At 42.3% G+C, this 142,090-nt stretch overlaps 9 protein-coding genes and 3 non-coding genes across 14 annotated transcripts in view; 5 read left to right on the top strand and 7 right to left on the bottom strand.

Annotated features, from left to right (window-relative positions):
* Window positions 1-15,377, bottom strand: part of sh3bp5a (SH3-domain binding protein 5a (BTK-associated)) — a 19,507-nt gene extending 4,130 nt beyond the window's left edge. Inside the window, exons 1-5 of the mRNA XM_035429684.1 lie at window positions 14,979-15,377; window positions 13,909-13,971; window positions 11,342-11,470; window positions 672-836; window positions 189-319 (exon numbers count right to left, since the gene is read on the bottom strand). Coding sequence (XP_035285575.1) covers window positions 189-319; window positions 672-836; window positions 11,342-11,470; window positions 13,909-13,971; window positions 14,979-15,059 — 569 coding nt within the window. The 5' untranslated portion in view covers window positions 15,060-15,377. The remainder of the gene's footprint in view (window positions 1-188; window positions 320-671; window positions 837-11,341; window positions 11,471-13,908; window positions 13,972-14,978) is intronic.
* A 4,967-nt stretch (window positions 15,378-20,344) lies between these two features.
* On the bottom strand, window positions 20,345-20,456 carry trnal-caa. Its single transcript has 2 exons — window positions 20,419-20,456; window positions 20,345-20,390 (listed from the first exon to the last, which is right to left on the bottom strand). It is a non-coding gene; the product is annotated as a tRNA-Leu (tRNA).
* A 1,756-nt stretch (window positions 20,457-22,212) lies between these two features.
* On the bottom strand, window positions 22,213-22,324 carry trnal-caa. The gene is made up of 2 exons: window positions 22,287-22,324; window positions 22,213-22,258 (listed from the first exon to the last, which is right to left on the bottom strand). It is a non-coding gene; the product is annotated as a tRNA-Leu (tRNA).
* A 2,414-nt stretch (window positions 22,325-24,738) lies between these two features.
* Window positions 24,739-37,719, top strand: mturn (maturin, neural progenitor differentiation regulator homolog (Xenopus)). The gene is made up of 3 exons (XM_035431321.1): window positions 24,739-25,175; window positions 30,329-30,451; window positions 30,934-37,719. The coding sequence occupies exons 1-3, from the start codon at window positions 25,005-25,007 to the stop codon at window positions 31,039-31,041; spliced, it is 402 nt and encodes a 133-aa protein (XP_035287212.1). The 5' UTR covers window positions 24,739-25,004; the 3' UTR covers window positions 31,042-37,719.
* Window positions 37,720-39,482: 1,763 nt separating this feature from the next.
* Window positions 39,483-72,068, top strand: LOC118233841 (E3 ubiquitin-protein ligase znrf2-like). Its single transcript, XM_035429854.1, has 5 exons — window positions 39,483-40,519; window positions 62,818-62,913; window positions 68,650-68,755; window positions 68,850-68,928; window positions 69,039-72,068. The coding sequence occupies exons 1-4, from the start codon at window positions 40,108-40,110 to the stop codon at window positions 68,905-68,907; spliced, it is 672 nt and encodes a 223-aa protein (XP_035285745.1). The 5' UTR covers window positions 39,483-40,107; the 3' UTR covers window positions 68,908-68,928; window positions 69,039-72,068.
* Window positions 72,069-74,978: 2,910 nt separating this feature from the next.
* Window positions 74,979-78,883, bottom strand: ggcta (gamma-glutamylcyclotransferase a). The gene is made up of 4 exons (XM_035431546.1): window positions 78,505-78,883; window positions 78,063-78,208; window positions 77,417-77,549; window positions 74,979-75,840 (listed from the first exon to the last, which is right to left on the bottom strand). Exons 1-4 carry the CDS (start codon window positions 78,613-78,615, stop codon window positions 75,715-75,717), a joined length of 516 nt encoding a protein of 171 aa, XP_035287437.1. The 5' UTR covers window positions 78,616-78,883; the 3' UTR covers window positions 74,979-75,714.
* A 4,457-nt stretch (window positions 78,884-83,340) lies between these two features.
* Window positions 83,341-93,771, top strand: LOC118232781 (sodium- and chloride-dependent transporter XTRP3-like). 3 transcript variants are annotated; one of them, XM_035427885.1, is made up of 14 exons: window positions 83,341-83,414; window positions 85,013-85,043; window positions 85,424-85,549; window positions 87,358-87,498; window positions 88,457-88,548; window positions 88,851-88,951; window positions 89,882-90,109; window positions 90,944-91,054; window positions 91,375-91,616; window positions 91,817-91,979; window positions 92,327-92,531; window positions 92,798-92,957; window positions 93,184-93,349; window positions 93,568-93,771. In XM_035427885.1, the coding sequence occupies exons 2-14, from the start codon at window positions 85,027-85,029 to the stop codon at window positions 93,736-93,738; spliced, it is 1,923 nt and encodes a 640-aa protein (XP_035283776.1). In that variant the 5' UTR covers window positions 83,341-83,414; window positions 85,013-85,026; the 3' UTR covers window positions 93,739-93,771. The 3 variants fall into 3 exon arrangements, with proteins under 3 accessions (XP_035283776.1, XP_035283779.1, XP_035283778.1); XM_035427887.1 differs by lacking the exon at window positions 88,851-88,951 and having other exon boundaries at window positions 83,399-83,414; XM_035427888.1 differs by lacking the exons at window positions 85,013-85,043; window positions 88,851-88,951 and having other exon boundaries at window positions 83,363-83,414.
* Window positions 93,772-95,002: 1,231 nt separating this feature from the next.
* On the bottom strand, window positions 95,003-97,118 carry snrpd1 (small nuclear ribonucleoprotein D1 polypeptide). Its single transcript, XM_035427889.1, has 4 exons — window positions 96,975-97,118; window positions 95,913-95,989; window positions 95,524-95,715; window positions 95,003-95,207 (listed from the first exon to the last, which is right to left on the bottom strand). The coding sequence occupies exons 1-4, from the start codon at window positions 96,986-96,988 to the stop codon at window positions 95,131-95,133; spliced, it is 360 nt and encodes a 119-aa protein (XP_035283780.1). The 5' UTR covers window positions 96,989-97,118; the 3' UTR covers window positions 95,003-95,130.
* A 589-nt stretch (window positions 97,119-97,707) lies between these two features.
* LOC118233840 (phosphatidylinositol-3-phosphatase SAC1-B) lies at window positions 97,708-116,461 on the bottom strand. Its single transcript, XM_035429852.1, has 20 exons — window positions 116,374-116,461; window positions 111,542-111,639; window positions 110,809-110,883; window positions 109,850-109,977; window positions 107,846-107,995; window positions 107,129-107,188; window positions 106,897-106,930; window positions 106,044-106,145; window positions 105,719-105,804; window positions 105,384-105,470; window positions 104,676-104,744; window positions 104,486-104,565; window positions 104,216-104,314; window positions 103,470-103,608; window positions 103,073-103,142; window positions 102,896-102,968; window positions 102,659-102,752; window positions 102,481-102,573; window positions 101,755-101,812; window positions 97,708-101,435 (listed from the first exon to the last, which is right to left on the bottom strand). Exons 1-20 carry the CDS (start codon window positions 116,400-116,402, stop codon window positions 101,299-101,301), a joined length of 1,761 nt encoding a protein of 586 aa, XP_035285743.1. The 5' UTR covers window positions 116,403-116,461; the 3' UTR covers window positions 97,708-101,298.
* A 185-nt stretch (window positions 116,462-116,646) lies between these two features.
* Window positions 116,647-116,719, top strand: trnar-acg. Its single transcript has one exon. It is a non-coding gene; the product is annotated as a tRNA-Arg (tRNA).
* Window positions 116,720-122,582: 5,863 nt separating this feature from the next.
* cdcp1b (CUB domain containing protein 1b) lies at window positions 122,583-138,034 on the top strand. The gene is made up of 11 exons (XM_035428003.1): window positions 122,583-123,036; window positions 127,306-127,527; window positions 127,738-128,094; window positions 128,773-128,988; window positions 129,313-129,669; window positions 130,717-131,085; window positions 131,558-131,755; window positions 132,810-133,172; window positions 133,999-134,355; window positions 134,939-135,026; window positions 135,920-138,034. The coding sequence occupies exons 1-11, from the start codon at window positions 122,967-122,969 to the stop codon at window positions 136,434-136,436; spliced, it is 3,114 nt and encodes a 1,037-aa protein (XP_035283894.1). The 5' UTR covers window positions 122,583-122,966; the 3' UTR covers window positions 136,437-138,034.
* A 221-nt stretch (window positions 138,035-138,255) lies between these two features.
* On the bottom strand, window positions 138,256-141,648 carry LOC118234337 (tetranectin-like). The gene is made up of 3 exons (XM_035430803.1): window positions 141,507-141,648; window positions 140,526-140,624; window positions 138,256-139,493 (listed from the first exon to the last, which is right to left on the bottom strand). The coding sequence occupies exons 1-3, from the start codon at window positions 141,601-141,603 to the stop codon at window positions 139,099-139,101; spliced, it is 591 nt and encodes a 196-aa protein (XP_035286694.1). The 5' UTR covers window positions 141,604-141,648; the 3' UTR covers window positions 138,256-139,098.
* Between the last annotated feature and the right edge of the window lie 442 nt (window positions 141,649-142,090).

The raw sequence follows: 142,090 nt of genomic DNA, 5'->3' as shown, positions 1-142,090 counted from the left end.
TTCTTCTCCCTAAAAATCAGCGCTAAAGCACATTACAGCAAAGGAGCACCGCTTTCTGTGCTACCTTCTCAGAATGATTATTATTATTATAATCATTAATATTATTATTATTGCACATGGATTCAGGGGTGAGTGTTTCTCAGGGGACTCTATGGTAAATGAGTGGCCACTATGGAAACTCAGCTCACTTGGATTTGTTGATGGTGCGCTTCAGCTTCTTTTCCAGCTGCTTCATGTGGCCGACGGCCGCGCTGTACTTCGCCGCCGTCTCCGCGTGGATCAGCTCGCTGCGCGCCTTCGTCTGCTCCGCCTCCATCACCTGCGCAGGCCAATGAGGAGCCCCGCTCAGTCGCCAAAATATCCCAAATCATGTATGCACTCACTTTCCACTTTGTTCCTATCTTATATTTTCTCCATAGGAAGATATGGTTCAATATAGAAATGGAATTTAATATTCAACATTTCTCCTACCACTAACATTACTAGTGCCATTACAGCCAATGCTACAGCTACTATGACTGCTGCTGGTGCTTCTGCTATTATTTCTAGTTCCTGCAGCCTGCAATAAACAGGATATAAAGACTGCAGAAAAGAATTGTGGGTTCTGGTACTGAACAGGGTCATCTTTTCTCTCTCTCCCAAGTATTTTCAGGGTGTCTCGCCCCACTCACCCTCTGGGTGGCATGATTGAGCATCTCCTGCCAGGCCGAGTCAAACTGCCGGCTGTCCTCCTCCAGCAGCCGCTGCTCGGCCAGCGAGATGGTCTCCTTGGCGACTCGCACCACCTCTATGGCTCTCTGGTAGTCCTGGGAGGCCTTCTGGGCCTCAAGCTGGGCCTGGGGAGACGGGGAAGGAACACTGCTTTATAATGTGTATGAGCTGTGCCTTCAGTCTCATGCAGAAATAAACCAGGCTGGACTCATAGCATGCATGGGCCCTCTGCTCAGGGAAGCAACCTGCCAACAACCTACTGAGCACCAGTGCTCACCCACTGCCCTCCCTACAGGCCACTGGGATTAACCCGCTGACCAAAAACCAAAACCGAGAGTCTCAACAAGAAGCCCCATTAAACAGCCAACATCATTTCAGTATGATGTTTCCACATGAACCTTATACATGTCCGTCCCCCATCCCCCCTTCATTCTTGCCAAACATCTGGGATGTTTCTAGAACAGAACAAAGATCTGGAAACCCCCAAAACACATTCAGGCTCTGCACAGCCTTCTGAGTATGAGCACGCGCTCTGTAAATAAACCTAGGGCAAATGTCAGCCTGCTCATGTGCAAAACACCGAAAGATGCTGTGCACAGTGTGTGTGTGTGTGTGTGTGTGTGCGTGTGTGTGTGTGCGTGCGAGTGTGCGTGTGTGTGCGTGAATGAGCGTGTCTGTGCGTGTCGGCGTGGGTGTGTGCATGGGTGCGTGCAGGCAGTGCATGTCCCCTGAAACATTCTGCACCAAAAGAAAAGAAGGTGGCACAAGGAAATAGCAGGTATCAAAGGTCTAAACCACCAACTGTGAAATATAATATTACATAAGATGCTTGCGTAAGCAGTGGCCTTGCTGTGCCACATTCAACCATTTCACATTACTTGGCAAGTACGAGCCATAGGACTTTTACAGGAATGAGATCATTAAATGTAATCACTCCACATATAGGAGACAGACAGGACAGAATGTACTGGAAAGGGCCTGGAAAGGGCCTTCCTCTCAGTGTTGGGTTTTGCAAAGAGAGTTTTGCACTGTTGCTCTCTCCTACCAACCTTGAGACATCGGTTTGGTTTAAATGGTAATCACACCTTTCTACCACCACCTCTCCTGTACATAAAACAACAAAGACAGTCACAGGTACTGAGTGTCAGAGTACACTGAACTTAATACTTAACTACTAAAGCTAAGTCATGTGATAGATTCAAATAACTTTTCCCTCCCATTGACGCAAAACAGCATATAAAACAAGGGAGGCTTTCCTTCTTATACAGTACACTCAAACGCTTAGCTCTCCCAAGTATCCTGTAGACAAGGTCTACTACAGGCCTTCAACTGACAGAGAACTTCCTATTATGAAAGAGGGAATCGCATTAATCAACAGAACTATAATCTTTTCCTGTTTTTCATGCTGTGTTAAAATCCTTCTGCCACTGCCAAAGTCTATCTCTCTCACACTGTCTGTCTCTGTCTGTTTTTCTTCTCTGTCTCTCTCGCACGCACGCATGCACACGCACATGCACACGCAAACACACACGCACGTACGCACGCACGCACACACACACACACACGCATATAAATAAAAATCCCCCCATCGCTGTTTATGACATTAATCCCCCTCACTGGAAGCAGAAATCTCAAGCATTCCATCTCTGGAAAAACCTGAAATTTGATTATCCTCCCCCTCCTTCTGCATGCACAGCACATTCTCCCAACAGTTTGCGCCTTGTGTTCACCACATGACAACACCCCTATGCAGTAGTGTACGCTCAAACATCATCCCGTTTGTGCCACCTCGTACCACTGAGACCACCTGTAACCCAGCACGGTCATTTTACTGTTCCCATGTTCCCCTAGCAGACACTAAGTGCGCTGTGAATTCCCCACGGCGGTAGAGTCTCGGTCTCTGTCCGGCGTGAGAACTCCGGCAGATTTCACTGCAGAGCCCCTGTTCATCAGGAACATCCCCTGGGAATCTTCAAACCAGCTTTCAATCATAACAGAAGCACAGACTTTGACAGTGAAAATGCATGTTATCTGCACACTTGATGCACAAATATGCAGTAGACATGCTGAATGTTATAAGGTAATACTTATCTGGCTTGACAGTTACTTACGAGACTGCGACTGCCATTCAACACACCCACAGTGCACACACACTGAACGTAGTCTGTGAAGGCACGCACTGAAACACAAATTCTGAATCCAACACTGCATGTCTGGGAAGTTATCAGTCGGTGGCTATCAGCCGATTAAACTGTCCCTGGGCTAAAATAACGGGGCATTGCATTCCACCTTCATAAATGACAGAGTCCGCTCCGTCACGATTCTCTGTTTAAAGACACTCTCTGTAAACATCCGAGCGCTAGCTCTGTGAGTGACAGCACTGAACTGGGTCACAGCCATACTCAAGGCAAAACAGGGACGTGATATGGAATTAGGAGCAGCCCGCCTGCGTGAGCCGTGCCGCACATCCAACTGATAACAGGAAGAAAAATGACGGCACATTCCAGTGGATGACGAGGGGGTGTCCGGCTGCAGTTGCCACGGCGATAGTTACCCCGACCCACCTCAGTCATCCACTGGCACGATCCCACATTTCTCTTTACCAACGCCACACAAAGGCAATGCTCCCTTTTTAAATGTGGGACCGCTATTTTTAACTCGACTTCAAAGGCACAGAAAACATCCATGTGAGGCAGTTATTCTCACCCGCTTGATAAGAAGCCACATTCCTTCTGGCTAACAGTAACGGTGTGAAAATGAGACAAGAATGAATCAGTCAGTCAGACAGAGAGACCATGAAGGCATAGCACTGGGGAAAGCTGGGGCAGATAATGTGCAATATGGTGAAACGTTAATTTGCCTTTTAATAGATTTTTCCTATGTTTTATATTTATATTTATATTGTTGCATGCCATGCTGCAGCATATCATTTCCCCATGGGGATTAGTGAAGTATTTATCGACAGTTTTTCATATTCACAGTGCAATTCTCCCGTTGGAAATGAAACCATGTTTGTTGATCAACAACGAAACTGACGTCAAATGAGTGATGTTTTTTAAAACACAGATTTTTCGCTGAGCAGCTCCATTTAAAAAAAGGCCCCCTCTCCTTTTTCTCCAAAAACAAAATGGTGTCACGCCACTGAATCTATCAACTCCAATTTGCTTGTGGTCAGTTCAAACCCAGACTTTCAAGATCAAGCTTGAAAACAGCTAAGTGGAGAGAACTGATCCCAACAAGGTGCCAACACCTGAAATGGTCACGTGAGAACACAAACACACTTTCAGTTGCAAATGAATTCCCGAGAAACAAGTAGTCTGACCTGTTTTCAATGGTTTCATTTTTTTTCTGTATCCTACATTTCTGTGCAGAACCCACAGAGGGATCATTGTCAGCTTGTTTACAACTGTGAGACACAGCAAATCACAGTGCAGAAAAAACTCATGATGCACAAGACGGGTATACTGCGGATTTAATGGGCCTCAACTGCCCAAAGAATCCACTGGACCTGTCCCAAGAGATTCATTAGATGAACACATCATATAACATGCAGAGTTGTGATAAATCAATCTGCCTGCACAGACACTGTATCACACAGTTTCATGTGCTGATATGTTATGCACCTACTGGAGCATACAGTACTGGTATCCACATAGCTTTGTAAGGCAAGTGTTTGTACCCACCAGGCATGTTTTGGACAGACATTTTTCTACGATCACAGGGATAGCCAATTACCCCCATTGACAGAAAGTGGCATTGGCACGATAAGCAGGCTACGCGCTCCAGACGTTTGTCACTGTGCTGCAAAAACGGGATGTATTCATGTCCAGAGAGGTTTCTCACAGGAAAGCGACACCGTTATACGACGTCAGTCTCGTCCCACATGAGGACTGCCTGTACCGCTCCCGCTGGGCCCACAGGCCAAGGGGTCAGCTGTGGGAGAAGTGGGAATGGAGAGGATGAAATGTCACTGCTGGCACTGACCAAAATGTGCAGTGAGGCGGTTAGTAGACCGGGCACTGTGAGCAATAGCAAGTCCTAATTACAGTAGCATTTTAATCCAGAAGTGAATCCACAAAGGCCCCATTAAATATGCCTGGGTCATTCATACGAATGTGCACTGAATTGTGTAATCAACATTAACACTGCCATACCTGTAAAATAGACAAGGTAATTAATTAATGACCATTTTATTGGTCCCATATCTGGTAGCTAGGTGAATGCAAAATTTATATTGCTGTATTTTGGTCATGTTTTCAGCCACCGGACTGGATCTCCTTGACATGGTTCTCTTGGTTCTATAAAAATGATTATATTAATAGATTTATATAGTTCTATATTATATTTTGTATTACATATATTTCATTTATCTTCAAGTGCTGTACAGTGAAGGGGAGCAGGGGTCAGATTTCTGTCATAAGGCTACAAAACCACATCCCCGTCCTCATATTCTGACTCAGTTAAAACCTAATTATCCACAAATGGATTATCCAAAAATGCATTCACACCATGTATCAAGAGGAAACCATTGGAGAAATACTTTTTAAAGTTTAAGGGAAAAAAAATTAACATGTACCCTGCCTGGATACAAGCACAAGAACAACCTCTTCTCTGGAATTTTAATTTCCAGGACAGACTGATTCAGAGTCAGGCTCAGCGTCACACACATCCCACAGGCCTTGCTAAAGTCCTAATATGCTAGCCGCAGTCCCTAGCACGTGGCTGCACTGTGTCTCTGCGTGGGTGGAAGCCTGAATAACTGGCACTGACGACATCCTCTAATGCAGTTACGCAACCCAACTGACCAGAGGTGACCGGAGCGGCAGCGGTTCCCTGGAAACGGACGGAGCCAGACCGAGCGCTGTGCCCGAAACACTCCGCTATTCTCCAATGGCTTCCCCTGCCACAGGTAAGAACGTCACCTCAGGATCGCATCGGTCAAGCAAAGGACCCCGTGTCATCTACTCCTAGCGCATCACAAAAAACCCAGCTCAGGCGCAGCTCTTGGTTTCCACTCCTGGTAATCACCAGACATGTCTTCCACATTTCCATCCCTCACCCAGGGCAGGGTTGGTAAAGGACACCCTCTCAGTGAAGTGCATCTGCTGAGAATTCAGACATATAACCGCCATCTTCTTAGAAGCCATTGTGTTCCTGTTCTGTTTTACCTCGGGAGGTTTCCAGCCTGAACAGTGAGAATTAAGTCCCACCTACAAAGCCGTTGGATAACCAGCATTACGGGGAAGCATAAACAATCCTCATTAAAGCACATTACCACCACACCCCAATCTTTTGTGTCCCTGAAAAATCGCCCATTAAGCGTGGTGCGTCTACACACCTACCTAGGACGGGGAATGCAGTCACAGACAGAATCTGCAAATCCAGCGACCTTTCGAGCAGCTGTTCTGAGGGGTGGCCAGGAGAGGCAGAGGGCCCAGGTGGTTCACTTCTCCAGTCCCAGGTGGGTCAAATTCCAGTGCAAACAGCCACCTGTTCCCTTTGCCAGCCGGCTCACAGGTGGCCATGATAGTTTATGCAGTTCTGTGCAGCTACTCAGGTGAAACGACTGATTGCATTTATGAGGAAGCACAAGAGGGTATGCTGGAGAAGCACGGCGTGCACTTCCATTTGGCCAGTATCCTTCAGCCATTTCAGTTTGCTCGAGTGTCAACAACGGCAGGGAAACAGGAGAAAAACAGTTTGACCCATTTAAGTCAGCGAACTTGGCGAGAGAAAAAGCATGATTGTGTATATTTAATGAAACAACAGCAGAGTGAAAAGAGAGCCAGCTCTTTCAAAGAGAAAACTGTGATATTAGGAAACTCCACTGAGTCCAGGCCTCTTTCGGACCCATACTTGCTGACCTACTTCCTCCACCCCCCCCCCCCACCCCACCCCACCCCCACCCCACAACCCAAGAAAAGCAATACAACAGGTCTCACAAGAGGCGTCAACCTGAAAATGCTTCAGTCTCAAAAACATATCTGTGGAGGCACATTATGAAGAAACTAGGCAGTAACTAGGCAGTAAACCTTTAAATGTTTTACGGTGTATAGTTGTAATTGCATGTCATATGAGTATATTCTTCAAGAATCCAAGAGACGATCAGCTACAGCCTCAAAATGTGTTTTCTACACATATTTTACAGGTCTCCCTTTTGAAAGTGGCATTTGCCCTGTTTGAAATTCCCATCCATTAATTCGTCAGAGCTATTTGTAAAACTACTGTGCAAACACTGACAATTTCCTCGATGACTGCTATCAAATGCATGATAAAAAAATATTAATGCACTAAACAGAGGTTAACTGTAAGCCTCTCCATGATACAAAATGGACAACAAATGAGTTCAATAGGCAATCAATTCTCCAGGCAACTCAGCTTCCAGAAAAGATCCATTCTCATATTTCATAATTAATCTCTAAAATGACCTTTTTAAATAGTTTTTTGCACAACCTACAGCATATGCATTATGACCATGAACTTGCAATGTCCAGCATTTAAAAATTACATAAATATTAGGTAAGAACAGCATGCACTGTCAGTCCCAATGTACTGAAGAATTGTAACAGAGGATGCCCTACTTTCTACACATCTAATATTTCTCAGCTGAAAGAACACATAGCACTGGAAAAAGAATCAGGATGCAATTCCCCAAACGTGCAATACATACAGAAATAATATTTTTATTTTTATAAAAAGAGCATAACATTAATGTCAGCTAATTAGTATTAAAGTAGGCACTTATGCAACATTTTAGATTGAGGTTTTTTAACAACTTTGTTTTGTTGTTTAATCCAGCGATATGTACAAGAAGTAGGCTAGTAATTGTTGCCATGCATTTTAAAAGCAATTTATCGGGCATTACACGTGACAGTCGGAATGAGGTTACTACCTTTCCCTGTGGGCACCGTGGACAGGAAAGAGCAAAATTAGAGAGGTGATTTGTGAATACAGAGTATGAGTAATGTCACAATCAGCTCACAGGAGAATGTGGGACTTTCATTCTAGTGGAAAATCTAGTTTAACCACCAAGCTGACTTCCTGAAAAAGCCTCTATTATCAGAACAGCCAACAACATACTACAACTCGTACAAGCAGAAGTGCAAGTAAATCATATGTTTGTACAGCAACACATGAGGTAGCACATATTACAAAATTAAATATGGAAATACTACGTTTCAGAGCTTTGACCACTGCCGTGAAGGAATGAGGTGTCATACCACCACTGCCATGAAGGTATGAGGAGTTATACCACTTCATAAAAGAAAAGAAGAACACATCATGGCAAGAACTGCATCTTGTTGACATCTGTGTTCAAATCATTTTGATCTAGACTCCTAGACATTGAGAGGCCGGGAGTACAGGCTGAGTCATGTGACGAGCAAACAGCCAGAGGGGCCTTTGGGACTGACTCTGAATACAGAAACTCCCTGACAAACCCAATGAGTCACTCGTTGCATCACAGCCCTGGAAAGGGAGAGGGGACACAGGAAAGAGGGTACGGGGGGGGAGGGGGGGGGCGTGCCGTCTGTTGGCATGGGAGTCTTTGGCACGGGATCACTCTTTTTTCCCCCTCAGTGACCATCCCCTCATTTCCATTTTTGGCAAACACAGAGGCTTTATCTTAAGGCCGCATTATCTCAGCACCAAATTCCCTATTAAACACTCAGCCAATACACAGAGAGCACCGGCAGAGCATTTAAAGCACAGCGCCCATATATGCACAGCTAAGCCCTTCTCCCACCCGTTCTCTATCCCATTAAAAATCAGCAGCCTTCGGCTCACGTGGCACCAGACAGCTTTGCCCTCGCTGGCAGGGAGGTTATTTCAATCCATGAACTAGAGAAACCTCGTTGTAACAGAACGCCAAGCACGCCAACCGTTCTTAGGGCGTCTGCATGCCACCAACGGCCACACCCCTTCCCCTTCCCCTCCCCCGGCTCAAACAAGTTCCGTGGGTCACAAGCCGCATGGCTCGGGCACTGATTGGACAAGGCTGAAGGCACGGCAATGTGAGGCCGCCACCCATGACCGTGACAGCTGGCAATCCCCCTCCCCCACCCCCCAACCACATCCCACAGCCAATCACATTCTGTAAGTGACGAATCAGCACGGAAAATGCGGTGGGCAGACCCCACTCAGCACAGCAGCAGAGGAGTCAATCATTGCTCATTACACCTTATCCTTTGTCCTCGGGCAGTAGTCATGCGCAGGGGCACTACACGAGGGAGCCCACAGTGATGGCTTCACAGGGCCACTCGGGGTGTCTGCACGACGAGGCTAGCCCAGTCACAAAGAGCCTGCTCACAGCCAGGGCGACGGAGGGCGAGGTGAACACCGCACGGCGTGGGGAAGTGACGACAATGGGCCGAGGCAGACCCCTCTGAATAGGGTCCATTTACCTCCCACTTGAGACAAAGAACAAAGAACAAAGGCAAACTCAAATCCTTCAGAGAAGGCCGTGGAAATTCTGCAAACGACACGCTGCCTCAGCAACAATGGCTCTTCGACTAAAAATAGGCTCAGAATCCATCTGACGCGTACGTCAGCCGCAGCTGGATCGCTGGCGACAAGGCTCGAAGCTTCTCAGGGCTCAAAAAAGCCACAACAGCTGTGGACGTTTCACGACGGGAAACTCCCTCGGACTCAGGTGTTCCTGTTGCCGCCACCGCAGCTGTCGTTACCTCCCTAGAACGCAAATAAATGCGCCCACTTATGCATTTGCATATGGAGCAATTCAAGTTACTGTAACTCATTATACGTATTTGTGGTATAATAGCAGTAATCTACCTGGGGTTTGTACCAACAACCGACAGTATGCAAATACAACAGGCTACTGGTAGAGAGAGAGGCAGCACTACAATGGCGTGCTGTGATCCACTCTTAATGAACAGCATGTGAAGGAAGGCATCACTGTGTATGGTCACGCAGGACTAAGTGAGACGGGGGGAGGGACTGATGTCTGTCACATTGAGAGGCTAATTGCCCACTTCCTGCGTGCATCCCGGGTCTGAGCCTGGTGGCGAGACTCAGGCTGTGCCCAGCATCTGCACTACAAGCTGGCAGAGGTGTGGTGGAGTTTTTATAGCCACAGGTGGCTGCGAGTTCAGATCTCAACTTGTCTTGCTCAGGGACATCTGCCATTGAACCCCTGAGCAGGACAAGTGCGCAAAAATGGATTCAAAAATGGGCAGCAATGCAACAGGATAAATGATGAAAGTGTGAGCTATGCAAGGATCCCTGGAGAAGACCATACGCTGAGCAAGCTTCAAATGAAACATAACCACGCGCTGCCATGATGACTCTAAACCATAAAATAAAACAAAAGAAAATTTACTGAAATAAAACAGGACAGACACAATCAGACAAGGTTGAAGAGCAGCGAGCCTGTTTCTCAGTGTGTCACATATATCAAACTGGGAAGAACAGTTTTCAAAAGCCACTCCCACTGGACAGCTTTGTGGTTTCCAGTTCTTCCCTGGGAACTGGCATTTGCAAACAGACGAATGGGGTAATTCCCCTAACACCAAAATGACCCCGCACAGGGGGACAAACCCCAGATAATTGTTTTAATTGCTCTTAAATTGGTTTAAAATGACTCGTAAAGAGCCAGAAATTATCCCCACTCTTAATATAGATGCAGTAGATGCACAAAGTGCAATGGCGATTTGGATTTGGTTCTTACAGAGGAGAGAGCAGTGTTGTGCCCTCAGAAATATGAAGAGTTTCCTGCCTCATCTGATTCAAGCAACGTGTCGCACAGCAGTGAAATACACCAGGCCTGTTGAATGAGGAACTGAAAAGGCTGAATTTGCCTTCATTTGCAGTTTGTCTGATGAGCAGTACAGAAGAGAGGAGATGAGTGGGCAGAGAATGGGGATAGTCACAGAAATCACAACACAGATTACCACCCCAATCTCACTCAGATTTGCAACCACACCTCAATGACCTCACAACAACAGACTTTGAAACAAAACCTCAATAACTTGCCTCCTAGCTAACAAATGCACATATAATAGGATAAATGGGTTCACAATATCAGAATGTGTGGAACTGCAGCAGAGGGGCTGCCTGGTTGGACATACCAAGCATTTATAACTCGCTCAAGATTATTTAAAAAAATGGTCAAATACTGCCATTTTCCCGAGTCACCAAATTAGCATAGTATTCCAAAGTTAAATGATTCTAAAGTTCAAAAAAATAGAATGCACAGAGGTGTCATGTATGCCTCGGCAGCAATAAAGGGCATAAACTTTTAAAGCCCTTTGAATGGGGATACACCTTAATAAGAGGGTCAAAATAAAGATATTTCCTTTGTGTCGACTGTATATTATTTAGTATGTCATCTGACCTGAGCAATAAAACCAGCTGTGAGATCTAATTCCATGAGTCCATTATGGAGCATGCAGTTAATAAAGATACTCATGACTTGCTGACCTGTCCAGTACCAAACTCTGGAAGGGTATGTGAAAGCAAATGCCTTCATGAAATTCCACATGAAGAAAGTCTACAATAAACCAACATGATTTGAGGAATCTAAAGACTAACTTCTGTTCATCTCTGTTTGTCTGTCTGAGGAGATTGGGGATCCCCACACCTACCACCCCCCACGTCTCCGAGCAGTCCTCACCTGCCGGGCTACTCGCCGAGCCTCCCAGTAGGGCTTGGAGTCTTCCACCGGCTTCCCAATCTTCTTCACCACCTCGTCTAGCTTGACCGTGGCCTCCACCAGAACAGAGCGGAACCTCTGCCGCACATCCTGTGGAGACAGGGCCGATTGGTCAAGCTCTTTTAGTCAAGCTCTTCAGATAATCTCATGCCATCATCACGAATTAGAGGAAACAAAGACGATCTCTATGAAGGATAATGATATAGCTCAGCCTAACCGGGCAGCTGCAGCACGACAGTATGTCTGCGGCAAGGTTCGGAATCTTGGTCCCCATCGATGGTGCATGTTTGTGTGTGTTTATGTGTGCCCGTGTGTGTGTGTGAGTGAGTTTGTGTGTGTATTTGTGCGCGTGTGTGCGTGTGTGAGTGTATGAGTGTGTTTGTAGATGTACATCTCTCCATTGCTAAGCCTTCCACTTCACTTTAATTTGAGCACTTTAAATACGCATTGTCCAAAAAAATGTGGCTTCGTGCATCATTAAATTGAGCAGTGTCCTCTAATTCAGTCTGCATCTGATCGAGTTAACTGAGAGAAGTCTTTACACAGCCATCAGCAATCTGCAGTCAAAAATCACTTGATATATGGGTTTTACTCTTGGTAGGACAAATAACTGCGTTCACAAAGCAGCCACTTTTAAATCTATAAACTATATGAAGGGCATCAAGCAAATGTCTACTACTATACAAGGTTATCAACAGATTAATACAACAGATTTTCCAGGAAGCTATACCAGGGAAGCTACAATAAGCTGAAAAGGTACATAGGGCAAGTGAACATTTAAACTCCTTTTCAGTTTTAACTCACGCCCAGGTCTCTCATTTCCAAGGGCAGAAATGCCTGCCTGTGAGCAATGACAAATCTAAAATTAGACTCTTAAAATCTGCCACTTGGTCAGACTGCGGTACACTCTGCCTCCAGGCGTAGGACGTGAAGCTAAGACCGGTGATGACAACATCCTGGCATACAACAGCGTCAAGGGCGAAGATAATGGACATGAATGGGAAAGGATGTGATAAGGGAAACGGAACTTCCTGTGACAATGAGCATCCTGCTTAACGCCAGTGACAAGAGGGGATGCATTCTAGCAGCTTATCATAAACGCCGGTAACTGAGAAAAAATATTTGTACCGACCAGCTTCCAAGATGGCCTTCGTTTTTTTTTTTTTTTTTTTTTTCTGAATATAATCTAACACAAATCCTTTGAAAATGTTTAGTTAGACATGGCATTTAAATGTCACCACTTCATATGGAACATTTTTGGTATCAGCTTGCTGTATTCAGTTAAACTATTTCCCAGAGGTTAATTTCCTTCCCAGTGAAAATTATGAAAATGTTCCAGGGGACTTTCATCTCATTTCAAGCTCCACCTACAGTACTATACAAATATGCAGCAATAATAAAGGCTGTTTAAATTAGTGATCACAGTAAAAGACCAGCTTCTTTGTAATTTAGCTCTCTCTCTCTCTCAGCATTCCCTTTAATTTCTGCCACTCTTTCCCAATCATCTCTTCTCTAATCCCTCTTTCTCTCAGATTGCATCACCATCATAACCAAGCAGAAGAGCAGATGAAAGAGAAAGCTAGACTCTTGGAATGGGAGCCCAGGTCCCTGTCAATGAAGAGACGCATACCAGTGAATCTCTAAGAATGTATCAGGGTAATCCAAAACAAAACACCTAATCGGGACAGCGTGTCACCAAGGAGAAGCAAAGGGAACTCGCTGTTGCAGAGCAGATTACATTCCCTTTGTGTCAATGATACTACTCAGCTTATGATTATCCAAATAAAAAACCGGGCCTGCAATGTTTATTCAAATGTGTCACAGCAATATTCTCATAAATTCCCATCTTTAAATAAGATGAAACAGGATAATAGGCAGTGTTCTCCCTGCAATTATTTAATGAAATTATAAATTTGATAATGACTTTTCACCCTTGCAAATTTAGTGCTGATATTGTGGCTATTACCTTGTTCTCAGTGAATTTCCTTTGCTTTGTCATTTTGAAAACCTTAAACATTCCTTACCAAAGAAATGGACAGCAGTTTATCACCACTTAAGAGCAGCCAAAGACAAGCTGCCGTCTATCAGCCTGGTAAAAATGCAATCCTATCTGATGTCAAATGGGTATATTTACGATTCAGTGGCCACAGTCCATTACGGCAAACAGACAGACGGCTCACCGAGGAACATTTTAAAACAGAAAGCCAAAGCATAACCCAATACGTATATTAAAAACGAACAGGCAATTCTCTAAAGGTAAAATAGCCCATTTAACAATATGCATGTAATTGTGATAACAGAATGCAATTTGTGTGTGATTTTAAAGTGCAGTAGATTCACCTCTAAAATATACTGCCAAAACTTTGATTTCTTTTATAAAAGTGTGTCAATTAGTTCCTCCACTGCAACCAAATTAACTCACATCAGAATAAACTGAAGTAGTTAAGATGGCTTATTCTAACAGTTGTTCATTGTGAAAGCATTTTCATTCAGACTGTCAGCACACTTTCTCAGAAAAACAGAAATACCTCCAGTTCTGTCTCCCATCGATTGATGTCATCGGTGGACTGATTCAATTTCTCGAGCTCACCCTGTATGAAGAAATTGAAAGAAAACAGTGAGAGAGAGGAGGAATGGGAGAAAGACAAAGTGAAATAAGAGGAGGAGGGAGGGAGGAATGTTAACTCTCGCAATGAGGTCAGTAACATCTGGATCTTGTTAAGATTTGTCAGAAAAAATCTAGAGGATTCTTATAGAGGCAGAACTGCAGTTTAAAGAAAAACCACCAAGATCTTAATACTCTCCCTTTTGTACATATACATAGAAGGAAACAATTTTAAGTTAAACTAAAAACTTTGTATGTGAGAAATTCAGGAGATAAACAACATTCTCAACTTAAAAAGCAAGCACAACCTCAACAAACCTGGAATACTAGGCCTTAACAAAATATCTAAGCAGTGTGCGTCCCATACACCATTTATAATATTACGCTGTTTATAACGAACTGAAGTGTAGGAAAGCCTACCCAAATGTAATGTCACAAAAATAAAACGCCCAACAGTAATTGGATACAAACTTGAGCGGTTATCTAAATCAAAACACCGGAGGGAAGAGACTGAAATTGTTAGTAACTATTCGGTTTCACTTCATCGTTTCTACGTACATAATCAATCATTTTGACCGTAAAAGTGGCATTTTTTGGTGGCATTTCGAGCGTTGCCAACAATAGTCTCTTCAACATTACAGGGATTAAACCCTTGTCACAGAACATCAAGAAATCTTAACAGCCGCCTTGAGGTCAGATAACCTTCGCTGCATTCACCGGATTAAACTCCGACTTTTTAACCAGGTTCATTTAAAGGAAGTCGTGGCTACCTGCATGCAATATAGCAGCAAAAACTAGCCAGTCAAACACACCAGTGCCTACATGTCCAAATGAAAACCAGTGGCTAGCCCAGCAAAACATCCGTCGACGATAATACAATGCAAATAAAATTATGGAGACTGCAGACATACTTTCTCCCTTTCCTTCAAAGCACTTTGCATGTCACTGTTTAATCGTTTGTCGTTTTTCTCTGGTGTGTTGTGAGGGTTTTACCTGGATTCTGGGGTCAACTTCTTCTTCTTCTGGCATTTCTGAATCTTCGTCTGATTTATTTCCCTTTTCTAAATCGTCCATTTCGGACAATTTATCTCAATTGCTTTCTCTGATTCGGAACAAAGCAAGCCCGTCTGCGTTAAGGCTGGTGAGTTCAGACTGATTTTTTCTCTGCTCCACGCCAAAAACGTTGTTCCATTGTGTAGCTAAACCTCTGCGAGCCAATGCAATATTGATTGTTACGTTTTATGAACCAATTGACGAAAATAAAAACAGTTTATCGTCAAGTCGCGATAACTGGAAGGAACCCTCTCAAAGAACAGACAGCCGCTAGGGCAGCTCATCAGACCAATACGACTGTCGGCGGACGGAACGGGATGGAGAGAACGAAGCCGTCCGGTTACCCCGCCCCCTCTAAAAATAAATAAATGCTTCGAGTTATGTCACTTAGTCCTGTTCATATCAAGGGAATTTATAACCTTCTCCAAGGCCCCTGTACTTTACAAATCAATGTACCTTATTTAATTGGACAATTGCAACGATTTTTATTTATTTATTATTACATTTTATTATTCATTTAATTATTATTATTTTTTTTTTTTGTGAGACTGAACCTAGACGACTGGTAGTCGTAGTTTCTGCCTTTTTCACACAGGTCAAGCTTGAACTGTTTGTGGTGAACACGGCCAGTATGACAACCAACAGAAACAAATGTAATAGCCTAACTTGTTTCTGGTGTGGAAGTTATTTCATTTCCCACTATTTAATAAATATTGTTTTGGCGACCTGTTTTTATTAGCGTTATAGGCTAATTTCAATATGTATTGGCACCGACAATGCTGAAAGTATAGGCGTAGATTACTGCTCACATATCTCCAGTCATTTGGTTGTTTCGTTTTTGTAACACGAATCTTTGTACGAACATCATATTCGTCATATTTGCTGAGGGAAGTCCAATACTGCCGAGATGTAGGCTAATTGTTCAGTTTATTAAACGATTTAGTGTCTGTTGTCAGTTCGATTAACCAAATTATTCGTGTATGCATGCAGTTTCTTTATCACGTTTCCCAGAAACATAAACGATTCGTGAAAATGCTGAGATACCCTGAATAGATTTACTTGTAAATGACTGATGATGCAGCGAGCAATACGACGAGACCACAACCACATACGAAAGTGACGTTACGTTGTATTTCGCATCATAGAATAGGCTACGTTTCACCTTGCGTTCTCATAGCTGTTTCGCGTATTCCTAGATGTGTATTAAAATTTGCTTTAAATTATGTGTTAAATTAAGGGAACAAGCCGACACATTCTTCTGCAAACGTTGAATGCTGCGCTACACATTCGATTTTAGTAGTGTAAGGTGCTATTTCAGATGTGCATTAGAGGCCTTCGCACTGGTGAAACAACGATAAAGTGCCTATCCGTCCATTGGTCGAAAATGGAGTAACCCACGTGAGTAACTGATGGATTTCAAGGGGATTAAAGACAGTCGTTAATCACGTGGAAACTTTAGTTCTGGACGTGTGCCTGAGTCAGCGATGCTGTGACGCTTGAAAACTGGGGCGTATGTCTGACCACGCTTGTCTGGCTGCAAGGATCATTACATCCGATAACGGTGTTTATGTAGCATATAACTGCCCTCATGGAATACTCTCAGTGGTCACACTAAATTGCATTATAATACAAGCATAAGTAAGCCAGCAATGTTTTGAAGTTTTAGCCAACAATGGTCTGTATTTAGAAAGCGTCTCAGCGTAGGAGCGTTGATCTAGGATCAGTTTCTAGCTTCTCGGCTCAAAATGGATATCAGATGTCGACGACGGAAGCCAGATCCAACATGAACAGTCCTACCCAGAGGTGCTTTGTGAATACAGGCCAGCGTCTAAAAATTATCACTGGGAGCTAAGAAGCATTCACCATAGATGGGGTCTGAGATTTCGGACTGTGCCACAGACACATACACACTATATGAACTGTTTATAAGACAGCTTCCTCCTGCCACACAATATTGTGAAAGTGAGACCAAATATATAAGGTAATACTATCCAAGAATGCCAGACTTGCAATAGGATCCCTACACTGGGGCCCTCTCTACATCTATTATGCTGATATCTTGGAGTGTCAAAATCAACCTGAGGTATCTCAAGGTGAGAATCTTTTATGGATGATGCACTTATCCCCCGGCCACTGTCTGCTAGGGTGTGAAGCACTGATAAGAGTTCATTACCTGGAAGACATGTTCACACAGGCTCAGAAATATAACTAAAAGCTGCAAATCTTGGAAAACTCATGCAAGAAAAACAATCTTTTTTTCTATTTAACATTTTTAATCACTTCAGTGAATGAAACTTGTTATTTTGATCATTATTCAAATCGCAAACCACTGGTTTGACAGTGGGAAAAGTACCAGTTTACTGTTATATAATACATTCAGTGATTTATCTTGTTCCCCTCAGAAGTGAGACTGTAATGTGAGGCTGCTGGAAGGCATCCAACATGCGCAAATCATTATTTATGAGATGAGATGTTTGTAGGTGATTGGTGACTATTCTCCTCAATCTCTAATGACAGAGGATGTCACTAATATTGTATATTATGTACTATAACGTGAAATTATGCCCAGTTCAGGCATTGGGGTTAACCATCCAACCACTCCTACCCCTGACCCCTCAATACACCCCTCAATGGGGTGTGAATCCCCTCAGTTTTATCACCCCTACATTGCCTTAATAGACAAAGCTTCACAGGAAAACAAAATCCTGGCCATTTGCCTCAACTGGTCTGGCCCTTTAATGCTGACCTTTGTGGTGTATCCTGCCCCAGCAGGAGAAGCCAGCAGTCAACATAACACAGGGTTGGGAAACTGATCAGGGAGACAGGCACTGTCCCTGTGAATGACCACGCCTGCAAAGTAGTTTCCATGTTCATGGCGAGGAAGGAAGAATATGTACTAAAACAGCCTTCAAAGGCTACACAAGAATCATTAAATAACTAATTAGGAATTTGTTTAACACTGGATCAAAGGGATGCTGGCACTGTGTTCTTTTGGAACCCCTTTTGGACTGCCTGGGTTCTGTCTGTTTTTGTAGAAGCAGACAGCAAAAAGGTGTTTTAGCTTGGTGGTAATTGGTGTTGCGACTGATACAGGTCTTAGAGTGCAAGTAAAGGGTTCTTAAATTAGAGCAAAATTGTGAAAACAGTACTGTCGTGGGCAGGGACTAATGTGCACAAAGCGAAAAATTCTTGAAGTGAAATTCTAACAGAGATTAAATGAGTCCAAAATGTACACTGCTGCAAGTTAAACATACTCTGTAAGCTGATTTTACAGTTTACGTTTTGCTGTTTAAGGTAAATTATTCAGTAGGAAAGACAAACCCCCACTGAAAGTTATTGACAGCCAGGCAAAAGTACATTTTATTCAAATTAATGAATAAAAAGACTCTGGTTTTTTGGCTCTCTTAACGTTTCTTCCTGTCTGTCCCACCTAAGGAGTTTTTCCTTGCCACCTCCACACTAGGCTTGGTCTTGAGGGGGTTCGGCCAGGATCCATTGTAAAGTGTACTGCAACAAATTTTTGTAGAATGTGCCAATTTGATTGGATTTGATTGTAGTATGGAAGCTCTGAGTATAGCAGACGCTATGGTTGTTCAAATTGAGACAGAGACAGTGACTTTTTTATACAACCACTGACAAATTGAACTGAAAAAGACTCAACGTCAAAACCATCTGAAAAATCACTAATATTTAGTTACATATGTTATATGTAACATAGCGGTTCTAATGACGGCCTCAAATCCAGAGACACACATGGTTCCTGTGTGTGGCAAACACGCCTGCCACAGGCCACCGAAGTGGCTTTCTTTGGGGCCCTCCAGCACAGAGACACAGGGAAATGATGTTAAAACAGTCCATGTTTATTTGCAAGGGTCGGCAAGATGTTATAGCCGAGGAGCAGATGTTAACACACTGTCATGACAGAGAGGCTCCCCTGTGTGGGTGGGGATGGCAGATTTAACCTGTGCGCACTGATTACCTCCCTACGCACAGGTGCAGCCACTCCTGTTCCTGGGTCCAATTAGCCTGGCCAATTCTCTCATTCTTAACCAATCATCCAATTGGCCAGGTCTAATTAGCTTGACCCAGGGCAGGTGTGGCTGCTTAAACCCGCCATCCCCACACCACACTGTGTAACAAATAATTTAATATTTTGTTAATAAAGGTTAAACAACTAGCATTAGATCATACACTTCAGTATTCACACTGGCTTGGAAGCAGCACATTGTGATTGTGTTCCATCAGGTATTGAAAATCAAGATTAAAAGGGCATTAATATCACCTTTTGAAAACAGGAGCAAGATTTAACTTATACGGACAGATTTTTGCTGCCCCCGGTGGACAACACTGGTACCAGTATTCTAAACTGTATAGTCAGGTACCATTTCTGATTCTCCCACTTCACCAAAAAGATAGATCAATTCAAATTCTTTTGATAACCACTGAACCTCTGCCTTTTTATTGTTCGTAAAGTAAATAAATGTATCTTATGTATTCATAAAAGATAAAATGGGCAATGCTTTTACTTAAAAACCAGTGATATAGCAACCAAATACATATACTTCTAATATGTGTTACCTTGCATGAGCTGTTTCTTGCATCGTTATTTTTTATTAAAACTTTGTTTAGCATATCCTGCCAGTTAATGCTGTATCACCATGTTGGAACTTTAACAGAAAAATGAATACACATATTTTTTATGTATGAGATCAGAATAGCTCTGATATATTCAAAATAAAATTATAATTGAGACTGTGTTATCTGGTGGAATTGAAACCACTTATACTATATTACTGTAATACAATGGCAATGGTGAATAACCTTCAAGATTTTTGCAGTGGCAGGTGTGTGTTTCTTCTTAGTAGTATGCATCCGCTGGCTGACCTTTCATCCAGCTTCCTGGTCCTTTCTGTCAGGAATTATTGTCACACGATTATCCATATCAAAAGCATATTATTGTTGTTCTGAAATGTTGATATTCCATGAAAGGATTTCCTATCACCAGTGTGTAATGGCCTGGGCATTGCACTCTTATTAATTACTACTTGGAATAATGAAAATTTACAAATCTAGGCCTATTCATTGTGCACAAATTGTATGTCGTTGTGGATAACAGCATGAATTAAATGCCTAAAATGTAAATGTAAGTGTATATAGATGGGTTCTGAATTATAATAAGAGTGGAGACTTTGAATTTGTTTCTGATGTGATCTGGAAGATAGTGCTATACATTGTTATTTTTACTGATTTAATGACCTGCATTAAAATTTCATTTGACAGACATGAATAACAATCTCAAAATTAGCTGTCAGAAGTGGGATTTGAACCCACGCCTCCAACTGGAGACCAGAACACTCCGGGACAGGAAAGGTTGCATTACCTTGAGTCTGGCGCCTTAGACCACTCGGCCATTCTGACACCTACAAAAAAGAACCTTTTGATCAAACTTCAAAAACATAGGTATCACACTCTTAAAAAGTACCATTAGAAGTGGCATTCCAACCCATGTTGCTCCTTTGGGACTACAGAACTTACTAATGAGCCGGGAGCTTCACCCTGAGTCACTATCCTGACAGCCAATCAGAGTTGATGGAATTTTGCAGTTTGAATGATAATTTTGGAAAATTCTAATGAGAGAAGGGATTTGAACCTCTCATATGAGCCTTACATTCTATGGCCAGAACACTCTCTGGCAAAATAATCTATCCTCCAAAAGTCTGATACCTTAGACCAGTGGTTCCTGGGGACCTCCTGTGTATGCTGGTTTTCGTTCCAACTGCAATTGCAATCTCAGAATTTTAACAAGCTGTTCATTTTTATTAATTAGGTGCTTCTTCATGTCTACAGGGATTATTTATGCTCTTAAGCCGCATTATGTCAGAAACAGCTAAGCATTCCATGAAGAATACGATTGTTGTTCATGTACTTATTCAATATTGCAAACAATTGCATAAAAAAAGAGAGAACAAATTAAATTAAAGATTGAGGTGAATCAATAAGCTCCTGACTTGTGGAAATGTGGACACATGGGCACTAAACTCAACAATCTGGTAGATAATGAAGAATTCAAAGACAAAGCAAATAACGAGTCAAACCTGCATTGTGTTATTAAGTTTCAGGCCATTCTGACAACTTTGGGGGACAATGTTACAGAAGGAACAATACATTGCCATGTTTACTGCTTTAATGACAGGCACACAAGCTCGGAAAGCTAAAAAGAACACAGGAAAAACAAAACAAATGCTTTGAACCTGCACTTGGAACTTCATGTATATCATTCTCTGTAATGCATCTGACCCTGGAGTTATTAAGCTATATCATTTAAAGGAGTACCATGGTGGTTGAACGTGACACTTCCCAGTTGTCTTCAGGCAACAACAAAACAAATGTGCATTATTTTTTTATTCTTCAGTCATTTCAATGTACTTTAAAACGTATTTTTCTAAGCCTAAATTTCCCACGATAAAAATTCACCCGAACCGTCTGGGCGTGGTAATGAGAACTGTCAGTTAGCTATGATTGACAGACCGTGCCCCGTTACCATAGCTACCCCCATGATACGCGCTCTCTTTGGGAGACTGAATTTTCACAAGCTAGCTAGCTCAGTAGTAGGTTATATCAAGTATCGATAGATAGCTAAGGTAAGGACGTTGACTTATATCCAATTATAATTGTTGCTATCTAGCTAGCCAAGTTAAGATAAAAGCACAACTATAACGTCCTCATAAAAGCAAACAAGCAAGCTAACGTTATCGATAACATTGCCTTATGAAAGCAAACCTCCTAGCTAGCTAACGTTAGCTAGCTAGCTAAATGAATATAACCAGAAATAATCTAAAGGCACTCTAATTTAAGTGAACCTAACGTTAGTCAAATATTTGTCTGAACAGCAGGACGGTGTGTCCTGTCAGATTTCTTTACGGGGCGTGGAAATGGGAGTGGTTACTGTATTCGTGACGTAGCAAAATGACAACTTTCTCAACCGGTTGAAAATAGGACGATGAATTTAAAACGCATATTTCTCCAAAAATACAGAACGGACATATTTAATACTTTGCTCATTGTGTTTCTTCAATGCCTCTTGTGCAAATAGCACATAAAACCGAGAAAGTGTGAAAATCACCATGGTACTCCTTTAATTTCAGAGAGCATGACTAACAAACTCAAAATCAACTGTCAGAAGTGGGATTTGAACCCACGCCTCCAACTGGAGACCAGAACACTCCAAGACATGGAAGGTTGCGTTACCTTGAGTCTGGCGCCTTAGACCACTCGGCCATTCTGACACCTACAGAAGTACATCTTTCGATCAAACTTCAAAAACATAGGTATCACACGCTTAAAAAGTTCCATCAGAAGCGGAATTCCAAGCCATGTTGCTCCTTTGGGACTACAACTTACTAATGAGCCTGGAGCTTCATCCAGAGTTGGGCATCTTAGACCATTGTTACTACCCTGACAGCCAATCAGAGTTAATTGCATTTTGCAGAGCTTGAATGGTAATTTCGGAAATTTCTAATGAGAGGACGGATTTGAACCTCTCACATGGGCCCTACATTCTATGGCCAGAACACTCTCTGGCAGAAGAATCCATCCTCCAAAAGTCTGCTTCCTTAGACCAGTGGTTCCCAACCTTGATCCTGGGGACCTCCTGTGTATGCTGGTTTTCGTTCCAACTGCAGTTGCAATCCCAGAATTTTATCAAGCTGTTCATTTTTTTTAACTAGGCGTTTTTTTTTTTTTACTTGTAATATGTAAATGATGCTCTGGCCACTTTTGCGTGGGAAAGCTAGGTTGGAAAGGCTTACTAAGCATTGTGTCTTTTCTGGATGTGGAAAAATCAAGATGTTTTTTCTTTTCAAAAAGTGACCCACAAGTAGTGTAAGAATTGGAATTCTGGCTCAGGCACCTTTTTAAGAACTGTCTTTTCTCCCCACAGAGGTCTCAGATTACTCAAAGTAAAAAAAAAAATTATGAAAGTTTATGAGAGATTGAAATGAATTGTTTCATATAGAATGCTTCTTCTCATCATTTCATGTTTGGCCGCTTGGATCACATACTTAATCAATCTGTAGGCGGTAAATGAACAGTAGTGGTTTTATTGTTTCACTTTGAGAAGTAAAACGTTGTTCTTCAGTTTTATAATCTGTTTGGGTGAATGTGATTCATAACTGAGAATGCAGCTTCACCTTGGTGTCTTAACCCATATTCAACCCTTATCATTCTGGTAAGGACTGAATCTTCACATACATGTGCACTAAATAAAACTGCTCTGTCAAGAATTTTCATATCTTGCAATATTGACAGACCCGTGTTCCTTTCTATGGAATTGTATGACCCCCCCCTACCCCCCCACCCCCATACTCTCCTTTACGTGATGCACCCCACACTTGAGTCAGTCAGACAACAACATTGTCTTACATCAGGGTCATTTAAGATAAAGAAATCAATGAGTGGGAAAAAATATTATAATAGCAATAATGGCAATACAGCCACGATAAATACTGATGAATGTTGTCAGAGTATATTATTATATGGCATAGTGAAAAGAAATCATAAACATAGAGGTAACAAGATCAATAGCTGGAGTTTACCATCTTCTAGCTGTATTTTCCCTAGTATTAAGGGAGGATATCACAGAGGAGATGTTAAAAAATGATTTTTTAGAAACTTGTTCTTGCTCTGTGGGAGAGATTTAAAATATATTTCACACAGCCAGTGGCAGTAGCTCCTAGAAAGAAAATCCAAATGCCACAGAGGAACTCATCATGTTACACTTTTTGAGTTGCAGAGAATTGAGGCTTATGATTGTTTAATAGAATGTACAGTATGTGCATATTTACAATAATCTCTTCTACTACCTTTTATTGTAACAGATAGAAGGCCTATAGTATGTGGAAGGAAGATGACTCTTATCAAACTGGGTTAATCCTTTGCACTGTTTCAGCTGTCCTTTATTACTGTAAGACAAATGGACGAGAACAGAGCATTTCACTGGATAACAGCCCCATAAGCATACCTTTTACTGTATCTGCTTTGCCACAAAGTTGTGCTTCACTATTCATTCAATGATTATTATTATTATTGTTATTATTATTATTATTATTATTATTACATTGCACAAATTGTAAGACCTAGATATTGGGCTTTAGAAATAAACTGTGAAATAATTGTAAAGTAGCCATATGATATGGTTATCACAGGAAAGACTGATGACCAAGTGAATGCTCGTTTGTGATCATATAAACGGCATGGCAAGTGGCAATGTCTTCTGATCTATTTATACGGAAAATAATTAATAAGTCATTTTTTGCCTACGTTAGGCAACTGTAGCCTACATCTTCATTTTGGGCAGGTTTCTATCGTGTCCTTGAACTATATGTTTGCCTCAGAAACTGTAACATAATATAGTTTAGTTTAACCTACATGAAATGTCGGGTCTGTTGTTTGAAAATACATGCTTGCCGTTTGTACAGCCAATTCGAACACAGCACTCAGCTTTCAAAATATGATCCTCTGTGAATCCACAGGATGAATCTAATAATGCTAATTATTTTTATAAGGCTAATATGTTCTCGTCATGTCGTCCATGAACTGGTGCAACAAAATACAACTGTTGCCCAAAAACATGTTTTTTCCGACAGGACGGTGTTTTCATTCTTTCGTCATCGCGTTAGGAGAGGGACGTTACGTTACATGTCGTAGGGCTGTGCGTGTGATGCCCACATTACCCAGAAAATCAGCACGGCGCATCTCGTCTCTGCAAGTCTAGCGAGCTGGGGAGAATATCGTCGAGAAACCAATGTGCGAAGCTGCTAACTAGTATATTTCACCATGCGGACGGGGTGCTAGAGCTTAGGAACGCTGTCAGCTGTTCTACTGAACATCATTTAGGGTGCGAGGAAGATATTCCCGGCTCACCGGCTCCGCTTCGACCACTCAGGTGCATAAAACAGCTGACAAAGGATGGAATTCAAGCAGCTGGTTGACACAGCCGAGAAATGGTGCTCCGGCAACCCATTTGATCTCATCTTCGCGGAGGAGATAGACGAGAGACGGTTGGATTTCTATGCAGAACCGGGGATCTCGTTCTACGTCCTGTGCCCAGATAACATGAATGGCGGTACAGACAATTTTGTAAGTATGACAAAACTGTATATGCGAGTGTTTGCAAGCGCGTGCGATTGAAAAGGGGTGTTGACGTGTCGGGCATGGGTTCTTGGTCCAAAGGATCCAATAAGATGCGCGAATGGATCCGTTTGCTTTATGGCGAATGTAATGATGTCATACATTGGGTAACCGCAGTTTGGTGCACCCACAGTAGCTTGCAGCTGCCTAACGATGAGGTTCTCGGCCGATTATGATTATGATTGATGTGTTTTGTTTCTTAATAAAAACAGTTCATATATTATCGTGTTTATGTTTACTTTTGTCAAACCGATTTCTCGGTGTAAATGTCTTCTGTGCACACGCTGGTCCTGAAAGCAGAGGGCGTTGGGTGTGGGAGCTGTATGCTGCCGTATCCATTTTCAGACTCGTTGGTCTCCTGAGAGATAATACATTATGTCAGCAGGACAGCCTGAAAGCCAGCGCAATTCCTACAGTGTTCAGCATTCCTTCTAGGTTCTGTCTCGCCGACATCTGCGCAGCGGTTTATAAAATACTTGTTATTTAACTATTCTGAGTACTTTTAACGTTTGCTCCTTGTGCGCACTGTGATACCATTCAGGTGTATAGTTCAACTGAGAGTCTGAACTTTCATGCTGTTTGTAAGAATGACATCATTCACTTAGCTGCTATAACCCTCGGTGAGCTTAGCCCCACGTCTGACTTCATCCTTGGTTTACAAATAAAATACACACATTTTAAAGTATATTATGAATGTGTGTATGCACAGAACCATTGTATCCATCATAGTTTGATGAACATATTGGCTTTGTTGTTGTGACAGCATAATCACCTTCCTCTAGGGTCAGTCTATTACATTTTATTCAATATGGCAGCAGTCCCTGAGCTCTTTTCAAAATGCAACACAGGACAGGAATCATGGACAATGAAGTATGGATTCTCATTGGGGTGGCTCTTTGTAGTGTTAACAATTTCACTACCATTAATATCGATGAAATAAGTGCATTAAATATTTTTGTACCTGCACAGGCTGTTGTTTTGGGTGTAGTTTCCACCTAGATCCATTCGTAGCATTTTTACTTATCCTATTCACGAAGAAGCTAGCACACACAGGGGTGAACACACTGCCTTCGCCCCACCCAACAATGGCATAATTACTATGTGTTACCACAGAGCAAACCGAAACGTACAGGATGGGAGAGTGATGGGATGATGCAGCAGTAAAGCAAAACAACACCAGAACTCAATACAGGACAAGCACTCTAAAGCATATGTCTGCCAGGCTATGAGCCTCTACTAATGAAGTAATTTTAACAGGGAGGAGTGAAAGATGGAGAGTTTTGGAATGCAGTGTTCGGCATCCCTGCGTTTGGTGGGGAGGAGGATGCATTCAGGGATCCGTGTTACTGATTTTAGCCAAATACAATGGGTGAGGCTTTTGTGAATTTGCCCCATCAATACATCTGGGCTGACTGCTCAGGATCGGGGCCATTGTGATGTCACCACATTGGCATTGTGATGTCACTGTAGTTTTTCCTTCCATTTGTATGAGCTGCAGTGGAGTTGCAGAGCACCTGACAAGGCTTCATTCTGGAGCACTCAAAGGTGTGCTGTGGAGTGGGGTGAGACTGTAGTGCAGCATCACTGTGTGTGCAGTGCCTAACTGCTGAACCCCAGGACATCTGACGTATACCACATAAATACACACACACCACCTCAAATGAGCATCACGGACATCATATTGCGCTGTCATAATAATTTGTCTTGAAGTGCCATGTGGTTGTGGAGTAGAGTGTGGTGCCGAGACCTTGCTGAATGACACTGTGACAATCGTGGGGCCACCCCAGGATCACTTCCTAACTGGACCGCAGCGAGGATGACCTGCAGCGATGCTCTGAGCGAATGCTCAGTCTGACACTCACACACCCAACCTACATTGCCCTGCACTGCTCATCCCAAGGGCAGAAACCATCACCCAAAAATAACTCCCTGCAGCAGCCAGGTCTCAGAAGTGTGTGCATGGGGGGTGGGGTCCAGTTACTGAAGCCAGATCAATACTAATATAAGGACAGCATGTCCAGCCCACTAAGACCAGGAGTGGCCCCCACCCTCTGCTCGACAGGGGAATACAAATAACAGGCTGCAGTGACAGTAGATAACATTGCAGTGGTGGGGTGGGGTGGGTGTGTTGGCAGCTGGAGATGTGAAATCTGTTGCAAATGTCTCATTTGGTCTTTTTGCATATTTATTTTAGGCTAGAATGTCTCAGCTGATTCAGGGGGCCTGTGTACAACTAGGGGAAAGTATTTCTGTCTTCCTAGTCCTGCTGTTGCACAATAAGTTCTCTAAGATACCTTGCTTATCTGTGGTTGGACCTGCTGTTTTTGCTCATTCTAAAGAATGTTGGACATCACCATCACACTATAGCAAAGGAACTGCAGGGCAGCCAATAATGTAAAGCAGGCCTCACCTTCCCTTTTTGTAAAAAGAACAGAGGCCAAAAAATTATATCTGTACTGGCAATAGCAGCAAGACTATAGTGTCCACTTTCGTTGTACACCCCCCCCCCCCCCCCCCCCAAAGCTGTTCTGTACTGTCATCTCAATGTGCTCAGCTAGTACAGTGTAGCTAATCCATAACAAACTGTTCCCCATATCTCCTCTAAAGATTGTCATTGTCCAGTGCCTCTGAATCACTTATTATCTTTCACTGTCATTGCTGGAGAGTTGTGGCCCACAGTTCCGGGCAACGTGAAGGCAATATGAGCCAGCTTCACAGAAGACAAAGAATCTTTTGCACCCATGCAACATAATTTCAGCGTATCCATTCCGATGAGTCAGACAAGGATACTCAAATATGAACATGGCATTTGTTAGCACACTGTTCAGGAAGGCCGAATCATAGTTCTGTTTCTCTGTTTCTTCTTCTTCTTTTTTTTTGAACAGTGTAATTTATGTATGTAGCTAGAAGCATGATTAGTCAGCTCTGTACAGTCCACTACCTCTGTCAGTGTCTGTGGAGTCAGCAGTGTCTCCTGGTCAGCTTTTATGAGGCTATTAACTCAGCCAGTGCTCTTTGTGGTGCCACTAGAGGCCATGTCAGAATTTGCATATGCAGCTGTTGTATAAATGATGAAAAATGTAAGGCCACAGGGATGAATTTTCTATCTGTTAAGCTAGTTGCTTGTATGTGGAGAGTAGGCAAGGTGAAGTCACACACTGCACTGTAGTGTGAACCTTAATGCACCTGCATATGAAATTGCTTTGGGCCTGAGGGATCACTGTCAGTGAGAGAGGCTGACTCAGGAGGATTGATGAGCTGGAAAATGTGCTGAGCTACCTTATGCTGTCAGTCACTGACTTGTGTGAGCCAAACAAGCGGTTTTCCTTTCCTTAGAATGACACTGCAATTGGTCCCACCACAGATGGATACATTTTAGCTCCACCCATTCTGAGGCTCCTGGAGCCTTGCTGTCCCATCATGAGCAGTGGGTACAGTCAGCTGTTCATCCAGCCTCCTGTTGCATCCTCCAATCAAAACGTGCCCCGCCACTACTGACACAAGGTGGCGCCATTGTACTTAATGTCATCCAGCTTCAGGAAATGTTGACACTTAGGGCCTCATTTACTAAGGCCATTACACACAAAACCAATAACATTTCCAACGATAGCTCATGGTATTTGTTTTGCACCAGTCATTGCTTATGTTATTAGTTTCGCTTGTGCTAAAACAATTTGCACGTGCTAAAGGTCTTAGTAAATCAGGCCCTTAAAGTCATAAGATACTACTCAACAAACATGTCAGGATTTTATTACATTTCTGTAATACTTCATGTTGCAAGAGCTTTGTATACGCGAGAAACTGAAATAGTAGAAGCTGCTATTGAAAGACATCCAGAGCGGAGTAGCACACATATTTCCAGAGTATGCTTCATCTGAGAGTCTGTGGAGCTATTTGTTTGATCTGTGAGCCACTCTTATCACCCTTTGAAAGGGCAGTGAAGATTAACAGTGAAGATGAAAAACGTGTTTCTTCTTCTGAGCTTTAATATGATGAATAACACTGATGAATATATACATTCATCCAGTATACAGTACTGGCACAAGATTGGTTTAGTTCTCTTAAAACTTTTATCTGTGCACTTTCTTCTGTTATTGTTTCTCTGAGCCATTTTTATCTGTAAAAATGTGTTCGGAACAGTGGTCTTCTTGACCACAAGTGGTAACGGTATGTATTATGTGACCATCAGTAATCTGAAATAATTTGAAATACATGTTCAAGCTAAATGTTAAATTTCCAACAGTTAGATAAATTATACTAATATGAACAAATACATATAGGAAGGTGCAATGATTATTACTTGTTTAACACAAATGCTAATTATTTCTTCATTTTTTGTTTTATGTTGATATTACATTTATTATTTAATGGATTTATTATGCCAAAACGAGAAATTGTTGAAAAATATTTCATTAATCATCAAACTTTGTTTATAAATGTTTAAATAATTTGTGCCAGTGCTGTATATGAATGATGACTCAGAGTTGACTTCTGTGTAAGTTTCTGTAGACCCTCTAATAATACTTCATTAGTATCTGCAAAGGTCTTTCTGCACCTCCATCTCCATTCACACTACTGAAATGAAACCAGCCTCACTCTCAATTTGACACTAATAATACTTCATTTGTATCTGCAAAGGGCTATTTTAAGGCACTTCAATGATAGCAGCCTAAGCCTGTTGACTTAGGCTGCTATCATTGAAGTGCCTTAAAATAGCCCTGTATGATTTATGAGTGCTGTCACTTCTCAAGCAGATGGGAATGAGTGAGAAGGTGGCCAACAGAACAACAAAAACAACACCAAAATGCAGGTCAATGTCATTTTATGTGAGCTCACTGGTGATCTACTGACTTTGGTCTAATTTTGCACTGTCTGTGTGACAACAGTCTATGTACACAAAAATAACCTTTCAGGTTTTTAAATGATCAATCTGTGTGTGAGTAAAATAACACAATTTAATAGCAGTTTATCTGTGATATAATGAAACTACTGCTTTAAGAGCAGAGTGTGGGGGGGAGAGGTGAACGGGTCCATCTCGTGATTGGGCGGAAGCGAGTGTCAGTCAGCTCTGATGCATGTTGTGTGGTGTTTGTTCCTCTCAGCACGTGTGGAGCGAGAGTGAGGACTGCCTGCCATTCCTGCAGCTGGCCCAAGACTACATCTCCTCCTGTGGGAAGAAAACTCTGTTGGAGATTCTGGACAAGGTCTTCAGATCCTTCAGGCCTGTGAGTACAATAACATCACCCCTCGCCCAAACGCCCCCCCCACCACCACCACCACCACCACGCCCATGGTGTTCAGAGCAACACAAAGAATCTGCACAAAACCACCGGTTTTTCTCTCACTTGACTACAGTGTGTTCACACCTGTTTTCCCTTCTCTCTGACTACACCACCAAGACTTTACAATTGTGTATTTATGATTACGGTATATGTGCAAAATATGCATGGGTTGAGCTATACTAGGCTAACAGGCTTGAACAAAGACTGATACATCTGACACAGCTGTGATCATAACTTGGACTTTAAGTTGAGTTGGACTAATTAATCTGTCAACACTATTGTCAAAAGCTGAGGACTAACTGAACAAGATCCACAGGCTGGATAAGCTGGCCTGAGTATTATGAGAGATTTGACCTCTGTAGCGGTGGTGATGAAGGTGTGACGTGACTCTGTAGCCAGTCTTAACTGGCCTGCCTCTGCCTCAGCTCCTCGGTCTTCCTGACATTGATGACGACACCTTCGAGGAGTACCACGCGGACGTGGAGGAGGAGCCTGAGGCCGACCACCAGCAGATGGGCGTCAGCCAACAGTAACGCCTTCCAGCAGGGGTCGAGGGAGGCAGAGAGAACCTCCACTGCCCTACTCCTATACTCCTGTACACACACATAAACACACACACAGACACACACATAAACACACACGCACACACACACACACAGGACAGCCAGCTGAACTGCACCACGTTACCCTACCCTTTAACTGCTCGACAGCTAAGCTTTCCAAAGTAGTACACTCTCAATAGGCTTCTTAATACCACTGCCCATCTTCCCGACAAACAGAGAAAAAAACAGGGTGGTTGCTGGGATATTGTCAGATGAACAGTTCATGTAATTAAGTCCCACCTCCACACATGTACAGTATCAACACACATCTCCCGCTATAGACCAGTTTCTTATTTTAGCTGAAATAGTTTTTTCAAAAGGTTGAATGCGGTGATGTGACTGCAGCAGCTGATCAGCACTCACCGTGAAATTGCGTCATTGGTTGGTTTGCTGTTTGTTTTGTGTTCAGGAGCGGGCAATGAAACAACACCAATAGGAAAGAACAGTAGCAATGATAGGACTGATCAACGTGCGTCACAGGCAGCAAAGTCCCAACATGTCATAATGAAATGTTATCACAACTGAACCTGTGTACTGGGGATGTGTTGGAGATGTTTCTGTCCATTAAAAAGGGTTTTTTGTGTGTTAGGGATGAAATGAATGCATATGTGTATGTGCTTGTGGGTTTAAGACACATGCATGGCAATAAATCCCTTTGATCGTTGAAGTGAATCAAAACAACATGCTTAATTTAATCTCACGGGGGAAGTCATTTCATCAGATTGCAGTGTTGCACATGATAATTGAAGTGTACTATTTATTTTAAACGAACGGCTCTTTTGAAGAAATTTCTTCAGTCTTGAAGATTCAGAGAACACTTAAAAGTTAATTGCTCGCAATTATCATTAATTACAGGGACAGCATATAATGGTGTGTGATGGTAGCACCTCTGCCTCCAAGCTAGCCTAGCTTCACAGCCCCCGCAACACCTTCTGTGATGTTTCAGAAATAACAATAGTAGCGATTTCTGCATCTTTCATCAATAAAGGATATCAGAGCGTTCATTGGAGAGGGGATAATTTGTCTCATTCACCGTCATGATGAGGAACCTTCTTGGGTGAGGTTTGGCAGCCATTTTGTGCTAGAAGTCTCAGCACCTCACTTGCTGCGAAGAAGCCAGTATTTAATTAGACACTTGGAATACTGTAGTGTGGTGTGAATGGGTCAAACGTGGGAAGAACGTGTGTTAAATATATCGTGTCAACCCCAGGTTTTGTGTGTGAAAGGGGTTTTAGATTAGGAGAGTTGGAGAAGAGAGGCCAAAATGAGAAAGGCAGAAAAAAAGTTTTTCAGGTGGTTATCAATTGGTTAAGAAGCTGTACTTTTACCTCAAATGTTGCTGGTCTGCTGTTGTACCATTGGGAAAGGAAATATGACTTTCATAGCTTCAGTATATATTCAGCAGTGAGTTGCCCTGATTAGAGGCAACTGCTGAGCAAAGAGATTGGATCACAATGTTGAGCAACTCTTCTATTCACAAAAGGGAACTTTTTCAGCCTCCCTATGTGGGGACCGCAATTGATGAAGTTTATGAAATTTAGGAAGAGGAGCACCCTACATTTTATTTTTTATTTTTTATTTAATTTATTAAATTAATTTATTCTCAAATTTGGAATTAGCAGTTGTACAATGCACTCCTGTACAAGGATAACTGCAACTCAGCTGTCTGCAACTGCAACTCTGCATTCCTATGACACTTTCCACACTGCAATCCAGAGTGTATGACAGGAGAGAGCTAGCACTGATGACAACTGGAAACCCTTTATGCACCTCTACACTAGCTGTGCAGCAGTGATCTGGGGAACACTTAAACCGAGTGTGTGCTGGTGGGATGAAGCTAACTGTGTCCTGCTGTTTTGGACTCCATGCTCATGATGTAGCCCAGACTGTCTCAGCCTAACTTTGTGTATTACTCTAGTTGATCTCCTCACACTGACGTGCTAAGAAAAGGCTTAGAATGCAAGGACCTTTGCTGTAATCTCTTACTGAATAAGAGACACTTCCGTGAGAGTAGAGCTGCTGTAGATGGTACTCTACTCCTCAGTCAGGATCATTATTCCCTTTGGGGAAGCACTGGAGTGGTAGAACAAAGGGAGACGGATGCTCTTGATACAGTAAAAAGTAGTGTGTGATTGTGATTTTTTGAACTAGAGAGGGCTGTGTGATCAAACTGAGTGAATGTATGTGATTTCTGAAGTTGTCAAGGAAATCCCCAGATGCGCTATGTCAACTGGTATGGGAACTGGCATTAGTGCAGGAAATTTGTCACATTAGCATTTTTATGCATTTCAGGGTAGATGTATAACACACCTTGACAGTCTTTAATGGTCTTCCCATGGAGTCTGTGCAAAACAAAAAGATGCAACAGTGGGCTGAAGTAATGAAGTTTAAAACTGGTTTTCAGTGGCATTGGTACACATTTGTCCCAATTGGCTCAGGGCTGAAAAGTGTTCAGAATTCTTTGTGTGGAGTAACTGAACAGAACGAATGTCATTGTTGTCTTGTTCAGTTCTAGGAATTCATGAATTTGGGTGATGTGTAATTGCATTTTACAGTGGTGCGTTGTTGTGTGAATGTGAACAGATTTCCCATGGCTTTTGACAAGGAAATTCGGACTGTAGGTTTTGTTCAACAAGAGTCGTGTAACAAATTCAAAAGGTTAAAAACAGGGTGGTGTATGGAGAATATTACAGTGAGTGCTATATCCATACTGCAGATGAAATAAATAAACCTGATGGCAACGATTGCAGGTGACTTCTGATAATAGCCCTGACATTGTTCCACTATGCTCCTTATTAAATTACCACAATGTATTGGCAAACACCTTTATCAAAGGTGACTTACATTGCTCATTTTACACATTATTCATGTGATTCATACAGGCAATTCAGTAGCTTGCTGAAATAAAAATGGCTCCACCCTCAGCTGGGATTTGCTACCCAAGCAGCCGGTAATGCCCTGAGACCATCTGGCTCATCTTCACTGCTAGCCAGGGCAAGGCCTGCCTTTAACATTGTTGGTACAAGCCTGTTTTCACAAATTACTGTGAAAACAGGCTCCTTCATCTTAGCATTTTAGCATCCTGTCTGTACTGTAATTGGTGTATTACAGCCCAGCTATAGGACAATACACAGTTTAATATGCTTTAATATGAAATGTGGGAGGCATGAGTTGTTTGATACAAGATTTTGTTGTCTTGTAGGAGTTTATGTACCCATTGTTCTCCTGGTCCCTTTATCTTGGTTACAGCTAGCTTGCCATAGTCTTTGTCGTAAAATCAATGACCATCAACCTGTAACCATTGTAAATCACATACCATAAAAAAATACCATACCAAAAATCGGCAACCATAAGCCAGTGACCGTCAAAAAGCAACCATTCAACTGAATACCCTTCTTGTTCGATGCTCTTCTGACAATAACCAACACCGCACAACTTCGTCTTCATACCAGACATACCCAAAACATTTCTGTAACATTGTAGCAGCATTATGCAGCACCACTGTGAGAGCTTTACATGTTAACTGGAGTCCAGCCTTAATCAGACCAACATAAATAATTATTTGCTGAAAGGCATCAGTCATATCTTCCTGACCCACTCTACACACGGGAGTATATCTCAAAGCAGGGCAACACTGTGGACCCAGATGCAACACATGGCCCAATAAAGTATTGTAGACCATGACATAAATATTGACCCTGTGTCAGTCTACGCATTTTAGTTGTGCAGTCTTGATATAATGGTATAACATTGTGGTAATGACACAGCAATCTTGTGAGAAAACTCTGCGATAGACAGCACCTCACTGACAACCTCTGTGGATGTTGTTCGATCCTCCTGAACTACCATGTTCTTAAAGTATCTGTTTAGCATTGGATTCCCTTTGATGCAGATTGGCTTCCTGTTAATGCCGGTGTACTGTAAACGTTAAAAAAAGGTTCATATCAATTGAAGTCTATTGTGAGATTTGTCAAAGCTGCTGTCTTTTGTTTCTACTTCTTTATGTCTCAGTTTCATTCCAGTGAAAAGCTGCTATCTTTCATTTTTAATTTATTGCATTTTCGTTTCAGTGTAATCTCATGCCCTTGCGGTAGTTCTTTTTCATGAGTTTTTAATGAGCTTGTGTTATATTTTGTATTTTTCTTTTGCTTCTGAAATGTATGTTTTTATTGTTTTTTTTTTCCCCTGTGTGTTTTATGTTTTATATTCCAATGTGTGTAAAATTCTGATTTAAAATATATGTTGAAATGATGTTAAATCTTTCTGCTTTTTGTTTGGAGAATCAGCTGTTTGCTACTTGACAGACAAAACTGCAGTTGGTGTGACAAGAAAATGTCAACCTAACCACTAATGTGTCATTGCCAACCTTGCAGACTGGTTTTGTTTATGTTTTGTTTTAGGGGAATCACAGCACTCTTAAAATGGCCACTGCCCTCATTCAGGTCTCCATGCCAACCTGCTGACACAGATAGTCACACACAGACACACTCTTGGTTGTCCATCGAATCCAAAGATGACGTCCACTTCTGTCTTTTACACAGACACACACAGACAGACAGACACACACACACACACACACACACACAGAGTAAATAACACCATTGTTTGGGATTTGCCCAGAATCAGCATCCCACAAATTCTGAAAGAATATCATGGGATCAGCCGTGGGGAGAACTGATTGTGACACACACAGGTGCCGTGGGAAATATCCTCAAATTATTCTTAATATAAATCAACAGCACATGCTGCATGTCATTGTGCATTTAGCATGACCAAATATGCTACAGATACTTAAAGCATAGGTTTTTAATGATTTCATTTAGTTTTTATTTTATTATGTAATTGTTGTACCAAAATAAGATGGCTTGATGTTGAAGACTGGTTCATTCAAGTCCTTATTTTAGGCACCAGAGGGCAGTATTGGTATTTTCACTCTGAAAATAATCCAGGGTGATTTTATATTAATTTTAGAATTGGCTTTATTCAGGATCATTTGGGTGATCTTTTTTAAAAATAAAAATGGTGAAATACTCAGAATTGGATGGAGTTAAAGGGTAAAGGCTACTTCCAATACACAAGTAATAAGAAATATTTGTATTGATACTTCGGTGCAAGGTGCATGAAGAATGTTGCTTCTCTGCAAGAATACGGTGTGCCGCAAAACACCTGTGTGCCCCGTTTGTTATCTGAGCTGCATAGGAAGTGACAGCTGCCGCCCTCCCCCATACACAGTCAAAATTGTGGTTTACTGAAAAAAGCAACCAAACGTCTTGCTTTTCATTCACAGGTTGGTGTTCTTAACCACTTCCTGTTTTTATGATCTCCACCTTAACCTCCACCATCCCTCCACCTCAACAGATATTATAATCTACCGAGGCCCAGAGAGAAGTTTTTCTGCCTGAAAGCTGCTCGTTGTGCCAAAGTCAATGAAGGAAGTTTTCTGCTATTGGTGGAGTTCTGTGTCTGTCAATTGAGGGATTTCCTCACGCTGTGCAGAAGAACACACCTCTGATGGCATGTGAAAATTATCAAAAAGGACAGTACCTGATGTGGCATCCGCCATTAAAGGGCTCCAATTGCCCATCACAATTTATTTACATGTTTATTTGATGGGGACAAACTCAGCTTTGTGTTGATATGATATGAAATATATTTATTGGATGCATTGTATCATTTAGTTTAATTCATGTTCAGTTTCTGTTTCCAGGCTCCATTTTTCTTTATAAAATTGAAAGTAAATTGGGAATTCAGGTTTGGACAGGCCTGTAATATGAAGTATATGCTAAGATATATTAATCATATACTCTTTATTTTGTACTTTATTTTTTGGCATTTATTATGTTTCAGTTAGAGAACACATCCAATTCAGCCTCATCATCCAATGATATTTAACTCATTGCGGTTACTTTTTCAGTGTGGTTGTGAGGAAGCAGGCCATCTTGTTATTTCAATAGACATAATTTTGACTACTAATAAACATAAAGCATACTAATATGTTCTATGCCACATTATTGTTAGTTAAATAACCATAAGTGACACGTTTTTTAAAACATGTTTATAAGAAATATTGGAATAAGAATAACCACAAATAATACTTTAAACACAAAAACTAATGTGAAGAGTAGTCGCATGAAAGTAATTTTAATGGTGACTGTTAATTATAGAAATTATTTCTCCAAATTTTGAATAGCCAATCATATTTGTAGGCCTGCTGTTGCACTCACATCTGCCATGCTAGGTTTCCTCAGAAGGTAATGTGGACAGACTGCAGGCCATCTGTTAACCAGAGAAGTTCCTTTTGTATGATCAGGTAAGAGAAACCCCATTGGTCTAAAAACCCTCCCTCTCTAACTGACACTATAGCCAACTGTGCATGACCCCATGGAGCTGCCACGTTCAGGGTGTGATTCTGGACTGCTGGGCAAGTCATTGAACTGAAGTACCTATGCTGATGAAGGGGTTTTATAGCAATGTCACTACCTACAAAATATTTCCCTGAAACAAAGATCATTCCTGGTGTCTGTCTTTTCAGTAGCAGTAAATTCTTGAATTCATTTAGCAAAACATACAGGGATAATAAACAATGCTACATTGTATTCTGAATATTCACAATGTATTGGGTGTGTGATTGTATAATTGTTCTTTCAAATGGACCTTTGTCATAAAAATTCTAGGCTTCAAAGGCAATGTACATTTTATGTAAATGAAATACACAGTTAAGATTTTAACTCAACCATGAAATTCACAATATAGGAGTGAGTGTCTGTGCACGTGTGTATGTGCGTGTGTGTCATGTACATCATGTGCAGACATTTGCATCTCTGCAGATAGGCAATAATACAACAGGAAACAGTCAGGAAAACATTCGGCCAAAGCAAGAAATTAAACATTATAAGTGAAAAAGTGTCAAAATATGCATGTGTAGTCTTCTGGTCCTTTGGAGCGTATGATATCACTTCATATTTCTATCATTTATGGACAGGAACAGTAATAATATTAGTTTGCAAAAAGGTTATCAGCTTTTCTTGAAGTAAGCATAAATTGCAGTCATGTACATTATTTTGACTTGCATGACAGTTGCTTGCAACAGTAATTATGCTGACGTGCATGAAAGTTGCATGGTTATTATCATTACATTCTGTATGTGTCAAGGTCAAGCCAATATATACACCGATCAGCCACATCATCAAAACCACCTGCATTTTTCTGCTTTTTTCTGATTTAATATTTTATTTTCTCTGTTTGTAATCAAACAATTCACATGTGGTCAAAGTGCAGGCTCAGAGATTTTATTAAAGGGTATTCTTATACATTTTGGTTTCACCACATAGTAATTACAGCACTTTTTATATGTAATCCCCCATTTCAGTGTTTTTAGACAAATTAACATAATGTCAAATAAAAGAGTAATGTTTTGTATTTGGTTGCATATCATTTGCATATCATGACTTCCTGATGTCTGTGACCTATCAACATCATCAGAGTCTGGATATCTTATTGTCAGGTTGTCCTACAAGCGATACAAAAACTCTCTGCATTTGAATGTATCTCTATGGGAATTGGGGAGTGGGACTAGATTCATCTGAAAATTATGCTGATACAGTATGGAACACATTCGTTGGCTAAATGGCTTTAAGTCATAAAGGGTCCAAGGTATCAAATGAGCCTCAAACCACCGTGCTGCTGCCAGATATGCAGTAGATACGACAAGCATTGTTTCTCCTAAATATTTTTTCCATTGAGTTCAACAGGAAGATTAATCAGGAGAAGTAATTCTTGTAGTATCTATTGCATATCTGGCAGCAGCATGATGGTTTGAGGCTCATTTGATACCTTGGACCCTTGACGACTTAAAGCCATTTAGCCAACAAATGTGTTCCATAGTCTACTTCTCTATTTTTGTCGGCGTGCAGCATGTTTACAAGAAATCATGCACAGCACCACGTTTATATAGAGTGATATTATACTATATTAATATAATGCTTATTTTATATTAAACGTATGTATTGAAAACATTCCTTGGTTTTAAATGTGGCAAAAGTCCGTCTATATGATAAGAAACGTAACTGATTAAGTCTTGCCAGTTTTAAACCCCCCATAAAGAATCCAACTAAGCGCATTTTATTTTTTACCCCCTGTAAATTGCATTGAGTGCAAAAAGCTATTTCCTGAATGCGCTTTTGTGATGATAACACACAGGAGATTGAGACAACAGTTTTGGAGCACACTGATAGCTGACAATCTCGCACATTACCAGAGATTACTGTGATCGTACTCCTATAGTTTCTAATATTATATTGTTGATGTTGCTAGGCTGGTGCCGCTCTAGCACTGACGTCACCTGACGCACGACGAGAGGGAGGGGAGTCCTTGGTTTGCACTCGACAACCACTCATGCACCTTCTGGACTGCACACGCACTCCTACTTCTTTCTCGACAGTTTTTTCCGTTTCGTTTGCCCACCAGCTCGCTCCCTTTACCTCAGCATTTCAAAGCCTCGTTTGCATGTGCACAGTGTCTGGGCTATGGCTACAGTCGCACAAAAAGGAATTGTAAGGACTACCTCTTCACTTTCTCACTTAAAAGAGGAGGTATGGCGGAGAAGACGTTACTGAGAAAACAACCAAAGCAAATTAAGTCCAAAAATAATCTGTGACTAGAAAGCCTGGAACAGCAACAGTTTGTTTTCCTGGACTGTCGTCGTTATGCATTTAACACTTTAAGGACGTATTAGATTTTCTTTATTTTTGTATGTTGCCTGCTTTCCGTTGGTTGTCAGACTTGTCACTGTTTTGGTGAGCTTTTTCAATTGCCTTGTCATGGGAGTTAAAGTGGTGACCTGCTTCTTTCCCACGTTGCTGGTAAGACCGCTTGGAATTCTGCTCCTCGTGTTCCGTGCCCTTTAAATCACGCACTGCAAAACTTTTCAGTTGGAGCGCTGCTGGGGCCATATCGACAGCAAGTAATCGGTGGATAGATTGGCATCGGGCTACAAATATGGGGGCAAATCAAAGTAGCCCAGCTGCCAGTGGCCGAACCAGAGCTTATTCCGGCTCAGATGTGCCCTCAAGCACTAGTAACGGTAGTAACGGAAACGGCAGAACTGCAGCCGTGGCAATGAGATACCATGCGTATGGTGCCTCATCACACGGGGCCTCGGGAACCACGTCGGCCGGGGCTCAGCACCACGGCCATAGAACAAGATACAGTGGCAACAGTGGAGGGGGGTCGGGAACGAGGCCTCAGTCACTTCATCAATCCGGCTTCGGTAACATCGCCAACAGCTCACACGAATCTGGCAGTAGCACCCCAGAAGAGAACACCGGCGAAAGGGACGAAAGAGATCAGGAAGGTCCCCGCCTCCTGATAGGCTCGTTGCCTGCTCACCTATCGCCTCATCTCTTTGGAGGTAGGAAGTTGTGACAGGAATCCTGAAGCATTTTCCGTTATTGCATCGTGTACACGTATATATTTAGTTATTGAAAACTATGGAACGAACTGTTTGATAGAGGCAGATCACAAAACTAACTTGCTTGTCAAAGTGTTATTAGCGAGTCTAAAATGCATGTGTAGCCATGTTTGTAGTGCAGTGAGGTAGCCTAATTACGTAGATTGACACCGTGAACTAATTTCATTCTTCAAACTGTTTGATAGTGGTAGATCACAGAACTATAACTTGCTTGTCAACGTGTTATTAGCGAGTCTACAATGCATGTGTAGCAATGTTTGTAGTGCAGTGAGGTAATTAAGTAGATTGACACCTTGAACTAATTTCATTCTTAAGCTGTTCATAAGGAGCAGTCGAAAGTGTGAACACCATCGAAAAGAATAAAGTGCAAATTATAGTATGACAAGTACATTGTTGCAGTCACCTGTTGGCTACTTAACGAATCAAAGGACACGTCCACTGATGTCAGAAATGTGCACTTTGAATTTACTTTGTAGCTACCATTACAAATAACTAATAACACTGAATTACGGAAGAAGGCTATCTGATTGAAGATAGTCATTAGCTAAAGAGTTTTGTTTAGTTTTTTTTAGTCAACGACTGTGGACGAGCAGTAGGCCACCTTGGTGGTTCGCAAGGAGTAACCTATTCGGAATTAGATTAGTTTTGAGCAGTCTCTGTAAACTTAGTTGTTTTGTCTTCTTCCATTGATTTTATTTTCTATTATGGTGATTCTTTTAACGGAGTAAAACGCCAGATTGTTTATTAAGCACAAGACAGTGACTAAGATTTAAACAACAACATTGATAAAGTTATAGGAAATTTTGCTACATTCACTCATTGTTGTAAATGGCACAGGATAGTGATATTGGATTGCGGGGCGGAAATCATATCGCCATGTTAAATTATTGCTGGCTCCGAAATGAATATGAATTATGACAGTGCGGTGTCTTTAAATAAAAAAGTGTGTTGGTTGTAATTCGACGGTTATGGTGTTATCACCACGGTTTCTGGCCATGGACTAACCTAAATTTAACGCTGAATCCAGAGTCACCTATGGAAAAGGCAAATGTAGTTTTGGCTAATGGCTGTCTACCAATGTGGGCGTTTATCAAACGAGTGATTAGCCAATCGCCACTGTATTTTCTCATTTAAGGAGGTTTACTCAAGGCTTGTGTGCAAAAACATAGGATTTTATTTGTTTGTTTGGAAAACAGCAGACTACATCTCATAAAAGCTCTTTCGTATGTTTGTGAATAGGGCCTAGGCTACACTCAAACGTTGCACAACGATATTGGGTATGTCTAAAAAACAGCATGCTGGTGGAAACACTAACAACTTGTTGCGCACCTTGACCTTCCAGCAACTTCATGTACCAACAAGTCTGCTGGAAGGTTTGCAAAACAAGGTAGGCCTAATCCGAGCAACCTACAAAGTGATTAGCCTGTATGCATAACAAATTAGTGTGTGTGTGCCGCATTTACGTTTACGTCGTTAAAGGGGTAAGTTCAGAAGGCAACATGTTATGCAACGATAAAGAGCGGTCTTAATGGGAGAATTTCGGAGCTTTCATTAAAGTAAACTGATCTGTAACTTTGGACCTCACCTGTCACATTGTCAGGAGATCAGTTGATGCGTTCTGAACTCACCTTTGTTTTCATACGTTTCAGTACCGAGCAGGATGTTGCGTAATAATATTTTTTGCTCATCTATTCAAGTGGCAGACAACCCGCTTTATAACTGCATTTAACCTTTGTCCAGACCTCAGATTGTGGTCCATTCGTTGATATGTATCTGAAAAGGTGCAGTAGCTGTTTGATGACATCAACTTTCATGCCCCTGTCTAACAGGGGCATTGGCTGGACTGTTAACCATCAGGGGCTGAGCCCAGATCCTTCTCCGAAACACTTTTAAAAGCGTACTTCTAAATAGACTGTTTCCATGCATTTTTTTCTTGCATGTGAGGGCTACGCATTGCTTAAAAAATGTGAAAATTGGAGAAGAAAGGAAGGGTTTGGATTTGATTTACCATATAATCTGAACATGAATATTCCAGCCACTCAAATGTCTCAAACCAAAATGAGCGTCATATCGGATACCTACTACCATTATTACTAGGCCTACGTGATGGAAAACCCATAATACAATGGCAATTTCATGAATGAGATTTGAAAACGGCTAACTACTCAAAGTGACTGAGTAAACTTTCATAATTTGGTTGCAAAATCATTGCTGATGGACCTACTTGATATGAACCACAATTCTCACCTCAATGGTACAGGTAGTAAAACATGAGAAAATATTGTTACCTGTGGAAAAATGAAGACAATGACTGAATTCTGTCTTTTTAAAATTATATTATCTGGTTAAATTTAGCCTACTTCAGTATTGTTATGACCAACTTGTCCAAGCTGCAATGTAAGAAGGGAAACAGACATATAGTTAAGATTAAATGAAATTACTGAATTTATTTGCAATTAGAAAGAAAGAAAGAAATAGAACTTGCAAGTAAGTGAAAAGAACAGTCTTTAAATCTATGAATGATTAATATTTCTTAGTAAGTTTGCCAGAAAAAACAATCACATTTTTATAATTATCAAAATGATCAATAATCAGGGATTCTTTCAAATTTTAGCTAAAGGGAGGGAAGCCCCTGATCTGGGAATTAATTACAAACAAAACCCAAGACCGTATGGTAGCTGATATTTAGAAACGAAAACTAAATTAAAAAATTAATTGACGGGATTAACGTTATTATTTTATTACGCTTCCTCATATGTTCCTTCAGCCTTGATGCCCTTTTTTGATGAAATCTCCTTTGTTTTTGTTTTATTCTTCTTGTTCTGATTGCTAATTTAACACCCAGCTCAGCTTTATTCTCGAACAGTTTAGCTAGCAAAACCAGAAACACCAGGGGTAACATTTTACAAGGCGGGGTTTCAAAAATATCACACAACAATCATTCACGAGAAAAGACGATGTTTATTGTGCACGAGATACATAATTGCACGCGCCACAGCGAATCCCGCGGATTCCTATCTGCAGTGAAGACGTTCATACCGGGCAAAAGGTGGATAAAGAACGTCTGTGGAAATTGATCATCACTAATTCTATCCCTGGTCTGCTACAGCATTTTAACCCGGCTCGGCAGTGTAAAGACGGCTTTAGAAAGACGTTATGTCTACACTGCGCGACCACCATTTAAAAAGCAAGACAGTGCTACGGAGATGAATTTGATTGACTTATGGTTTCATGCAGTTTTATTAAATAATGTAATGACAAAAATTGTGCTAATTGTATGGTATGAAACGAGAAGGAACTATTTGTTCTTGATAGAATCATTGTGTTCATAGAATTAACGACCAGAGGTTTTTGCTTAACAACGGTGCAAATAGAACTACCAGCCAGAGTTTTGCTTGACAACGGTAAAATAATATGCCCAAACGCCTGCGGAAGAATTTCACTTTCAGCGGATTAAATTGATAAAAATAAATAAATATAGAAGTAACCATATATAGTCATTGTTGGTAACCCGTTGTATAAGTGGAATAAACCCCTCCGGGCTGTCCCGTTATTGGGAAAATAATGTAGCCTACTTCGGGGCTGGTTAAGCGGCTTCGCCTTGGCCGCATCACCACCTCCGTCGTACATTATTTTCCAATAACTGGACAGCCCGTCGTGGTTTATTCCTTACATAACTTATGCTCTGCTCGTATCGTGTTCACGTAACTTGGAACTCATATGACATTTACACACCTTGTTTTCTTGGCTCAGCATGAGATGATGGTTGTGCTTCAGCTTCATCAACCCCTTTACCGGTTAAACAGATCTTTGTATGTCCATTTTTTCCTCACACTGACTGACTGTGTGAGCTAGCGTTTGGCATAGTAACCCCGACAGAGACCTGTCAGCCAATAAGACACGAGTATTTCCACGTATTTTCCTGTAAACCCTCTCTGATTGGTCTTGCCTCCATTCATTGAGATAATATACAACATTGCCGTCTTCTTTTACTGACGTTCAGTTACGTAGTGACAAATCGCTCAAAGTGGAGAATTATTCGGGGCTAAAGAAAAAATATTCGGGGCTGCAGCCCCGAATGGCCAGGCCAGGCGACGCCACTGCCCTGTCATGAAATGAGAATAGCTTGGGTCCTTCTCCTCTTTTGTTTGCACTGGTGGCACTTTAAGCGCATAGACAGGGCCAAGGAAGTAACCCTTTCGCTTTAGAGGCTGGGATAATTTGCCCAAAGCATGTAGAGCCCTTAATATTTTCAAAAGTTTCAAGATCTGGTGACTCATTTCCTAAATTGGCAACACTGATTAGATTATGTCAGATGGTCCTGCTGGCCCCATCCAATTTCAACATAGATGCTGGACTTTAATCCAAGGAATTCATGTACTGAGTTAGTATTTTCATGTGATATGGAAACAGGTCAAGATTACCTTATTTGGTGGTAATGACCAGCCACACCGTAGCTCATCAAATAAAAGACTCAATGGACAAGAGTATCGTTTTTTTCATGCAGTTTGTCTGCTTCAGTTATAGACCAAGTTTTATCACCCAAAATAGATAAAGACCAGATTGTAAACCAATTATTTATTAGTCATGCTTTTTGTGACATTTCTCCAAGGGGATATTGCCTGTTCCTCAATCTATAACTGAGTATAAAGTCCAAAGGATATAGGCCAGTAGATAATGACTGAAGTTAAATACATAACAACAACATGATTTACAACCCACCCATGATTTAGAAAATGCAACCATCTGGTTTCAACCGCAGTTCTTAAACTACACTTCACAGGGCTTCCTTAAATGGGCTCTCTGAGTAATGCTCAGCTTAATGAACATCTTTCTTTCATTTATTTATGTGTCATAAATAAATGGAAATGCAGAGAGTTAGAGAAAAAAGCGTAGTGCTCTTACTCTGGGCCAGTGAAAACAAGTCCTGTAGTTTCAGGTCTCCAGTGTGTTCTGCGGGTAGTTGTGTCAGTTCCTCTTTGTGTCCTGTGACCGGAGGAGGGGGTGTAGGAAGGGTACTCCAGCCTGTGTCTTGGTGAAAGGTCAGGTTTTACTTTAGAAAAACATCTCTTTTGCAAATCACACCTCTCTGTGGCCGAATGCTTATGTAATCACATTTTCATACCACCTTTCCATATCACAAATTGTCCTGAACAATTGAAGGACCAGCACAGTCAGTCAGTGGCATGCAGTTAAGCTTCTCCATTGGTGTAACTTTGCTGGCTATTGTGTTGGGTCAAGGCAAAGAATACAGAAGACATTTGAATCTTGCAGGCAAAAGAATCCCAGCTGTCAGAAACACAACAGAACTGCACTAAGAATTGTTGGAAAATATATGGTTGTACAAATAATCTACACTTATTTTATTTTCAAAAGAGATATGAAGGTATTGGTTGTCGGAAAGGAATCTTTTCTTTAAAACTGAACATAGATTGTATGTAGTCTGTACTTAGAACCTAACAATAAGGAAGTGAAGACTGGGAACAGGGGAATGCAATTTACAGAAAGGAAACTCTAATTTTGACACACAAATATTCCAGGAAGTAGTCTGCAAGTTATAAACCATTCATTTGGGATAGGTTGTCGGAACACGGGACTATGATGTGTAAATATGGAATATTTACCCCTTTGTATGCACCAAGTGTGGACACTGTGTAGGCCTGCAGTTTGACATGCTGACATCCTTCATTTCTTGCATTGTGGTGTTCTGTATTGCTGTCTCAAAGTTGTAAGCAAGCACAAATATTGATGTGCAAAGAAGAGCAAAAAAAAAAAAAGAGGTGCGGAGAGTCATAAATCATAAGGACCTTGTCAGAGAGATCAAAGAAAAGTGAAGAATCAACAGACCTGCAATTATTCCACATCTGAAGCAATGTTTTGATGGCCAGCCTCTTTGGTTAGGTTCCTTTTGCCTAACAGCATGGTTTTCAGAGACAGACTCGATGAATGGGGCATGCCAATGAGCTTCTGGTCCCAGGTGCTAAGGCCAGTGCACTGAGACAAGGTCAGATCTTCAGATTACCATCATGCCCTGACAGAGATGTATATGCTAAACCCGTGACAGCAAATAAAGATCCACCACCATTCTTCTGCACCATTTTAAGTTTGGTCTTTTAAGATTATTCAGATACAGGAGGCCACATCAAAATGGTTCTTAATTTTACCTTCAGATAGGCTTCTGTTCATTTTAGCATGGGGCCTTACATCATTTGCATTAATTTAGCAGACACTTTTATCCAGGATGACATACTATGCATCAGTGCATACACCTAAGTAGTATGGGAGATAGAGCCCAGAAAGACAGCCTTTGTAAATCTGTATTTATTGCCAAGCTGATGTCTTGGGTGTATGTTCAGATGGGGCTTTTTGTGGTAAACATAAGTTGTTCATTATGTGAATACATTTAAAAGTTAAGGCGAACCCATCAAAGCTGTCATCCTATAACCCTGTATATGTCATGTTGCGGCTTTCTGGACTTTGTGCCTGCTTATCATTTGGAACTGTGGGAAACTACCCAGGGATTTGGCAGCAGGCAGAGAACTGTGCGAAAGACCCCCTAGTCTGCAGGTCACAGAGCAGCTGCCTGAGTCTTAAGACTCCCTCCCATGAGCTCTGTAAATATGAGCCCAAGAATGTGTTTGATTATGAAGAGTAATGTAGTAAAGAACTGGTCAGGGTCCACCGTTCAGAATGAATTTAGCTTGTCATTTACACCATCATGTGAGCGTTAAGCAAGCTATTCCTCCAGAGCACAAGGCAGTTTTGCATTTCCTGTTTCAAGCTAAAAGGGGAAAAAATGTTGTTTAAGCAATGAAAAAGCAGAAGGCCTTCAAGGCTTTGGGAGAAAAAAAACTGATTAGGATTTTCTAGAAGCTGCCCCCATTTGAGTGCAGAAAATGTGAGGTCCATTATTAAAATGTTGAGAAAATGAGAACATTGCCCATAGCAGAGTGTTGCATAAATGTCACAGTTTCTTCTTTCACCTTGTGGTGCTGTTGGTGGAATAAGGCTAATATTGTCCACTTGCTTTTATAGAACTACCTGTTACTACTACTCTTTCCCTTCCATGCTTGTCATCTCATTTCACAGCTAATGGGACATTGCCCTTTATTGGCTGATTTTACTCTGGCCATTCTTCAGTCTCACTGCTGTGTATCTTCTCCTTGATTTGAAGCAACAAGTTTGGATTTAAGCACATGTTTTATATGCCTAGACATAATTCATTGGTCACTTAAATTAATGTAAAACATGTAGCAAAAGAAACCAAACTAAACGGGCCCCTTCTAAAGGTTTCTGAGTGCAGAAGGGGTTCCTTACGGGAGTGCGTTTCTGTTTTCTGATCACTCTCCAGTACAACAACACCCCAGTCAAAGCTTCAGCTGCTGTCTACTGGGAAGCACTGAAAGATGGCGGGTTAAAAGATAATGAGAGAATGAGAGCATAGGGGTGATTTGTCTCATGATAACAGCAGCTGAGTCGAGAAAATTGAGGGAAAATGAGTTGGACAGGGGCATTCTGGGTAATCACGAGGAGCAGGAGGGAATTTGCATTGCGAGCGGCTTGCTGGGTCTTGTGCCGAGAAACCTGTCCTACCCTGCCAGCACCCTGATATCACCCTGATATCACGCAGCCCTCTTTCTGAACCCTAAACTGTGATTGGACCATCAGGGGGGACCATTTTATCCATTAAGAGTCTGGCACGAATTTATCAGTTAATTAAAACAAGATTCATTAAAGGGAAATGCCACCCTGGGTATTTGTTAGTAGAAGAGTAGCTGTCCTCCTGATTAAAATGAGGTCTCAGCCAACTCTACATGTAGTGTATGAATATAGCCCCAAAGTACTGCTCTTGCTCCAATTTCCTGTTTTTCTGCGGACAACAGCAGAGTGGACTCTTTGAGTGTGTGGGTAGGCATCAGACAATGCCAGTCACAGGTTGCTACTTCTGCTGAATACAAATGGAGGGGCTGGGCATCGCTCCTTGGGCTAGAAGCCATTCTTCAAGAGAATCTAAGGTTACTCGCTAGTAAGCTATCCACTAAACAGAGAAAATCTGGATTTGTGGTGTTCAGTTTACCTTCATGTTTAAGTTCTATTGAAAAGAAAATGTCTCTTCGCTGCAGTGTGGCAAATGGCAAGGGTTGAATGTTGGCGAAGGAAGGAATTTATTTTTACCTGCTACCGCAAGATGAGGGAGAGAGAAAATAATGGCTGATGACAATTGGGACCGCTAATATGTTCAATGCCCCCTTCACCTAGTGTGGGAGGTCAGGGGGAGGTATCTCCAAATTCAAATTACCCGCCCATTGTAGTTCTTCTAAAATGAGTGAGGGTAGAGGTGTATGTCATTATGATGTAGCGTATACCTCTACCAGACTCGCTCCTGCTGCAGACTCTATTTCTGTGCAGAGATTGCTTTGGCCAACCACTAAGAGAGACTAAATAAGTTACGCCTTGATCTGTTAAATGAGGATAATGATGTTTTGCGGTGGAATTTCCCTATAAAAATTAGACTAATCCTGGGATCAATTTTGGCATGGTGCACAATGGATACATGGACACAAAGCAGCTGCGGAGACGTGTCAGGCTGTGGCTTTGTTGCGTTGCCCTCACTGACACACACTGAGAGATGGTCTTCTTTCCCATTTAAGCGTCTTTGAGACTGTGAAAAGCGCTAAATAAAATACATTTATTATTATTATTATTATTATTATTATTATTATTATTATTAATAATACTAATAATAATAATAATAATAATAATTCTTGTGCATCACTACTGAAACCTGTGTCATGGTAGCTGTAGCATTAATGTCAGGGATCTGGTTGGAGATTTCTACTCTGAGACACAAATGAAACAGGATCCTTAATGTTAATGTTAACCCCCGTTTCATCAGACTCCATGGCGTCCAGCTGTTCCGTGTGCTGTCACAAGCCATCGCTGGTTACACGCTAACAGCATGTCCCCTTAGGGTGCACCTGTTATCATCACATATTATTTTAAATCAAAACCACAGTCGCGTGAGTGATCGGTGATACATGGCATTCTGGGACTGGACTGTTCCTTCTGAATGGTACATCTCGTCTCAGGAGAGTCTGTTGTGCCCTTACAGTTCCACAACAGTGATTATATCATTATTAAAGTGTCTTTCTGTTAACTGTCTCACCAAGTAAAAATCAGCAAGAACATCTACAGTGAGGCAGTAACGCACCAGCATCCATTTTGGAAGATTCTGTTTGGAGTTTGTGTTGTTGTGGTGGAAGAGTGTTCCCCCAGTGGGAGTGTGGGAGAGCAGCGGTCAGCGGGTCCACCGCGTGTCGTCTTGCTCTGCGTCGTGCGTGGCTCTGCATTGCTGGAGCAGGGCTCAGGAACGCTGCTTAGGTCTGGGGTCATGCTCGGCTAGCGTGCACTGCGGTCGGAGAGGGGCGGCGTCGGCAGGAACCTGGCCAGGCCTGTCCTACGTGAGGGTCGGAGCCTCCAGCTCAGCGCCGGAGGGGAAGCACGAGAAGGTCGAGCGCCGCGCACTTCGCTGTGTCAACAGCATGTCAGGAATCCCAGCTGTCTCGCCGGTTCACACTTCGCTTGGGTCAGCCTCCCTCCCGTGCTCCACTTTTCCATTTGTTTTTCTGTTCTTGCCTACGTGCACTTATTTTAGGTAAGTGCTATTCGACCCTGGCCCTACAGGCAAGAGAGTCTGCTAAACACTGGGTACTCCATTCTAGTACCTGCATTTATTCCATCTTCATTGCAATTTATTTTCCTTTTTTCATTAAATTTTTTTACATTGGCTTTTAATCCTTTTGTCTCCACAACTTGTTTTCAAGCTTCTTTTCCACAAGCACCATTTTGCACTCAATTACTAGCCAAGTGAAAACAGTCTAACTAACATTAGACTGTCTAACATTTACTAACATTAGCTTGTCTCCTGTTTAGAGGGTTGTGGGGACTTTTTAAGCATGTGGGTCACATGAAGAAATATGGTGGCCCTACCTCATTACAGAGAATAACACGTGCTCACTTCCTGTTCACCCTCCATTAGATAAGTCATGCACTCTTTATTTGCTGGAAACGTACTCTGCTATTTCAGGAAAGCTTTTCCGTGTGGGCAGAAGTGTAGCCCCCTCTCTGTGTTACACATTCAGCTGCAAGTTTTCCTGGGTTTGTTTCCTGATTGTTTATTTTTAGTGTGCGTGAAACTGGACGTTTTATTCACCCATAGCCTGTAAGTAAAGGGGCTTAACAGCAGGAATCTGCCTGGAACTGCCTGCAGTGCACAGCTAACGGAGAGTGTGTGCGTGCATGCATGCATGTGTGCAGGATTAACATGCTATGTGTTGGAGAGCAGGCACATCTTAAGGACAGTGAGTGTGTAAGGATTCCTCAGGTAATTTCTTTGGTGCTGTCTTTTTAAAGTGATAAAATAAAATATGATCAAAATTAATTTAAAAAAGCAAATTAAATGAACCAATGACATTCTACCATGCAGATACTGGCCTTCCCCCAGTTTGTATTGAATTTATATTGAAAACTAGATGGTTTTGTTGTACATGTTTTATGTTTATTACTTAGTCCACTTTATAGTAGACAAGCCATGTATTACATCAGATAACACCGGTTTTTTACTCAGAAATAAAAAACAGCATGTGGTGTGTCTGTCTGAATGTGGGTGTTATTTGATTCACCAAGCCTTTCAGTAAAGCTTTTCTAATGATTCCTAATATCTTTTTTTATAATAGATGTTTTTGTTTTATACACCCCAAATCAGTAACGGTACGTACAAATGTATCGTATTTTATACCATGTCTGCCTATGTGGAATATCCAGTATAATGAGCTTTAAGCTGTAAGCTGCAACACGTCTAGGTTCAGGCATGTAAAAAGCACACGCTAAAAATAGACCCTGTTCAGTTAATTGGACGCCAGGCTTTAAGGCTTACAGTTCTCAGCCTCAGCAATAAAAGTTGAATGATTTAGAGTTTCTCTGCTTTTTGAGAGATTAAATATAATTCAAAAACAATTTAGTGCGTAGGAGACACTGTTTGAAGATGCTTGTCTCCATCCCAGTGTATGACTGCTTGAAGACTGTAAATGCAATTATTTAAGGTGTAAGATCACAAATGTGTGATTAGAATGTTCTTAATGTTATATGGTTCGTCGCTGTTGTACGTCGCTCTGGATAAGAGCGTCTGCCAAATGCCTGTAATGTAATGTAATGGTTCCAAATGGCTCACGTTAGATAAACAATGGAAGGGATGCTAATATGTTTTTGGTAAAATGCAACAAAAATAATTGTTAGCCAACAATAATTGTTAGCCTATATGTGCCATTGATACAGTACGTGGCACTAGCTAGCTTGTTACATTGGGTAGAAAAGAAATTTAGCTGGAAGAGCCTGACGCTGATGTTTACCATGGAGAAGTATTGCATAGCATTGCAAGTAATTAATGAGGCAGTGATGACTATTTTGTAATGGCAGTCTTGCGGTAGACAAAGCCATGTCAAGCAAGTACAGCGACACTTTATTACATTCCTAAAATAAATGTTTACTTGCTTTATTCTGAAATGTTCCTGCATTTGGTTCATACTAGAGCCGTGGCAGAAGATTTCCATAGGCCTAAGTCTTACAAGGTCGTGGCCTGGCAAATTGGAGGAACATCTTGCATGGTAAACCGACTCCGGCTCCTGTTCATACATGACACCGACATGGATAATTGCCGGAACATTTGCAGGTTGAGATGCATGTGTGAGCGGGGCTTGAGACTGCGCAGCGTCAAGGGAGTTGGAGAGTGTTTACTACCCTGTAATCTTGCTTATTTTTTCCAGGGAACAGAATGTTCTTTGACTGACTACTATAGATTAAGCATAAGGATTCCCCCGGCCAGAGCGGGAGCGTGCTTTCACAACATTGTGCAGTTCAAATCATGGTTCTGGACATCTATCGGTGGTGTAGTTTCAAGTCATCATCATACAACCACTGAGTAAAGTTCAGATCCTCAATCACTGTACTAAAAATACATTCTGTTTCTAACTGTATTCTAGTTCCCAGAATGTATCTGCTATAGAGTAAAAAATTGTCCCAAAACTTACTGAAGAGATTGAATTTCTCAGTACAGATTCTCTTTGTGTGGGAATTCTCTGGAACTTTTTCTCAAAACTCTCAGCATATTTGCTGGGCTTCGATGAGCAATGAATTGTCTCACTCCGAAGGAATGGTGTGGGGTTTTTCCCACGGGTGCCATGCAGTGGAATCCCATGCTCTCGGCTGTAGGGCAGGGGGTTTGGATTTACGTTTGCAGCTCCGTAGCGCCCTGCATCGTCTCCCTGGCTGGCTGGAGTCAATCTGCCGCGATGCGTTAATCCCACGTCACGGCCAAGACCTGCGCTTCCGCGGGCGCTGGCTGACCTGCTTTCGCCTCCTAATCTCTCCTTTAATCCGGGCCTTTCGTGGATAAGGCAGGTGCGCGGTCTGGAGAGTCAACACCCTGTGGCGACCGTTCTTGTTGTTGTTGTTGTTGTTGTTGTTGTGCAGCATACTGAAGGTCTTCGGCTGGAGTGAGGCGAAGCGCCAGAATAGGTGGCCAACGCCTCTCCCGCCTAATCTGTTAAAGGGCTTTCGCCGTGGCGGAAGGGCATGCAGGCCATTCGCTTTCAGTGTGCGAGGAGAGTCTCTTGTTGGAACGTGTTAGCGGGGTAAATCGGCTCGCTTTGCCTGGCAAATTCATGGCCCCTTTGCCAATGTTATGTGTGCCACTGGAAGTATACTGGCTCTGAGCCTCATGGGAGCGGACATGCTGTGCAGAGAGATGAGGACAGAGTCACATGGTCATGGGCCATGGTCTCACGTTGGCCTCGTCTCTCTCCCTCTCTCACTGATTCTCCTCAACGTGCCCCCGCTCATGCAAGCCTTCATTTGTACTGATGTCCGGGGCAGATATTGGACTGTACAGTCTTATCAAAACTAAAAAAGGCGCACTCCCAACCCTCCCTTCTCATTAATCCAATCAGCATTCTCGCATCATAGACACTACCTTCTCAGCCATTGGCCCAGCTCTGCTTGTCCCTTGTCCAAAAAGTACCGAGTAGCCTCTAACTGTGCGTCTCCAGTCAAGCTTATTGCTCCTGATGTGATTGTATTTTGCTGTGTGCGCTGTATGTGGGAGATGAGCTGTTTGATTGATACTGCCTTCTTGCAACACACAAGCACATGCTGGCACAGACACACACATATACACTTGTGTACACACATACACACACAAGCACACAAGTGGCTCACCACTTGGTAGGAGAGAGAGGTCGGTCCTCAGTGTTTAAACCAGAAATACCATTAACTGGTGATGTTGGTGCCACCCTCAAATAGATGGCATCCTGTTTACAGATTCAAATGAGGTTGGCAACCCAAATTTGGTTTGTGGTAATGCAGCTTATGAGAACTCGGCTCAGCAGAGTTTGCTATGGTCTGCTGGGAAACTGCTTGAGCTGTGATAATGAACCCAAACTCCCATCCACATCCGGTTTTCACTGGAATAATGCATGTTATGCATCTACACTGACCTTCTGAGCCCTACTCTTAGATGACCAGTGCCAGGAATATGAATTATAAATATAGCTACAGTATCCACTGGTATGTTCTCTGTAATATTATCGTGTATTTATTTGGCAAGCGTTCTTAATCTATTTGGGGCAGTATAAACATGATACATTGAATGGATATTACAGAATCAATACGAACAGCAGGAGTACACGGAACAGGCAGAATTATAGTGGACATCATGCTGGGGAACAGGGAAAACATCAATAAATGTTTGTAGTGTATGACAAAAATCCAAGTCCAGGAAACTGTATTAAAATTGTGGTTATATTCCCCAGAAGTGACAGTTGATTGTCTTTTTAATATTTCTTTCAAGTTTTTAACTCAATTATAACCATTCAATTGTAATGAACATTATTAGATTATTGTGGCCTGTTCAGCAGACAAGGACAGGATGGGCATGTATCCTTTGCTCATTAAAGTGAAAATCTCGAAGATTTCAGTTTCGTTCTCTATGGCGGTGCCAATGGCGAGAAGCGGCGATTGCAGGTGTGTTTTTGGACCTCACTTCCCATAGATCCAACCGGATCCAACCAGTGTCGCCTGTGTGACGTCAATCAGTTGGCACGCCAACTATAACACTTACTATTTGCTGAATAAAAAACGGTTGTTATAAAAGTAACGTTATGTACATACTCATTCGTTGTCTAACATTAGGCTAACTCAAGATGTCTTTACACTGCCGAGCCGGGTTAAAATGCCGTAGCAAACCTGGGGTAGAATTAGTAATGATCAATTTCTGCAAACGTTCTTTATCCACCTTTTGCCCGGTATGAACATCTTTACACTGCAAAGAAGAATTTGCGGGATTCGCTGTGGAATTATGTATCTCGTGCACAATAAGCAGTCTTTTTCGTGAATGATTGTCATGTGGTATTTTTGAAACAACTGCCTTGTAAAATGTTACCCCTGGTGTTTCTGGTTTTGCTAGCTAAACTGTTTGAGAATAAAGCTGAGCTGGGTGTTAAATTAGCAATCAGAACAAGAAGAATAAAACAAAAACAAAGGAGATTTCATCAAAAAGGGCACAAAGGCTGAAGGAACATATGAGGAAGCGTAATAAAATAATAACAATGCTAATCCATACTGCCGTATTCTTTTATTTAGTTTTCTCCTGCACGATGTCTTCAGAAATCAGACCCGGCTCTGCTACACATACCCCGGCTTTATTCCGATCATTATAATATATTGATGAACTCGATGGCAATGTAAATAACGGTAACGTTAAGGCCAGTTCAGATCAATGATTCGAAACAGGGCGAAACGGTTTTAGAATGTTGCAGAGAAAATTGCGGCGGTGTGAACTGGCTAGTAGCAGAGCCGTTGCCTGCCCTGAGGTTTTAAAAGACCGTCCTTGTCAAATCGCCAAGTGTAGTTTTAGAACGTTTACAATCAGACGTCTTGGAATTTTGCAAGTTGCACCCAGTCTCGTTGCGAATCATTGATCTGAACTGGCCTTAAGTTAGCTACGTTGCAGCAAGGTAGCATTGCATTCGAGAGACGGTTTGCGAGGCCGGTACCGGTTGGTAGCGTTAGCTAGCATTTTTTTCTAATTGTTAGCCGACATTAGATTGTGTTAATTACATTAGCTAGCTAGCTAACGCAACGTTACCTGATATGAGAGATGGATACTGTGCGCAACGTTGCCTAAACTAATGTTGTCTTTCTTGACATGGTCCGGTAGCTAGCGTTAGCTGTGCAAATAGCTATGTAATTTAGTAAAGTTACATTGTCATTAAATGTAATACGAAATCTACATCAACAAATAATATGATCTCTCATGTTACACAAAACCTTTTTAGGGTTCAATAACTCCCCCAACCCCCCCTTTCTCTGTTATTGTAACGTATGCAGACACCGGAAAAACAGTACGCCGCTCACACACAAGTGAGTTGAAGAGCGAGCCTGTTGCGTTAGTTCCGCCTACCCTCTCTGGCGGACCAACCACTGATGAGTGATGAAAAACGCGTCACTAACTGTGCGCCGCTTGTGATTTTTTCCCGGGAATGTCGCCACAGACAAGTTTTTTAATCATGAATTATGATAATAATAATAATAGTATAAATTAATATAAAAATAGGCTCAATCACCATTGTGGTACCCAATGCAGCGATAGATAGTGACTTAAAATACATTTATTTTAATGAAAATCTTAGAGATTATTACTTTAACATTCATATCCATGAGAAACATCATATGTAAACCATTCCTCGTCGCTAGCTGGGTTAGATCCGGTTAGAGTAGTAAACTTACACTATCAGACAAAACAAAAGAAAGCAATGTAAATTATGCTTTACCATTGTATAGATGAACCTGAAGATCATTCAGTGTGTAATAACACTGTAACACTGAGCTACTGTGCACTAACATTAGACTCTGTAGCAGTCTCAAACTCCAGACATTAGTCCCAAATAAAGAAAGTAATTTCACATGTCTAAGTTTAAAGCTGTTTAATTGTCTCTAGCTAACAGTAGGCCTACTTACCAATCCACCGAGTGCAGTGACAAATTCCAGGTGAAAATGAGCTCTGCAAATACTAACTGTATGGGTTATTTTAATATTGTAGTGGCAGTGGGCTCCCGAAATGAAACTCATTTCTTGTAGGTCCTTTCATTTTTGTGAAAAGAAAAAAGCATATTGCTTTTCCAGAGAAGGGGCAATGCTTAGGCATTTCCAACTTGCCTTAAATGCACAAAAGTGGCAAGAAAGTGTCCATTTACATATTACATGTAGAAAAGATTTCGCTTGTCTTAAGGTTTTTGTTACGTTACGAACACCCAGTTAACCCTACCTACTGAAAACCTGTTATTTAGCCAAGGTGGAAAGCAAGTGAATTTCGACACAGGCTTTTATACGTTTTTTTTTTTTTTTTTGTAGGAATCATTAAAAAATATTTCTTGGCCGTTTGTGAATGCAAAAAAATATTGAAACAACTCGTCAGCAAAGAATTCACAGATTTCAGTTTCCTAGACCTTCAAGGATGACATGCTAAATCTTACTACTGTGAATGTAGAGCATAATCAATCATTTAAACTTCTGGTATCATATCATGTCTCTAGTGTGACCAACAGTGATCATTAATGTAGTATAGCAATACTGACTTACATCAACACAGCTTAACATTTTTATAGTGTCTAACAATGATCAGAAAGTGCTACATTGCACTTATATTTAATTTAGGGCATAGAGTGATTGTGTACCGGGTGTGAGTTGCAGGTTCTAGGCTGCGGATGAGGGTGAAGTCTGAACAGGTGTCTTTTGGAGTCACCTCAGCAATGGTGATATTTTTCAGTGGTTTCAGGTTTCATTATATTGGACAAAATGTATGTTTGACATGTGTGGCCTGGGAGGGGGAGAACAGCCCCAGGAGAAGAAGTTGCTGAGCCTGTATCATCATGCAAAGAGCAAAATGGTGCAAATGTCAAGTTGATTTAGATACATTGCCCCTAACAGCAGCTGCAGGTTGGGATCCCTGACTGAACCTTGCCCCAGTGTGTGCTCTGACCCAAGGAGGTTGGGTATCACCCATATTGAGAGCCTATGTGCCGGCTTGTGCCCATTAGTGCTCATTCACCAGGTCTCCAGGCAAGCAAGTCCATTGTGATGTCATCTACTAATATAGACAATGTATTTAAAACTATGACAGCAGGAATAAAGAGAACAAGATAAATACAGGATGAAAAATGTGAAATACAGTATGTAAGTGTTTTACTTGCACATGCTGTTGTATTCCACAGTATGTCAGAATATATTCATGTTTGTGGTGAGGGATTAAACTAGATGGTGCCCACTTTGTTTTGTAGACATGAAAGGGAAAAAGCTATTATCTGGCTTGTCCTTTGTGTAATAACATTTCCATTGATTCACCTGCTCCCCTCTGTCTTACCACCAAATGTCACAGCTTAGCCCTGAAGGATTTTTCTTTGCTGAAGCTTACACAGACAGTATTAAATTTAAGAGTTTTTGAAACATTATGTTCTTCTTTGTGTCTTTGCTGTAGTGTATTAGTCCTGTAAGTCTTTGCTAAATCTTTGTTAAAAGTGCCAAGCATGTACAGTTGCCTGTAATCCTTCTTGTTGCTTTATGTAGAATTCCTCTTTTTGAAGCTGAAGAATGTGTGATTACATGCTTAGTACATGCTTTGGGAAAAGGCAAGTGTAACTGTCTATGACATGCCATTAGAACAGGAAGGTCATGTTCTTGAACAGTGGTTCCCAACCCTGTCCCTGGAGATCTACTGTCCTGTTGGTTTTAATTTCAACCCTAATTTGGCACACCTGATTCTACTGATTAGTAGCTCAATGAGATCTCTAGCTGTTGAGTGAGGTGTGCTTTTGTAGGGTTGGAGCAAAAACCTATAGGACGGTAGGTCTCCAGGAATAGGGTTGGGAACCACTATTTTAGCATGTGACAGTGATTTAGATGGAGCAGTAGACCGATATAAGCCATGACTTCCATCTTGCAGAGGCACCAAGTGACTTCCTTTGCAGACAATAGGAATAGCATATTCTTCATATTCTGCAATCCTTCTGTCACTGTGTCTTGACACATGGTTGGACCTCACCAGCAGCATGCTGAATGAAGTTGCTGTGCCACCAGAATGAGATTTCTCAGTTTCCTGTCCAGAAGCGCATCACTCAATAAAGCTGCCATCACCCCAGCAGGATATTCTCGCTTTAATAAAGTTTGCCTTGGCATATGGCTCAGGGGTTGTTGGGGAAGGCGGGTGGGGGATGGTGAGTGGAGACGTACTACAGTTTTAGCCAAAGGTGCGTAATGTCGCAGGGGTTTGGTACAGGAAAGTGCAGGAAACCCTGTCTGTTCAGGGATGTGCAGTTCGGAACATTCAGGTCAGGCAGTGCGTCCTGCAGCTGGCTTCATCCTATGTTCCCAGGATGCAGTGCGGTCCACCAACTGATGCCGTCATGTGTTTTTTATCTAGAACAACTCCCACTGCGTGCATAAATGTGTCGTCTGTACTGTACTGTGCATTTTCTGAATTTTCGGTTGTGTCAGGAGTAAAAGATATTTGACTTTTATTAATGAACTCACTTTTACACTGTAGTCAGAAGGCTCTATCTAATGGGAGGTTAATTCTGTATGAAATCACTTTAAAACTTACCTGTTTTGGTGTAAATGAACAGTTCGGTTAGCTTTTTTCCATGTGAAAAATTATTACCATGACTTTTCCGTTAATCAGCACAGGCCTAGCAGTGACCAACCTGGGGCCATTAGTACCTGTTGTACCAGCTGTGTCTTGTTTGCACCGTGGCTAGTTATTGTATAAAAACAACACAATAGTACATCACACAATAACTAGAACAGAAACACTTCTGTGTGCAGGTGCTGCCGGAGTCGCCCTCTTGTCTATGCATGGGTTTGCACGTGTGTGTGCGTGTGTGTGTGCTTATGAATGCACCCAGGTGTCTGGGCGTGTGCATGCGTACGTGCGTGCATGTGTGGTGCTCTTAGCTATGCTGCCCAGCTTAGCCCCTTTCATCCTCTTTAGCTGGCGGTCACAAACTGTGCAAACAGCCTGTCTTTATTTTGTCCCCTGTCCCTCTGGATTGGCTTCGGCCAATGTTTTTCAGATGGGAGCAAAGCTTGTGCTGAACCAGGAAATGATTTCAGCTGGGCACACAAGAGCAATGGAAAAACCAAACAAAGACTACAATGTCAAATCAAACAGCGAAAACCTGCATTATTCTCTTTTTTAACCTGTCTCTCTGTACAGAATTAGCTCATTGCAGGCACATATATTATATGAGCTTTTACTGTACAGACTGGGCCCAACCCTGAAGGTGCCTCACCTTTCCGATTCTTCGTTTTATTGCTTTATATTCTTTGTCATTTATTGAACACCTTCACCTGCAGCGGTTGAAGTTCCAGGCTTTTCAGATGAATTGCTTTACAGCTTTAGTGTTTGTAATTTGTTGATATACGTGTGCATGCCAACAACCCGTAATGGTGGAAGGTCCAGTCATTTGAGCTCCATTTGCGTGAGCACAGGGAAGGAAATCCAGAAGTGAGGAGAGATGGAGAATGATGGAGAACGCTGACTGAGCCCTAGATGTGGTCTGCACGCGCTCCCCTGCACTAGTCTGTCAGTGGCTCTGGCTTTGGCTCGGGGGCCCCGGCCCCGCATTACCCTGTCAGCACTCCGCTCCAAGGCCGCTAACGCTGAGCTGAGGACACGTACCCAGAAAGCAGGGGGGTTGTGGTTCCCCGCCCAAACACGTCGTCTCCCGCGCTGCTATCAGAATGTTACTGAGAGGCAGCGCGGCTGCCGAAGCGTCGCTGCAGCGCTGCGAGAACGTGACGTCCACCGGGAACTGCCCCGCTGACGGGTCCGCTCCGCAGAGCCGGCCCCGTTCAGGATTAATCGTGAATGTGGAAAAGGCCTCATCAATACGTGAGCTGCCTTCGCTGTGTGACCAAACATGCTTTCAGACAACAAAGGTGCCATTTTACCTCTCGCCAACCATTGTAGCTGAAATGCACAGTGTAAACTTCACAGAGGAATATGTCTATTTGTTAACAAAGTCCATTTGAGACCAAAGTTTGTGAGAACTACTGTGAGAATATTGATTGGGTTTAGATGTACGAAAAGGCTGAACTGTCATACTAATTACATGAGTGAAATTTACTGTAATCAACATGCATTACTATTCTGCTCTACTTACTAACAAAGATTTTCTTCAGGGTCCATTTCAGTATTGTGTCTCTCAGAGAGAAATAGGCTAATTTAACTGACAGCAGCACTGTGAAGACCTGTTCGGGGAGATAAGAAAGGTAATGAACCACTGTTTCTTGGACCATTCTGTGCTGATCTTTTTGCTGAATGGATCTTACATCTGTCAGCCAGCTACCCATTGATCCGCATTGACAGGTCTGGACCAGCAATGAACCCTGAATCAGAATAGTGTCGGTTTTCTGTTAGCGTTTGGCCCTCGTCTGGCTGATCTATGGTGCTATTAGGTTACAGTAAATATGAGGCATTGAATGCTGTGTGACAATGTGATGAATGCAGAGTGCAAGTCGTTAAGTGCTGTAATGGAGGTGTGCTGCCAGGAGGCAGGGTTGAATTTCCCTGTTCTTTATGTACAGCAGTTTAAGGGCTTTGTTCAGCAGGTTCAGGTAACCAAGAACAGGACTGCCTAAATCTGCGAGTGGTGAACCTGAAGAGTCAGAGGGCACCCGCAGTGTACAGAGCAGCTGTCGAGTACATTTAGTGTGTGTGTGTGTGTGAGTGTGAGTGAGTCTCTGTGTTTGTCTCTGTGTGTGAGAGAGTGCTCGAGTGTGGGGGGGTGTGTTTGTATCTGTGTTTCAGAGAGTGCTTCAGAGAGAGAGAGAGAGAGTGTGTGTGTGTGTGTGTGCGTGCGTTTGTGTTTGTATCTGTGTGTCATAGAGTGCTTGTGAGAGTGTGTGTGAGTTTCATGGACAAGTTTAAGGCTTAACTGGACTCCTTAGTTAAGCCAGAACATGTCCATGCAGCTCATGACATTTAAGAAAAGGTGAAAAAGTAAGAAAGGCCTGTTCTCTCTTTATTATTGATATTTGCTACATGAGTCTTTCTCACTTAAAAAGTTGAATCCATAGTTAACAGTTGCTCCTGTTACTGAGATTTACATTTCTGAATTTAGCATACACAGGTTAATTACCTAGCAATTCAGGTTAAGCACCTTTTTCAAATGTGCAACAACAGAGCGCCAGCTGGGAATCAAACTCATGATCTTTGAAGTTGTAAGAAAGTTTGTGGAAAATGGACCCACATTTGGGACCTTGCAAAATGCATGCCTGGATTTTTTTATTCTGGATACTCTGTACTGTCCTACCTATATTTGCGATTGTAAGCTTACCTCATCTTCCGCTTATTCATAAATGACCTTTCCCTTTGAATGTGTGCACAGCCCACAGGAAGGTGTGGTCTGTTGTCAGCGCTGGGACTGCATCTAACCCCTTGCCAGCTTATTAAATGGAGCATAATAAGGCCTGTCATTCCCATGGGACGCTGGGTTCACACTGAGGCCTGACTGTGCGCTGCAGCCCAGGGCCGAGTGTTGATGAGGAGTCCCAGTGCAGACCTCAGATCCAGCCAGGCTTCCGTAATTAGCAGTACCTGGAGCAGAGAAGCTCACACCCAGAGACACGGCTGCTGAGTCTGATCAAATCTGATTTGGTGAAGACAGAACTGGAATTAGATTTTATCATTCAAAGGCCATGTCGTTGCGCCTCCATGAGTTATGGGTAGCAGAGGTTTGGCTGTCTGGTGGGGAAGGGCAGCCTGTGGTGTAACCAGCCGGTAGCCTGGTGGGCTGCTGGAGAAACACTCCACCCAACAGCACCACACAGAGAGGACTGACACATCTGCCATGGTCAAATACGTCCAATTCAGATCTGTTTCACCCTTCCAAAACAGCATTTTTTAAAACTTAACTTAAGACTTTACTTAACTGTACTTTTTATTACAGTTTTTAAGTTTTTTGTAACTTAATTGCAAATTAATTATTGAATGTGTTTTCAAGGATGTGAAATTCAAACGACCTTTGTTTTACAGTAAAGGTCATATAAGAAACACATTGGTTGTTCAAGATGGCACAAGAAACCTCAAAACTGTTTTTCTGAAGTGGCCTTTTCTCTCCTCCTCACAGGTTTCAAGTGCCCTGTGTGCTCCAAGTTTGTGGCCTCGGACGAAATGGACTTGCACCTTGTCATGTGTTTAACCAAGCCGAGGGTCACGTATAACGGTAAGGATCCCGTTCTTTCACCGTTACCTACTGCAAGGAGCTTAGAAAGAGATATGGGGACTGACTCTGCTGGAAGAGTTAAGTGTTCACAGGAATTAATTGATTGTCAGAAGCAATGTAAAAACAAAACGTTCAGTCTCATTTTAAATGTCACTTCCTGTTTTCTGAAAGCCTTGTCACCTGACAGCCAGTTTTGTAAATGGTCCCTGCTACTTCTTATTTATACAGTATATTCTGTAACTGCCAGTTATTTTATTAGGCTGTGTAGTTACCTCGCAGCATTTCAACTTCTATCTTGGCCTGTCACCCGACGTCTCTGAAGTTCTGCTGTAAATGTGCTTGTTACTGTCTGTAGCATTTAGCGATACAAGTGGGCAAAATGGCAGCTTGGTATGAGTGCAATCACTGTGTTGGTCCTTGAGAATGAGTGACAGGCCCACCCCAGATTGCAGAAGAGTGAGTGACAGGTTTTTCTCAGCTTTCAGCAGAGTGATTGACAGTGTGGCCAATGCCAGTCAAAGCTACAAGTTGTGAACCCACTCCCCAAACTCTCAATTCTCTAAACAGACATATGCTCAGTTACTTCTTACCTTGAGAGTCAGGCAGTGGTTTCACTTCAGGTCACATCAGTTAATACCAGAACTGTGCATGTCAGCTTTTTTCTATTGAAACCATTACCAGTGACCAACAGAAACCAATGGAGAGCAGGAACAAACTGATGCAATGGTTGTCAATTCTCAGAGCTGCAGAAATGCAGTGGGGTATCTGGAGGCCTGGAAGCTCACCTCGAGTTGGACCATTGTGAATCCGCTCCATTCATGAAGGGCTTTGCCACAATATGGGGTTTGCCAGTTCTAACATGGCTGGCTGTTGGCAGCACACATCTATGTAGCACAAGCGATCCGAGATGCCTTTTAAGAAATGTGGAAGGAAAAAGAAAGCCCTTTGTTTGCATACAATGGAGTTTAGCTGGCTTGGGGCCTCACTGTGGAAATCAGCATGTTCAAGTGGAGGTTTTATTTCTGGAGTCTGTGCTGTTTATTTATTGGCAGGGAGAACAATGTTTTTTTTAAAACTGATAGCAGGAGGTACAGAAAGAGGCTGTGTGAGCCAAATCCACATCATGAGGTAATTGGACATGTATATGAGAAAGACAAGGTCCTCTCCCGGCACTGTACCGGCAATCTAATGAGGAACATGATGGCTTCTGATTGATGAGATTATAGAAGTTAATGGCCCTTATTCCTGGATGCTGTAATTGTGCGAGAAAGATCAGCTCCCTCTCAAAGTCTGAATCATTAGACCATAGTCATGCTCAAATGAACATGCAGTCACTGTGTTTGATTGGTTTCAATCACATCCCTGGAATATTCAATATTCTTACTGTACTGCTAGCCTTGAATGATTGGAAGAATTCAGTAATCTGAATCTCTCTGATGCATTCTGTATGCTAATAAGAGAGAATTTATAATAAACATAATTTATCAGCCATGGTTGCATTCTGCACCTAAAGGTGACTGTGTGGGATGTGACCGGTGATTTCCTGTGATACTAACACTTCTGCACACCCGACCACTGGCGTGGGCGTAGTGAGAACAGGAGTACATATATGTTGACCGTAAGACTAGTGCTGAGGGGGGCTCTGCCAATCAGCTTTCTGCACCGAAAGAAACACAGATCTACAGATCAGCTCTTTCTCTCGGCCTACAGAAACGCAGGTCTGCCACTGAGCTCTTTCTCCACCAATAGAAACACAGGACTGCCAATGAGCTCTCCCTCTGCCAATAGAAACACAGGTCTAGCAATGAATTCTCCCTCTGTGTAAAGGAACTGCTACACTGATGAGCTCTCCTTCAGTGTAAAGAAATGGAGCTTTGTGATCTGTCTGTACTTTCTCTGCACGTCTAAAGCCCATTGATGGATCTGCTCGCAGGCTTTCAGATTATGTGCTGAATGGTTTTCATGAGCACCAGCTGTTACAGAGAAGGGTGTACTTGTGAATGTAGTGCAGCTTATTGGTGGCCCACAATGCATTGCGGCTGTAAACAAAGCCAATGCCAGAGCTGAACAAGAGCATTGCTGAACAGCATGTCTGGATCAGCAAATGCTGGCTTGGTATCGCTCTGTCTCTCTTACTCTCCTTTCACTGTGTCTGCTTTTCTCTCTCCCTCCCTATGTCCTCCTCTCCCCCCCACCCTCTCTCTCACTCACACACACACACACACACACACACACACACACACACACACTCTGCCAAGACCAGAGAGAAGCTTGGCATAGAGAGATGAAGGGCATTAAGCAGACCAACAAGCTAACATGTTGCAACACATTTGGGAACAGGGCCATTTTAATTGCATATAAACTGCACATCTCCGAAACCAGAAATCTAAATCCAGCTTTTACTCTTTACTGGTCGTGTATATCTTCCTCAAACCTCCCAGCCCTCCCTCCCCACCCCCAAAACCAGGGTCAGTATGCGTTATGTCTGGAAAGAAAGCAGTTGCCACTGCTGTATATATAGGAAGGAATGTGTTATCTATACATACAGTTGTGCCCCCCTTTGTTTTATAAGATTAATGTGCTATGTGACCATCACAGCGCTAGCTTCCCTTATTCTGAAACCCCGTAGACTCTGGAACTGAACATAAGCACAAGTGAAATGTTCCTCTTTTGGGGTCCAAAACACTTGGTGCTTGTTAAACTCAGGAAGTATTTTGGCTGCACCCAAAGCAGAAATGTTGCATAGCTTTCAGGATGTTGCGCATACACAAGCGCACGTTATTACCCCACAATTGGTATCAGATGTCATTCAGAGCCCACTAATCCACTAACCGAGACGGCAGTGCAGCAAATCTAAATCAATCGCCATGACACTGAGTGACATTGAGCGGGAGCTGTACAGTAAAACTCAGTATCAGACGCAGCAGTCTATGAGCACTGGGACTGCTGACCCCAGGTCAGTCTTTCTTCTAATATCTCCACTCAGAGTTGAACTGCTGACCCCAGGTCAGTCTTTTTTTCAGGACTATGTTTCCAAAAACTGAAAGCACAACCATGAGAAATGATCTCTCTTTATTAATATTCCACTGTAGCGCTGTTGCCCCCGAGTCAGTCTTTCTGTTTCTTTTCACTGATATTTCTCACTACATTTTGAGGAACTCGCAAACAGCGTCCCAGAAATAGCCCTGCGTGGGGACCCCTGCGCCCGCAAATGCAGAAGTAGCGCTGGGTTTCTCTACGTCAGACGATACCCGAGATGAAGCTGGCTTCATCTGCCCAGCGACTGCAGCTTGGCCTTCGCTGTGCGCCGTGACTGGCGCGTCCAGCCAAAGGAAAGCAAGCCCGAGAGATGAATCGATGACCTTCAGCCGAGAAATATCCCACAATATTACTTTCGGTGTGATTAGCTTTCGGGGCTGGCCTTCCTGTTGAGCAAAAGCAATGGCAGGGACATTTATGCCGCTCGAAAACATGATGCTGCGTTATTTTTCATGTCGGTGGCTAAACACGTTGGATCAGATATCGACCGCGGAGGCCTGCGTGCTGTCCCGGCAAAATCCTAATGACGAGAGACGGCAGCTTCTCGATAAACCAGCCAGGAGATAAAATATTTCATTTGCCTCTCTCTCTCTCCGAACACGTAAATTAATCTCAGTGATGTCGTGGCAGCCACGGGAGGAAATGTGCCAGATGCTGTCTTGGCTGCTCAGTAGCGTAGGAGAATCTCATCACTTTGTGTTATTATTAAAGGTGTGGGGAATTCAGACTCAGAACGGATCAGCTGAATGTGAACCCGTGCCTGCATACAGTATTTTCCTTCTGAGAGGATCTGCATCTTTCTGACATCTCTTCCCACCAGTTAGCCCACTGTGCACTTTTAGCCTTCCATGAAGAACTGGACAGAAAATATCCACTCTGTAGGTGTTCCACTCTGTAGGTGTGACAGTTAGTGCTCAGAGGCCTCTCTCTTGCTCTCTCTCTGTCTCTCTCTCTCTCTCTCTCTCTCTCTCTCTCTCACACACATTCATTCATATACATATGCATGCTTCCTGGTAGCACATATACTCAAAAGAAACTGCATTAAATGATAAAGGTTTCAGTTCTGAGATACCACAAGGTCATGGGTTTAATTCCTATCCTTGGACCCCCCTTTTCCATGTAATTTTAATCTCAGTTCCCCAGTGCAGATCCCTTTTTCTAAGTATTACAGGGGATATAGCTTATAGCAATGAAACCAGAAAATGGCCCATTTCTGTCCTGACTTGTAGGGGAAGGGGGAAAGAGCTCTGGGCAGTACAGTACCCGGCAGCCAAGAGGCGGTACGAGTCAGTAATTTGAGTAAGGTCAGCCTGGTGGTCCAGGCAAGGGTATAAACGGAACAGAACTGGGGAGATGCCGTCATCTAGAGTACGCACAGGAATCCTGGTGACACGTGGAACTTTCCTCAGTCTGTCAGACATGCTGAGCGAACCAGATCACAGCTGCAGATAAACTCACAGCGTAAATGTAAACTGCAGGTGCCTGTTTGGAGTAAATAGAATGGAAGCCATCGGTGGCTGGGAAGAGTTAAGATTAGTAGCGATTGCCACAAAGCCCTGTGATTTCCCCAGAATAGCAAGAAGAACAAAGAAAAATACACAGTGGCTTTGAAATAATTTGACTATTGTGCGAGGCTCATTTTGTTGGCTTGAATTGCAAGCACAATTAGAAAGGCATACTGTAGTTTGAAAGATTAAATATCATTTTCAGATTTGTGTTTTTATGTATTGCTGTGCTGATGTATATGCCACCGCTATCTTAGGCAGATTCCTGTTGTTAGAGATTTTGTCTCAGTGAGACTTCCTGGTTAAACAGAGGGTAAATTTATAAAAACAGCAATACGTTACTTTGAACCAAGACCACCCCCTTGTGGCTCTTTACTGGTACTGATCCAGAAATCTCCCAGGGAAATTATGGAACGTACAGTTGCAGTAACATATGTATAGAAATACTAATTTGAGTGGTTATTGGTACTAGACAGTTGAAAGCCCTCACAAAACCAGACCTGATGTTCAGTATCATTGTTAAAACACAAGGATTCTTCTGTATTACAACTAGTTTTTTTTACTGTGTTGTTTTCTAGAAAAACTAAATTGTGGAAATCAAAGATATTCCAAGTTGGAACACAGCATAGTTTTTAAATCTTCAGTGCTTAATAAATTAAAGGGACGGGGTTACCATGCTACCAGTGACTGTTTTTGACCAATCATACTTACAGGCTCACCATATAGCTGCAATTATTGTTCTTGTGCCCTTATATGAGATGGGGACCGCTGGGCGCCTGCCCTCAGGTGTGGGAGTATGAGAGACTGCAGGGCTGCTGGTCACAGTCAACACTGGCATTTGGGATCTGATTCCGCCCTACAGGATGCATCACTTCACTGAAAACCAGTAGTATGCATCAGTAACCCATTTAAACTAGTTGAAATGCTTGTCCCTGTTAAACATATGGGTTTTAATTGGTTCTGAGCAGCAATTTGTTAACAGCATATGGCAACACCAGTAACTATGAGGTCCCATAATATCTCTGCTGTCACTAATTTATGAAGCTCAGCCCAAAAGCAGCAGTGTGGTAAATGATTTTTGTATACGGTGGATATGATTTCCCACATCTATTTGCAGTGTGTATAAACACCGGTGTGTCAGTGCACTTCACTAGCATGTGACCAGATCATGGGTTTTCTCTTCTCTCTCCAGAGGACGTTCTGGCAAAGGATTCTGGAGAGTGTGCAATATGCCTGGAGGAATTGGTACAAGGAGACACCATCGCACGCCTACCCTGCCTCTGCATATATCACAAAGGGTGAGAGTGCATGCACACACACGTTTTGTGCAATTGAAGAACCTCAGAGGATACTTTCTCAAGCGTATTTAAACATGGTTCTCTCCCTCTGAAGCTGTATAGATGAGTGGTTTGAGGTGAACAGATCGTGCCCAGAGCATCCTTCAGATTAAAAGCCCGTTTGTTTTGCACAGGTAACACCGACTGCTCACCAATGTATGCTTTATATTTGCACTTCATTTTGGAATTCTTTTAAATGTAATATTCCATGCTCACTGGCATGTTTTCTTTTTGTCCTCTGTAGGCTTCTCATTCCCTGCTCCAATGCCATTGCTCCCACTGCTGCTCTGGGTCTGTCGTCATGCTGTGACTGAACAGACCCCCACCCCAGGACACCCACATCTGCCAAAGTCTTCAGGGAATCACCTCTGCATAGTTATGCATACGTTTGCACACATTCTTTTCAGCATACTGAAGCAACCATGGCAGCCTTTTAATATCAAGTGACTTCCCCGCCTGTGCACAGGCGGCCATGATATGGCAACCCACCTCTGCTGCGGCGCTGGCGAATCAGGCGACGCAGTGCAGATCGGAGCTCCTCCCCCATTTCCGACCCCAATGTATAACTGATGCTCCTGTTGACGGGCCAGGCTCTCGCTGAGCTCTGTCACTGACTGCACTCATCCCCTTCCTCTCGTCCAGGGATTGGACTTCCTCTGCTGCCTTGTCTTTGAATGGCAGATCTGCACTTTTTCTTCTGCTTTTACTGCGGCCATGCCCCATCATGCACTGGCACTCCCAACATGCCCAGTCAGATGCCCATACCTTCAAGGAAGGGTCTGCCCTCTTGCATACTGTATCTATCAGTGCCTTCACGAGCCAATAAAGGATTTAATGTTGTGCAACCTCCAGGTCATGTGACGAGCAGCACATTCACCCTGATTGGTGGAACTGGGACATCCTACTCCCACCCACACAGGGAGGGCCATCCTGGGTTATGGCTGAGGAGCAGACCTGTGCCCCCTAGTGGTGACAGAGCGTGAAAGCTCAGCGTTCTGTCTGAGGATATCACATGGGCACGAGAAGCTGCCGTGGCACCGTCGGAGGGGTAGCAACCACGGACCTCTTCTCAGGATCCTTCACTTCAGCGGAAGTTCAGGGCTGGCTGTCCTGAGAACACGTGGCAAAGCCTTGTGCTCTCTCCTAATCCAGTCTTTGTGAAACAGAGGGACATTATTTTGGATTGTGAGAATATGGCTGGATTTTATTCCCAGGGATAAGTACAGGGAAATAATTCTGTATTTTTGTGTACTATCATTCAATTATTGATAATTATGATCAGTCTTGTTATTGTGCAAGGTGGGACATGACACTGGTTTGTCAGTCATATGGTGATGAACCATGAAAAATGAATTTTTCCTCCCAAGAACAGTTATGTTGGATAGGGTACAGCCCGGTTTGGGTACATCCAGCTGAGAATTTCAACAGCAATTAAAGAAAATGTATCCTTCAATATGTACAATTTCTTCCAAAATATTACTTAGCTGAAATTCTCCGCTGGTTGTACCCAATTTGCAGACGCTAGAAATTAGTTTTAAGGGATTGTAAGCTTTTGAATACTTGTATTGAATGCTGTACTAATCCTAGACCCGTGGCCACACCCCATAAAAGGATAGTTTCAACAAGCAATGCTGGACATGGAAAGTCAGTTACCTTAGCTAGAAAACTGAAGTCAGGTAAGGTATGTGTTCTTACAAAAGGTGAAGTAATGTTGTGTTGGTTACTTATGAGTGAAGGAAATGTCCCGCAGAATTTGAACAACCTTTGTAACAGCACACTGTCAGTTTCATCTCTTACAAGTTTCATATTGAAAGGAGGGAAAATTCTGCCAAAGTGAATTCATTTATGCCACTTTTTTGTTGACCTTTGGTAAAATTTTGGTTTGAAATGTGGTTAAACCACCATTTCATTTTCACAATAAATCAGTTAGCAAATCAGTTAGTTGATTGGTACAGGCATTCATTAATTTGTACAGAATGTATTTTCAAAAATGTAATTGCCAACTCTGTTCAGCTACAATGCAGCAAAATTTTTATCTGTGCAATGCAGTACTGGCCAAACTCGGTAATCAGTACTGGGCCTGCTAGATGGATCCAAACACTTGATGTGCTGGTCCAAAAGAAAAATTATCAAATTAAGCACCTTCAATACATTGAATATACATTTTTAAATGCACATTTGTACCAGCTAAAAGAAGTTTGTTGTTTATCCTTGCCAAGGCATTGTAAACTCCTGCATAACCACCTCCCGCATAAGATTTGGGATTATCCAATGCCCACATTTAATGTAATGTCAAATTATAATGAGAGATGGACAACCTGGCCAAGTGCCAACTTTTATGTGAGTAGTTTATGTCCATACTTTTACTCTTGGCGCAGGGCCACTGGACCTCCCTGCCATATGTGACTGATCCGCATTCACAGCACTGTGAAAACAAGAAAGGAAACTGGGACAGATTTTCTGCCATGCTTATTTTCTGCTTTCATTGAGGTCAGTTATGCAGGAGTTCCTGCATTTAGTTTTAATTTCTGCTTGTGTCGTTGCATCATCTGAGCCAGTTGGATAGCATCCGTTGTCTGTCCAAATCCACCTCGAGGGAAAGTAGATAATTTATGCTACATAGCATTAGCTTATGCACACTGTAATTTGGTTTAAATGTTGAACCTGTGATCTTCAATTGTGTTCTGGATATATAACTGACTTCAAAATGTGAACTCAATGTCATTACGCAACATATACATCTTAAGCTCTTAAGCATAGATGGTTAAAGATTTCAAGATTCAACTCTGGAAAAGTGCTTGGATGTAGTTAATTATTTACAAGGCCTTCACAAGGGTGTTTCATAAATGCTTTTTAGGACAAATCAAACTTTGCCTGACTTCATGCATTTCAGAGAACCACTATATGCCCTTTAAAGTAGTCCTTAAAAGGACAGATTTCAAGCTGTTTAAAATTAATTTCAGTCAGAAAAAGGAAAGACAATGCCAGCTCTATGATTGTTTGATGTACAGTGTCACCAACTGTATGACAGGAAAGGGCTAATGAACAATTTCACTTGGAGGTTTGTGTTTGAACTTGACTGAATAATATGAAAACTGTTTCAGTGAGCTGACAGAGGTACCAAGCTTTGACAGGCTGACTACATAACTAGATAATCATGAACTCTTAAATGGATGATTAAGGTATATGTGCTATAACATTCCATGTATGTATAAAAAAAAAAAAGAAGAAAACTATGTACAGAACTATTAAATTAAAAATCTTTTGAAATTCATGGGGACACTTTTTTTGTGCAAATGACTCAGTGTGTCATTTATGACAAAACTTAACACAAACCCAAGAGAATGTTTTCTGAATTATTATGAAAAACCAGTGGACCATTCAATAGAAACATCCATCCATTATCTATACCCGCTTATCCTGGACAGGGTCGCGGGGGGTGCTGGAGCCTATCCCAGCTTGCTTTGGGCGAGAGGCAGGAATACACCCTGGAAAGGCCGCCAATCTATCGCAGGGTATACACACCATTAACTCACACACTCATACCTATGGGCAATTTAGAGTCTCCAATCGGCCTACCTGCAAGTCTTTGGACTGTTGGAGGAAACCGGAGTACCTGGAGGAAACCCACGCGAACACGGGGAGAACATGCAAACTCCACACAGAAAGGCCCAAGCCAAGATTCAGACCCACAACCTTCTTGTGGTGAGGCGACAGTGCTAGCCACTGCACCACCATTCCACCCATCAATAGAAACATGCTGCAGCCAATATAGGTTTTTGGGCATTCAAGTAGTTTATGTAGGTTGGGGAAAGATGGAACATCAGTTGAACATACTTGCATGATTTCTGCATAATAAGAAAAATGGTTAGAGGAATAGAAAAGACGTGCCTGCCCTCTACGATTAAAAGGGCCTTATAATAATGATGTTCGTGGTAACAGTCCACTGAAATCAATGATGTGATAGGCTTGAGTAATTAGCTACTACATTACGTTAAAAGATTTTATGAATACCACGGCCTGCTTCACTCAGTTTGGCACCCGGTCAACGCTTCGTGTAGGCTTTCTCAATATCCCCATCGTGTTCGTGAAATGTTTTCAGAAGGTAGCCTACCTAGGTTACTGTGGGAAATAAATATAGATGTACTCAAAAAACACAAGCCCATTGTATGGGGAAAGATATGTAGTTAGAGAGCACAGGCCCAGTGTATATGGGAAAGGAATGTATTAATGAGCACCAACTGTCTCCTCCCTGACGTATCATCCGGCTAGCAAAAGAGGAAGGATGCAGGTGGACCAAGGTTGACCTTAGCCATAAGATTAACAACCGGCAGCAGGGAAGCGCTTCATACTAAAATAGGTGCGATTAGAACAAACACGTAATACACACATAATTTCTGCCCTGCTAATTAAGCTGTATACAAGCACATCTGTGGAACTAACGGAAGCTTCTGCCTTTTCCGGAAAATGTGTTGTCAGAATATGTGATTTATGATAGAAGGGGGAGGGAGATTCAAGTGGGAGATGAGCACTATCATTTTTTTAAAAATAAGGAAGGAAGGGGCTGATAAATAATGGTGTCCGAGAATTGGGAAATAATGGTGCCTGAAAAATCTGAAACAATGATGTGTGGGAAAAGAGTAAAGTAAAATGATGTAAGCATGAGGGACAGTCCAAGCTTGAGCTCCACAACAGGAGGAGCTAAGATAGGATAAAAGGGAGTGTTCGGCCCCAGGGGAGTATGTCTTGTATGTCTCGTGTGTGTGTGTGTCTTGTCTGTGTGAGTGTGTGTGTGCGTCTTATGTGTTTTCTGTGAAGTGTCTTGTGGAATGCTTTGAGACAGTTTGTATTGATATGTGCAGATCAGCCCGGGTTCTTGCATGTTATCTTGGAATTACCTGCAATAAATCCAGTTGCATCAGACTCTGTGAAGTGTATATTTTGAAGAAGTATTCAACAGTGTGAGGAGAACACCCAGCTCTTCTGGCCCAGGCCGGGTCCTGTTTTTCCCCACATTACATATTGCAAAACAAAACTTACTTATCTAAACTGGCCAGATCGTCCTGGTTTATTTTCCATACGACTCCCCAAACTTCCTTTCCACTCTCTTCAATGGTGGCCGCGCCACCATGCCACTGTTTCGACACTTGCTCTCCGGGGAATCCAAAATTGAAGTTATAATCCTGTAGCAAAGGTAAAAGTGGCCGTTGCACATATTTTGTCGTTCCCTCTTCTTTGAACTTAACTGGCATTTAGGTGATGATTGAAAACAACGTCACCATTTCGCGATGGTATTCGGCGTCTGCATTTATGTAACGCGTTAGCCTACTGTTAAAACACACACACACACATACAATGACAACGCGTTACTTACTTAATGATCAAACTTCAATTCCACTTAGTCTAAAAGAACAGCTCTTCCTTGGCATAGAGCTGACTTCCTCATCTTACTAACGTCGGTTACCAAACCTATTCACAATACCTGGTGCAGACTGAACTCACCTTTAGTTTACCGAAATGTCGCCGACGGATTCATTAATTGCAGTCTCTCCTTCAGCATATTGCTCCCAAAAGCAAAGTACATGAACGTAGACCTACTTTACATAATGGTTTAAACAATGGTACCCGTACTGAAACCTTGCTGACAATATAGCTATCATAGCTAGTTAAAAACAGCGTTGACAAGCGTAGCCTATATGAAAATCCTAAACCGTGACGTCATCTGCGTGTACGACAGAAGCCATAAGCAAAACCTTGAAAAACTTTTCTTAAACGAAGGGGACTACACGACGTGTCAGGGAACGGAGTCGTTTCAATTGCATGTGAATTGCAGGTCACTGAATCCAGCCACCTAAATCCAGTTTTCACTCTTCACTGGTCGTGTATATCATCTTCAAATATGGTTTGAGGTGAACAGATCGTGCCCAGAGCGTCCTTCTGATGAAAAGTCCTTCTTTTTTTCACAGGTAACACCGACTGCTCACCGATTTATGCTTTATATTTGCACTTCATTTTAATATTCCATGTTCACTGGCATGTTTTATTTTTGTTTCTAATTCCCAGCTCTAATGCCATTACTCCCACTGCTACAAAAAAAAAACAATCTACAGAACTATTCAATTAAATTTTTTTTTGAAATTTCATGAGGAAACCTTTGTTTAATTCAATTAGACTGGCACTGTCATTTCACAAAGCAGGACATTTAATTTGTTTTATGGAATATGTCATTTCAAGTTATTGAATATTTTTTACATTAGTATAAATTAATAAATGAAAACATTCCTAATAGGCATTCATAAATGTGTTAGTGCAAACCTACATCTATAAATCTCACAACACACAATTAAAATCAAGTTTGCTGCTCCATGTTTCACATTTAATATAAAAACAAGTCAATGCAGCAACAAATGACCAACTCTTATGATCAGCAAGTCATGCAAAAATGACCAGGGGTCTGAAGGGACATTTTCTTATGGCATTGGTTGAATTGTGGTGTTCTTTGTACAAAAGACTTGTTTCTTACTTAAATTGGATATCTCAGTCAATACAAGACAAAAACACACCTTATCAATAGACATTTTTTGTAGCTGGGCAACTACTGTTTTACAGTTTCCCAGTTCCCCATTTGACATTTACTAAATCATTACTGATTAATGAACACATTTAAAACTAAACCTGTTATCCTTCAAAAAGCAGACAGTTTGCTCAGTACCACTTTGGTTTAGCTTTAAACCCTACATCTGAATGCTCCTGCATTATGCAACAGGTTATCCTATGTGACCATTTTTCCTTGTTTCTATATGTATAACAGTTCCTGTATTAACAACTTGTTTTCTGGACATAAGCCATTTTGTTCCGTTCACTGGCTGCCACACAAGCCAGTCAAAGGCTGTTTCTTGACCTCCCCAGCTATTCCGACACTACTCCATTGCCCTTCTGATGTCATCAAAGATGGAAGGCCCATTGTAGTCATTTGTCTTCATCGCCTCAAGCTTCCTGATGTAATCCGAGGGTATGCCATTTTGTTTGGCTCCAAGGCATATGACCTTACATAACCATCAACATACAAATAAAGACAACACATCCAAAACAGTGAAGAACATGCTACATTTTTTTTCTGTTTATGCATTTTTGTGTGGTAATTTCCCTCACCCATTCCCAGGACATTGTCAGACATTCACCATTTGGCCGTTCTCAGCCATAGGAAGCTTCAAAGTGCTCGGCCAGCACAGTCTGGACAAAGGACAGAGCAGGAACTGGGGGGTGGCCATCGGAGATGTGTGTGTGTGTGTCAGAGGAGGTGAGTCAGTGTGTCTACATAAAATATGCAGCTTACTTTTAGTTAGTCAGTTTGGGCAACTTGGAAAGAAGAAGTTTGTAACAGTTGGAAGTGGGCATCAGAGTCCTGCATCTAGGTCTGGCATTATAAATTTCATCTCTGGTTCTTTTGGAATATTCTGCTGCCTTTTGGTCTTTGAACATCCTTGGATTACTTTGGGACAAAAGCTGTGGTTTGGTATCCGCTTTCATTAATTTCTTGTGTGAATTTAATAAACTTCTTAATAAACTTCTTCATTTTCATCTGGTAGGGAGTTGTACATTTTGATAAAGGTTGATCCAACAGTTTGCTTTGCCTATCAACAAATTTGGCGATTTAACTGATAATCAATATCTTTGATAATAATTACCAAATTAAATCAAATAAATATATTTTACATGTTAGATAAGTGAGGCGTTTTAACTTTTGATGCACTTGTGTTTGGTACTCAGAGTGCCGTACATCAAATGAGGGTGTTAAAGGTTAAAACTGCTGGGTTTGGAAAATAAAACATATTTAAATTAATCCTCACTTTGCTGACAATACGTTTATACCTGTGGTTTCTATGTGCCTCAACTTTATTACAGTTACGGCTGCACACATAACTAAACTCATTTTAAAATAGGTCATGCTCAATTTAATGTTTGTCTGTAGTGCCAAACAATTTGACTACTTATGTAACCTACTTTCTTGACCAGTGGTAACAAACCTTGTTCATTGAGAGCTACCATACTGTAGGTTTTTATTCAAACCCTAACAAAGCACACCACATTCAACGGCTAGAGAATGCTGCTGCCCAACTTGTCTTTAATTTTCCTAAGTTCTCTCACATCACTCCTCTGCAGAGGGCACTCCACTGGCTACCAGTTGCTGCCAGGATAAGGTTCAAAGTCCAGACCCTCATCTACACTGCAGCCAACAGGACAGCCATCCGGGTGAATGGTTTTCGCTCGTCCCTACCACAGAGCTTCTCCGACCTAGCTCCCCAGTGGTGGAATCAACTCCCTGTTCCTCTATGGACCACTCAATCATTCCCCATCTTCCGCCATGGTCTGAAGACACATGTACCTCCTGCACCACTTTTATATTGCGTGAACCTCCATCCAGCACTTGTATTGATTGTACTTCTATAGTTATCTTGATATCTTAGCTTGTTGTCATGCCTCCTAGTTTGACTTAACATTACTCTCTGACCTAGCCAATGCTTACTGTGTGAACTGGACTTGTGTTCATGGCTATGAATAACTGTTACATAATCAGTTTTACCTTTCGGACTTGTGTTTTGTAGTTGTTCCCCCTCTCACCTGCTTGTATGGAGGGGAAGGTAGCATGGCCCTGAAGTCGTTCATCTGATAAGTTCTACAGACGACCTCCCCTTCATGTGTGTCCACTTTCACCTCCAGAGGCCGGTAAATGCCTTTATCCACGCCTTCCTGCCTCCAAACATAAATGACAAACAGATGCAAAGATTTCCCCCCACGCACCCACAGTAATACATTTATTTTAAAATAAGCTATGAGCAAAGCCACAAGCTGCAGTGAAAAGTCGAATGTAGAATGAATATTACAATCTAGACATCTAAAATATGACAATATGACAATACAGAAACGCCTGCATATTGTCTGAATGAAATGTATAAATCAGGCTACCTTCTACTTGCTTTTAATGTATGCAACACCAATTGCCTACAGCTTTAAATATAATGGCATTAAGCAATCGAAAATGGTGTTATAATAATGATGTTCGCGGTAATAGTCCGCTGAAATCACGTGATGGCCTCAAGTAATAAATAAATTATGTTAACAGATATCCTCTAGTAATACTATTCTTGAATGAACACAGCCCGCTTCAGTTACACGAAGCGATGGGATGCCATTATCGATATCCCCATCGTGTTTGTGAAATGTTTTCAGAAGGTACCTAGGTTACACAGAGCAAAACACAACTTACTTATCTAAATTGGGCAGATCGTCGCGGTTCATTTTCCATATGACTCCCCAAACTTCATTTCCTATGCTCTCTTCAATGGTGGCCACACCACCATGCCATCTATTTGACATTTTCTCTCCGCGGACTCCAAAATTGAGGTTATAATCCTGTGTGCAAAAGTAGAAGTGGCTGTTTACTTGCACATGTTTCGTTGTTCCCTCTTCTTTGAACGACAATGGCATTTATTCGATAACTTAAAACAACGTTACCATTTTGCGACGGTATTCGGTGTCCGCATTAATGTAACGTTACTGTTAAAATAAGTTAATATCCCGGAGGTTGTTAACGCGACAAAGCGTTCTTTACTTTATGAGCAAACTTAAAGATCACTTAATCTAAAATAATAGTTCTTCCCCGGCAAAATTATTCACAATTCCTATTAAATGGTCCAAACTGAATTCACCTTTAGCCTACCGATACTGTGAAATGTCGCCGACGGATTCATCATCTGCAGTCTCTCCCTCAGCAAATTGCTCCCAAAAGCGAAGTACATAAACGTAGATATACTTGTCATAATTCCGGTTTAAGTAATGGTACCTGTGTTGAAACCTTGCTGGCAATATAGCTAGCTAGTTAAAACCAGCGTTGACCAGTGTACTTCAAAATCTGAACCCGTGACGTAATCTACATGCACTCTTTAGACAAGATCAATGCAAGTCAGTGCAAAATCCCATATGCATGTCCCTAAATATATGCAAAATCCTTGGTCCCGTCGCAATCCTGTTTTGGCTCCGCCCTTCTTCTTCATTGCAGTTTTGGCGGTGTCAAACCAACATTGGTGTATTACGGCCACCTACTGGGCTGGAGTGCGATCCAAAGACACATGTGGCTACTTCCGCAAAACAATTGATAATTAACAATAACAAATTAAATTTAAAAAAAATAATGTAACAAATAAACTATCCCCAAAACAACATCATATCCTACTCAAAGAAAATAAATAAACAAATAGAATAAATACATTCAAACTCAACTCATATTTTAACAAATAGAATAAATACATTCAAACTCAAATAACCAGCATTCAGTATCTTACCACAAAAGCAACTACACCATAACATTCATCCATCCATCCATTATCTGTAACCACTTATCCTGAGCAGGGTCGTGGTTGGTGATGGAGCCTATCCCAGCAAATGTATGGATAGGTTCCAGAACCCACCGCAACCCATTGGTGGCCTGTCCAGGGTGTATTCCTCGCCCAATGTAGGGCGAGAGGCAGGAATAGGCTACACTCTGGACAGGCTGCCAATCCATCACAGGGCACACACACCATTCACTCACACACTCACAGCTATGGGCAATTTAGAGTTTCCAATTAACCTAATCTGCATGTCTTTGGACTGTGGGAGGAAACCGGAGTACCCGGAGGAAACCTACGCAGACACGGGGAGAACATGCAAACTCCACACAGAAAGGCTACAAGCTGAGATTCGAACCCACGACCATGCCGCCTACACCATAACATAAATAACTAATTCTGCACCCTCCTAACTAGTCCTGTTTCCCTGAGGAGGCAAAGCAGTTGTCTGTACATCACATTCCCCGATGGCTTCTTCAACAGTGCTCCCAATTTTAAACCCTGAATGGCATGTTCCCTCAGGGCATTACATAGCCTCTCGCTCACATAGTTGCCACATATCCCTCACAAATTTACCACACTCCTCCAAAACATGGGTTACTGATTCCTGGCAGTAATCACACAGTCCCGTCAGATGTTTACCCATAATATTCAATGCACCTAATGGCTCCATCCATCCCCTTTTTCTATTGTCTATATATTATTATTTATATGTAAAATCATTTAATGTATTATTTATTTATATACTATATATTGCATTTTTTGTTGTTTTCTTGTTTTGATTTGTACTGATTTACTGTGTTTGAGTAATCTGGATTAAAAGAACTGTGTCTCCTTTAACTGTTAAATAAAGGGGAATCAGAAGTTCTTCTTCTTATTTTTCTTGTATTTAATGGCGGCTGGCAGACAACTTCTGGTGCATTACCGCCACCTTCTGGACTGAAGTGTGGGTCAATATGGTTACATTAATAAGCCCTATGCCTACTGCCCCAATAGCCTACTTGAGTTTTAATAGTTAAATTGTTTTAGGTAGTCCTGTACTATATAAAATTTAAATATTTCCATGAAGCGTCGATCTTCGGAATTCCTTTGGAGAATATCTCTGACATCTAACCTGATTCTTTTTTCCTCTAGAGCTGAAAGTATTTGTCTCTCTTGAGTGTACTTCACACATTCCATGAGTACATATACTACTGTTTCTACTACAGTATATTCAAAATCCATAATTTTCTTTAGTTACCTATACTTCAGTTCTTTCCTTACAAAAATAGCACATCCTCCAACACTTGCATTTATTCTGTCACTCTGTATACTGTCATATCCTCTTATTACAAAATCCAAAGGTGATTTACACCATGTTCCATGTACACATACGACATCTGGTTTCATTCCCCATGTTCCCTGTACACATACAACATCTGGTTTCATTCCCAATTCCCTAACAAATCCCTTAAATTCCCATCCATTCACTAATAGGCTTCTAGCATTCCACTGTAGTATTAGCATTACTATGAAGAGAGCCCTTGCAAACGTGATTCGTGGCTCAAATCACTCTGGCTAAGATCTGCCTTCAGCTGCTCCCAAGATTGGTCCCTCATATTTAAATTTGGCAGCTGCTTTCACTATTATCTTTTTTCTCCATTCTAGTTTTTTGCCTGCTCTAAGCAATTTATTATATATGCCATAAATAAAACAATCTTGTCAAATGCTATCCCTGGTTTATTTATTGTAATACCACAATAAATAATAATGTGATTGTCACCAAACAGGAAGTTTGCTGTGAATTGTGGGCAATATGAGGTTGCTGAGCCTGCTCTGGTGCAGACTTGTTCTCTTCAGAAAAGTTGAGGGGTGGAGAAGCTATGTCACAAACTTCAAGTGACTTTATAATGGATTGAACTCACACCTAAAATGGTGGCCAAGGGTACATCTCAATAGGGATTCCCCCAAGTGAAGTTTGCAAGTGAAATTTACAATGGTGGAGCAAAAGCTGGGACACAGCCCATGACAATTCAGTCTGGCTTAAGATAGAAATGATTGTGAGAAGGAGATTCTGTATGGTCACTTAGTAATTAGGTTCCCAGTCTTATCCATAAATGGCGAGCGTGGGTGCACACACCTGATTCTACTAATCAACCACTCAAGTCTTTGCAGAGCACCTTGATTAAGAGAATGAGGTGTGTGCACCTGCACTGGCCCTTTCTGGATAAGACTAGGGACCCCAGCTCTAAAACATGAAAAGCACCTAATTAAAAAAAATGAACAGCTTGTTAAAATTCTGGTATTGCAGTCGAGGTTGGATTGAAAACCAGCATACACAATGGTCCCCCAGGACAGAGTTTGAGAACCACTGGTGTAGAGACAGCGATGCCAGTAGAACACTTAAGCCGGGCACCCACCGCACGCGTATCGGCCGCGAGCGCACTACGCGCGTATTACGCGCGTAACTGAAGCGTAGTTGAAGTACTGTTATTACAACGGCAGCGGGCGACGTCGTCTCCACCAGATGCGAACGCGTCGCGTACCGGCTGCGAAGCTCGCGCGACACAAGCGAACTGAAGCGTAGTTTTTCGCTTCTGTTCTATTTTTTCGGCTTGTCGCGCGTCACGTTGGCCTGTTTATACACAGAAATATGCTCTAAAATGCTAGGTATACATGCTCTGATTTATATTTCATTCTTATATTACTGGGGGTGTGTCCCTAGTTACCTCCTAGATATTTTTTAAGCAGCTAAAAAAAATACAAGCCTTTTCGTTTTGTAAAAATAAATAAATAACTGGAACCTGGGGGAAAGGCAAACTTAGTTTCGCTGTCTTATTTTGCGGAGGGGGTGGGGTAAATTTGAAAATACACCACAGAAAGACGTAGGCTATTGAGTGACGTAGAAGGGAATGCACCGAGCAGCGGTTTGTTAGCTCGAGTATTGGAAGATAGTTTTTAACCAACCATTGCTCAGCCTATTTGACTTCTCCGATGTCTTCGTTCGCCGTGCTTTCAAAAAGGGCTTGTTAATAAAAATCAGATAATCCACAGAGCTTTAAAAAAATAAGATTATTTAGTGGTCTTGCCGATGAAAATGCACCTATTTTATAAATTAAGTTGTAAGCAAGCCTTTATTGCACTTGTACTTGTACTTCAAAGCTTCCGGTGTTCATGGCGTTGTGGTGTTCATATCCCTTCAAGATTAAAACTGTTACTGACTTTTTCATGATTAGCTGATTTTACTAAATCTGATCCTATAAATGTTTTGACGTGAATGGCAAGACAACACGGGAATTCCCAATGGTTGATTACGGATTATTTATTATTATTATGATCATTACATATTCTTCATGAAATTGGCACGCTTGTTAACCAAGCAAATAAATTAATACAGTTTGAGATTGATTGTTATGCAGGCTACGTTGCGATTTAAGTTTATGGTACTTCTTGAAAGCGTTTACTTTCTCACGTAGGCTATTTACGAGTTAACGAAATATTACCAAATTAACAAACTGAAAAAGGTCTCTCACCAAAGTATTCACTTAACCCATAATCAACAGTCGTGAACAAACGTGAAATGCACGATGTAAAAGCCCACTGCAGACTGCGAGAGCTACTAGGAATATATAGCTTTTACGCAAGCCTTTGCGCGACACAAACGGAACCAGTGGAGACACCCTACGCGTCGCGCCGTGCTGCTTCGCCCTGCTGTTTACGCGACGCATACGCGACGCGTGCGGTGGGTGCCCGGCGTTAGAGTAAAAAATAATTATTTATAAAATTCATTTGCAAGTGGTCGTGTAGATAATATGATTTATGAATATTTGTAGTACTTTCCACAACGCGACGGACATAAAGATCAAATGCTTTAGAGGCAAATAAAGTTAAGACGTTAATTTTAGCCCTATCTCGCCCAGAAATTTAGAGGTTGTTTGCACTTACTGTGATAGGCGGCGCTCTACGAGATACCGTATCTTCTCTATTAGTATTTGGTTATTTACAATGAACTGAATCAATGTTTCAGAATTACGAATGCTTTAATTTACGCCTCCTGATTGATTCGGAATGTTCGGAATAAATTCCATTATTTACCACATCAACCGTGATCACATAGCTTACATTGCAAATTGGTTAACACCAGACCCCAACTCTAGTTAGGTTCCGTTCAGTTTGCTGTTGCAGCTGCAGAGGGCGACAAACGCCATTGTTTCCATCGTTATTACAGTCCACCTGCGCGAGGAGTTTAGATGGTAGGTAGGAAGCTAGCTAGCTAGTGGGATAGGTTCCTTAGTTTGTACATTTTTGGCTCCAGGGGCGGTATACTAAGTAGCGTTTCACACTATAACCATCTTTTTAAATATTTTGTTTCTGATGTACTTATTAGTGTTGTTTATAAAATTCCCCTTCTGGTGTGAACCCCAAAGCCAGATAAATCGTCCCCGGACAAAGTTGTTGCACCACGTGTAGTTCGCTTTGTGTAATGTTAGGAATTAATAATTTTAATGGCATAAATGGGGAGTTTTTTCTGTTTAAATTTTCACTTTCGATCAAATTAAACCAGAAACATTAGTATTATCACCGTGATTCAACATTTTACTTTTATAACTTTTAAAATGTCAGGCTAACTGTTCTGTAAGCACAGTGTTTGTAGCCAGCCTGACTTTAGAGATAATTACATGTAATTACAGTCTCATGTATGAGAGGCATTGGATTCAATCCATACAAACTCCAAAAACTTGATCAAGTTTTTAAAAGTGGGCTACATTGCAGTAGCTGTGCCATACTGTGGGAATAAAAAATTAAATGCAGTTTAGCAATGCACTAGCATTGTGCTAACGGGCAGGATATGGGTTTCACAGAAAATTCTGGAGCCAGGAAATGTAACAGGATGAAAGTAGCCTACGGACAGTCGACATTGTAATAATGATGACATGTTAATAGGCCAGTAATAAATCAATTGTTCATTCATCCATTAGAGTAATGGAGTAATATCATGTGTGTAAGTCAGAATGTTAGAAAAAAGTTTGGAAGGAAATGGGAGATGTTCCCCTGGTGAAGCTTGTTCCTTGCCTTTCAGTAAATTAGCTATAAGGTGAGCAGTAACACATTACATTTGAGATTTATCCTGAAGTTCCCTGTTAAGCGCTGTTATATATGTACAAACCCAATGTTAAGACATGTAGTAGACAAACTGTTTAATCTCTCCAGATATAGGCCTACACACAAGTGATTTGGTGGGAAACATTTTTATTGATACTGTGGAATACACACTGAGGGAAGATTAAAGTGAGGGTCTTGCAACATAGTTGTTGTAAGATCTGGGGATATAAAATGTATTTTGAGAGCGTCTGATGAATGCAATCAGAATGTTATATCAGCCACTAAACCGTACAAACTACAGAAAACAACACGCTGACATGCTCTAGGACAGGGTACAAAGGAGTCAGTCTTGGTCCATGAAGGGGGATGGGTGCGGGGGTGTGGCAATGGTTTCTCAGGAGCATCTGTTACTGATGGTTTTTCATCCTCTGACACTTGGGGCCTCAGGCCTGAGTTTATGTTCCCATGCAGTCAGCTCCAAAGTTTAACAGAGTCCAGCAGGTCTGTGCCCCTCAGCCTGGGCAGCTGAGTACCTGGTTATGTTTATATGTATTTGGCAGTATCTGTGACCCCTTCAACCATTGCAGATGTGACCACCTGATTAAGTGGTCACAATCAGATTCATCTGAACAACAGATTTATATTTATTCTAAAAGAAGACATGTGCGTTTCAACAGCAATGCCTTTTTAGTTAAAATGAACAAACTAGCTCCTTAGAGAACCCTTTTCAACATCTGTTCAACTCTAGAAAGGAGATATCTGATGACTCCAGGTTGCAGGTAATGTGGATTTTAACAGTTTTATAAGTCATATTTTTTTAAATTTAGAAAGTAAATTGAAAGATATATTTTGATCAAACAGTGGTGGTCATTCATCTGAATAATTCTAACTAAAATACAGCCTTGTTATTGTTGAATATGCACGTCCTCCCGCCAATTAAAAAAGGGACCCTCCTCTCTGGTAGGAGACCTCATTTGAATAGACGCATACTTGTAGGCACCACATAGCTGCAGTTTGCCAGATTAGTGTTTTACTAGCCTGTCTAAAATATAGCCTGTTTGCTATGTCCTGTTAATAGGATTATATATTTGACGCCGTTTTTCGCTAAGGAGCCAGAGCCCAAAGGGTTTGAGGTTGTCTTTTAATCTCCCAAATTCAGCAATGGAAAAGGACAGCAGACCATCGTGGGACAATCCCATGCAGTTCGTCCTGGCTTGCGTGTCTTACGCAGTGGGACTGGGGAACGTGTGGCGCTTCCCGTACCTCTGTCAAATGCATGGAGGGGGTAAGAAATCTCTCTTTTCGTTGCGACACAGATGTGTCTTCTGGTCATAATTTATCTGACAATTTGCAAATTCACAATCTGAGGATGGCAAGAATAAATAAATGTACTGTTGTAAAACATTATGCATAGTTAAATTCACAGTAACATGGGGTGGGGGGTGGTTAAGTGTTCATAAAAATATTGTGTAAATCACTCTTAATAAACTAAAAGACCTATGTTATATCAATGACATGCACATAGTGAGAATTCTTGGATGTGTTTTATTGTGTATTTCTGTTTGTATGCATGCAGTTGTGAAGAATATATCAGAGGTTAATGCAGTGACACAATTTTCTGTTAATTCTGCTTATCCAAATCGACCGTAAAACCTTGTTCAAACCCAAACAAAACGGTCAATGCTGTTAGGTATGCAGCACATTTCTTATATTCACCCTGACAGTATTACCCCATAATATCTTAAAACACTAGTATTTTGTTGTAAAACATGAATTCACAGTTAGCATGGAGCAAAAATGTGATTTAAAATAATTATTATTCTAAGCAAGAGTGAGGGTATTGATAGACAAATTGATTACTAGTGTGATGAATAATTACAAAAGCACTATTTATTACATGGAAATATACATTTATGTTAACACATTGACACCACTGCCATCTTATCTAGAATGATGTAGCCTACAGTTTTACAAATTTTCAAATATTGAAGTTCAGTGATTCACCAGAAGGGGAGAGTATATTCCCAGGAGAGACAGCAAGTGCAAGAAATTCAGACTCGACTGACAACTTGTCAGCTACCCAGTTGAACATTTAAACAAAGTCACAGCCTTAACCAGGAGATGGATGGGTAGGTAGGTACTGAGAAATTGGCATATTTTGTTGTCTTGTTGTAGAGGAAGAATCTGCATGCCTGGCTCAGGGAAAGTTATTCAGTTAATCATTTTTCCCAGAAGAATGTTAACTCTGTATAATTCTGAATAACTGGGAGGATTTGATCTTTTACCGCAGTGGGAAAGTTATTCTGCACACTCTGAGCAATTTAAACAAGTCCTTACACAATTTAATCCAGCATTTCTGTGAGCTTGATTTAACACAAATTCATCAAAGTCAAAATGTAAAAACAAGCTGCAATGAAACAGCTGGATAGCCCTGCAGTGCTTAATTTATGACTATTATGTGCTTGGCTTCTTGCAGATAGTCTGAAAAACAGCCCTTAGGTTAGGCCCTCAGGCCTTGAAAACTTGCATCTCACTCCACGCATCACTTAGGGCACAATTGCATAAGCCCTCGTTAGCTTGTCATCGGGCCCCAGGGTACAGTATTTGCTTGTCAAGCTCTTCAAACTTCTCGGGGAAATTGAGGGTGATGGAACACTAAGACACCCGCGGCGTGGCCTCGATCGCGGAGCTGTGGGAGAGAAAATAATTGCTGATTTTAGTTTCCTTTTTTCATCAAGTTTAAAGTTCCTTCCGATCCCCGACAGATGTGCCACTCCCTCTCGTCTTTACTTCACGCTGTGAGAATGTACTTGTTAATGTCACACGGTGCACCCTTTCAATACGCTCAACTGCCGGCATGGCAAAAACACAAGCCATATTTGATGATGAACACATCACAGGTTTCTTTTTTTTTGTGGACCACCCAGCACAACATGTAAAGACATAAAGGAAAGAATGAAAGGAGAATTTCAGAGTTCTTTGCATCATAAATCTGTCATTGTGTTAACACAGAATGCTTGTCAGGAGCAGTTAAATGGTGGAAGGTGGCTGATGGGAAGAGAACCTCTTTCGACTTGAGCCCTGTTTCCTCAGGCGGGTTCCTGATCCCCTATCTTATCATGCTGTTGGTGGAGGGCGTGCCCCTCTTCTACATGGAGCTGGCTATTGGACAGAAGATGCGGCTGGGCAGCATCGGGGCATGGAGCGCCATCAGCCCTTATTTGGGGGGAGTGGGTGAGTGGAGATGTACATGTTCACACGCACAGATGGACAGGCACACGCAAGCTCATACGCATATACAGAAAGATACAATTTCACTCAGAAACACATGCAGATACACAGGCAAGAGAGATGCATGACCGCGCACAGATACAAGACCGAGAGACGGAGAGTGAGGGATAGAGGGATACAAATGCTCACTGAAGCAGAGACAGCTACATGAATGCATGCACACTGACTGGGGGAGACTGTTTAGTGGTGTTTCCGGTCTTCTGGTTCAGTGACATTGTTACAGCCGTGACATTTTTACAACCCGTCCATAAATTGACTCTTTCCATGAAGCCATTTACTGTATACGTTTATCAGCACACACATTGCATGTTAAAAAGAACACCACTTTTGTCCCCGCTTCTTCAATTCTGTCCATGACTGAATAAAACATGTTCCAAGAAAGCACACTGTCAAAGAGCTTCTCCTTACAATGTAGCTTTTCCACGAAGGTTGCCAAGTCGTAGAATTGCAAAGCAGTGACTGAAATTAGCATTCACGACACATCGCTGAACTTTTACAACTCCTCTCATGATGCCATGCAATGCACAGTGCTTTCCATTGCATGCAGCCTGGCCATTAAAGTCCAACTGATTTCCCTTTAAACAAATTAATTTATTAATATTGTCACGTTAATATTAAGACTTTCTTTGCATATGTTTCTGCAATGAGGATGAGAGACAGCCAGTCTATGTTCTCTGTGTCTGTTATTTATATTTTATGATTCAAGGGCACAACATCAGCTTTCCATATTTGAGTCAGTGCTTTAGTGGCGAGAAGCCACAGGCATAGACGTCCATTGAAGACTTTTATTTTTGTGCGTCAATTGCTTGCTAAAGTGAAGGCAGACACTACTGTCGTTCTGCACTGGGATGGTCTATGTTGTGATATACTAAAGGAAATGCGTTTTACGTCTCGCCCTCAGGTATTGCGAGCGTTGTGACATCAGTATACCTGTGTGTGTACTACAATGTAATCATCGCCTGGGCCTTTTGGTACCTGTTCCACTCCTTCCAGGTGGGCTGAACGCGGTGTTAAGCACGCAACGCATCAAACATGATTCCACATCTTCATTAGCATATTCCCTAATATGGCCTAGCATGAAGTATACCATTACTTAAGGCCTTGAATGTGCTCTATATACCACCACATACTATTATCCCTGTAAAGTTATCATTCTCTTTTTTCTTCTTCTTCTTCTTGAGTTGTTTCTAAGAAGAGGAAGAAGAAAAGTTTGCATAGAGACACCATTTTCCAAGGTTATTTACAGTATATGCTTGTAATTTTACAGATTGGTGTTACTGGATTTTCTTTTTTAGACTTGAGAAATTGTAGTGAAGTACCTTGCAATCGGGGACAACAGTGGTGTCCCAGCTTGGACTCTACATCACACGCTATCCTGCAGAATCTGTGTCGGCAGGTCTGAATATGAAAAATTCACACTCAATCCCGTGTTGTGATTCTGTGCGCTTTTCTATACATAAGAGCAAACAGCATTAGTTCATCTCACAGTGAGCTAGAAACAACTCTGAGAATTTGCCTTCACTTTCTCTCAGAGTTGAACATAATACTGGTCATTTTTTAAATTCAGTGTTTCCCAAACCTAGCCAGTAGGGGCCCGCTGTGAGCACTTGCGATGAATGAGGTTTGATTGAGCTGTTATGTGATTGGTGCTCTGGGTCTGACATCTCCTGACACTTCTCTGATTGAAGTCCTCAAAGACTAGGGAAAACAAATTGATGTTAAAAGAAGGGTATAAGTAAAGGTGTTTATCGAAGATATCCATTTCTTCAGAAAGATAGCTGCCGAATCGGTTGCTCATTTAATTGTTGAAGACCTATAGAAATGTTTTTATTTGGCGGAATACTAATTCTTGTCGTATGTTAAGCTGAAGAGTTTTTTTGCATCGAAGAAACATATCAACCCATAGTTAGGGTTAGGGTTAGAGGTTTTTTTCCTCTTCAGGACTAACAACACATGCCTGGCTGGGGAAGTAAAATCCAGATCAGTATTCTAAGAATCGCTCAATCAAACCTAAATATTTAAGAGCTGAAATAGGAAATTGGAATAAAGTGTGTGCCTCCAGCACCAGGGCTCGGAAACACTGTTCTGAGCTGTGTGAACGGGAGTGACAGCGTAGTGTGCATCTGTGAGCCATGACTGTCCTTCTCTGGCTGCTCCTAGCAATGGCAGAGTGAACCAAAATTTACTCGCAGCTCGTGTTAGCCAATAAAAAATGTCCATTGGGAAACAAAGTGCTTGGTTGAATTTAGCGAGTACACTGGTAACACACAGCAGCCCCGCCCATTTTGGGGTTCACAAAGCCTCACTCTCCCCCCTGTCCCCTCAGGCTGTGCTGCCCTGGGCAGAGTGCCCTGCCAACGGCAACCTGACGGGCCAGCTGGAGGAGTGCGAGCTGGGCACGCCCACGCAGTACTTCTGGTACAGGGAGACCCTCAACATCTCCTCCTCCATCGAGGAACACGGAGGCATTCACAAAGGCCAGGCCGTCTGCCTCCTGCTGGCCTGGATGCTGGTCTACCTCTGCATTATAAGAGGGGTCCAGTCCACAGGGAAGGTACTTCCTCTCCAGAGAACAGTCCTGCACCATAATGAAATGCATGTTTCACTGTGCTGATTAGGCAATATATCTTTATGACATTATAATGGCTTGTCAGTTCAAATAGAGGGGACAGAAATGTGACGTTGAAACGATCACATCTTGCAACCTCCTTTAGTTTCTTTTGCTTCATTGAACGATCTAGCAGTGATGTAGCTGATTACTCAATACCGATAACTAATTCTTTTTCTCTGAATTGTGGCTTCTATCACTTGTACACCTGTATAGCTGCAGTACTGTGCCTCTCTGTGCCTGCAAATAGTGCATATTGACAATGTAAAGATCTGTTAATCCATGCATACTGCATTTTAAGTGCTCATGAAAATCCATCCATGTTCTGAATGGAGTTTGCTTGCTAGCCTGTTTTCACATTCAACACTTTGAAAATGCCTTTTTGTGTTTATTTTGCTAAGTTGAATGCCTAGTTTCAGATTCACTGGTTTCGCTGATTTAATGCTAAACTATGTGTGATTTGTTAGGAATGCATTGATACCCATATACAATGTAATTTTAAGGAGAGACACATGTGCAGAGAACTGTACTCAAATGAATAACACAAAATGTATTACAGGACAGTAGAAAAAATTCCATATTTTCTAATGACAATATATGCCACATACTATCTAGAGTAATATAAAGAATACGCACCGCTTTGAGGTGCTATGAAAGCTTCTAGACTGGATCATTTCATTTCAACCTTGAGTCTGATGTGGAGGTTAAGAGATTATTGTGGTTTCAGATGGTCACTAAGTACCTTGAAAGAGTTAACCCTTACCTGGCCCTGGTTTTCAGGTGGTGTACTTCACTGCAACATTTCCATATGTGGTCTTGACCATTTACCTGATCAGAGGTATCACGTTGCACGGGGCAATGAATGGCATCGCATACATGTTCACACCAAAGGTAGGAAAACAGTACTGTGACGTGTGGTTATGTGTTTATTTGCACGTGCATGTGTGATAGTTTGTGGATGTGCATTTTCTTGTGCATATCCATGCCTGTGTGTGCTTGTTTATGTGTATTTTTCTGAATGGATGTTTTTAAAAATATCTACTTGTATGTCCATGTTTTATCACGCATGCGAAGCTATTGTTTGCATTTGTACCCTGTGCTTATATTGCGTGTGCATACGTATACATGTTTTTGCTTGTATGTCTGCTTGTGTATTGTGTTTGCATGGTTTGTAAATGCTTGTGCATGTGCATGCGGGTGCTCTCTCACAGTTGGAGGAGCTGGCTAATCCCATGGCGTGGATCAACGCCGCCACGCAGATCTTCTACTCGCTGGGCCTGGGGTTCGGCTCCCTCATCGCCTTCGCCAGCTACAACCGCTATCACAACAACTTCGAGCAGCAGGCCATCATCGTGTCGCTCATAAACAGCGGCACGTCCGTCTTCGCCAGCATCGTCACCTTCTCCATTTACGGCTTCAAGGCCACTTTCAACTACGAGAGCTGCCTGGAAAGGTCATTGGCTGTAATGATACGATTAAGTCACAGGGTCTAGCAGACCCTGGGTCTGTCAGTAGTAAGGATTAGAAAGTTTGCAGTTTGCACCTCTCTTGCACCGTTTTGTAGACCACAACCATTATTCTCATTTCTCTTTGGATAGCACATCTCGCTGTCTTAAGCAGTTTGACTGTGTTTATGGCCTTTGGCCCTGGCAGGGTGAGAATGCTGCTCTTAAACACCTTGGATGTGGCAGAGGACTCCATCACCCTCGACAACATGAGGCATTGGTTGGCAGAGCTGAACAGCACACATCCAGACCAGTCTTCTGCTTTGGCCTACAAGCTGGACAGCTGCAGCCTGGAATCTGAACTAGACACGGTACCGTCCCACACAACGATTCATTTATTCTGGTCCATTTTAACACAGAATTTGTAAGTAACAAAGGCTCTCTGTCTATGATTTCACAAAATTTACAGTAGGATTATAAAATATTTTAATTAGTCTGGTATGACTTTCATATGATATGTGTTCGGTTGCTAATGTGAACTATATGCAGAAGGTATGGATATGTTTCCCAGTCACTGTAGTCATTTTGGCAACAAAAAAACTGTAATGAAGAGAGGGATTAGCAGTCACTGGGATAATCACAAAAAAAGAAAGAGTTGACTGTTTGTCCTGTAAGTAAAATGGTAAAGCGCTAGTATTTGGATCATTTCCCTTCTCAGGCTGTGGAAGGCACAGGCTTGGCGTTCATCGTGTACAGCGAGGCCATTAAGAACATGCCCTTGTCCCAGCTCTGGTCCGTGCTCTATTTCTTCATGCTGCTTATGCTGGGGGTGGGGAGCATGCTCGGAAACGTCACAGCCATCACCACCCCACTGCGCGACTCCAAGTTCCTGTCTGGCTACTTCAACAAAGAGGTCCTCAACGGTGAGCTCGAGGAACAGGCCAAGCCTGGAGCCACAACAAACTCGTTATGCTGTCATGATGTCACAGCCACATTTCCCAGCATTCCAGGAAACTAGAATGTTGTGTATTTTGTGTTTGTATTTTGGTCAGGTAGGACTTGGTGCGGAAAGCTAGTCCATAGCTGTGGGGGTTGCTGTTTATGTTGTTATTCTTTACTCTTGCTTGTGGTCTGAAGTGTGTGGTCTTGTGCTTCTATGTGTGGGCGTCTCTCCTGGCTGGCTCGGCAGGTTTGGTATGTCTCCTCTGTCTGCTTCTTGGCCTGGGCTTCACCACCCGCTCAGGGAACTACTGGTTTGCCATCTTCAATGACTATGCCTGCACCTTCTCCCTGCTCCTCATCGTGCTCATTGAGACCATCAGTGTCTGCTACATCTACGGCCTAAAAAGGTGTTTGTGTCAACATCTTCCCCTTCTTGAGCCTTTATTTTCATTCTTAGCATGATGGCATCCATGTTACGGTGACCATTGGGATGTGGTTAAGAAAGTTTTCACTTGTCTTACGTTTGTCATCCATAGCTGCAGTCATTAGTTTCGTTTAACTTTTTTAATGTGTGGCTTTTTCCCAGTCTTTGACCACAGAGCAATGCCATGCGTCCTTCCCTGTCTGTTACAGGTTTGAAAAAGACATTGAGGACATGATCGGCCACCGGCCCAGCTGGTACTGGAAGATCGTGTGGGCAGCCGTTGGCCCGATCATCATCATTGGGCTGTTTGTGTTCTACGTCGCCAGCTACATAATGGGCGGAACATACACTTACCATGCCTGGGACAAAGACCTGGTAACCTTCCATTCCACCCCTCCTCTGTAATGGCTTCTGGAACACTTGTGCTTTTTTGATGAGTAGGGCCTTGTCTCACTTTTTCTAATTGCATTAAGTCTTCCAGTAGTCTTCTGAGAGCAAAGTGAAAATTCTTATCATGTACTGGCAGTCAAATGCAATATTCCCAGCATCATGAACCTAACCAGTTCTTTTCCCTCCCCTAACCTGAAAAACAGGGCAGGTCAGTGCCCAAGGAGTACCCGTTGAGCGCGCAGATAGTCATCCTCCTCCTCCTGCTGTCCTCTGTCTGCTGCATACCGCTGACAGCGCTCTACGCTTACTGCAAGAAGAAGGAGCCCAAAGAAGGTGTCGTCAGTTGTCCTTTGACCTCTGAAGAAATTTCCTGAAGGGGAGGAAGCCAAGAGACTCATTTGTGCAGTGAGACCTCTAGGCAGTAGCATTCACCCGTCTGGACAAACTGAAACGTTCATATCATTACTATTCAGTCATCATTTATGGAAAAACCAGGCGGTAGTTTGGGTTTATATTTCTCTCATGTAAGATTACCGAATCCAAGCAGGTCTTTTAGTATTTTTTTAAAAAAAGTTGTATTCATGAACTGTGTGAACTGAATTCATATTTCAGTATTGTCTATGATTGGGGCGTTTCTCTCCAATGTTTATTCTAGTTGAATGGATGTACGCCTATTGGTTCTTAAATTCTGAAATGAATGTGCATTCATACTGTACATATATACAGGTTCTGACCATGGACCAAACCAACCAAAATAGTTTCAACAACACTTATTTCCACACCATTAATTGGCACAGATCACAGGGTGGTTCAGAGGCAAGGACATGTAGAAATGCAAGTCATCAGAATTTTTATTTTACATATTGCCTCCCATATGTCTCAGCTGGAGATAAATTGGTTAAAGCATTTAGATTTTTAACAGATGCAAACACACTTATTGGATAAGAAATTTTAAAATGTTGCTGATCGCACGTTTAGATTTGTCTTTTCAATTACAGTGGGCTCCCCAAAAATTAGCACTGGAAGACCTCCTCATTGAATACCAAAATCAATGGTTTTTCTTTTTATGGATCATTATACTCATTAGATTTAGATGTAAATTGGTGGCCCAAAACGAGTCTAAAACGTGCCCTTGCATTAGATACTTTAGAACACAAGTATTGTCGGTTCATTAACAAATATATGAACCTTGACCAAGTTACACAGATGGGACAGGATTTTCAAAAAATGTGCATAGATCGTTGGCGCTGGGACAAAGAAATGATAGTTTGAAGTGAAACAATTATTCTGTGACGACCAGGAATAAATACCTCGACTTGGGATTGGAGTGGCGTATAGTTAACTCCTCCACCCTTTCTCCAAACTTTATGAATGACAGCTTTTGATGAAATGGTATATTCATGTTTGTGCAACTGCATACAATAAAAATTGTTCTGCCTTGCGGGTTTGCTTGATCCTTTTCTTTGTGTAGCAGAATCTGACCGGTGACTGGCAAACCCCCCCCCCCCCCCTTCTTCCCATATGGCAACTGGCCAATAACCTGACGATGCATTCCAACATTGTACAGAGAAAGAAAGCTGAGGCACCCATTCAAGGACGTGATCCTTCAGAATGTATTAAACCACACAAACAATAGAGTATTTTGTCAGGAAAGTTTTATGTAGAAAATGAGGGGGGAGAAAAAAAACCCACTTGCCAGAGATAATTTCAAAGAAATACAAAAACTGTACAAACAGCAGGAAGTCGATGTGCAATGGAGGGGGAAGTTATCGTCGTGGGCCCCCTCTTCCTCGTCCTCTTCCACGACCTCTGCCCCTGCCCCTCCCACGACCTCTGCCAGCCACTGAAAGGGCAGCAGAGAGAGTCATTTTCATATCAATTTGCAATTATAATTACAAAGGCAGTCACAACTGTGAACAGAATACAGTATTTGCTTATTTAATAAGCACATTGGGTGATTCTACTGGAAAAAAAAAACACTGGGAGAGACAAGTATATATGCAGTGTATTTCTCAATTGGAAAGCATAGACTAGAATATTGAAAAACTGAAACAACACTTCACACTGAATGTATTCAGGCTCCTTGGTCTGACAGATCAACCTAATTTCCTGGCAACTTTTGCAGGTTTGTCTGGTACCCATCTCTACAGCACTCTTACCTGCTTCTCTCTTCTTAGACTTGACTTTGGGTTCAATGTCCACCAGCAGTGTGTCTAAGGGAAGGCTGTCGGGAAGGATGAAGTAGCGAATGTTGTTGCCACGGATACTGAGGGACTCCAGCTGTGTAGGCTCTCTGTTCTTCAGGGTCATTTTCACGGCTTTAAGATGCGTGTTCATGCAGACATCCACACCTGCAGGATACGCCCAAACCATTTATTTCACAGCTGTACTTTGAAATCAATCAATTCACTCTTCATGCATTGCGTGGTAGGTCAAGAGGAGCTTACAGCTGTGTTAACCACACAATACTCACAAAGAGAATTAATTAGCCAAACTAGAACTTTTAAAACAAACATTAAAAACAAAGGTATGATCTGGTTTGGCATACCTGTGATAGTGCCGTGAACTTGTGTGCCATTCTTCAGTTCAATCGTAACCGTTTCATGGCTAAGCTTCATCAAAAATCTGAGGGATCATAAGAAATACAGATGAAAATTGACTGAACATCAATTGATTTGAGAAACCTGCAATGGCTCTTGTATTCTGAAATGTGCGAGAGCCACTCATAGCAGGGTCTTTAAACTCAGTCCTGGTGATCCACTGTCTATACGTGGTGCGTTACTTCTCTTACACACGGTTGCTGAAAATGTTGTCATGCATGTTGAAAACGAGTTGTTCCATGCATTTTGCCCTGTAACAATAAATATTCGGTTTGTGGCAATTCGCTCATTCTTTGGACGCTTCCCTTTCCACAAGTGGCTACCCTTCTGTGGGCAGGCGTACTCGCTTTCAGCAAGACCGCAATTAATGATTAGTACAGCAGGCCACAAATTCTTATAATTCATAGGCGTGGATGTACAACGGGGTCTCATGATGCGAGTTTCCAGAACGCCTGATCATGAGTAAACTACAAGTGAGAACATCCCACTTTAGCCAACGTCACAAACCAGAACAACGGCAGAGGAAATGTTCGCTTGCGACGGCCAAGTGAATACACGGTGAGAACTACCTAATCTTAATTCAAACTGGGAGACTACTACATTTGAACGGTTAGGGTTTTGATATTTGTGCGAGGAACACTTAGCCAAGCAGTTTACTCAACTATTTTTGATTGTATTCTTGCATAAGAAAAATACTGTTCAATAACACTCTCTTCCGAACAACTAACGTTACATACACTAACCAACTAATGTCCTTGCTTGGCTGATACAAGACGTTCATACTGACAATAATAAGCCTGTTGAGGAATTTCTATATGCGATATTTGGACACAACACTTCACCTCCGAAATTATTCCGTTCATTCATTTACTTCCCGCCCACTGCACTACCAACAGCACAAAACACTACAGTCAGTATTCCCCAATCTAAAGCAATCCTTCAATACCAACGCATTTCGTCTTCTGCTGTTAATGCATATCTATAAAGGATATGCTCCAAAGATACCTTACCGTACGAGTTTCATGTTGGCAGTTGGCAACAAGAAACAGTTCTTCAACCAAGTATTGAAATGTTAGCTGCTAGCTATAGTTCAGCTTTCAAACACTGCTTCGACGACCTGCGTTAAATTAGTGTATTGAACCCGGAAATGAAAACTACAGCTGGAGTTTTAAAGCCTTTTTATAAAACAGCGCCATCTCAAGGTGGTTATTTGCTTGGAGGACGGGGGAAAAAACCGCACGCAGAACAAGGGGTTTAAGGGGGTGCGAAATCATGTTCCAACATAATAAACATAAAACTAAATATCTATCGTAATTACGGACATTTTCATATTATATTTTTTGCTGACGCCAAATGCTGTGGCACCACTGCAAAAGAGTGGCATTCTGGAATGTGCAACACATTTTTGCATAACAGTAAAAATAAAAAAAGTTCTTACCCGTACCTTTTTTGAGTCACTTGTGATTGTGGGCAACAATTCAGTCAGCTTTCACTTTGTTAATTTCTGTAGTCTGGCTAATCGGTTTTGGCATTTCAAGAATTTTATTCCACAGACTGATCTTCACCAAATCCCTGAGAAAAACAAATTGTGAGTAGGTCTCATAAGGGGTATTTTATCAGTATGTTACTGTATTTACAGTAGCTCAATGTAATGGTAAAAATGAATGGCAGGTGCTAAATTGTTCAAAACTGAACATGACAAGTAAATCATGCCACAATAAAAAAAATCACATTTTCCTTTGGTTATTTTCTCATCTGAGTCTTTATTCAATTTGAAATAAAAGAAACCATAAACAAATCACCTCAAAGAATGGAACAACAGAGAACTGGAAAGACAAAAGAATAAAATAAAATCAGTGATGTTGACACCTCCATGAGTGACAGAACCTTCAAATGCACCAGGAAAGAAAGTTTTATTACCATTATTAACTTAAATTCCATGATGGACCCACACTGCAACTGCTCTCATTTAAAATTAGGGAAGCACAAGAGAATGAATAGAGTACAGTAACATTCTTACACTTTACTCTGTCATAGTATATCTACAACAATGCAGTTTATCAATTTTCATTATCAATGTGAAACCTCTCGGTCATCTCATGGATAGAGTATGCAAGACGAGAATGTAGTTCAGACAGAACAATGTACATAAAAAATATCAGGATATCTTAAAGATATTATCTACTAGACCATTACTTCATCCTCTAATTAGTAATGTAATCACTCAAGCCCATCGTTCTGTAAAAGATCACCTGATCATGCGCCAAGTCAAGGCCCAAATGAGTACACAAAATGCTCCCAAACACAAATATCCAAGATCATCCCAAGGATCATATAAAACTTGTAATGTGGCGTAATGCAATGAAAAACCCCCAAAGAACGATGCCTGTAAAATAATGTTGTTTTTATACCCTGTTCAAATGGAAAGTGCTCTCCACTAACCTAAAACATTTATGGTAATGCCCAAGAATGAGAAAAATACTCATAGCAATGCAACAGTGAACATTAAATCAGCAGGGAAAGTGTAAAGTTGGATGTAAATGAAAACAAGCCAAGCCAATGGGCCCTCAAAGACAGGTTTATAGATTCATACAGTTCATACATCCAGCCAAGCACTTTTCCTGGGTTGAAAGTTTCCTAGATCCAACCCCATGCAAATTTCAAGTAGAAAGTCAATTGTCTAGAGGAAATGGACTCACTGAAAGAGTTCACTGAAAACATGCCAAGGGATATCTGATGCAAGCAGGATTTTGTATACAAAGGGGATATGAATGAACAAATATTCTTCAAGGGCCACAGTGGTGGGCAATTACAAAGCAATATAATCATCTGCCCAAAATGGGTTGTTTTCTTTAGCCACAAAAGAAAATTCATATTTAAGGCATTAATTGTACCTCATAACAGATTCAACAAGTCACAAACACTGAGGGTGGAAGATCGGACCAGAATGTAAAGAACAACACTGGAATGGATGCCCGTTCATATAGTGATCTTATCATGGCTTTTATTACAAATTTACTTGAAAGAAAACCCTTCCTCTTAAACAGTATGATTCATAATTATCAAATGAAAAAGGAAAACACTCATTTTTAAATCGCTAAATTTTGTTACGCGTTCATTTTGTAATAGAGGGGGGGAAAGAACGCATCGGTGAGAGAATTATTGCGCAAAATAAAACTGAGAAAAAATATTTTCCCATCATCTTTTCCCCCAGAATGCAGACTTACGTTGTTGAAGTCATACCTAACTAAATAATCAGAAAAAAAATCTTTTGAATGCAGCAAAGCTGTCAATAGTGATGCAACTCCACACTTAGTATTAATCGTATCCATGGCATCTAGATGTCACCAAATTACAAGCAAAGGTGGATCAACTGCCATCATTGTGCATGACTTGCTTTGACAACTATTCTGCATACAAATCTCAATGTAAAATATACAGTACATAATTACAAGGAAATGTATATGATACATAGATTACCTAAAATGTACACTTTACAAGTCATATTTATACATAGAGGTTGCACAGTAGACAAGCTTAAGTTGGTCAAGAATTCATCGTTTTGTTGCTTAGCAATCAAGCCTAAAATTCAGCTGCATCAAACCTTTATTAATAAAGCAATGTTTTCAATAGCAAATAAAGGTAAACTCCTTTTTTTAAACAAAGGATAGAAGTATGCCTCGTAAATGAAAAAGTACATTGTGTGCACTAAAGGGTTAAAATTAGCCGACGCACACAAGCAAGTGATACCATCTTTATACCGAAGACTGTAAAACATGGCAACTATAGTACAGCGTGATGGATGCACTCGACACAGCGTGTGTACAGTATCACGCTTTGGACCACTAAATCAACAGCAAGAGAGGAGACAGAACAAAGCATAGTAAAAATATTCTACATTCTCCGATTGGTCTGGATCCATTCTGAAAGCCAGTAGCAGAATGAGAAGCACTTACTGAATTCCTAAAAACCAGTCTCCCAACAAACCCCTCTCCCATTTCCCAGGAGCAGCAGGGGTCAGAGTGAGGCTGTAGTCAGTGGAATGAGAGAGAACGACGCAGGTAGAAAATGGACATACCACCTCCCTGCCACACGGGGCACCAGAGGCCTAGTGGAGGCCAAACGGCTGTGCAATGTCTCTATGAGCTGATTTAAAAAAAATAAAAACATTGGTCCTAATTCAACAAGAACACTATATTACCAGAAAGCTTGTGCCATTCGTGCGCGGAATGCACAGTGTTATTCCATCTGCATTTCTCTCACACATTCCCCCTTAAAAATGAAGGGCATGATTGGTTCTTCCAGGAGCCTCTAACAGTGATGTCACAATATGCGTATGGTGTGGAGCCACATTCACAGTGCAGAGGAATGACAGTTTATCATTTTCCTTAAAGAGACATACAGCTGAACAGGGGTATTTCTATTATGCACTTTCAGTGCGGACTGCTGTATAAAGAGGAAGAATAAAAAATGAAGTCAAAAGAAAGCCGTATTTAACTTGAAGTTTAAAAATTCATTCCGGGTTTGGATGAGAGTAATGCATGTGCCAGGCTGTTCTCATGGCTTAACCATGGTGAGACTATGAGACTATACTGGATTATAGACTCAATTACAGTTATATGCTTATGTTTTTGCATAACTTAAGAACTATTCCTATGAAATTACAGCAGTGCAAAAGCATTCTATGGAAATTATTACAATAGAAAGTAACTGGAACCCATCTGTATCCACTCCACTCAGCAGCCTACAGATTGGGACTGCTTCTCTATTAAAGAGCCTTCTACCTCCTAATGAGATGGTAAGAAATACAGGTTGAATATCTTTGGAGGATAAGAACCCCTTCCCCTACCAGTCATGAAAGACAAATAGTTCAACCCTTTTCAAGGTTTCTCTCAATAGTGAGATATGAGGCAGAGAAGCGAGGTGCTTCCTACAGGAGTGAAAGGGATTCTGGGATAGGATCTAGTGTGGACAGAGGGTTGGTAAAGACCCCACGAGCATGCTGAATTGGGCAAGAAACTGTGGGATTAGAAACAAACAACAGTGCAGGGATAGGGTGACTACAGGCACCAGGCCTGGTGCTGGTTGAGAGCAAGGACTTATGGGATAGAGACAAACAGTGTGCACACCCACCCACGCGTTTCCTGGAGGAGTAACAGCAGCTCTGAAACAGGAGTAAAAAAGAAAAAAAAAAGAAAAAAAAACTAGTGTGAGAACAGTGTGGAGAGCAGGTCAGTACAGACTCCAGGCCTGGTGCAGCTGGGAGGACGAGGAAGAGGAGGAGGTGACAGAGGAAGAGTCTGCAGGACCGAGCTGCTTTCCACACACACACATTCAGTCCATCTTCTCCTTCTGCACCAGCTTGGGCGCGTCCACAAACTCCTTCCCGTTGAAGAGGATGACGGCGGCCGTGGTGGCGCTGGCCGAGCCCCAGAAGAGCACGTAGGCCAGGGTCTCCGTCCACGTGTCACCTGGGGGAGAGGGCAGCACAACACCACTGAGCACAGCACCAACACCAACACCACTGAGCACGGCACCAACACCAACACCACTGAGCACGGCACCAACACCAACGGGCGCGGCACCAACACCAACACCACTGAGCGCGGCACCAACGGTGTCTGCGCACAGGCTTGAACAGCATCACAGCCTCAGGAATAGCATTTAAGTCTGGTCTCTATTCTAACCCTGGATACTGGGCTTCCTCAAGGAGGAAAGTGGCTTATACTTCCAGAGGCATTTCAGTGGACCTGAATCAAAATGAAAAAAATAAGAAAAGGTCAAACTCACCAGCCATGAGAAGGCAAATTATGCACATGGAGAATGCGACCACCATGATGATAGGGAGCTGTGGAATCAACAGAAAAACCAACTATTACTTCACCAATACAATCCAGGGAAACGGCCACATTCCAAACTATTACCTCAGTCAGCAATGGATAAAGTTTAGTTGCATTCAAACATGGGAGTACCCAGCGAAGAGGAGTGCTCCTGGCACGGTGACATGCCCTACAGTCAGGAATAAGCCTGGGCAATTCCCACTGCGGGCAGGAGTGAACAGAATTTGGACAGACCGGTTGATTTGGCACCTTCAGTACGCCTGTGCTAACTACGTCAACAGAGCAGTCCTCGGATACCGAAACTACACAGTTCAGCTAGCAGACTGCTAATAGGGAGGGTAAGAGCAGCAGCTGGCTGTGCCCCCTAGAGCAGGGGTCTCTAACTCCAGTCCCGGAGGGATTTGTGATACAAGGATGTGGTTTTTGTGATACGAGGGTGTGAATATTGTGTGCCCAAATTGATGTTGTAGCAACTTCACAAGCCTACGGTTATAAATAGCCATTCCATTTTAGAGAAAAAATAGGGGAAAAAAACTAAACATTCAAACATGCACAGTTCTTCCAATCTGGCCATCAAAAGTACAGTAAGAGACCACTCTGTTTTCAGACATGAGAGCCCCCAGTTAGTCCTGCTCCACTGTAATGCTCCCTGCAGTCGGTTGGAATCGGAACTAACCGTCAGGAACTTCCAGTCTTTCTGGACGTGGAGCGGTGTGTGTCCATCCGCCTCATCTACAGCGTAGTTCCCCAAGAACAGATCAATAGAGTCCTACAAACAAAACGAACAGAGTGAGACCAAACGCACACAGCAGGGCATCTCACACACAGACCCCAGGTGCAAGGTAAAGACTCACTTGTCTAAAGCCATCAGAGAAGTTATTTTTGTAGTATCTGATCATGGAGTTCCAGCCGTCCATCACCAGTCCCCACTGGGTCCTCTTCCCTGTCCTGTGGGAGGAGACGGAAGCCTCAGTGATGTCACGCTGTCAATCACCAGCATCACTACCCACCCACCTGCCCAGCTCCAAAGTGGCCTGCAGTGCATTCGCAGCCCTTGTGGTGTGGATGTGGTTACTGGGTGGATTTCTCACCGGGTGAAGTCGGTCTTGAGCGCCCCGGTTCCGGCGTACTGCTTGGCGCAGGCGTTGGCGTTGTCGGCCCACGCTGGCGAGACAGAGAGAGAGGTCGGAGGTTAGAGCAGCGGCGGGGGGGGTCTGGCAGGATCTGGCGGGGCAGGCCGCGAGACACTCCCGCAGGCGGGGCCTTACCGTTCTTGTAGATCTTCTCGAAGTCGGCCTGCTCCTCCACGCGCTGGCCCACGTGCAGCACGCCCAGTCTCTGTGAAAACAGGGCGGAGTCACCCGCTGCCGGGGCTGCGGCACCGCTGTCTGCGTATCAGCCTGAGCCGATGCCTCTATCGAGATTACCTTTCTGTACAATCACCAACATCAACTCCCGAGTCCCCCCTCCTCCACCCCCCATTCATCCTCATCCTGGAAATTAGCCCGCTGCGTAGCCTCTGCATAAACGGACTCGAAAAACATCTGCAGCGTGAACACAAGGGGAGACTGGCCAGCTAACATTCCTGTTCTTTCCCGAATGCCCAGACGAATATAAATGACGTGACCATCCGCTCCATGTGGAGTGTTGGATGTGCCCCCTGACCTGTAGCTGGGACTGCAGCGAGCGGCGGGCCAGCAGGCTCTGGATGACGTTGGTCCGGTCCAGGCAGTCCATGCAGTTGCTGCGGAATGTGCCTTCCTGCTGAATCAGCACCTTCCCATCCGCATCCACCATGAAGTAGCTGTGGGACAGACGGGCCATGTGACTTGAGAGGGAAGGCAGCAGACCAATGGAAGCCCTGCCTCCCTCCCTCCCTGCCCCCATCAGTAACACTGATCTCTGGTCAATGCTGAGCACACATGGCTCTGCTGTGTTCTGATTAAAGTTCAGAGGGAGGAGGGGACCTTTGGAATGTGACTAGAGACACAGGCAGAGAAAGGAACTAATAGATAGAATCCCCATGCTTACTCATCAGTGTAGAACAAAAAAAACCCTCACTGCCATCTGAATAGCATTTAATCACCTGATTTTAAACTGAAGTAAATGATACACATACAATACATTCAGTAACCTTCCGTACCAGACCTGGGTCAAATACGTATTTGTTTTGAATTCAAATACTTTTCTGTGCTCTATTGATCTTGTCTTGTGTAATTGAGCCTGCCAATATGGCTAGAAGGCGGGGTTTGAACTTTCTGAGACTATTTCATTGGTTCCAATACACTAGACAAGATCAGTAAAGCGTAGAAAAGCACTTGAATCCAAAACGAATATGTATTTGACCCACGTCTGTTCCCTACTCCTCTTCCTCCGTCCCAGCTGCCTATAGGAAGCCAGGGGATACCTACCCAAAGTCATCCTGCATTTCAGACGCGGCGTCCACCAAGATCTGGAGCCGGTCCCACCTCATCCGACTGCACTCCTGGTGGAAGTCAAACGCTATGTACCTGTGTGAAAACAGCGCCGTTAAGCAGGGAGTATGCAATGTGGGCGCACAGTATGGCGAATGCAAAAGTTGGGGTTCTTATCATAGCAACCCAACACCTTCAACAGGCAAAACCTGGTGAAGCCCAGAGGAGGCTGAACAAATCGACACTGAAGGAAGGTCTGGCACTTACTTTATCATGCCGTTGGCCAGATTGGACACCATCCTAGCAAAGGCCTGCTCGAGGGGTTTCTCCGACCCCTTCTGGTTGACCTGGAAACAGAGCGATGGAATCAGAAACACTCATTTGCCAACACAGGCACATCACTCTTGCATTCAGGGACTCTCTACAACTCAACATGCGTGGAAATCAGTAAGCTCACCAGGTTTAAAATCACTTGTTTCCCATAGGTGATGATCTGGGAGTCAAAATGTCTTTGGAAGCCATCCAACTGTTGAAGAAATAATATGATCATTATTCAGCAAAGCCCTGAATCCCACAGACCCATTTACTGTATTATGACTGTTTATATCAATTCATATTAATGGTGAGAGTGACGGCATGGTTCTGGTAACTGTACAAAACTACCATCTGCTGATATGACACAGCATGCTACAGAATGCTACTATTAATGGGTTGTAGATCTGAATCCATTATCAATACCTCATCATTCCATTATGAGAAAGCGCAAGTAAGTGTAGCGGAGTGTAGCACAGTGGGTAAGGAACTGGGCTTGTAACCGGAAGGTCGCAGGTTCGATTCCCGGGTAAGGACACTGCCGTTGTACCCTTGAGCAAGGTACTTAACCGAAATTGCTTCAGTATATATCCAGCTGTATTAATGGATACAATGTAAAAATGCTATGTAAAAGTTGTGTAAGTCGCTCTGGATAAGAGCGTCTGCTAAATGCCTGTAATGTAATGTAATATTATGAATGAAGCTTCGTACAATAGTGAGAATTTTAATTTAAGTCAAATAAACCATGCATAGGGGCAGGGTAATGCTGAAAAAATTCCAGAAGTGTCATGTAACTGGCGGCCATGTCATGTGATTTATCAGCCATATTAAATTAAAAGCTGCAAAGCCTCACATGATTGGTGTTTTTGCCGATCTGGGGTTTGGGCTTGTACTTCAGGTTGGGCCTCTGGGACCAGAAGAAAGGCATGGATCCTCGAGTCTAAAGAAGGGAGGGGGAGGGAGAGAGGAAGAGAGGGAAAAACTGCAATCAACTTGGACAAGATCTCATTCATTTCTGTCAGAGGAGCTACCTGCCATCAAGGTGAATGTGAACTCTTTCGCTAAAACATGCTTAAAAATATAACTTAATTTGTGTACAAAGTTTAGCTCTGCCGTGAGATCTACGAACACTGTAAAACGTGCAATGTGTTATTAGCGGTTTCAAAAGGCTTATGAATTTGGACTCACCTGCACAAATGAAGCCTTTCCCCCATTGTACTGGACAATTTGCTCAGTCTCCACAAAGTTAGCAGCATGTCCCTCCGAGTCAATGCCTAACAGGGAGCAACCAAGAGACACCTCTGTTCATCTGCCTATTCAATCACATGGTGGCCGTTTGGGAAAGTGAAATGAAGACCGTTCTAGAGAGTCCAGAAGCACTGCTCGATTATGATTCAAACCAATCACGTCACAACAGCATCACCACAAAACCATGCTTACAAACCCGGGATTCTACCCCGTGATGTTCTGGGCCTACGCTCACAGGGAGCCCGGTCAGTGAATGTGGCCTCACCTCTCACGTAGTATCGCACGCCTGCCCGGAAACAACTCCTTCTGGAGATGATCATCCAGTCAAAGATCTTCCCATTAATGCAGCAGGACTTCATAGCGATGACTACATGTAGAGGAGTCAAGGGCTTTACAGAAACTCTGTTCATTCATCTTAGTCACAAAACGCAAGAAAGGGTATCCCACCCACAGTATCCAAGAGTCTGGTAATCTCCTCTGAGCGATTCAATTAAATGTAATAGTAAGGCTTGCTGTTTAAATGGTCTGCAGGATATCTAATTAAATCCAACCTTAATCCTGGGCTTCTGAATGAACAAGTCTATGCCATGTCTTTTTGGATACAGGATTGAGTTAAATTCATTTAGACTAACTTAAGGTTCTTGCGCTTATATCCACTGTTCTATATAGGTAGCATTTGGAGTTATGTTATGTAGTGACCTCTGCTGCCACCTATAGTCTAAACCGGAGAAATGATCATCGGCAGCCAGACGGCTGACACGGACAAATCCTCCAGGTGATTTTCAACAGCCCATTCTCTCACCACAAATGTGCATATTTCAGAACCAAATACAATTTTGTCTGCTTCTATTTAACAGACATTTAGTAACTCCTGAACCAGAACAGCAGCCGAATTTCTACTGAAGAAACGCTAAACTCACAACATTAAAACTTATATAAAAAAGGGCTTACAATATAACTATACTATAAACAGACAAGACATTTTTCCACTATAAACAGTGTGTGTGTGCAAGTCCTTTCTATGCACACGCATACATATAAAAGGGCTTACAATACATTCCTTACTATAAACATAGCCACAAATATACACAAAGTCACAAAACATTTGCCAAGGATACATCCATGGATAACTGGGAAGGCAAACCTGTGTAGCTGTGGAGGAAGGGTAGGCCATGTTCAGCATAGAAAATGAGGAGTACAAGGCACTTACGGTAACGTTTATGTAGAGTACATGTGGAACAAAACATGCTTTTATGATTTAATACATGCTATGCAATTTCATCCTGTGTATACATTCCTTGTCTAATGGGTGTTAACATGGTGTGAAATACTGAACAGCTTAACCCTTACCTCTGGCTGTGCGATGAACTCCCTCAGGAGGTTCCCATTCCACACAAATCTCTGATCTGCCTACAGGAAGCAGAAACAACCAATCAGAACCAAGTAATGAATGCCCCCCCCACAGCAGAGCCCTGGAAGGGCCTTTAAATTTGCCTTGAAGCGGCCCTTACTATGACCTATTAACTATGATCGCACAAAATGAATTAATAAGTATGTGTGCGTGTGTGTGTGTGTGTGTGTGTGCGTGGGCGTGTGTGCGTGTGTGCGTGTGTGTGAGACAGATAGAATGAGTGTAAGGTCTTAGGCAGGCTCTGTGCGATCAGATTAGCCCTTGAGTGAGTAAATGCGCATCTCAGTGCTCAGGGAAGGATGGTCTGATTAGTGGCTGTGTGCGTGTAGGCATGTGTGTACGTGTGTGTGTGTGTGTGTTTGTCTGTTTTACTCAAAGCAGGCAGGACCGTTGGGGAATAGGACACTGCAGCTACACTAACAGTGGTTCATTATGGATGAGCTGGCCCCATACACTGCAACACTGATCACCCCAGCTCTGCAGTGCAGGGCCCCGTGCCAACCAGCCACCCTACAGCAGCCAGCGCCCTCTCCCTCTTTCTCTCTCCTTCTCTCCCTCCCTCTCTCACCTACTTCAGCAGACTCATCTTCCTCTCTCTCCCCTTCCCTCTCTCACCCGTTCCAGCACTCCTCACCCTCCCTCCCTTCCTCTCTCACCCGCTCCAGCAGACTCATCTCCTGGAAGTCGGGGCTGGTGTTGGACAAGCGCTGCAGAGTGTGGGTGAGGTCATAGTCAGTGGCAAAGTAGAATCCGTCTGTGGTCAAGACGTTGTTGATCATCGACAGAAAGGTCTTGTTGTCCTGCGTCTGAGGAGGAGAAGGGTTCAAGTTAGCGATGAGTAATGAGTTCAGCCATATCCTTTCTCTATGCATGAGCTCTCCAATCGTGACTCCAGCCCTGTCCCACCTTCAGTACCTACCAACAATTCAGAAAGGTGCAAACTAGCATGGAGCACCTCAGAGGTACAGTCAGCCTGCACTTCTTTTCAAGCTGCAGTCTGCCAGCAGGGGGCGCTGTGGTTACTGTGTAACTGGAGCTGCTTTTACAGGCAGCCTGCAGGTCCTGTTTGACCAGACGAGCAGCTACTGCGCGATGAGGAGGGGGACTCCTGCTGCCTCCTGAACCCCGAGTGCTCCCAATCCTGAACCCGCTCTCCCCGGGAGATGCCAATCAGGCACATTCCGCAATGGAAATAAATCCGCCCATAGGGTCCGTCAGTAAGCAAGATGGGATGCGCTTAAACCTAGTAGCTTCATTCACCGTCTGTTAGCGATAAAACCCACAAAGTCAATCTGCAGCCCCGTGGCTTCCCAAGCGTCGCTAAGCATCAGGGAGCCGCAGTGCAGTCACTGGAGCCTCTTCACCCCGGCGGGAAACGGAACGCTGCCTTCTTTTGCGCGAGAGCCGACGGACATAACACCCCCCCCCCCCCCCCGCTGCGTTACGCACCCCCGGCTCAGCGTGCGATGGGCTGTGTCGCTGCGCAGCGGCCCGAGCGCCATTACGCCGCTCCCCCACTGCGCCGCGCGCGACCGCGCCTCTCCCGCGGCCTGCTTAATCTCCCCAGCAAATCCCAGCTTCCCTGCACTCCCTATCGGTCTTTAGCTAATAGGATCTGGGCGCTAAGTGAGTTAGCGGCAGGAGTCTTTGCCTCACGCCATGTCACACCAGCCAAAACAACATGATCTTTTCCCGTTGGCTTCTGTTCAGAAGCTTCCAGTTCTAGTCATATCCCCATCCCTGACCCCGAGCTCTTCTTCAAGGAAGTTGTGCAAAACAGAAACAAATTCAATTCACTGTTATTGTATGGTCTGTTAAAAAAACAAATACCATTTCCTACCGCAGCCTCAGCTCTCACCTCCCCATGAAACCACAAGATACTTTCACTAGATGCATTGTTATTTTTAGACTATTTTTGTGGACAGACCTGTACGTCATATTTGGCAACTGAAAAACGCGTAAGCCTTAAGCCTCGAGGGTTCAAAGCTTATCTAAAAACAGCCATTACCACAGATGAGAAACCACACGAATGAACAGAGACGCTTGAGGAACACCGACGTGAAAGTAATTCTGAAACACGAGGCCACGCGTGCCATGGCTCCTGTGTGGATTCACATCAAATCCAGCACAACCCCAAAAGAAACCCCGGGAACGCGCGCTGTGAGCACACGGCAAAGGGCTCTCCTTCAGCAGGAGCCCGGGAGATCGGGCCCTGCTCAATAATGCACACCGGAGTGTTGACCTGAAACCAGAGATCATCCCGCCGAGATCATCCCGCCGAGATCGTCCCGCCGAGATCGTCCCGCCGTCTCCAGAGGATGATGGCGGGGAGCCCGTAATCCGCGCAGAGGGAAAAAAGGCCTCTTTTCAGTCAAAGCACAAGAAACCATGTGGCGATTGGCAGCTGCCACTGTGCACCTGAATCCACATACAAACTTGCACCAACAGCAAAGATTATTTGTGTATTTGTATTTATTAATTTACTCGTTAAATCCATCCATTCTGTATCCGAGCCGGAAAACACAACCGAGACTGAAACTGTTGCAAAGGGGACCTAAAATGAAAGGTTACAAGCTTTCTGCTGATGATTACAGTGCATGCTGGCTGTTTCCCCATTGGACAGAAAAGGCCCGCTGTGGTCTGAGGGACCGTACTGGTACCTGAGTGTCGGTCAGATGCAGCACGGTCTTTTTGTAGGAGATGACGTCAAAGTCGACCGCCTTCCACACAGCGTGACCGAACAGGTCCCCGACCTTCCTCTTCTTGGTGATGACAATGAGGTACATCCCTGTGCGTTGGGGAGGGGGAAATCACATCACAACTATCATTTATCATTCAAATACCATTGCAAAACTGCCTACATTTTCCAGATCAGTCAGTCCACAAGGCTTTTGGACTAAACACCAGGTACACACACACACACACACACACACACACACATACACAAACTATATAACTGAGTTCTACAGTACCTATTCACAGAACTATCATTGTACCTCCAGTTCCAGCTCCACTAATAAAATTGTTCCATGTGTGATGGTGGAAAGTATTTGTGGCTTCCTAATACTGTCACTGTAGCTGCGATTCCTCAATTGACAATGTCCTCCATTTATGATTTACAGACGTGACTGTGTCTCCGTTATTTCCATTAACATGCAACAATGACTCTCTGTTTTCTCAGAGGAAACCCCAGATCACTGAACACATTTGTTTTCCTTCAACCCCAGAGAGCCAGTGGACCACACAAGCACCACACGTGCTGTGGTTCTGTCACTGCTTTGCCCATATTTAAATAAACACCAACCAGTAGGCATGTGCATGCAACTCCATTCATGGATGACATATATTAAAGGGTTTTCATTATCCAGACCTGTAACAATGCACATATTATCCTTCATCATTTTTAAGTGGAACTCTTAAGTAAAGTGGATTTTCATTTGGTTGCATTGGCTTTCTATCTTCCACAAATGAAACCACGTAAGGACACATATCCTCAGCTTTAATACATGGTCTGTGTGGTCTTAGACCTTCTGCAGTTCTGCGCCATTTCATTAGCTAAACCAGAGCGCGCACACAGTTGCGAGCCTAGTGAAAGAGGGCGGAGCTGGGAAACACGTACCTGCCACCAGCCGAATAGTTCCCATGATCCCACAAATGGGCCGGGTGACCGCTGATGGAGGGATGTCCTTTCTCCCTGAAAACACAGACACCACCTTCAGCACATACATGTCTACTTGTAGCTCAGTTTATAGCACCAAAAACCAATGGGACATGCTCTTGTAACTAGTGCCATTCGTGCCACTGAGCTACAAACAGTAATATGCTATTGGCTTTGTTACTTCCATCAGTTTTTCTTATCCCTGTCTTGAGCCTGCATTGGTGCCCATTGTCTGTTATAAACCACATGGGTTGAGGTGAGGCTTGGATGACTCATAATACTTACATGGGGACAGTTCATCCACAACACTACAACGGACTGCTGTGATGGACAACGGTCTCCATCACAGCAAACTAACCATTAGTAATTAGATGGTGTCATAAAGATTTATTTATCTGACCAACTCAGATAAAAACATTAAAACATTAGCTGAGTAACTATTCTGAGACTGAGACAAACACACACAGGCACACACACAGTGTTTTTAAAACCTCTTGACATAAAAACTGAGACACATGAAAAAATAATAGCATTGTAATCCCTTTGTACCTGGTAAGAAAACGGCAAAAGCAGAAACATTAATATTAGGACTAACTCTGCAACTGTGATTAAATCTAAAGGGCTACACAAACAGTTCCTTCCTTGTTCAGCCACAGTACCCACAATGCACTGCGAGCGACACTCCGCCTCTTACCTGTGAGTGTCATCTCTGTGGACACCCTGTCAATGGCCAGGACGTCATTGGTGCCGTCATCGCAGGCCTCGACGTAGAACTTCTCAGGGGTGGTGTGCCTGTGGAGCACAGGAAGAGCACGCTAAACTGCAGGAAGCTGCATTATGCTGAAGTAATGGCCGGACCGTTGCAGTTAATGTGTGACTCTTAAAATGTAATTCCTCAGCATTTCCCAGCACGAGCCTTAACTTTAACATATGATGAATCAGCACGTGGTCTGCTACTGTGCTCTTTCGAAAGTGAACAGACAATGGGAGGCTTACACAGTGCACAGCACTACATGATATTTCTATATAGAAATAAAAAAGGGGCAAGACAGGTGCAGTGTGTAGGGTGGCCAACTCTCCAGCCATATGTGAATTCCTGCCAAGACACCTTCTGACCCATCATCCTCTCTCTGTCCGTTACCCTCTCGGCTTTCTCTCCGTCAATAAAGCAAAAAAATACAGCAGGGCAGCCTGTCCACTCTCCTTTCAAGAAATAAAAAAGCAGCTCAAGGACAGTAATCATTGCACTTTCTCCAGCCAGCAGTACATGCATTATACCAATGTGGAATGCTGGCCTGACTCCCTAGGACTTATATATATATGTCTATGGCATACTGCTGATCATACAAATGTGTGTCAGCATTCCCTTTCCTAACAAACATTGATTTGGGGAGGAATGCTTGAAGTGCGACTGTGCAACAATCTGCCATGTGCTGCCATTCTCTCAGTCTCCTCTAACGGGAACAGAGCAGTCTGCGATGAGACAGACATTAGCCTCAGTCTCTGGGCACTCACAATGAAGCCCTGGCTGCATTAACTCTGCACTGCAGGTGGAGCAGTGAGGATCATTTTCAATGAAGTTTGGAGCAGGGAGCAGGGGAACATTTCCTCACCTGCACAGAGGTTCAGCGTTCATGCAGAGACCATAAAATGACTGGTCTATGACCGTAGAGCATTAGCACAGCCATAAAGCCCTTGAGGTGAAAGGCTGGCCATGCCACTGTTAGCAGTTAACATGAGTGCAGCAGTTTGACACTACCAGTCCTACTGGGCAATACCCTCTAATCCTCTGTGGCTCCCAGCACTGGGGAGCATATTCAGCTCTTGCATGCCATCAACACAAATGCCTGGTATTCACTGGGTTTAAAAAAAACAGCCAATACATTCTCATTCCATTGCAGCGTAGAAGTTTCCCACTCTGTGCTATCCACCCAGCTTGTGCAACTTCTGTCATATAGCCTAACTTGACTGCTCCTACACTCTTAGGGGGGCGATCCTTTTTCGCCTTTTCGGGCCAAGACAGACTTCATCCGAGGTAATTCTTCTGCAGTTTTCAGGAAGGAATTCTAATCAAAATCACAGCGAACAACATATTTTGTAACATTGCAGTAAGGTTGCATCCATGTCCTAACAGTGCTACTCCAGCTGGGCTGTAGTTTTCAGAGCTTAATACTTGGGTATACAGTCACATCAGAGGTCATTCCCACAGGATGAAGTAAAGAGAATAACGATGGGAACAGGCAAATAAGGACTTATTTTCCCACCAGCCTAGACAGCGCACTGTAAGACTAGAACATTCCAAAAGACTCCTTTACTTCAACTATAAAACCTGAAGCACTTCTCCAGACATCACATCAATAACTATCTGAGTGGAAAGTGAGCACCTCATTTTAAACTAAGGCTACATCTGAATAAATTCTATGAAATAATAATTTAAAATTTATTTTAATATTAGTTAAAAATGAGTATTAACCAGCTAATTCAAGAGAGAATTTTCTGTTCACTCCAGGGCTTTCAGTATGAATGAGGATTTTACAACAACCAGCACCAGTTTGAAGAAACCCCACTATTAATCGCAAAAGTGTCATGATAAAGCTTGTGGGAAAACGAGAGAACATTGGTCAGGCTTTTGGTTGGCGGGGAAAACTGAGGGAGTTGAAAGGGCTCAAAAGTGATGCAAAGTTGGCTACCCTTCTTCACCACATGTAGCACCACATGAAAAATAGCCACAGACCATTATTACCCCTCCCTTCAGCACTTGGTGGTCCCGTTCTGTGAGCTTGTGTAGCCTACCGCTTTGCAGCTGAGCTGTTGTTGCTCCTAGGAGTTTCCACTTCACAATAACAGCACTTACAGTTGGCCGTGGGAAGAAATCTGACAAACTGACATGGAAAGGTGGCACCTAATGACAGGGCCATGTTGAAAAACAATGAGCAGCTCAGTATGACCCATTCTACTGCCAATGTTTGTCTATGGAGACTGCATGGCTGTATGTTTGATTTTATGCACCTGTTATGGGTGTGGCTGAAGTAGCTGAACCAACTAATCAGAAGGGCTGTCCACACACATTTGGTCATGTAGTGTAGATAATAAGCTAGCTGGCTTAGTAGTGGGTCTTGAATTTTCCCAACCCATTCTGTAACATTAGCCCATCTGTACCTGTGTCAAGCTAGCAAAAGCTAGCCTAGCTGCTGTGCTGTGCAATTGCAATGCAATAAGACATTGACAACTTGCTATATAGATATATTATTTATTACTTGTCTGACGTAAGGCTCTACGCTTGACTTTTTAGATGCTATTATACTACAGTCAGCTTCCCGTCACAGTACGGTCAGCTCTGTGCCAACACCATGCACAAACACACACAGGTTGCGAGAGAACCTGGCAACCACTCGCAGAGACAGAGTTTTCATCAAAAGAAACAAGTGAGGCAGTGTCATTTTTTGGGTTGGGATTTTAGTTTTCCCTTGTGAACACTAAATGGGGTTTCAAATTATCTACAGCATCTCCTTTAATCAGTTTGATTTCTTTGTTAATTTACCATCAATTTGAACTTTATGTCATTTAAGAAATATCAACCGTTTGTTTTCTTGTTACAGCCATTGATTGTGTTTACCCAAGCTGATGCAGACAACTGAACTGCAATTTTTAATTATAAACCTTAACCTGCGCCATTTCAGAAAATGTGTATACATCCACAGTTTACTTCATCATTAGCTGTTCAGATTACAGCTCATATAAACCTAATTCACTAAAAGAACAGCTGGAGTGAAAGCCAGTGCAAATGGGGGTGAGAGGGGCTCCCATCACCTCAGCGAAAGCACAATCTAATCTGAAACAGAAATCATTTACAGTGTACAATACCGATACACCCCAGAGCAAAGCTAACTTATTTATCAGAGGCTAATGCTGCTGGTTCTGCCTACATAAGTATTGTCTTTTTATGAAAAAGACTTTCAAACAGACATTACATCCACTGAAATTCAAACCAGTCAAAGTTGTATACCTCCCTTTCAACAGCTAACCTTGTCACATTGCTTAAAAGTTCATTTCAAGCATCAAATAGCCGTGAGGGTCAACTGGCATACAGCATAGCCAGGCCCAGGAGAGTGAAGCCCGTGGCTAATGCCATTCTTGGTGCAGTATTACTTACAGTACCACGGGACCTTTAGCTCTTTTACATTTTACAACAAACCCACTGTTTGGAGGCCTTTACCCCCGATTTCACAATACATACTTTTCTGAGACGCTCAGATTCACAGGACGTGGGTCAAACTACAAATGCTGAGAACAGGGCCAACACAGGAAACACTCTCTCACAAGGCTTGGCTGAAAAACGCGTCGCAGAATTTAACTACGTAAGTTCAGAGGAGAGCACGGGTTTGTCTGTGGTCGGTCTTGTTTTGCGAGCTATACTGGATATTTAGGCATAGGACAGGCCAAGACCTGGCTAACTGTGTGAGAAGTGGAAATATGCCTCCTAGCTCAACGCGCTCTCACTCCCTGACTGAGTAACAGCTAGCACATAATAAGCAAACAATACATCTGATTTCAGCTGACTTGGGAATAGGAATTCCCACGGAATAGGGCTTTGGTGCAAGACACCTATCCAAACAATTTATGCAACAACTATTAATTGATAATGAATTACAATTATTACGGTCATTCCTGAATAGCATGTCATTCTGTAGCCTCATATAAACATGAAATGACATTCGCTCATTGGTGCCAAGGTGATACCGTGCATAACTCCGTGGTATGATTATATGTGGACCATAAATTATACAGTTGCCTAGATCTAGATGAAAGACATGTACTGTAGGCTACCAAACGAAGTTGGGTAGCGCCGTACATATGCCCAAACGAAAAAGAATGCAGCAAAACGACATCTGAGATCACATCCAAGCGAGCGAAATAAAACGACTTGTACTGTTTGTATCTATGTATCTATACCGCATCCCGACGAAACTTCGTAGCCATTTAAAAATTGGACTCTCGAAACCATTCTTATAACGTGCATTAGACTACACGGAGCTAGGTGGCTACACAGTGGCTTACAGAATTTTACTACTAGTAAGGTAGCCAGTGTTAGCTACAGGAAACCACCTCATGATTAGCAACATTTCAAAATGACGACATAGCAGCCAGTTGCTTCAATAAAAACAGACCAGATTGTGCAGTTTTATGAATACGAATGGACACGTTAGATACTTTCGCGAGCAAGCTAGTCATAATTAATTCCCTTAGCGAGTAATATAGCTCACTGTAGCCAATGAGCATCACTTCCTAGTATCTAAGTTAGCCTGTAATAACTACCTGGTGCTAGCATTTGGCAGTAAAGTAACAGAACCGATGGCAATGACAGTTGCAAACAGCGCCGACGAATGCTAACGTCGCCTTGCTATTAGCCAGATCGTCAAACAATCTAATGAACTCATTGGTTGTAATTAACAAAGTTGCTATACATTCTGTATTAGCTGTAAAAGGACGTTATCCTAATTATAAAAGGTGAAATATCATACTCACAAATTGAAGCTCTGGTAGGCGGTCGCCATCTTTACTTCAGTGTCTCCCTGACCTCAGTGACGTGTCAGTAATAAAGCGAGAGACACGGAAGATTCACACTAACTCCGTTGTCCGGCGTTTATTGGCATTTGCACATATTGCGTAAATTGGAATGCACGATTGTAATAATATATTTTGAACCACATAATTACAATTGTAAAATACGCATAAATAAACGTACACAGTTTTGTACAGTAACACAAGATGTACGTCTATCATTATACATTTCTGTCTGGGCCAGTGGCGCAATGGATAACGCGTCTGACTACGGATCAGAAGATTCTAGGTTCGACTCCTGGCTGGCTCGGTTTCTTTTGACTTCCCTCTGCAACACATTTCCCAAGAACGCTTCACAAATCAAGTGTTTCTACATACTGGCATCTAGGAGGGGAATGTTTGAAGTATAGAGGTATTTTTGTAGCAAAAATCCAAAATCTCTACAATGGATTCACGAATCGGCATGTGGTTTCACAAACTCTACAATGGATTCACAAATCTGTAGAATGGATTCACAAATCTGTGAATGGTTTCACAAATCTGTAGAATGGATTCACAAATATGTAAATGGTTTCACAAATCTGTACGTTATTGTGAGAATACACAGTTGCAAACTTGTACAACTACAAGAAAGACAACACGAAGCTGAAGTTTGATCGCGATTCGCAGTTTCCGATTCGAAATTGACGGTCGATCTTAAATCGTTGAGTAACGCTCTCACTTTCTTCCTTGCACGTTTGCACAGTGTATAATTTTTTATTTCTAATTTAGGCTACGTTCACTTCGCATGTATTTTAAAGGCTGTAATTAGGAAATATCACATAACCAAGTTACAATTTTTTCTCCCCAAATTCTTTTTGTCTCAACATTGTATCACGAGTGTATGAGAGAACAGGAACTAGCCTAATAGCCTGAATGATGTGGATGAAATATTACTGCACAGTTTTGCAAATAAAACTCCAAACGGTCTATTTAAACCAAAACAGTAATATAAGCCTATTGAAAAAGGGGCCTATTGGATTGCAATTTCTTCCTGAAATTTAAAGATCTCAAACTTTTGACACTTGATTATGACTGGAGAGGTCCTGAAGTGACCTGATTTGAGTGAAATATTATTCTGGCGTTTTCAAACAATCCCACTCCAAATTGTTTATGTAATACACAGGCTTATTTAATTAGATTGTAATTTATCTCCTAAATTAAAGGGTATCAAACCTTTGACACTTTAATATGACGGAAGGGGTCCTGATCTATGTCCTACCCCATTTCTTAGAAATTTTATTGTAATGTTTTCAAACAATCCCACTTCAAATCTCTGTAACCCAATATAGGCCCGTTGAAAAAAGATCCCAAACCATATTGACTGTCTTAGCTCACACAAATTAAACAAGGTCTATTCCAAAGCAATTCTACCCAATGATTCCTAAATTATTTAATGTGACATAGCCCTGTGTTTTTTAATCTTACCGTTTATCTTTGTCATTCAAACTTTATGTGTTACTGTACATCAAAGTGTCAAATGGTAATCATTTATAGTGGAAATAATCTGCAGTTCAGCTGTGTTACACTTTCAGTTTTTAATGACCACACCATATGTTTGAACAATTGTGTGCATCTAGTGCTTTGGATGCATGAAAAGCACATCATGAATTCAATGCATTATTATTATTATTATTATTATTATTATTATTATTATTATTATTATTAAGAAGAAGAAGAAGAAGAATAGGCGGCACTGTGTTACAGTGGGTGGCACTGTTGCCTCACAGCTTGAATCTCAGCCTGCCTCTTTCTGTGTGGAGTTCGTGTGTTCTGGCAAGCCGAGATTTAGCTAGATTTTGATGAATGATTTATGATATAGACAGTGCCTTGTGTGTGTAGCGATCTGTAAATTAGGCAAGTTCTAAATGAAAAACAAGGTTCGGTGGGATTGGGGAAGACTTTTTTTTATTTTCAGTTTGGTTAATAATTACTTTCTGTACTGGTAGTCTATGCTGTACGTATCAGCTAGGACGTGTTCTTCCAGGGATATTTCACATGTATCCTGCCGAGGGCGCCATTGCATTTTTATTGGAAAGGCGCGGCAGTTTGGCTCAAGAAAGTAGCTAGCTGAGCAGGAGGAACTGTGCTTTCCTTCTTTTTTTAGTAGGTCAGTAAGTACCCATTTCTTAACTTCAAAACCTTACTGTTATTGCATTGTAAGCTGCCGAAGAACCGTACTGTATTCTTTGAAAAAGTTAATGCGAATTTGTGTTTTAAGTTAGCTTCCTGATGGTAGCGTTCGAAATGGCGTTTGTGGCAGTAAAACGGAAAAATGCTTACAGAGACCACGTTTTTACGCTTCAATTGAGATACGTAGTAATGATGAATTACTAGTGCATTTTATGTCCTAAAGAGACAGGTCATGCGGTTTGAGTACATTGAGAAATGGTGGATGTGGCAAAGTGTAAGTTAACTTAAAGATGTAGGCTATGTGTAATGGCGAATGCTTCATGAAAATCATGATCAAAATGGCAGGTGTCGTTAAAAGTACCGTCAGCTACAGACTGGAAGTTTTAGTTCATGGGTTTAATGATTGAATTTTGATTTTTTAAAAATTAATGTGCAGTGTGAACCAAATTTCTGCTCAAAGAAGCAGCCAGTGGAACGCAAGTGAACACAAGAAACTGTGTTTTCCTTTTTTATGAGCAGCAGCCGTATTCAGCTTTCAGATTCCTTTACTTTTGGCAGTACAGGTAGGCCTACAATTGGAGACTCTAAATTGCCCATAGGTATGAGTGTGTGAGTGAATGGTGAGTGTGCCCTGCGACCTGTCCTGGCAGCCTGTCCCAGGTATATTCCTTCCGCTCGCCCAATGCATGCTTGGACCTTCCAGTACCCACCGTGACCCTGCAAAATAAGCAGGTATTGATAATGGATGGATGGATTCAGTATGTGTCTTTGCAATAGAAAGACACTCTTTAATGTTGTCCTTTGCTCGTTATTTTAGCTAGACTGCCTTTAGGCACCATACCATACCATTCAGAAGTTATCGGTTGAGCATGGGCATCATCAAAATGTAAAAAATACATACATATCCCGAGTCATACAATGACATTATGTGGGGGTTGCATGTAAAATTAATGCATTCAGGAGTGCAATTTGCTGTCGTTGTTCCGCAATAAATTCATCATGCCTTGCTTGTTGAGCTGGGTTGGTTTTTAAGCGATGCTCCGACAGTCGTTCCTTAATGACAAAACTACGAACTGTTATCCTATTGCAAGGTTGTAATTCTTCTACCAATGCACCAGGGGGGCCCTCCCCACATTCTCTACCAACTGTAGCAAGAACTGAGGAAAGGCAACCACAGGTCAGGGAGAGGTGTAATGATCTGACAGACAAACAAGTTAGTTCAAGATTCAGTAAATTTACTGATACTTTTATTGAACTCAAAAATGAAGAAAGAAAAAACAAAAGCCTATCTCTGTTTTGGAGACCAACTGTACTCAGAGTTTTCCCCTCTATACCGGGGCTGCTAAGCAGCTTGCCCAGGTGCAAACCAAAAACACAAAGCAGTGCCGTAATCCAAGGTCATTCCAAAGTACAAAATCCAGTCCAGGTTCTCAGTAGTTCCAGGGTCTACAGTCAAATCCAGTTCTCAAACAAAGCATACACTGATCCATCCACAATTCATTTCCAATAAAGGGCACCACGGGCACCACCACATGAAACTATAGAACACAATTTCATATGTCTGGTAAATAATAAGAAAAGTCAACAAATCCAAGTATTTTTGTGGCTATTCTCCCCCAGTTTGTCACAGTAACAGTGTAGCTGTGGGAAGCAGCCTAAATGAGCTGCTCTTCTCTCAAAAGAGTAAAATGAACCATAGAATACAACCTCATATTATGGGCAAATAATAACAAAATTCTATTTTTCCAAGTAATTTTTCCAAGTAATGCTATTTATTATTATTTTTGTCCATATGTTCAAAGACTCTAGAGCATGGCTTAGTGAATGCAATATGGTGGCACAGTGGAAAGGCTGCCCATGAAAGGGGCTGGATATGCATCACTGTCATTCATTGAAGGCTACTACACTGAACCTCAGGATAGTTTTCAAGAAATGATGCATCAGACACCTTACAGACAAAGGTATGTCAAAGGTTTTCGTATGTTTTCCCTTAAAGCTGTTTAATATTTCTCTTCTTAATTAGGTTGTTGAACACATATTTAAGTTAATATTTTTTCTCCTGAAACTTATTAACACAATGCAAGTTTGCCTCATTATAATTTCCTGTGTGTTTGAATTCTTCATTATCTACCAAGTGGTTAGTTTTAGGGGCTGTGTCCACAATTTCACTAGTGAGGAACCTATTGATTCAGCTCACTCTAGCCATTGTTAAGACTGGTCGTGCATTGACAAAAATCCTCATCTAATCAATAAATCTTGCATTATTTTAGAGGATGATTCAAATAAGCACAGCTTTAGAATGCTATTTATCCTGTGTTGTAGTGCTTACATGCTGTCTGACACAAATGTGGTATGAACAAGACATGGTCATTTCTTTTGGGAAACAAAACTTAAGGCAGATGTGAATCTGCAATTTTTGCTATTGAAAACCAATCAGTTCATTTTCCTACCAAGAAAATATCAATAATTGTTTGGTATGGCTAATCTGCTCCCAGGAATCTGAATAATTTGGCCCACCAGGGTCTGTATCACTATACACATCAGAAAGTTGCTAAATATACACATAATTAGTTTAAAGATCTGTATGAGGCTGCTACCTTCACACTCACTGTGAAAAAACTGTTTATAATCAATAAAAACAATATGCTCTCTTAATTTTTTCATACTTAGTTACCTGGATTAGCAACTGTTAAAAAAACCTGGCACATCAAAATCATTCACAGAAAACTCACCTGCACATTTTAATCATACATTATGTTACAGTTTTGTAACAAAATGCTGTTCAGCTCATGCATGGGAAGGTTACCTGTGCCAGAAAGAGAGAGAACCCTCCAGTGCTGATGCCTTAGGAATGCGGACATCATGGGGCATGTGGTGACAGGAAGGTTGACTGAAACAGTCATATGAAGACAATACTAATATTCTCACACCCCGGTGAAACCCCCCATTACAGTGCAGTCTTGGAAAAAGACTTGTGTGCTTGTCCATCACGCTGACAGGAATCCACAACAGCATGAAATATAACAGAAAGGAGTATTCATTTATCCATAAATTATTGAAACCATTCTTTGGTGCTTAATTTTCCCCAGAGAAAATAATGTTTTTTAAAAAATAGGTATAGTTTTTGGCAGATCATTGCAAATGGGGGGATTAAATGACAGTATGCAAATGTATTCATCACATTTTCTTGACATTTTGGTTCACTTAGAAAACCAAACTACCATTTACCATTATGAAGCACATCTTAAATTCTTATGATGAAATTAAGACAACAGACCTGTTGAGATGCATGCAATTTAAGATGTTTTCTATTTTTTGCTGCCTACACAATAAGACCGAATTTCAGGAATGCTTTTTTTTCGTCTGAATAAAGTCAATCAGTAGACTAAGATCTAATTTATTTTTAACTGGCTTGTAGAGCCTGCATGACCACATAACGACTAGGCCTACAGCTTTTTTCCCCTCTCTGCCTGGCTATTGAGTTCCACACTGCCGGGTAAACAAAGAAGGGTTAGCAAAATTGGATTTGAAGAGTACGGAGTTTTGTTACATAGATTTTTAGTAATCACATCATGTCTGCGCGCGTAATTGTCTAACAAGAACTTCAGTACTTCACAATATGAGACGACAAGGCCGGGATAGTCATAGACAAATATGCGTAGCCTAATAGCTTGCAGGGTTTGGTACGGCGAACATCACACGTGTTGGAACACAGGCTTAAACTGGAGTTGCTATGCCAAATAATTTTAACTATAAATGTAAATGAATACTTCATCATTGATTATTAGCTTGTTATAATTTACTAACTTTACCCTGGTTCAGAGTCAGAGTACCGTAGCGTCGATCTGTTATCTTATATGTAAATTTTGAAACGTAGGCTACTGGTGCAGATAGCCTACATTTGCATTGTAGCCTAACACTCGGAACGAAACGCCTTGCATTTCTCTAATGTCAAAAGGGGGGGCGGGGGCTTCAGTGTGGTTACAACACCTGCTGTGATCCAATCAGATCTTTAATGTACTTTTCTGCTATGGTCATAAAGTAAAAACAGACACAAAATATCACGGATTTGCTAGTCCTATTAGGTTTTATAATCCTGCCTCTGTTGCGATCAAATCTGACAAGTAGTTCGCACCATTACAAATCAAAAGACCTAGCCATTTCAAGTTTCAACAGGTAGAAAGCGGCACGCCCTTCTGTTGTAGACTAGATAATGTTATAGAAGAGAAGTAGGTCTTGTGAGAAACAGGAAGTCCGAGGTATGGATTACTTTTCGAAATGTGTTTGATGTGGCCGTTCCAAACAGACTAAGTGGATTTGACTCGTGAATCCGAGGCACCTGTGATTTGGGGTTTTTATTTCATACGTGGAAATCGGAAAAAAATATGAAGTTTTCAACGACGAACGTCGCTCTGCTGCTGGGAACAATCGTACTATTGGTTTCAAGTATCTCAGGTGAGTAAAACATAATGGCTGCCGTTAGAGCATTGCAAGTTCTGTTACGGATTATTAGAAGTTTTCATGCGGCATGTGCACTTATAACGTTAGCCACTGCAACAAAAAAAAAAAAAAAATCAAAGACGTTTTAATTAAAAACGCGGCGTTTCCAGATACATTGTCATAGGCTATATTCATCATTATTTGTGAAACATTGGTTAAAGCTATGGAGAAATTCTTTCTGATGATTTATTCATGTTGAACTGTCAACAGTTAAAATGTCAACTGCAAGAATGTGGAAAATGTCTACATTATGTGCATGCCCACGCCAAAATTTGGATGCTGCCTACGTTTTTTTACATTATAACTTAGACTACATAGCTATAGGCTGTATCTGGAAATTCAAATTTTGGAAGAAAAAAAAAAAGGAAGATTCAAATAGTTAAACACGTGGGCATATCGTTTTTATAGAGGACGTTTTTTTAAATCCCTGTTGGCTAAGCTTTTAATTAGATAACTACGCAAAGCTTACTGTTATACTGGTTACAGTATCACTGGCTGTATAGTGCCATTCTGACGAATACACAATACTTTGCCTGATCGAGTTATCCCACTGCAAATAATGACCAGATAAAGGCAGGGCTTAATCCGGACATGAATAATTTAAGACCGGCACTGCAGAGTAAATCTCAATAAGTGTATTCGACACGGCTTGACAGAGTGCATTCCGTTTACTATTGAATTTCCAGTCTGTGTACGATTGTATAGTCCTCCCCATGTAGGCTGTGTACACCACCTGCTCAATTGGGATGCGGTAAACTGGGGTTCAATGCCGCACGTCTCCCTTCCCAGTGAGTAAAACCCGGAGTTTAGATGGGTGAAAGTCTAGGTTGAGAGACGTTTTGACGTAAATGGACTAGGTTATAATTGACAGATATAGTCTGGCTTTAGCCTAGTCGTCTAGAAAACTCACTTTTCAACCAAATATACCTGGGTTTTAACCTGAAATCCAAGACTGTGTTTCACCAACTTTTCACTACAAAAATATTCACTAGTAATCTGCAGTAGCAGCTCAGTTGGCACTGGCTAACATGCTTCATAAATTTACACTTCATGACCAAAAGCATGTGGACACCCCTTCTAATTAGTGGGTTCAGCTACTTCAGCCACACCCAATGCTAACAGGTGAATAAAATCAAGCATACAGCCATGCAATTTCCATAGACAAACATTGGCATTAGAATGGGTTGTACTGTGCTCTCTGACTTTCAACGTGGCACTGTCATAGGATGCCTCCTTTCCAACAAGTCAGTTTGTCAAATTTCTGCCAAGCTAGAGCTGTCCCGATCTACTGTAAGTGCTGTTATTGTGAAGTGGATACTTCTAGGAGCAACAACAGCTCAACCGAGAAGTGGTAGGCTACACAAGCTCACAGAACAGGACCACTGAGTGCTGAAGCACATATTGTGTAAAAATCGTCTGTCCTTGGTTGTGACACTCACTACTGAGTTCTAGACTGCCTCTGTAAGCAACGTCAGCATTTGAACTGTTCGTCGGGAGCTTTGTGAAATGGGTTTCAGTGGCCATGCAGCCACACACAAGCCAAAGATCACCCTATTCAAGGCCAATTGTCGGCAGGAGTGGTGGAGTTTAGAATGATGAATCACACTTCACCATCCGGCAGTCTGACGGACGAATTTGAGTTTGGTGAATTCCAGGAGAACGCTATCTGCCTGAATGCATAGTGCCAACTGTAACATTTGGTGGAGGAGGAATAATGTTCTGAAGCTGTTTTTCATGGTTTGGGCTAGGCCCCTTAGTTCCAGAAAAATCTTAATGTTACCGCGTACAAAGACATTCTAGAGAATTGTTTGCTTCCAACTTTGTGGCAACAGTTTAGGGAAGACCCTTTCCTGTTTCTGCATGACAATACCCTTGTACACAAAGTGAGGTCCATAAAGAACTGGTGTGCCAAATTTGGTGACTTCAACCCCATCAATGCCCCACACCTTTGGGAAGAATTGGAACGGCGACTGCGAGCTAAGCCTTATCACCCAGAATCAGCGCCTGACCTCAGTAATGTGCTTGTGGCTGAATGGAAGAAAATCCTCCCAGCCATGTTCCAAAATCCAATGGAAAGCCTTCCCAGATGAGTGGAAGCTGTAATAGCAGCAAAGGGGGGACCAACTCCATATTAATGCCCATGCAGTGTTCAACAAGCACATATGGGTGTGATGTTCAGGTGCCCACATACTTCTGGCCATGTTGTGTATATTTCGTGTTAAGAGTTTAACACTGATGCACAGATGATGATTGCGGTATTACACAGGATGATGCTGAGTTTTAGGAGGGAAGATATTCAACTGGTTGTTGAAAAATAACTGTAGTTATTTTTCAGTGTAGTCAGGCCATGTGCAACCTTAAATGTCTGACCCTACGTCCAGTTGTGAACTATGGCTAGGAGAATTATGGAAAATATGTGAATTGGCTCTAAATTTCAATTTATTACAGTACATTTGAGTTTGCATTATAATACGCAGGTGAAGGTGAAACTCCATCTTAATACTTCAGCTTTTATTGAAGTTCTAGTTTCTAGCCTTCTTGACGCTGGTGTGGGCCTGCAGGTCTGGTCAGAAAGACATTTCTATTAAGGCTGTTGCAATGACGTTTTGTGACTGTGTGTGCAAAGCAAAATGATGGGGTGCCAAACCTTAGTTCTGAAGGTTTGTAGTGAATTAAACATGACTAACGTGTTCCACAGATTGGACATGTTAGTCCCGTTTGATGACATTAGTAGGATGCAGAAATCTCTTGGTCTACGGTGCTTTAGGGGAACTCCAGTCTAGTAGGTCAGAACAGCTGACTGACAGTCATTTCACCAGAATGGACTCCTCGGTCCTCTCTGATTGGAAACATTGCCTTAGTGTTCCTCACAGAGGAAGTGTATTTGCGCAATCATTCCAATGCATGTTGGGACTGGTAAATCATGAGTATGTGGGGTTATTCCACTGTCATTCATTTGCTTGTGCTGAAGTGAAATTGTGGCCTTAGAACTATCTTTCTCAGAAGATGGGATTGTATGAAATAACTACTGAGGTAAGGTACCCCTGAATTAACCCAACGTGGGTAGCAGTTGTAGGAAAAACTGCACAGAGGTCATTGGCTTTATCATATATGGTTATCTGATGTGTTATGTTTGCATCATACACTGTATGACAAAAAGTATCTGGAAACCCCTTGGTCTGAGGCTGTTTTTCTTGGTTTGGCCTAGGTCCCTTAGTTTCACTGAAGGCAAATCCTAATCCTACAGCTTACAGTGACATTCTAGACAATTCTGTGCTTCCCCAACAGTTTTTGGGAGGCCGTTTCCTGCTTCAGCATAGATGGGCACACAGCAAGGTCCATGTTGCAATGGTTTTGTCGAGAACAGCATGGAAGAACTTGACTGGCCTGCACAGAGCCCTGACTTCTACCCCATCCAACACGATTCAGGCCTAATTTCCCAATCTGTGCCCGCCCTCACTAATGCTCTTCAGCAGTGCTCCAACATCTAGATTAAAACCTTCCCAGAAGAGTGGAGGTTGTTATAGCAGCAAAGGGTGGGCCAACTCTATATTAATGCCCATACATTTGGATGCGATATTTGGTGTCCACATACTTTTGTCCATGTAGTGTTCAATCTATTATACGCCATATTGCTAGAAATTATGCACTTGTGCTGCATGTACACAAGTTGCCCTAAGATTCCCCAGATATTGGCATCTGCAAAACAATTTACTAGTGATATTTACCTGAGAGAAAGCAGAGTTTTTAGATCATCTTACAGTCTTGTGTGTGTTCTGGTATGACACTTACAGGTTCTTGAAAGCTGCAATGTCCACCGTATCACATATTTCCTCTTTTCAGCATCCTTCCACAGTTAACTTGTTTTTCTCATCAGAACAAACGTCTGAAAGAAATCACTTGAGGTACACTGGTTTCATGCCGCGTACATTTTTTGTCTATTCCAGAATGTGGGCTTTAGATGCCCCTAAAGCAATGACAAACTTGATTTTAGGCTGTTAGATTTGTTAGAATGGCATCTTTTAAATAATATAAACATAGATTTAATTGGCTGAACAGCTAATCTGGTTCAGATTAACAATGTATGCCTCAATCCATACTCCCTATTTCAGCAGAGGTATGGGGCCTTGCATTGCCCCACACCTCTGCCTTCGGCTAGATACACATGTGGCCACCCATGGCTTTTAGCCCTTTCCTCATGTATTTCCTTCTTTGTTCCTCCAGAATGTCTGGAGACGTCTGTCACTCCTGAAGCAGGTGCAACTGTGATCTTGGGTACCTCCCTCCCTGCAGAGGAGTGCAGTGTCTGCAGAGTTGGGGGAGTCAATGGCTCTGAGTTAGCCTGCTCCTCCACACTGACCCTACAGCCAGATGAGAATGTCATCCTCCAGTACAACTGTTCCAATCCTCATGAAGCCTTCACTGTTGAGATCCAGAAAACAATTGGTGAGGCCACTGATTTGAGTCAGTCTTTGTAGCCTAATACTGCTGTCTGCTTACAAAAACATGTCTTCCTTAGTTGATGTGTAGCATTTAAATACTTTTGAATACAGGATTTTGCTTGTATAATGGCAAATTTTCATACACTGAGCAGATATTGATATTTGCATTGAATCACCAAATTTTACTTGACTGACGTTGGTTTTTTAAACCCAGAATGTACTAAGGACTCCTGCAGCCCAGCCGCAGGTGAAACCCAGTCCTCTCTGTTCACGGACTTCAAAAGGACCTTCATTTGGAATCTGACTGGTGCCCCTGAGACCGAGTTCGGTTTGGACTTCCCTGAAGATGGGCTTAAGAAGATTGCACCACCTGAGACCTGCCCTGACCAATACCAGTACACTATGGTCAGCACACTGCCCAGTGGGGATGTCCGCACTGAGATGTTCTGCAGGAATGGCCCTGTCTCCCATGTAGATCTTCCCAACAAGGCCACAGTGTCCCTGCAAGTTCTGGGAAAGGAAAACGTGAACCCATCCCTGTTCCAAATCACCAGCAAACCTTTGGTCAAAAGTAAGCTCATAAATTACTCAAAAATGTAATTGTTCAGGGCTGCTGGGTGGCTAGGCCCAATGTCTGGGTTGGAATGTGGACCGTGCCAGTGCTAACTATGGCCAACAGTCCCGCAGTACGATGCACAGTTGGCACGGGAATTTACCAGGAATGAGATGGTTTCATTTGGACGGGATTACAGCGTGTCATTGCTCATTAGCGACCCCCACTGGTCAGTTGGCCACCCACATAGGCCATCCCCCCTTTGAGCTGCACATAAAATGTTTTTTTCTGTGCAAGCCCAATTTGCAGCCTGCATTGTGATAAATGACGGACATCACATACTTCTGTGGATAGTAGGCTATATGTTTGTGGAGGTTGCATCAATGAGTGTGTGCTGCTGATGAATGTGATTGGCTGTTCCAAAATGGGAGAAGAAAGGGAAAAAGCTGTATATTTTGTAAATTTAACGTTACCATTTAAGGTTAAACATGTTATCTCTGTTCCTTAATGCTGCTTTTCTGGAATATTAGTATAAAATAGGCGTGCGTTTTTATACAGATTGCTCCAGTTGCAACTTTACAATGGGCAGCTTCATTTTTCAGGATAGTAAGGTGAAGCCTGGAGCATGTCTTTTTAGCCTATTTCTTTAGAATTTCTCAGGAACGGCTTCCATTGACGATCTCTGGCCTCATGCAGGGTCCAGAAAGATGCTCGTGGCTCCAGACATTGACACTGCCATCTACATCAGGAGGGTGGACACAGGGTCAGACTGCACTGTGTGCTCACACGAGGGCTCCAATCCTCCCAAGTGCTCCGAGAGTCTGACCCTGAAAAGCACTCAGAACGTCTCTGTGGACTTCACCTGCCCTCAGCCTCAGGACACCTTCGAAGTGGAGATAAACAGGAATATTGGTAGGAGGAAGGTCCCCTCCCCACTGCACCCAATTTAACGAGATCATTAGGGTCAAGAAGGGACGACAGGCTGTAGTGCTGATAAAGCCAGTAGACACATCATCTAATTTATGTACATCTGACATTGTACATTTAAAGTCAACTGAGTAGGGACTCAGCTGTATGAATAGGTTGAATAATACTTTGTGTGTGTCCATTAATAACATGTAAGTGCCATGCTTCATTGGGTTTGATTTTGGGCGTATTACGTTTGGTGTTCTTCACATAATCTGTGATTTGGAAATTTGTTACGTGGACCCTTTCAAATTGGGAGTGTTTCCACAGTATGTACGGAGACGACCTGCAATGGAGACGTAGTGCTAGGGGAATTCCCCCTCTTCCCGGAGTTCAACAGGACCTTCACTTGGGACCTGAGGTCTCCGCAGCTGAGAGCATTCCAACTGGACTTCTTAGAATCAGGAATGAAGCAGGTGCGTTCATCAGAGAGCTGTCCAGACCAGCTCTCCTACAGCATCATCACGTACCAGCGCTCGGGACCTCTCACTATTGGAACCTTCTGCCGAAGCGGCACCATCACCTCCGTCCAAGTGCTCTACAAGGGCCGGCTGTCCGTGGAGGTCGCAGGGGACAGGAAGGTGGATCCGGACACTATCAAGGTCCTCGCCGGGTCAGAGATCAGAAGTAAGTATTGGGGGTCCCTCTGATAGGGAGCTATGAATGTCTACATCTATTCAAAAGGTAAAAGGAACTACCAGCACAATACAGTTATATTTCATGGTAGTATTCCTTTTTCATTTGAATAATATGCATCAATTGTCCTTTGTCCCAGTGTTGGAAGGCACCACTCTCTAGAGGTGTCAATGCGTGTCCAGCTTTTCCTGGAAAACAAATTTAATCATTCATTCAAATGTACTTGCTAGTTGGGTATGGTATTCATTTTATGGTTGGATTGAAAGTTATTGAACACTTTTTCTTAAGCAGCATTACATTTTATTGGGCTGATGCTTTTATCCAAAGCTACATACAATAATTGCATGCTGAAGGTCATTGGAACAACTACAGAGCATAGGGCAGATAAGCTACAGTTCTTGTAAAGTATCCATAGCCATGAACATCAAGTCTAGTCCACACAGTAAGTATTGGCTCGGTCAGTTAAGTTCTGGCAAGTCATAAACTGTATGTTAGGCATGATTACAAGAGATATGATAAAGAGCTACAACATTAAGATGAAGACACCAGTGCGACATGAAAGTGCTGGAACATCAAGATACGAGCGATACTAGATTGGGGGTAGCCCTACAGGAGTAGAAAGAGCATAATATTTGAAATATTACTATACGTTTGACAACCAAATATGGTACAGACGAATTCCATGTTCTCTTTCACAGAGTGAGATCTCATTCAAATTTCCTATTATACTGTGACACAAAGACCACACATGGATCTTTGTATTTAATTAAGGAATGAATAATTACTTTGTTAGTAGAGAATAGTAGGCTTGTAAATCTCGCTTAGTACTATATGTTTTGATTTCTCATGAGTACAGTGATCCTCATTTTTCACCACTTCTGTTTGCTTAATGTGAATATATTTTAAATTTATTTTTTACTTTTAATTGTCTCATGTTAACATCAGTCAAATGTGAGCATAGAATACACATGGGAATGTCTTGTTAATGGACATTTTGTGTTGTTTCAATATTTATTCCCATCCCTTGTGCTCCACCAGAGCTTGCTGTTGTCGATGTGAAGTTGCCTGCCCAGCCAGCGGCCGCGGAGCTCTTCTCTGCAAACTACCCTGGACACTTCCCGGACGATGACCTGATGACGTGGGTCTTCACAGTCCCATCGAAGTACAACTACTCGGTTAATTTCCTGAATTACACAGCGCCCCGATGCCTGAAGAAGTCCGTGGTGGTGGATTATGCAAAGGAGGGCGGGAAGTTCACCATCGGGACTAAGCTGACCGACCTCCAACCCCAAGGCCAACAGGGCAGCTTCACAATGTCCCTCACCAACTGTGAGACGGATCACAGAGGAAACCTTCCGGGCCTTTCCCTAAACTTCCAAGTCTCTGTGCTCAAGAGCAGCCACCCAGGTAAGGGCTGTGAGATGTAGCCTAGCACCCTGGTTAATTGTGAAAACCTTTTGAGAAAATTGTAAAGATTGCATAATTGTTAGTTAAAGCTGCTATGTGATGAAAATATGAATTTGGCAATTGTACAAATTCAAAATAAACAATATTTTACAACTTTGGTTATATTTAGGTTTTTGATGAACCCCTTACTCAAGATGTTTGAATCTTCTCTGACCAGTCATAGGGCTTTTAAAATATCCCGTCCATAGTGGAAATAAAAGCACCTTTAATACTCATACTTGTACAAAGACACCATGTATGCCATGTACCTATGCCTGGGCTGGAGAGTGGCAACTGGGAAAGTCAAACTGTTCTTTGGTGTTGCACCCCATGAAAAGAAATCCAGGTGGATGTAACCCCAGTGAGTTGGTGAGAAAGAGTGTCAATAGTGAAACGTAAAACTTCATAATGGGTGTCATTCTGTCATTTCCAGTACTGTGCAATGTGGATCCTCAGAATAACCAAGAAATGACCATCAACATTGAGAAGAAAGACACAGGGTCTCACTGTGAGATGAAAATGGATGGGGTCCTCAAGGACAAAATTACTGTACTCCCAGGGACTAGTGCAAAGCTCTTCTTCCAGGACTGTATTGATGAGGATCTGGAACTGACCGTCAGCAATACCTTAGGTAACTAATTTTACTGTAAGCTGTTCCACTCATAAGTAACCTATACCAGTAAATGACAACATGGATAACTTGAACTTCTTGGATCAAAATCAAAATGATTGGTATGCTGTATCGCTCATTGGAGGCTATGAAACTTTACCACTTGATATCTGACACATCCATAGGTAATCTGCATTACTGAGACAGAATTGAAAGAAAGTTATTTGCTGTGCTAGAATGAGACATACCCATATTGGTAACTAGTAGGAATTACTTGCCTATATAACTAGGTGTAGTATTTGAGTTTTCGCAACATTACCATAAAGTGTAATAGGCCTGAGTGTTTCAAAAACGTTGTTCTGCCTTTGAATGACCATTGCACTTTGTGGAACGTCAATAAATTTGCATTTTAACTGAGCTCTGAAATAAAATTGTTCCACTGTATTCATTGCACATGACTGGAAGAATGATCTGGCAGAATTTTCCTTATGACTAATAATCGGGTGGTAGAGATTAAAACATGACTGATTTAACATTTGTTGGTTAAAACATTGCTGTTGAATAATGAGGGTCTGGAGTTTTCCGGTAAAATATTTGAGAACGACTGCAAAGTCATTTTCTGACATCTTATGACTTTTTTGTAGGATTTTACAAATTGTCTGTACCTTCCATGCAACATCACATGACTACTACAAACAGTAGTTAACTAGGTAGATTAAAAAAGGGAAGACTCCTTGATCACCTGTCATTCTCCAAGAATGTAGGCAAGTGTAGCACACCAAATCAGACAACGTGGGTTCATAAAATTTCTGCATTTTCTGTGGCGGTTTGTGGCTTATATTTAGCAAAGTGAAGTTAATGAGGAAGTTTGAACTGCATGTGACATTAAATGTTTCAGCTGTTCTAGGTCTTTTTTTTTTATCTCAAAAGATTTGACCACATTTTTGCAGGGAGAACTTGATGGTAACAATCTTGTTCTGTTTGTATTGGTGTTATTTGACATAAAAAAAGTTCACTGGCACAGTTGGCTTCCTTGGTCAATGTCTCTCATGTTGTTTTCTTTTATAATTCACAGGGTGTCAGAAATGGGAGGAGTGTCCAGTGGGTGGGACTTTGCTCAATCTCCCTGCCCTGCCCCCATGTCTCCCTGTACCAACGCAAAGCATCACCTGGCACCTGATGGTCCCGGAGGATGGCACGGTGGATCTGCTGCCCTCTACAGACAGCCTCCGGCAGGCACTGCCCGGCCAGGAGTGCCAAAGGATGTACTCCGTCGTTGTGGCCGAGGAAGACGGGACCCCCTTCGGCGAATTCTGTCCGAAGGGCTCCATCAGCAAAGTGCAGATCCATTCAAATGTCACCGTCGCCGTGTCGCCCAGGGCCCTCGGCCGATCTCAGGGATCGTTCTTCAACGTCACTTTTAGCAGAGAGATCGCCGGTAAGGGGACCACAGTGTAACTTCGTAATGGCATGAGAACGCCTTGATGATTAGGTCAGGTATGGGTCAGTGACACACGTGAAAAGTAGTCTAAGTGCTTCTTGCACATTGGTGCAAAGGTAGGGTTTTGGGGCTAAAAGATGTCACTGGCAGCAACATGATAGTGAGTTCCTGTTGCTCTGGTTTTCCTGGTGTCAGTATACATATCCACAGAAATCCATGTAAAGCCTTTTTTGGGGGGGAAGCTGTAAGAAAATGTTTTTAAAGTCAAGATACAATATTTCAGAATTTCATATTTTATTTAGAAACAGGTATTTTAGCTCAGCATGGAAAGACATGGTCCACATTTGGTCACCGATTCTGTCCAATGACAGGTTGTGAAGCAATGTAGACTATAGTATCATGACGTCTTTGCCATAGATTTCCTTCAGCCACAAGGGGTCACTGTTAGGACATGATGCAGAAGACAGTGTATGGAAAGTGTTGTGTAGTTGTGTATTTAGCGAGACAGTACTGGGGAGGATGGGGTTGCTCAGCTGAATTGTCTTTAAAGAGGAAATTCTGCTACTGCAATGCTATATGGAGAATAACTTTTTTTTTTTTTTAAAGATGGCATGGCTGTTCACGTCCATATCTCACGTCCACTTGTCTCTTGTATCAGTTTGCCATGTGTCAGTCCTTGGGGGCAGTAAGGAAAGCATCCAAGCGCTGCATTAGAAAGAACACTCAAGCATAATAATTTATTGGAGTTTAATAAACATTCTTGAGTGACATTGTGTTATGCACACTTGTCTCAGTAAGCTTGTCTCCCCCTCCCCCCCTACAGAGAGCTACATATTTACCTTGTCCCCAAAAGTGGGGACCCCGGCTGTGGTGAGCACCCCTAACTGGCCCAACACCATGAGGCCCTCCTCCACGGCATCGTGGGTGGTCTTGCTGCCCCCGCAGTACGGGGCCAACGTGGCATTCACCAACATCAGCCAGCCCAAGTGCAGAGACCGGCACACCAGCATCAAGGTGCAGACGCTGGGCTCCCTGGAGGAGATGTTCAGCCGGCGGGAGGACGAGAAGCAGGTGGAGGAGCTGAGCGTCCCGGACAGCTTCTACCTCAACACGTCCAACTGCCTGCCCGAGAAGGGCGACTTCAACCTGCTGACCAGCATCACGCTGGAGAAGAAGAGCAGTGAGTTCACTGCAGCAGCGCTCCTGTGCTGCATGTGGTGTCATCGTGTCATGACACTGGCAGCAGTGTAGAGTAACAGTTGGCTAATACCGTGATTGCATTACTTTGCATAGGCATTTAGCTGACATGCTTATCCAGAGCAGCTGCAATTCTTTTTATTACAGGCATTTTTATGTGCAATCAATTTGGATATTCGCTGAAGCAATTCGGGTTAATTAAGGGTACAATGGCAGTGCCCCAGCAGGAGTTGATCCTACAACATTAGAGTTGGAAGCTCGGCTTCATTCATCTACACAGTCAGCCTGTTATTATACAGGAATGATCCTTTTTTTTTTTTTTTTTTTGCAGTTTTCAAAATTACACTATACAATTATCCTCAGCACTAAAGTTATATGTCATTATCAAGCTCCGGCAGCAGTTCTGTTACATTTCATTCTCTGAGTAAAAGGTTAGTCTTTCCTCCTCTGTTTTTTCCAGTGTCACGTATATTAAGCCAGGTGATATCAGAATGCGTGAGATGGTTGCCTCTGCGTCCCTCTGCCAGACAGGAGCTCACTGACAGACTCTGTTTTGCTCTCCGTAGACAACCTCCTGGCCATCATTCTGGGAGTAGTGGGTGGCCTGCTGCTGCTGATGTTCATTGTGCTGGCTGCAGTCTGTGTGGTCATCAGGTGAGCTCGTCTGACGGATTAAAGGGCACATTTCCTTCTGCACGAGTGCAGCGGGATGCTTGTAGCCACTGTTATCGTTTAGCAGGTGCCCTTTATAGGTGTTCTCGTGTGACTGAGAATATGGAAAGGGAGCAACAGATATAGGCCAATATGAAGAATGTATGGCACACTATAGTAAAAACATAAAACAAGTGTAAGGAGTTGGCTAGTTTTAAAATCTGGAAGTAACAGCTGATTGATAATGTAAAATACCGGGGTTAACTCTAAAAGAAATTAGAAATAACTGAATGCCCAGTCTTGAATCTTGTATCAAGAGTGCTTCAGTTTATTTACGGTCTCGTTCAGCGACACGTGGCCAGCTAACTCCTGGGCTAATTCAGTGTACCCCCGCTTTTCGTCAAACCCCTCGCTTTACAGTTCAAAGCCCAGCTGTGTGCTATGACAGATGATTTCAGCAAGGGTGACGGTGATTCCACATCAAAGGGACAGATGCAATGCATGTACCGGTTTTCCATCCAACCGAAATGGCAACTATTGAATTTTTAAAACTTGTTAATTGTCCTGAATTGGGCCCTTCTCTTGCCGATTGAGGGATGGATAACTCACTGAAGGCCACATAGTCAGAAATAGTCATGCTTGCCATGAGAAATGACAGTCCCATGTTCACATTTCAGGAGTTTTCATGAGTGGAATGTGTTTTCAGAGAGAACATTTTCTGTAATCATCTGTATTTGACAAATGGGTTGTTCTGGAGGAATAAGATGAAGCAGTTGTCAATATTGGTAGGCAGCTTACCAGGGTGTAAAAGGTTAGAGAAAGGCTGAGAAATGAGAGAAAATGTTGATGACGATGAATTGTGACATTTCTGTGTGTGTGCCCATTGTGTCAAACAGGAAGAAGAAAAAGAAAATGGCTGAGCAGGCATCCATCTACATTCCCAAGGGGAACATCTTCATGCCGGGTGACGAGCATTTCCCCAAATCCCGGGCCAACAACGAGTCGCACGTCTATGCCTCCATTGAAGACGCCGTGGTCTACGGTCACCTTCTGCAGGACCCTGTCTACAATGGGCCTGTGGCAGACCAGAGGGATTTTTACCTACCCTACGCTGGACCCGTCGATGGCAATCCACTCTCCGGCATGGAGAAGGCCCCGGGGGCAGGCCCGGAGGCAGACATGTACCGGACTTTCCTGGACACGTCCCAGGGCATGGGCCCGCCCAGGCCCCGCACGCCAGTGGACCGCCAGGAGAGCCTGGGCTTCCTGGATCGCCGCATGGTGAACAATGAGCTGAACACGTTCAAGAGCAACGGAGACCATACCCCCCTGCGTCTCTCTGCTATAGAGCCACAGCCGGCAGGAGACTGGGAGGAGGAGGAGGAGGAGCAGGAGGAAGAGGAGGAGATGTAGAGAAGGGTATGACCGTGGGATAATGACAAAATGGCTACTGTCATCTCTCACTGCTCCAGGTTAGCCTTGAGTGCGGAAAAGACTGACCAAAGCCTGTGTGTGGATTCAGTGGGCCAGCATTGAGGGAAAAGGAGAAATCGCTGTCACAGCTGGAAAGTCCTGCCAAAATGAGGACCTGAATATGTTAATAATTTTGTTTTTGTCAGTAAATGTGATATACTGCCATTCAAACAGCCATGTACTCTTTTGAATCTGGCAGGTCTTTGTGAGGTCATATTTTTAAATGCACATTAATGTATTCATTTTAAGCCCATAGTTTTAATATGAATGAAACATAACCCTTTTGTTTCATTTGTCTGAATGGGACTTGTGAATGAATGCAATTTCTTAATTTGGTAGATAGACTGTAAGCCATTGTTTTAGTTTAACACATTATTTGATAAAGCCTTGTGGTTTCAGCTCGACAGAACTGTGTATTTTAAACATCATGTGCCAAAGGCTGAACACCACTCATGTAGTTAGTAATCATATTTTGGGATAACTTGAAATTGTTCATTTCTTGCACTCGTGTCCTTCCTGCAATTTTCAGGTTGTGTTGAAAATTCTAATGGCTAACAGATTTGATTGTGTTACTACTGTATATGTGTATATAGTGAGAGATGTATTTAGGATTTTGGGAAATGTATGGTTTCTGTATTTTAGTGGAGAAAGCAGGAACTTGTATAGTCCATCCACAGAGGCGCATTTAAGCTTAGCTATTCACTGGCTGGGCAGTACCAGCTTCCACGGGCAACATGCGCCCACAAAGCTGTGTGTCATGAGCGTTCCGTGTGATTTAGTCAGTCACTTCCTCTGGCTGTGAAAACGGGATGCGTGAGAGGATTTGTGTCTTCGAGAAATGAATTCTGGTTTCCACAAACCCTCAGAGCCCAGCGCACCCTTCCTTCACTCTGAACCCGATGTCTCATTCACACTGCCCATCAGGGGGAAAATGTGACTTAAGTTTCCACAGATGTCCTTCATCCGGACAGTGGATTAATGTCATTATCCATGAAAATAAGGAGTTCCTTGCTCATTTATCTTGCCAGTTATACGGACAATATTATTTACCGTGCTGGCAAAGAAACATTAAATTGTGGATTACAGTTATAGACTTGTGTTGTTTTCCATATCTGTGAATATGCCCATTTGTACTACTGTTAATGAGCTTAAGTTGGCTGGTCTTAATACGGTGCTGAATCCATTTTCAGTCCTCTCCTTAGAATGTTCAAAACCCTATTGTGGTTATTTGTAAAACCAGTTTCTGTTTATTCTGCGTGCGCAACAAATGTGTTTGTTCTAATTCTAATTTATTCCATTCATAATAAAGCATTAAAATAGTGGATCTTAACATGTGTTTGGAAAGCCTTTTAGGTATGTGGGGGCTGTCAATCTCTTTTAGGAGGCCAAAATTACTCTCGTAAATCCTGAGGTTTTTTTTTTTTGTTTTTTTTAAAATAAACTTTAAATAAAATATTTTTAAATCACAGCTCAATGTGCTTTTAAGTTCTCTCAAAGATGTTGTGTCTGATATCAATAAAGTTTTATGAAAGCTGGGATTTGAACTGCCAGGTGAATTTTTTCCAAACAATGATTTCATCTGGGGTGATACTATGGAAGTTCTGAGGCTTGACTTTGAACGTCTTTCAATGTTATAAAAATTCACTTTGGAAAAAATGCAATGATGTGACTAAATCATTTTAAGTCGTATTCATATTTTTTCAGTTTGTTACGCAACATTTATTTCAACATTATTTTAGGTAAAAAAAAGCCTGTTTTTAAATGAGTTTTATTGAGTTATTTAGAAGAGTTACACTTTTGATCAGTTACAGGAGGCTAGTCATTTTTTGTTTAGAAAACAAACAAGTATACAAAGGCTAGCAAACTGAAAAAACAAATCTTAATTTCATAAATTCCAAGAGGTTGACAAGATTGGAAAGTGCAAGAAAAGTGGTACAAATTTTAACGCTTTCTGCACAATGAAACTTTCACTGACTCAAACCCAAATGAGTTATCTGATGTAAACCACTTTGGCCCTGTTTAAACCGGTTGGCCATAGTTGTCATGAGATCTATGCCTATTTTGCTTCCTTTTTATTGATTTTAACAACTGTTCCACTTTGATTCATTACAGCTGCATTGTGGGATTTACTAGCATTTCCTTAATATAAGTAGCTGCAGAGTAATATGAAGCTGTCCTTGATGAGCTCTCTTTAATTGATTTCAGTTACATCCTTGTGTAATAACAATGATCAGTTGCAGAAAGAGAAAGAGGAAATTTGCTATCTGTATAGTCACCATATATTAACAAAAGAAGTCATGGAATGGCTTATGACATCAAAGGGTGGTAGGACATAATTAAGACTGCTAGTATAGTGTTGCCTGGTCAATTTGTGCTACCAACATTGATTACTGTGTAAAAAATATTAATGTAAGTAAGCAACTTTTAGAGTCGTATCATCATTATTGCAAAATCTTAAAATGTTTTTAGCCAAATACAACTGACTGATCAAGGGGACATCCCTCTGAATGTGAATGTGCAGTTCATCTGGTAGCATGAAATGATGGGTAGCAAGACTTTATGTTGCACCAACAGCTGGAGCACCAGCTTGGCTTTGAGGCACTCAGACAATGTTGAACTGGCAGACAAAGGCCTTGTCTGCGCGGCAGCTCTCATCGGACCACTTCCCCTTAGACGCGCTGGAGAGGACGGCGCAGTTCTGAGACGGGTTGCTGCCTGGTTTCTGGTTGGTCTCCCAGTTGGTGTAGGTCACGTCGGAGCCTGTCAGATCGTGCCACCGACCCTCGGTCATCATGTCATTGATGCCCAGCCAAATCTTTGTGTCGCGCCCTATGCTCTTTTGCACGTAGTCGTTCAGTTGGTCATTCTCTTCACTGGATGTGGGGGTGCTAAGTATGCCCCCCTTGGAGATGCAGTCTTCACTGGCTGTGTGAAAGGACTTCTTCTCGGTGTCTGCCAGAAAGCACTTTCCGTGGATCTTGACTCCCTTTAAGCAAACTGAGAGGAGATCACAAAGGATTTGAAATGTACATATTTGAACTTTCAAGGATCTCACAAGGATATCAATGTTCTGTGTTCACTCTTTGTTCTTTCTCTGGTATACATTTTTTACATTTTTGAAGCTGTACCTAATTTTATGGAAACCCCTATGAAATTGGAGGAGAGGGCTGGAGAAGGGCTTGATGAATTGCAAGAGCCACATGTCTGGCGTTTGCAAAGAAAAGCCATGTGGACTGTAATGAAGTCCATAGCTTCTGGTAGACATATTCCCAAACCACAGTCAGCACCTGGCACACCACACTAAGTCCCAGCATGTGCGCTCCAGACCAGAGCAGGTCGTATGTTACTGTTCAGGATTCCACGTCAAAGGGACAGATGTAACGCATGTGGTGGGATTGCATAAGGCTGACCCACTCTGGTATGGAACACTTGGTACTGCCCACATTACCGTGGAAACAGCTACAAACTGTTGGGATCTCCACACGGACTCTGGACTGCAGTCCTGTGTGTTGGAGTCCAGTACACTTCACTCTGTCCAAGCTTATGGGCTTGATTCTCAGCAGAGCACAACATCTGTGGGTACCTTAATTCTGTGGTAGACAACCTTGGAGTGCCAGGGATGCTCCTGGCTTTTTCTCCAATCCAAAGCCCTAACTGCACAATTGGATCAATTCTGTAGGGTTAAAAGATTCAGGTGATCATACCCTGGATGTTCTCAAGATTTCACCATTTAGACTGAGAGTCTCAGACCATAAAGATTTGCTCAGGTCATGCAAAGCAGCTTACCCCCCCCCCCCCCCCCCCCCTTAGTTACTCAAAAAAACACCCATGTGAATGTGTCATGGAGTGAAACATTAGTTTTGAATATTCACTTTTCCACAACTTAATATATTTACTGAAGTAGTGTAGCTTCCTTTGCTTTACACCAGCTCCCTCTGCTCTGTTTTGACAGTGAAAGTGGTGGTTGGATCTGCAACAACTGTTCAGCCCTCTGTGTGAGTTAGCTGTGTGATGTATGAGAGACCTCACCTGTCTGCAAAGCCTGCTGTTCCTTCAGCAGCAACAACTCTTTACTAATCTCTTCAACCTTCTTCTGCAGCTCCTCGATGTCGCTCGGTTTGGCAGATTCTGCAATTCATTTATATAGAGAGCAAGAAAAGCTGCGATTTTGGTCACATGGAAAGGAAGGTGGATGTGAGTATGTGTTTCCCCTGGAACGACTCACTGGAGGATTCTGTTCAGAGCATTTCACTGCAATAGCTGAGAACTCAATTAAATTTGCATGCAGGCTGGGAGTAAGGAGGGAGAGCATAAGTTAACACCTGTCTACTAACCTCTTCTCGTCAGCAGTGCAAATCCAATCAATTCGTCACAAGCTTTCAATATTTTTTACATCGTTAACACATTAATCAATTGGAGATATTGGTATGTTGAATATTTTATGAAGATTTTTTTTCCTTTAACTGTGTTTGCTTTTATTGTTACTGTACAGTGACTAGAAACTGCTTTTTAGAAAATACATTGAATTTCACCAGTAAATTTTTTCCCTAAAATGTTCTCTAAAATCATTCAACTCTGGGGAAAGTAGTTTTTGGATAGACAAAGGAAGCATGTATATATACTATCTTTGTAAATGCCAAGGCACTCTGTGCATGCTTAATATTCAAACATCCTCAACCCAAATATATTCAGTGTTTCTTTTTTATAACACTAATTCAGTAATTCTTGGGAAAACGGCAAATAAATAGAACAAGTCTAGTAGCTCATACACATATAAAAATGTAAAAACACAACAGCAGGGTGATTTAGTGATATATTTGTAACTGCTTTTTGTATCACATAACTTTTAACTGTCAAACCATAGCTAGGTAAATTCATACTGAGCTGTGTGCAGGCATTATAAAAATGATATACCAAATTAACAGTCACAAAATGCCATGCTGTACAAGAGCAATACTTTACTCATAAAGGCTATTGAAGAAAAGGAAGCGCATGATGGTTGTCTCCTACCTTTTCTCAGAGTTTTCTTCTTTGGGGTAGACTGTTGGAGAGAAGAGTGGATAAGAAAGAGAAGGCACAAAACGAAGCACGCTCCTTTGAGATCCATGATCGAGTCTTAAGACTGCACTCTCGGTCCTGCCGGCAGCGGCAATTTATCTTTCTCCTACCACAAAGTAGAAAAAAAAAACATAATCGAAAACTCCTGCGCATAGGAGCCATCCAAGTTCAGGAGGCCAAGAAAAAGTTGTTACTTCATCCACTGGTCAAATAGACCAGAAGTGACATACTGAAAAGGCAGGAAGACAAACAAATTAACTTACCCAAGTTTTCCAAGGTTTACTGAAGGCACAGTGTGGCACGTTGTGTTATTTTAACCATTACTGACTCCTTGTTCAAATGTCTTGACATTTCACAGCTTTCACAGTTATTCTTACATAAGAAAATTCACTCATCCTTTTCAGACATTAATTTTTATTTTTCTGAATACAGCAGCGGCTTCCTAAATGGGTGCATAAAATCAAGCATACAGCCATGCATCTCCATTGAAAACATTGGCAGTAGAATGGGTCGCACTGAAAAGCGCAGTGACAACG

Source organism: Anguilla anguilla, chromosome 8, assembly GCF_013347855.1.
Source record: "Anguilla anguilla isolate fAngAng1 chromosome 8, fAngAng1.pri, whole genome shotgun sequence".
Taxonomy (NCBI): domain Eukaryota; kingdom Metazoa; phylum Chordata; class Actinopteri; order Anguilliformes; family Anguillidae; genus Anguilla; species Anguilla anguilla.
The sequence above is the reverse complement of the archived record's forward strand: the minus strand, read 5'-3'. Positions and strand labels throughout refer to the sequence as shown.

Bases quoted from the DNA above. Each gene is read 5' to 3' on its own strand.
- mturn (XM_035431321.1), top strand. From the start codon at position 25,005: ATGGAATTCAAGCAGCTGGTTGACACAGCCGAGAAATGGTGCTCCGGC. The intron at 25,176-30,328 runs GTAAGTATGACA...TGTTCCTCTCAG, and splicing joins ATGGCGGTACAGACAATTTT to CACGTGTGGAGCGAGAGTGA. The intron at 30,452-30,933 runs GTGAGTACAATA...CCTCTGCCTCAG, and splicing joins TCTTCAGATCCTTCAGGCCT to CTCCTCGGTCTTCCTGACAT.
- LOC118233841 (XM_035429854.1), top strand. From the start codon at position 40,108: ATGGGGGCAAATCAAAGTAGCCCAGCTGCCAGTGGCCGAACCAGAGCT. The intron at 40,520-62,817 runs GTAGGAAGTTGT...TCCTCCTCACAG, and splicing joins ATCGCCTCATCTCTTTGGAG to GTTTCAAGTGCCCTGTGTGC. The intron at 68,756-68,849 runs GTGAGAGTGCAT...CTCCCTCTGAAG, and splicing joins CTCTGCATATATCACAAAGG to CTGTATAGATGAGTGGTTTG.
- ggcta (XM_035431546.1), bottom strand. From the start codon at position 78,615: ATGACAAGTATATCTACGTTTATGTACTTCGCTTTTGGGAGCAATTTG. The intron at 77,550-78,062 runs GTAAGTTGTGTT...TTATGTTTGGAG, and splicing joins GATCTGCCCAATTTAGATAA to GCAGGAAGGCGTGGATAAAG. The intron at 75,841-77,416 runs GTGAGAGGGGGA...TGGTTATGTAAG, and splicing joins CTTCCCCTCCATACAAGCAG to GTCATATGCCTTGGAGCCAA.
- LOC118232781 (XM_035427885.1), top strand. The intron at 88,549-88,850 runs GTGGGCTGAACG...TTTCTTTTTTAG, and splicing joins ACCTGTTCCACTCCTTCCAG to ACTTGAGAAATTGTAGTGAA. The intron at 91,980-92,326 runs GTACCGTCCCAC...TTCCCTTCTCAG, and splicing joins TGGAATCTGAACTAGACACG to GCTGTGGAAGGCACAGGCTT.
- snrpd1 (XM_035427889.1), bottom strand. The intron at 95,716-95,912 runs GTATGCCAAACC...CGTATCCTGCAG, and splicing joins AGTTCACGGCACTATCACAG to GTGTGGATGTCTGCATGAAC. The intron at 95,208-95,523 runs GTAAGAGTGCTG...CTGCCCTTTCAG, and splicing joins GTCTAAGAAGAGAGAAGCAG to TGGCTGGCAGAGGTCGTGGG.
- LOC118233840 (XM_035429852.1), bottom strand. From the start codon at position 116,402: ATGGCGACCGCCTACCAGAGCTTCAATTT. The intron at 110,884-111,541 runs GTAAGAGGCGGA...CTGTGTTTTCAG, and splicing joins CACAGAGATGACACTCACAG to GGAGAAAGGACATCCCTCCA. The intron at 102,574-102,658 runs GTGAGTCTTTAC...TTTTGTTTGTAG, and splicing joins TCTCTGATGGCTTTAGACAA to GACTCTATTGATCTGTTCTT.
- cdcp1b (XM_035428003.1), top strand. From the start codon at position 122,967: ATGAAGTTTTCAACGACGAACGTCGCTCTGCTGCTGGGAACAATCGTA. The intron at 131,756-132,809 runs GTAACTAATTTT...TATAATTCACAG, and splicing joins GACCGTCAGCAATACCTTAG to GGTGTCAGAAATGGGAGGAG. The intron at 134,356-134,938 runs GTGAGTTCACTG...TGCTCTCCGTAG, and splicing joins CACGCTGGAGAAGAAGAGCA to ACAACCTCCTGGCCATCATT.
- LOC118234337 (XM_035430803.1), bottom strand. From the start codon at position 141,603: ATGGATCTCAAAGGAGCGTGCTTCGTTTTGTGCCTTCTCTTTCTTATC. The intron at 140,625-141,506 runs GTAGGAGACAAC...AATGAATTGCAG, and splicing joins GAAGAAAACTCTGAGAAAAG to AATCTGCCAAACCGAGCGAC. The intron at 139,494-140,525 runs GTGAGGTCTCTC...ATCTCCTCTCAG, and splicing joins ACAGCAGGCTTTGCAGACAG to TTTGCTTAAAGGGAGTCAAG.